Source organism: Salvelinus namaycush, chromosome 33, assembly GCF_016432855.1.
Source record: "Salvelinus namaycush isolate Seneca chromosome 33, SaNama_1.0, whole genome shotgun sequence".
Classification (NCBI taxonomy): domain Eukaryota; kingdom Metazoa; phylum Chordata; class Actinopteri; order Salmoniformes; family Salmonidae; genus Salvelinus; species Salvelinus namaycush.
The window spans coordinates 25,599,924-25,740,732 of record NC_052339.1 but is presented as its reverse complement, the minus strand read 5'-3'; the positions used below and the strand labels follow the sequence as shown (position 1 = coordinate 25,740,732).

General features: G+C 42.5%; 3 protein-coding genes across 14 annotated transcripts; 2 read left to right on the top strand and 1 right to left on the bottom strand.

Annotated features, from left to right (window-relative positions):
- Positions 1-65,186: 65,186 nt before the first annotated feature.
- Positions 65,187-82,580, top strand: LOC120028033 (WD repeat-containing protein 48-like). 6 transcript variants are annotated; one of them, XM_038973169.1, is made up of 19 exons: positions 65,187-65,256; positions 71,611-71,751; positions 72,194-72,269; positions 74,277-74,359; positions 74,665-74,794; positions 75,872-75,960; positions 76,492-76,593; positions 76,832-77,056; positions 77,585-77,659; positions 77,871-77,973; positions 78,581-78,678; positions 78,814-78,921; positions 79,031-79,127; positions 79,249-79,341; positions 79,672-79,777; positions 79,997-80,084; positions 80,451-80,527; positions 80,700-80,895; positions 81,152-82,580. In XM_038973169.1, exons 1-19 carry the CDS (start codon positions 65,209-65,211, stop codon positions 81,245-81,247), a joined length of 2,031 nt encoding a protein of 676 aa, XP_038829097.1. In that variant the 5' UTR covers positions 65,187-65,208; the 3' UTR covers positions 81,248-82,580. The 6 variants fall into 6 exon arrangements, with proteins under 6 accessions (XP_038829097.1, XP_038829092.1, XP_038829096.1 ...); XM_038973164.1 differs by having other exon boundaries at positions 76,471-76,593; positions 76,814-77,056; XM_038973168.1 differs by having other exon boundaries at positions 72,191-72,269.
- Positions 82,581-84,806: 2,226 nt separating this feature from the next.
- On the top strand, positions 84,807-130,230 carry LOC120027869 (aspartyl/asparaginyl beta-hydroxylase-like). 7 transcript variants are annotated; one of them, XM_038972952.1, is made up of 25 exons: positions 84,808-85,068; positions 96,717-96,899; positions 98,339-98,383; positions 99,264-99,332; positions 114,207-114,275; positions 117,289-117,318; positions 117,415-117,456; positions 118,407-118,448; positions 120,680-120,712; positions 120,797-120,829; positions 120,986-121,021; positions 121,151-121,204; positions 121,304-121,447; positions 123,054-123,095; positions 123,832-123,917; positions 124,033-124,119; positions 124,326-124,476; positions 124,756-124,892; positions 125,116-125,214; positions 125,614-125,703; positions 125,921-126,058; positions 126,765-126,900; positions 127,056-127,147; positions 127,534-127,667; positions 128,013-130,230. In XM_038972952.1, exons 1-25 carry the CDS (start codon positions 85,029-85,031, stop codon positions 128,161-128,163), a joined length of 2,163 nt encoding a protein of 720 aa, XP_038828880.1. In that variant the 5' UTR covers positions 84,808-85,028; the 3' UTR covers positions 128,164-130,230. The 7 variants fall into 7 exon arrangements, with proteins under 7 accessions (XP_038828884.1, XP_038828882.1, XP_038828880.1 ...); XM_038972953.1 differs by having other exon boundaries at positions 84,809-85,068; positions 121,325-121,447; XM_038972956.1 differs by lacking the exon at positions 98,339-98,383 and having other exon boundaries at positions 84,807-85,068.
- A 664-nt stretch (positions 130,231-130,894) lies between these two features.
- Positions 130,895-140,477, bottom strand: LOC120027608 (clavesin-1-like). Its single transcript, XM_038972600.1, has 5 exons — positions 140,089-140,477; positions 139,525-139,699; positions 135,784-135,894; positions 135,113-135,345; positions 130,895-130,976 (listed from the first exon to the last, which is right to left on the bottom strand). Exons 1-5 carry the CDS (start codon positions 140,475-140,477, stop codon positions 130,895-130,897), a joined length of 990 nt encoding a protein of 329 aa, XP_038828528.1.
- Positions 140,478-140,809: the final 332 nt, after the last annotated feature.

Here is a 140,809-nt window from a genome sequence, read left to right as displayed (position 1 = left end):
CTGTAGTCTAGCACCTGATGTACCTGAGTCTAACACAATGTAGTCTAACACCATGGTAGTCTAAACACCTGTAGTCTAGCACCTGTAGTCTAACCCCTGTAGTCATACACCATGTAGTTCTTGCACCCTAGTAATCCAGCACAATGTAGTCTAACACCCTGTAGTCTAGCACCCTGTAGTCTAGCACCCTGTATCTCTAGCACCCTGTAGTCTACCACCCTGTAGTCTAGCACAATGTAGTCTAATGCCCCTGTAGTCTAGCACAATGTAGTCTAACTCCTGTAGTACTAGCACAATGTAGTCTAGCACAATGTAGTCTAACACCCTGTAGTCTAGCACCATGTAGTCTAACTCCCTGTAGTCTAGCCAATTACTCTAACTCCCTGTAGTCTAGCACAATGTAGTCTAACTCCCTGTAGTCTAGCACAATGTAGTCTAACTCCCTGTAGTCTAGCACAATGTAGTGCAGCACCCTGTAGTCTAACTCCCTGTAGTCTAGCACCCTGTAGTCTAACACCATGTTGTCTAACACCATGTAGTCTAGCACCCTGTAGTCTAAAACCCTGTAGTCTAAAACCCTGTAGTCTAGCACAATGTAGTCTTGTGACCTGTAGTCTAACACCCTGTAGTATAGCACCTGTAGTCTAGCACCCTGTAGTCTAACACCTGTAGTCTAACACCATGTAGTCTAACACCATGTAGTCTATCACCCTGTAGTCTAGCACCCTGTAGTCTAACACCCTGTAGTCTAACACCCTGTAGTCTAACACCATGTAGTCTAACACCATGTAGTCTAGCACCCTGTAGTCTAACACCCTGTAGTCTAACACCCTGTAGTCTAACACCATGTAGTCTATCACCCTGTAGTCTAGCACCCCGTAGTCTAACACCCTGTAGTCTAACACCCTGTAGTCTAACACCCTGTAGTCTAGCACTCTCTAGTCTAACACAATGTAGTCTAACACCATGTAGTCCAGCACAATGTAGTCTAACACCCTGTAGTCTATCACCCTGTATTCTAGCACCCGTAGTCTAACACCCTGTAGTCTAGCACAATGTAGTCTAACACCATGTAGTCCAGCGCAATGTAGTCTAACACCCTGAAGTCTATTACCCTGTATTCTAGCACCCTGTAGTCTAACACCCTGTAGTCTAGCACAATGTAGTCTAGCACCCTGTAGTCCAGTGCAATGTAGTCTAACACCCTGTAGTCTAACTCCCTGTAGTCTAGCACCATGTAGTCTAACACCATGTAGTCTAACACCCTGGAGTCTAGCACAATGTAGTCTAACACCATGTAGTGTAACAACCCTGTAGTCTAGCACCCTGTAGTCTAACACCCTGCAGTCTAACACCATGTAGTCTAGCACCCTGTAATCCAGCACAATCTAGGCTAACACCTGTAGCCTAACACCCTGTAGTCTAGCACAATGTAGTCTAACTCCCTGTAGTCTAGCACAATGTAGTCTACACCCTGTAGTCTAGCACAATGTAGTGTAACACCCTGTAGTCTAGCACCATGTAGTCTAGTGACCTGTAGTCTACCAACTGTAGTGTAGTGACCAGTAGTCACAAACTGTAGTCTGTGACCTGTGTCTAGCGCACTGTAGTCCAACACAATAGTCTAGTGGACCTGTAGTCCATCAACCTGTAGTCCAACACCTGTAGTCTAGCACCCTGTAGTCTAGTGACTTCCGTAGTCTAATGACCTGTAGTCTAGCCCATGTAGTCTAACACCTGTAGTCTAATGACCTGTAGTCTAACACCCTGTAGTCTAGCACCCTGTAGTCTAACACCCTGTAGTCGAACACCCTGTAGTCTACCACCCTGTAGTCTAGCACCCTGTAGTCTAATACCCTGTAGTCTAACACCCTGTAGTCTAACACCCTGTAGTCTGAGACCCTGTAGTCTAGCATCCTGTAGTCTAGCACCCTGTTGTCTAGCACCCTAGAGTCTAACATACTGTAGTCTAGCACCCTGTAGTCTAGCACCCTGTAGTCTAACACCCTGTAGTCTAGCACCCTGTAGTCTAGCACCCTGTAGTCTAGCACCCTGTAGTCTAGCACCCTGTAGTCTAGCACCCTGTAGTCTAACACCCTGTAGTCTAGCACCTTGTAGTCTAACACCCTGTAGTCTAAGACCATGTAGTCTAACACCCTAGAGTCTAACATACTGTAGTCTAGCACCCTGTAGTCTAGCACCCTGTAGTCTAACACCTTGTAGTCTACCACCCTGTAGTCTAGCACACTGTTGTCTAGCAACCTAGAGTCTAACACCCTGTAGTCTAACACCATGTAGTCTAGTGACCTGTAGTCTACCACACTGTAGTCTAACACTATGTAGTCTACCACCCTGTAGTCTAATGACCTGTAGTCTACCACCCTGTAGTCTAGCACAATGTGTTCTAACACCATGTAGTCTAACACCCTGTAGTCTAGCACCCTAGAGGCTAACACCCTGTAGTATACACCCTGTAGTCTAGCACCCTGTTGTCTAGCAACCTAGAGTTAACCAAACCACCTGTAGTCTAGCAACCTGTAGTCTAACACCTGTAGTCTAGCAACCTGTAGTCTATGCCACCCTGTGAGTCTACACCCTGTAGTCTAGCAACCTGTAGTCTAGCACCCTGTAGTCTAAATACACCCTGTAGTCTAACAACCCTGTAGTCTAGCCAATGGTTCTAGTACAATGTAGTCTAACACCTTGTATTGTAGCACCCTAGAGTCTAACACCCTGTAGTCTACCACCCTGTAGTCTACCACCTTGTAGTCCAGCACCCTGTAGTCTAACACCTGTGTAACAAACTATAGTTTAGCAGCCTGTAATTTAGCACACTTTGGTCTAGTGACCTGTAGTCTAACACACTGTAGTCTAACAACCTGTAGTTCAACACCCTGTCGTCTAATGACCTGTACTCCAACACCCTATATTCTAACACCCTGTAGTCTAACACCTTGTAGTCTACCATCCTGTAGTATACCACTATGTAGTCTAACACCCTGTAGTCTAGCACCCTGTAGTCTAAGACCCTGTAATCTAACACCATGTAGTCTAACACCCTGTAGTCTAACACCCTGTAGTCTATGACCCTGTAGTCTAACACCCTGTAGTCTTGCCCAATATAGTCTAACACCATGTAGAGTAACACCCTGTAGCCTAGCACCCTGTAGTCTAGCACCCTGAGGTTTAGCACAATGTAGTCTAGCACAATGTAGTCTAACGCCATGTAGTCTAGCACCCTGTAGTCAAGCACAATGTATTCTAGCACCCTGTAGTCAAGATCCCTGTAGTCTAGCACAATGTATTCTAGCACAATGTAGTCTAACTCCCTGTAGTCTAGCACAATGTACTCTAGCACCCTGTAGTCTAGCACACTGTTGACTAGCACCCTGTAGTCTAATGACCTGTAGTCTACCACCCTGTAGTCTAGCAAAATGTGTTTTAACACCATGTAGTCTAACACCCTGTAGTCTAGCACCCTAGAGTCTAACACCCTCTAGTCTACCACCCTGTAGTCTAGCACCCTGTTGTCTAGCAACCTAGAGTCTAACACCCTGTAGTCTAGCAACCTGTAGTCTAACACCCTGTAGTCTAGCACCCTGTAGTCTAGCACCCTGTAGTCTAGCCCAATGTGTTCTAGTACAATGTAGTCTAACACCTTGTATTGTAACACCCTAGAGTCTAACAACTGTGTCTACCCTGTAGTCTAACCCCTGTAGTCTAACACCCTGTGTCTAGCCAATGTGTTCTAGCCAGTAGTCTACACCTGTAGTAGCCCCTGTAGTCTAACACCATGTAGTCTAACAAACTATAGTTTAGCACACTGTAATTTAGCACACTGTAGTCTAGTGACCTGTAGTCTAACAACCTGTAGTTTAACACCCTGTCGTCTAATGACCTTTACTCCAACACCCTATAGTCTAACACCTTGTAGTCTACCACCCTGTAGTCCAACACAATGTAGTTAACACCGTAGTCACATAGTTAACACCTGTAGTCTAGCACAATGTAGTCTACCACCTGTAGTCTAGCACAATGTAGTCTACCACCTGTAGTCTATACACAATGTGTCTAACTCCCTGTAGTCTAGCACAATGTAGTCCAGCACAATGTAGTCCAACTCCCTGTAGTCCAGCACAATGTAGTCTAACTCCCTGTAGTCTAGCACAATGTAGTCTACCACCCTGTAGTCTAGCACAATGTAGTCTAGCACCCTGTAGTCTGGCACAATGTAGTCCAACAGAATGTAGTCTAATACCCTGTAGTCTAGCACCCTGTAGTCTAAGACCCTGTAGTCTAGCACAATGTAGTCTAACCCCCTGTAGTCTAGCACAATGTAGTGCAGCACCCTGTAGTCTAACTCCCTGTAGTCTACCACCCTGTAGTCTAACCCCCTGTAGTCTAGCACAATGTAGTGCAGCACCCTGTAGTCTAACTCCCTGTAGTCTACCACCCTGTAGTCTAGCACAATGTAGTCTAGTGACCTGTAGTCAAACACCCTATAGTCTAACACCCTGCAGTCTAACAACCTGTCTTCAAGTGACAAGTAGTCTAACATCCTGTAGTCCAGCAACCTAGAGTCTAAAAACTGTAGTTACCACCCAGTATTCTAGCACCCTATAGTCTAGCACCATAGAGTCTAACACTGTGTAGTCTAGCACCCTGTAGTCTACCACAATGTAGTCTATCACCATGTAGTCTAGCACCCTGTAGTCCAGCGCAATGTAGTCTAACACCCTGTAGTCTAGCACCCTGTAGTCTAACACCATGTAGTCTAACACCCTGTAGCCTAGCACCCTGTAGTCTAACGCCCTGTAGTCTAACACCATGTAGTCTAACCCTGTGGTCTAGCACCCTGTAGTCTAGCACAATGTAGTCTAACACCATGTAGTATAACACCCTGTAGTCTAGTACTCTGTAGTCTAACACAATGTAGTCTAACACCATGTAGTCTAGCACCCTGTAGTCCAGCGCAATGTAGTCTAACACCCTGTAGTCTACCACCCTGTAGTCTAGCACAATGTAGTCCAACAGAATGTAGTCTAACACCCTGTAGTCTAGCACCCTGTAGTCTAGCACCCTGTAGTCTAGCACCCTGTAGTCTAACACCCTGGAGTCTAACACCATGTAGTCTAGCACCCTGTAGTCCAGCGCAATGTAATTTAACACCCTGTAGTCTAACTCCCTGTAGTCTAGCACCCTGTAGTCTAACACCCTGTGGTCTAACACCCTGTATTCTAGCACAATGTAGTCTAACACCATGTAGTGTAACACCCTGTAGTCTAGCACTATGTAGTCTAACACAATGTAGTCTAACACCATGTAGTCTAACACCATGTAGTCTAACACCCTGTAGTCTAGCACCCTGTAGTCTAACACCCTGTAGTCTAACACCATGTAGTCTTGCACCCTGTAATCCAGCACAATGTAGTCTAACACCCTGTAGTCTAGCACCTGTAGTCTAGCACCCTGTACTCTAGCACCCTGTAGTCTACCACCCTGTAGTCTAGCACAATGTAGTCTAACGCCCTGTTAGTCTAGCACAATGTAGTCTAACTCCCTGTAGTCTAGCACAATGTAGTCTAGCACAATGTAGTCTAACACCTGTAGTCTAGCACACATGTAGTCTAAACTCCTGTAGTCTAGCACAATGTACTCTAACTCCCTGTAGTCTAGCACAATGTAGTCTAACTCCCTGTAGTCTAGCACAATGTAGTCTAACTCCCTGTAGTCTAGCACAATGTAGTCTAGCACCCTGTAGTCTAACTCCCTGTAGTCTACCACCCTGTAGTCTAACACCCTGTAGTCTAGCACCCTGTAGTCTAACACCATGTTGTCTAACACCATGTAGTCTAACACCATGTAGTCTAGCACCCTGTAGTCTAAAACCCTGTAGTCTAAAACCCTGTAGTCTAGCACAATGTAGTCTAGTGACCTGTAGTCTAACACCCTGTAGTATAGCACCCTGTAGTCTAGCACCCTGTAGTCTAACACCCTGTAGTCTAACACCATGTAGTCTAACACCATGTAGTCTATCACCATGTATAGTCTACACCTGTAGTCTAGCACCCTGTAGTCTAACACCTTGAGTCTAACACCCTGTAGTCTAACACCCTGTAGTCTAACACCATGGCAGTGTAACACCCTGTAGTCTAGCACTCTCTTAGTCTAACACAATGTAGTCTAACACCATGTAGTCCAGCCAATGTAGTCTATAACACCCGTAGTCTATCACCCTGTATTTGTAGCACCCTGTAGTCTAACACCCTGTAGTTAGCACAAGTAGTCAACAGAATGTAGTCTAACACCCTGTAGTCTAGCACCCTGTAGTCTAGCACCCTGTAGTCTAACACCCTGTAGTCTAACACAATGTAGTCTAGCACCCTGTAGTCCAGTGCAATGTAGTCTAACACCCTGTAGTCTAACCCTGTAGTCTAGCACCATGTAGTCTAACACCATGTAGTCTAAACACCCTGGAGTCTAGAACAATGTAGTCTAACACAATGTAGTCTAACACCCTGTAGTCTAGCACCCTGTAGTCTAACACCCTGTAGTCTAACACCCTGTAGTCTAGCACCCTGTAATCCAGCACAATCTAGTCTAAACACCCTGTAGTCTAACACCCTGTAGTCTAGCACAATGTAGTCTAACTCCCTGTAGTCTAGCACAATGTAGTCTACCACCTGTAGTCTAGCACAATGTAGTGTAACACACCTGTAGTCTACACCATGTAGTCTAGGACCTGTAGTCTACCAACTGTGTAGTGTAGTGACCAGTAGTCACAAACTGTAGTCTGTGACCGTCGTCTAGCGCCCTGTAGTCCAACACACTAGTCTAGTGCCCTGTAGTCCATCAACCTGTAGTCCAACACCCTGTAGTCTAGCACCCTGTAGTCTAGTGACCTGTAGTCTAATGACCTGTAGTCTAGCACCATGTAGTCTAACACCCTGTAGTCTAATGACCTGTAGTCTAACACCCTGTAGTCTAGCACCCTGTAGTCTAACACCCTGTAGTCGAACACCCTGTAGTCTACCACCCTGTAGTCTAGCACCCTGTAGTCTAACACCCTGTAGTCTAACACCCTGTAGTCTAGTACCCTGTAGTCTAACACCCTGTAGTCTAACACCCTGTAGTCTGAGACCCTGTAGTCTAGCATCCTGTAGTCTAGCACCCTGTTGTCTAGCACCCTAGAGTCTAACATACTGTAGTCTAGCACCCTGTAGTCTAGCACCCTGTATGTCTAGCACCTGTAGTCTAGCACCATGTAGTCAACACCTGTAGTCTAGCACCTGTAGTCTAGCACCCTGTAGTCTAGCACCCTGTAGTCTAACACCCGTAGTCTAGCACCTTGTAGTCTAACACCCTGTAGTCTAAGACCATGTAGTCTAACACCCTAGAGTCTAACATACTGTAGTCTAGCACCCTGTAGTCTAGCACCCTGTAGTCTAACACCTTGTAGTCTACCACCCTGTAGTCTAGCACCCTGTTGTCTAGCAACCTAGAGTCTAACACCCTGTAGTCTAACACCATGTAGTCTAGTGACCTGTAGTCTACCACACTGTAGTCTAACACTATGTAGTCTACCACCCTGTAGTCTAATGACCTGTAGTCTACCACCCTGTAGTCTAGCACAATGTGTTCTAACACCATGTAGTCTAACACCCTGTAGTCTAGCACCCTAGAGGCTAACACCCTGTAGTCTAACACCCTGTAGTCTAGCACCCTGTTGTCTAGCAACCTAGAGTCTAACACCCTGTAGTCTAGCAACCTGTAGTCTAACACCCTGTAGTCTAGCAACCTGTAGTCTAGCACCCTGTAGTCTAACACCCTGTAGTCTAGCAACCTGTAGTCTAGCACCCTGTAGTCTAACACCCTGTAGTCTAACACCCTGTAGTCTAGCCCAATGTGTTCTAGTACAATGTAGTCTAACACCTTGTATTGTAGCACCCTAGAGTCTAACACCCTGTAGTCTAGCACAATGTAGTCCAACAGAATGTAGTCTAACACCCTGTAGTCTAGCACCCTGTAGTCTAGCACCCTGTAGTCTAACACCCTGTAGTCTAACACAATGTAGTCTAGCACCCTGTAGTCCAGTGCAATGTAGTCTAACACCCTGTAGTCTAACTCCCTGTAGTCTAGCACCATGTAGTCTAACACCAGTAGTCTAACACCCTGTGAGTCTAGCACAATGTAGTAGTCTAACACATGTAGTAAGCACCCTGTGTCTAGCACCCTGTAGTCTAACACCCTGTAGTCTAACACCCTGTAGTCTAGCACTGTAATCCAGCACAATCTAGTATAACAACCTGTAGTCCAACACCCTGTAGTCTAGCACAATGTAGTCTAAAACTCCGTGTCTAGCACAATGTAGTCTACACACCTGTAGTCTAGCACAATGTAGTTAACAACCTGTAGTTAGCACCATGTAGTCTAGTACCTGTAGTCTACCAACTTGTAGTTAGTGACCAGTAGTCACAAACTGTAGTCTGGTGACCTGTGTCTAGCACTGTAGTCAACACACTTAGTCTAGTGACCTGTAGTCCATCAACCTGTAGTCCAACACCCTGTAGTCTAGCACCCTGTAGTCTAGTGACCTGTAGTCTAAACCTGTAGTCTAGCACCATGTAGTCTAACACCCTGTAGTCTATGACATGTAGTCTAACACCCTGTAGTCTAGCACCCTGTAGTCTAACACCCTGTAGTCTGAACACCTGTAGTCTACCACCCTGTAGTCTAGCACCTGTAGTCTAATACCCTGTAGTCTAACACCTGTAGTCTAGACCCTGTAGTCTAACACCCTGTAGTCTAACCACCCTGTAGTCTGAGGACCCTGTAGTCTAGCATCCTGTAGTCTAGCACCCTGTTGTCTAGCACCCTAGGTATAACAATACTGTAGTCTAGCACCCTGTAGTCTAGCACCCTGTAGTCTAACACCCTGTAGTCTAGCACCCTGTAGTCTAGCACCCTGTAGTCTAACACCCTGTAGTCTAGCACCCTGTAGTCTAGCACCCTGTAGTCTAGCACCCTGTAGTCTAACACCCTGTAGTCTAGCACCTTGTAGTCTAACACCCTGTAGTCTAAGACCATGTAGTCTAACACCTAGAGTCTAACATACTGTAGTCTAGCACCCTGTAGTCTAGCACCCTGAGTCTAACACCTGTAGTCTACACCCTGTAGTCTAGCACCCTGTGTCTAGCAACTAGTAGTCTAACACCTGTAGTCTAACACCATGTAGTCTAGGACCTGGTTAATACCACACTGTAGTCTAACACTATGTAGTCTACCACCCTGTAGTCTAATGACCTGTAGTCTACCACCCTGTAGTCTAGCACAATGTGTTCTAACACCATGTAGTCTAACACCCTGTAGTCTAGCACCCTAGAGGCTAACACCCTGTAGTCTAACACCCTGTAGTCTAGCACCCTGTTGTCTAGCAACCTAGAGTCTAACACCCTGTAGTCTAGCAACCTGTAGTCTAACACCCTGTAGTCTAGCAACCTGTAGTCTAGCACCCTGTAGTCTAACACCCTGTAGTCTAGCAACCTGTAGTCTAGCACCCTGTAGTCTAACACCCTGTAGTCTAACACCCTGTAGTCTAGCCCAATGTGTTCTAGTACAATGTAGTCTAACACCTTGTATTGTAGCACCCTAGAGTCTAACACCCTGTAGTCTACCACCCTGTAGTCTACCACCTTGTAGTCCAGCACCCTGTAGTCTAACACCATGTAGTCTAACAAACTATAGTTTAGCAGCCTGTAATTTAGCACACTTTGGTCTAGTGACCTGTAGTCTAACACACTGTAGTCTAACAACCTGTAGTTCAACACCCTGTCGTCTAATGACCTGTACTCCAACACCCTATATTCTAACACCTGTAGTCTAACACCTGTAGTCTACATCCGTAGTATACCACTTGTAGTCTAACACCCTGTAGTCTAGCACCCTGTAGTCTAAGACCCTGTATCTAACACCATGAGTCTAACACCTGTAGTCTAACACCTGTAGTCATGACCTGTAGTCTAACACCTGTCTCCCAATATAGTCTAACACCATGTAGAGTAACACCCTGTAGCCTAGCACCCTGTAGTCTAGCACCCTGAGGTTTAGCACAATGTAGTCTAGCACAATGTAGTCTAACGCCATGTAGTCTAGCACCCTGTAGTCAAGCACAATGTATTCTAGCACCCTGTAGTCTAACACCATGTAGCTAACACCCTGTAGTCAAGCACAATGTATTCTAGCACCCTGTAGTCAAGATCCCTGTAGTCTAGCACAATGTATTCTAGCACAATGTAGTCTAACTCCCTGTAGTCTAGCACAATGTACTCTAGCACCCTGTAGTCTAGCATACTGTTGACTAGCACCCTGTAGTCTAATGACCTGTAGTCTACCACCCTGTAGTCTAGCAAAATGTGTTCTAACACCATGTAGTCTAACACCCTGTAGTCTAGCACCCTAGAGTCTAACACCCTCTAGTCTACCACCCTGTAGTCTAGCACCCTGTTGTCTAGCAACCTAGAGTCTAACACCCTGTAGTCTAGCAACCTGTAGTCTAACACCCTGTAGTCTAGCACCCTGTAGTCTAGCACCCTGTAGTCTAACACCCTGTAGTCTAGCCCAATGTGTTCTAGTACAATGTAGTCTAACACCTTGTATTGTAACACCCTAGAGTCTAACACCCTGTAGTCTACCACCCTGTAGTCTGCCACCTTGTAGTCCAGCACCCTGTAGTCTAACACCATGTAGTCTAACAAACTATAGTTTAGCAGCCTGTAATTTAGCACACTTTGGTCTAGTGACCTGTAGTCTAACACACTGTAGTCTAACAACCTGTAGTTTAACACCCTGTCGTCTAATGACCTGTACTCCAACACCCTATAGTCTAACACCCTGTAGTCTAACACCTTGTAGTCTACCATCCTGTAGTATACCACTATGTAGTCTAACACCCTGTAGTCTAGCACCCTGTAGGCTAGCACCCTGTAGTCTAACACCCTGTAGTCTAGCCCAATATAGTCTAACACCATGTAGAGTAACACCCTGTAGCCTAGCACCCTGTAGTCTAGCACCCTGAGGTTTAGCACAATGTAGTCTAGCACAATGTAGTCTAACGCCATGTAGTCTAGCACCCTGTAGTCAAGCACAATGTATTCTAGCACCCTGTAGTCTAACACCATGTAGCTAACACCCTGTAGTCAGGCACAATGTATTCTAGCACCCTGTAGTCAAGATCCCTGTAGTCTAGCACAATGTACTCTAGCACCCTGTAGTCTAGCACACTGTTGACTAGCACCCTGTAGTCTAATGACCTGTAGTCTAACACCCTGTAGTCTAACACCCTGTAGTCTAGCACCCTGTAGTCTAGCACCCTGTAGTCTAGCACCCTGTAGTCTAGCACCCTGTTGACTAGCACCCTGTAGTCTAACACCTTGTAGTCTACCACCCTGTAGTCTAGCACCCTGTAGTCTAACATCCTGTAGTCTAACACCCTGTAGTCTAACACCCTGTAGTCTACCACCCTGTAGTCTAGCACCCTGTTGTCTAGCAACCTAGAGTCTAACACCCTGTAGTCTAACACTATGTAGTCTACCACCCTGTAGTCTAGCACAATGTGTTCTAACACCATGTAGTCTAACACCCTGTAGTATAGCACCCTAGAGTCTAACACCATGTAGTCTACCACCCTGTAGTCTAGCACCCTGTTGTCTAGCACCCTAGAGTCTAACACCCTGTAGTCTAGCACCCTAGAGTCTAACACCATGTAGTCTACCACCCTGTAGTCTAGCACCCTGTTGTCTAGCAACCTAGAGTCTAACACCCTGTAGTCTAACACTATGTAGTCTACCACCCTGTAGTCTAGCACAATGTGTTCTAACACCATGTAGTCTACCACCCTGTAGTCTAGCACCCTAGAGTCTAACACCATGTAGTCTACCACCCTGTAGTCTAGCACCCTGTAGTCTAACACCCTGTAGTCTAGCACCCTGTAGTCTAGCACCCTGTAGTCTAACACCCTGTAGTCTAACACCCTGTAGTCTAGCCCAATGTGTTCTAGCACAATGTAGTCTAACACCTGTATTGTAGCACCCTTAGTCTACACCATGTAGTCTAACAAACTATAGTTTAGCACACTGTAATTTAGCACACTGTAGTCTAGTGAACTGTAGTCTAAACACCTGTAGTTTAACACCCTGTCGTCTAATGACCTTTACTCCAACACCCTATAGTCTAACACCTTGTAGTCTACCACCCTGTAGTCCAACACAATGTAGTCTACCACCCTGTAGTCTAGCACAATGTAGTCTACCACCCTGTAGTCTAGCACAATGTAGTCTACCACCCTGTAGTCTAGCACAAGCAGTACCACCCTGTAGTCTAGCACAATGTAGTCTAACTCCCTGTAGTCTAGCACAATGTAGTCCAGCACAATGTAGTCCAACTCCCTGTAGTCCAGCACAATGTAGTCTAACTCCCTGTAGTCTAGCACAATGTAGTCTACCACCCTGTAGTCTAGCACAATGTAGTCTAGCACCCTGTAGTCTGGCACAATGTAGTCCAACAGAATGTAGTCTAATACCCTGTAGTCTAACACCCTGTAGTCTAAGACCATGTAGTCTAACACCCTAGAGTCTAACATACTGTAGTCTAGCACCCTGTAGTCTAGCACCCTGTAGTCTAACACCTTGTAGTCTACCACCCTGTAGTCTAGCACCCTGTTGTCTAGCAACCTAGAGTCTAACACCCTGTAGTCTAACACCATGTAGTCTAGTGACCTGTAGTCTACCACACTGTAGTCTAACACCATGTAGTCTAACACCCTGTAGTATAGCACCCTAGAGTCTAACACCATGTAGTCTACCACCCTGTAGTCTAGCACCCTGTTGTCTAGCACCCTAGAGTCTAACACCCTGTAGTCTAGCACCCTAGAGTCTAACACCATGTAGTCTACCACCCTGTAGTCTAGCACCCTGTTGTCTAGCACTAGAGTCTAACACCCTGTAGTCTAACACTATGTAGTCTACCACCCTGTAGTCTAGCACAATGTGGTCTAACACCATGTAGTCTACCACCCTGTAGTCTAGCACCCTAGAGTCTAACACCATGTAGTCTACCACCCTGTAGTCTAGCACCCTGTAGTCTAACACCCTGTAGTCTAGCACCCTGTAGTCTAGCACCCTGTAGTCTAACACCCTGTAGTCTAACACCCTGTAGTCTAGCCCAATGTGTTCTAGCACAATGTAGTCTAACACCTTGTATTGTAGCACCCTGTAGTCTAACACCATGTAGTCTAACAAACTATAGTTTAGCACACTGTAATTTAGCACACTGTAGTCTAGTGACCTGTAGTCTAACAACCTGTAGTTTAACACCCTGTCGTCTAATGACCTTTACTCCAACACCCTATAGTCTAACACCTTGTAGTCTACCACCCTGTAGTCCAACACAATGTAGTCTACCACCCTGTAGTCTAGCACAATGTAGTCTACCACCCTGTAGTCTAGCACAATGTAGTCTACCACCCTGTAGTCTAGCACAATGTAGTCTACCACCCTGTAGTCTAGCACAATGTAGTCTAACTCCCTGTAGTCTAGCACAATGTAGTCCAGCACAATGTAGTCCAACTCCCTGTAGTCCAGCACAATGTAGTCTAACTCCCTGTAGTTTAGCACAATGTAGTCTACCACCCTGTAGTCTAGCACAATGTAGTCTAGCACCCTGTAGTCTGGCACAATGTAGTCCAACAGAATGTAGTCTAATACCCTGTAGTCTAAGACCCTGTAGTCTAGCACAATGTAGTCTAACCCCCTGTAGTCTAGCACAATGTAGTGCAGCACCCTGTAGTCTAACTCCCTGTAGTCTACCACCCTGTAGTCTAACCCCCTGTAGTCTAGCACAATGTAGTGCAGCACCCTGTAGTCTAACCCTGTAGTCTACCACCCTGTAGTCTAGCACAATGTAGTCTAGTGACCTGTAGTCAAACACCCTATAGTCTAACACCCTGCAGTCTAACAACCTGTCTTCAAGTGACAAGTAGTCTAACATCCTGTAGTCCAGCACCCTAGAGTCTAAAACCCTGTAGTCTACCACCCAGTATTCTAGCACCCTATAGTCTAGCACCATAGAGTCTAACACTGTGTAGTCTAGCACCCTGTAGTCTACCACAATGTAGTCTATCACCATGTAGTCTAGCACCCTGTAGTCCAGCGCAATGTAGTCTAACACCCTGTAGTCTAGCACCCTGTAGTCTAACACCATGTAGTCTAACACCATGTAGTCTTTCACCCTGTAGTCAAGCACCCTGTAGTTTAACACCCTGTAGCCTAGCACCCTGTAGTCTAACGCCCTGTAGTCTAACACCATGTAGTCTAACCCTGTGGTCTAGCACCCTGTAGTCTAGCACAATGTAGTCTAACACCATGTAGTGTAACACCCTGTAGTCTAGTACTCTGTAGTCTAACACAATGTAGTCTAACACCATGTAGTCTAGCACCCTGTAGTCCAGCGCAATGTAGTCTAACACCTGTAGTCTACCACCCTGTAGTCTAGCACAATGTAGTCCAACAGAATGTAGTCTAACACCCTGTAGTCTAGCACCCTGTAGTCTAGCACCCTGTAGTCTAGCACCCTGTAGTCTAAAACACCCTGGAGTCTAACACCATGTAGTCTAGCACCCTGTAGTCCAGCGCAATGTAATTTAACACCCTGTAGTCTAACTCCCTGTAGTCTAGCACCCTGTAGTCTAAACACCCTGTGGTCTAACACCCTGTATTCTAGCACAAATGTAGTCTAACACCATGTAGTGTAACACCCTGTAGTCTAGCACTATGTAGTCTAACACAATGTGTCTAACACCATTTAGTCTAACACCCTGTAGTCTAGCACCTGTAGTCTAACACCCTGTAGTCTAAACACCATGTAGTCTTGCACCCTGTAATCCAGCACAATGTAGTCTAAACACCTGTAGTCTAGCACCCTGTAGTCTAGCACCCTGTACTCTAGCACCTGTAGTCTACCACCCTGTAGTCTAGCACAATGTAGTCTAACGCCTGTAGTCTAGCACAATGTAGTCTAACTCCCTGTAGTCTAGCAAAATGTAGTCTAGACACAATGTAGTCTAACACCTGTAGTCTAGCACCATGTAGTCTAACTCCCTGTAGTTAGCACAATGTACTCTAACTCCCTGTAGTCTAGCACAATGTAGTCTAACTCCCTGTAGTCTAGCACAATGTAGTCTAACTCCCTGTAGTCTAGCCACAATGTAGTGCAGCACCCTGTAGTCTAACTCCCTGTAGTCTACCACCCTGTAGTCTAACACCCTGTAGTCTAGCACCCTGTAGTCTAACACCATGTTGTCTAACACCTGTAGTCTAGCACCCTGTAGTCTAAAACCCGTAGTCTAAAACCCTGTAGTCTAGCACCATGTAGTCTAGTGACCTGTAGTCTAAACACTGTAGTATAGCACCCCGCTGTAGTCTAGCACCCTGTAGTCTAACACGTAGTCTAACACCATGTAGTCTAACACCATGTAGTCTATCCACCCTGTAGTCTAGCACCCTGTAGTCTAACACCCGTAGTCTAACAACCCTGTAGTCTAACACATTAGTCTAACACCATGTAGTGTAACACCCTGTAGTCTAGCACTCTCTAGTCTAACACAATGTAGTCTAACACCATGTAGTCCAGCACAATGTAGTCTAACACCCTGTAGTCTATCACCCTGTATTCTAGCACCCTGTAGTCTAACACCCTGTAGTCTAGCACAATGTAGTCTAACACCATGTAGTCCAGCGCAATGTAGTCTAACACCCTGTAGTCTATCACCCTGTATTCTAGCACCCTGTAGTCTAACACCCTGTAGTCTAGCACAATGTAGTCCAACAGAATGTAGTCTAACACCCTGTAGTCTAGCACCCTGTAGTCTAACACCCTGTAGTCTAACACAATGTAGTCTAGCACCCTGTAGTCCAGTGCAATGTAGTCTAACACCCTGTAGTCTAACTCCCTGTAGTCTAGCACCATGTAGTCTAACACCATGTAGTCTAACACCCTGGAGTCTAGCACAATGTAGTCTAACACCATGTAGTGTAACACCCTGTAGTCTAGCACCCTGTAGTCTAACACCCTGTAGTCTAACACCATGTAGTCTAGCACCCTGTAATCCAGCACAATCTAGTCTAACACCCTGTAGCCTAACACCCTGTAGTCTAGCACAATGTAGTCTAACTCCCTGTAGTCTAGCACAATGTAGTCTACCACCCTGTAGTCTAGCACAATGTAGTGTAACACCCTGTAGTCTAGCACCATGTAGTCTAGTGACCTGTAGTCTACCAACTTGTAGTGTAGTGACCAGTAGTCACAAACTGTAGTCTGGTGACCTGTCGTCTAGCGCACTGTAGTCCAACACACTAGTCTAGTGACCTGTAGTCCATCAACCTGTAGTCCAACACCCTGTAGTCTAGCACCCTGTAGTCTAGTGACCTGTAGTCTAATGACCTGTAGTCTAGCACCATGTAGTCTAACACCCTGTAGTCTAATGACCTGTAGTCTAACACCCTGTAGTCTAACACCCTGTAGTCTAGCACAATGTAGTCTAACCCCCTGTTGTCTAGCACCCTGTAGTCAAACACCATGTAGTCTAACACCATGTAGTCTAACACCCTGTAGTCTAGCACCATGTAGTCAAACACCCTGTAGTCTAACACCGTAGTCTATCACCCTGTAGTGTAACACCCTGTAGTCTAACACCCTGTAGTCTAACACCCTGTAGTCTAACACGCTGTAGTCTAACACCCTGTAGTCAAGCACCCTGTAGTCCAGCACAATGTAGTCTAACACCATGTAGTCTAACACCCTTTAGTCTAACACTATGTATTCTAGCACCCTGTAGTGTAGTGACCTGTAGTCTACCAACTTGTAGTGTAGTGACCAGTAGTCACACACTGTAGTCTGGTGACCTGTCGTCTAGCGCACTGTAGTCCAACACACTAGTCTAGTGACCTGTAGTCCATCAACCTGTAGTCCAACACCCTGTAGTGTAGCACCCTGTAGTCTAGTGACCTGTAGTCCATCAACCTGTAGTCCAACACCCTGTAGTCTAGTACCCTGTAGTCTAGTGACCTGTAGTCTAATGACCTGTAGTCTAACACCCTGTAGTCTACCACCCTGTAGTCTAGTGACCTGTAGTCTAGTGACCTGTAGTCTAACACCCTGTAGTCTAGCACCCTGTAGTCTAGTGACTTGTAGTCTAGTGACCTGTAGTCTAATGACCTGTAGTCTAACACCCTGTAGTCTAACACCATGTAGTCTAACACCATGTAGTCTAACACCCTGTAGTCTAGCACCATGTAGTCTAACACCCTGTAGTCTAACACCGTAGTCTAGCACCGTGTAGTCTAACACCCTGTAGTCTAACACCCTGTAGTCTACCACCCTGTAGTCTAGCACAATGTAGTCCAACAGAATGTAGTCTAACACCCTGTAGTCTAGCACCCTGTAGTCTAGCACCCTGTAGTCTAGCACCCTGTAGTCTAACACCCTGGAGTCTAACACCATGTAGTCTAGCACCCTGTAGTCCAGCGCAATGTAATTTAACACCCTGTAGTCTAACTCCCTGTAGTCTAGCACCCTGTAGTCTAACACCCTGTGGTCTAACACCCTGTATTCTAGCACAATGTAGTCTAACACCATGTAGTGTAACACCCTGTAGTCTAGCACTATGTAGTCTAACACAATGTAGTCTAACACCATGTAGTCTAACACCCTGTAGTCTAGCACCCTGTAGTCTAACACCCTGTAGTCTAACACCATGTAGTCTTGCACCCTGTAATCCAGCACAATGTAGTCTAACACCCTGTAGTCTAGCACCCTGTAGTCTAGCACCCTGTACTCTAGCACCCTGTAGTCTACCACCCTGTAGTCTAGCACAATGTAGTCTAACGCCCTGTAGTCTAGCACAATGTAGTCTAACTCCCTGTAGTCTAGCACAATGTAGTCTAGCACAATGTAGTCTAACACCCTGTAGTCTAGCACCATGTAGTCTAACTCCCTGTAGTCTAGCACAATGTACTCTAACTCCCTGTAGTCTAGCACAATGTAGTCTAACTCCCTGTAGTCTAGCACAATGTAGTCTAACTCCCTGTAGTCTAGCACAATGTAGTGCAGCACCCTGTAGTCTAACTCCCTGTAGTCTACCACCCTGTAGTCTAACACCCTGTAGTCTAGCACCCTGTAGTCTAACACCATGTTGTCTAACACCATGTAGTCTAGCACCCTGTAGTCTAAAACCCTGTAGTCTAAAACCCTGTAGTCTAGCACAATGTAGTCTAGTGACCTGTAGTCTAACACCCTGTAGTATAGCACCCTGTAGTCTAGCACCCTGTAGTCTAACACCCTGTAGTCTAACACCATGTAGTCTAACACCATGTAGTCTATCACCCTGTAGTCTAGCACCCTGTAGTCTAACACCCTGTAGTCTAACACCCTGTAGTCTAACACCCTGTAGTCTAACACCATGTAGTGTAACACCCTGTAGTCTAGCACTCTCTAGTCTAACACAATGTAGTCTAACACCATGTAGTCCAGCACAATGTAGTCTAACACCCTGTAGTCTATCACCCTGTATTCTAGCACCCTGTAGTCTAACACCCTGTAGTCTAGCACAATGTAGTCTAACACCATGTAGTCCAGCGCAATGTAGTCTAACACCCTGTAGTCTATCACCCTGTATTCTAGCACCCTGTAGTCTAACACCCTGTAGTCTAGCACAATGTAGTCCAACAGAATGTAGTCTAACACCCTGTAGTCTAGCACCCTGTAGTCTAACACCCTGTAGTCTAACACAATGTAGTCTAGCACCCTGTAGTCCAGTGCAATGTAGTCTAACACCCTGTAGTCTAACTCCCTGTAGTCTAGCACCATGTAGTCTAACACCATGTAGTCTAACACCCTGGAGTCTAGCACAATGTAGTCTAACACCATGTAGTGTAACACCCTGTAGTCTAGCACCCTGTAGTCTAACACCCTGTAGTCTAACACCATGTAGTCTAGCACCCTGTAATCCAGCACAATCTAGTCTAACACCCTGTAGCCTAACACCCTGTAGTCTAGCACAATGTAGTCTAACTCCCTGTAGTCTAGCACAATGTAGTCTACCACCCTGTAGTCTAGCACAATGTAGTGTAACACCCTGTAGTCTAGCACCATGTAGTCTAGTGACCTGTAGTCTACCAACTTGTAGTGTAGTGACCAGTAGTCACAAACTGTAGTCTGGTGACCTGTCGTCTAGCGCACTGTAGTCCAACACACTAGTCTAGTGACCTGTAGTCCATCAACCTGTAGTCCAACACCCTGTAGTCTAGCACCCTGTAGTCTAGTGACCTGTAGTCTAATGACCTGTAGTCTAGCACCATGTAGTCTAACACCCTGTAGTCTAATGACCTGTAGTCTAACACCCTGTAGTCTAACACCCTGTAGTCTAGCACAATGTAGTCTAACCCCCTGTTGTCTAGCACCCTGTAGTCAAACACCATGTAGTCTAACACCATGTAGTCTAACACCCTGTAGTCTAGCACCATGTAGTCAAACACCCTGTAGTCTAACACCGTAGTCTATCACCCTGTAGTGTAACACCCTGTAGTCTAACACCCTGTAGTCTAACACCCTGTAGTCTAACACGCTGTAGTCTAACACCCTGTAGTCAAGCACCCTGTAGTCCAGCACAATGTAGTCTAACACCATGTAGTCTAACACCCTTTAGTCTAACACTATGTATTCTAGCACCCTGTAGTGTAGTGACCTGTAGTCTACCAACTTGTAGTGTAGTGACCAGTAGTCACACACTGTAGTCTGGTGACCTGTCGTCTAGCGCACTGTAGTCCAACACACTAGTCTAGTGACCTGTAGTCCATCAACCTGTAGTCCAACACCCTGTAGTGTAGCACCCTGTAGTCTAGTGACCTGTAGTCCATCAACCTGTAGTCCAACACCCTGTAGTCTAGTACCCTGTAGTCTAGTGACCTGTAGTCTAATGACCTGTAGTCTAACACCCTGTAGTCTACCACCCTGTAGTCTAGTGACCTGTAGTCTAGTGACCTGTAGTCTAACACCCTGTAGTCTAGCACCCTGTAGTCTAGTGACTTGTAGTCTAGTGACCTGTAGTCTAATGACCTGTAGTCTAACACCCTGTAGTCTAACACCATGTAGTCTAACACCATGTAGTCTAACACCCTGTAGTCTAGCACCATGTAGTCTAACACCCTGTAGTCTAACACCGTAGTCTAGCACCGTGTAGTCTAACACCCTGTAGTCTAACACCCTGTAGTCTAACACCCTGTAGTCTAGCACCCTGTAGTCTAGCACCCTGTAGTCCAGCACAATGTAGTCTAACGCCATGTAGTCTAGCACCCTGTAGTCTAGCACCCTGTAGTCTAGTGACCTGTAGTCTACCAACTTGTAGTCTAGTGACCAGTAGTCACACACTGTAGTATGGTGACCTGTCGTCTAGCGCACTGTAGTCCAACACACTAGTCTAGTGACCTGTAGTCCATCAACCTGTAGTCCAACACCCTGTAGTCTAGCACCCTGTAGTCTAACACCCTGTAGTCTAATGACCTGTAGTCTAGCACCATGTAGTCTAACACCCTGTAGTCTAACACCCTGTAATCCAGCGCAATGTAGTCTAACACCCTGTAGCCTAATACCCTGTAGTCTAGCACCCTGTAGTCTAACACCCTGTAGTCTAGCACAATGTAGTCGAGCACAATGTAGTCTAACTCCCTGTAGTCTAACACCATGTAGTCTAACACCATGTAGTCTAACACCCTGTAGTCTAGCACACTGTAGTCTAACACCCTGTAGTCCAGCACCCTGTAGTCCAGCACCCTGTAGTCTAGCACCATGTAGTCTAACACCCTGTAGTCTAACACCCTGTAGTCTAACACCCTGTAGTCTAACACACTGTAGCCTAACACCCTGTAGTCTAGCACCCTGTAGTCTAACACCCTGTAGTCTAGCACAATGTAGTCTAGCACAATGTAGTCTAACTCCCTGTAGTCTAACACCATGTAGTCTAACACCATGTAGTCTAACACCCTGTAGTCTAGCACCCTGTAGTCTAGCACCATGTAGTCTAGCACCATGTAGTCTAACACCCTGTAGTCTAACACCCTGTAGTCTAACACCCTGTAGTCTAACACACTGTAGTCTAACACCCTGTAGTCAAGCACCCTGTAGTCCAGCACCCTGTAGTCTAGCACCATGTTGTCTAACACCCTGTAGTCTAACACCATGTAGTCTAGCACCCTGTAGTCTAGCACCCTGTAGTCTAACACCCTGTAGTCTAACACCCTGTAGTCTAACACACTGTAGTCTAACACCCTGTAGTCAAGCACCCTGTAGTCCAGCACAATGTAGTCTAACATCATGTAGTCTAACACCCTTTAGTCTAACACCATGTAGTCTAGCACCCTGTAGTCTGGTGACCTGTCGTCTAGCGCACTGTAGTCCAACACACTAGTCTAGTGACCTGTAGTCTAACACCCTGTAGTCTAACACCCTGTAGTCTAACACCCTGTAGTCTAGCACCCTGTAGTCTAGCACCCTGTAGTCTAGTGACCTGTAGTCTAATGACCTGTAGTCTAACACCCTGTAGTCTACCACCCTGTAGTCTAGCACCCTGTAGTCTAACACCCTGTAGTCTAGCACCCTGTAGTCTAGCACCCTGTAGTCTAGTGACCTGTAGTCTAGTGACCTGTAGTCTAATGACCTGTAGTCTAACACCCTGTAGTCTAACACCATGTAGTCTAACACCCTGTAGTCTAGCACCCTGTAGTCTAACACCCTGTAGTCTAGCACCCTGTAGTCAGTATAGCTGGAGTTCATTGAATGTAAAGGCCAGCTCGGCCAGCTTGACTGAGATTCCATTTAGGCAAATACAATTCCTTCCCAAAATAGGGTTGATCCACTGGAGTGCACTATATAAGTCACCAGGGGCATTGAACAAGTTAAATGGGGCTTGGATTCATTTCAAAGGCTCGCTGCCTGCCCCGCTCAGGTCCTTCAGCTGCAGCACATGAGCGCCTGCGTCTAAAGTGAAGTCCGAACAAAAGGGATATGGGGGAAATATAGGGTTTACCTGAGGATAGGAGCGCGTAACTTCTGGGCCAGATGTCGATGATTTAGAACAGCTTGCTCACTACACACAAACACACACACACACACACACAAACAAACAAACAAAAACAACTGGGCAAGAGCAGAGCATATCACTAGGATGCTTCTTTGCATTGTAAAACACATAGCAAAATAGGACTTTGCCACTTTCAGCACTATGATTTCGTTATGGGGCAGATAAAGAGACATGAGGCATTATGATTTATATATGATGGGCAGATAAAGAGACAGGAGGGAAATAAAGAGTGAAAGCAGAGAGCCTATCAAGAAATAATTTCAAGTAGAGATCCCCAATGCCTATTTCTTCGCTCTGAAATACAACCCTCGCATTTTTTATATTTCTATACTTCTGATCATAATCAAAATGACGTCACTGTCACTGATGTTTTCTTTTTCTGGTATGATTGACAAAAGTGAGCTAAAGACCTAAGTCCTGGTCAGGTTCCCTGGCATTGAAACTAATGGGATGAAAACAGTAGGTTATTCAGTAAGTCACAACATGCAGATAGAAATATATTGTAAAGAACAAATGTAATTGTCTGCTGAGTAGAATTAGGAATCATGTCAGCGATATTTCTGTCTGAAATGTTATGAACACCTCATTGAACACACCACAGCTATTGTGCCATAACCCAGGAAAACCCCAATAAATCATAACTTAACCTAATCTTTATTTTACCTATCCCATTGAGGTCAAAATATTGCTTTTTCAAGGGAGACCTGGCACCTTACTTCAGCGCTGGGGTCAAGCCCACCACTCTCTGCCCCCCAATTCCACCCTAAACCCGTCTATCCTGGGACTGGGGATTGACCTGGTATTGCTTTGGGAAATCAGAAACAAAGAGCAACACATGGAGGAGCAGTGTACCAGCGGTGCCAGAGGCTAAGGGCTCAGTCAGAGCCTCTATCCAGCCTATTCAACCGAAGCAGGGAGAAGAATCTCTCACTTTACAGGCTGATGCTGTCAACATGATTTGTTTATGTTTCCTATTAAAAAAATCCCAACATGTACTAGGATGTAAGAAAAGCCATAACCCTGAAGGGACTGACTGGATGCTGTGGCATGACTCGTCTTCAGACCCACACGTTCACGTCTCACCATCGTATGGTAGCCTGGGGGGGGTGGCATTTTAACATCATAGATTTAGCCGGTGGTAACTTGTGGAATAGACACTGGCTGGAATGCGGTTTTAACCAATCAGCATTCAGGATTAGACCCACTCGTTGTATAAATACATTTAAACAGTTCATCGGGAGATGTGAGGAAAGACTGGTGGTAGATAAGAAACATTATTTGTTTTTCTGTAGTGTTACTGCACAATTGACGATTCATTCTAGGATTTAAACAGAGTAAACCACTCCAGCTCACATAAATGGACAGAGACGTCGGGTGTATGTGCGTGTCAAGCATGACATTCTCACACTCACGTACCACGGTCAACAGAGGCTGACAGCGGAGTTATTCTTCATCATGATTGTGTGTCATGCACCTCTAACCTTGATGCTCAGTTTGCAAAGGAGCCAGTCACTGGAAGAAACACTGAGCCTTTCATGGCTGTAAGTCATCCTACAAAATACAGGCTTTGTTCAATTGATTCCATAGTCACCGTGATAAGGGGGAAAGGGGATCATTCTTAAGCAATTGTGCCGGTGTAATAACTGACGGCTTCTTTATCATCAGTTAGTTATTATTGACACTTTAAAGGTCAATGCCACCGCAATGCTACCGTACCTGTAGACTTCCAGTCATTGTGCTAACGCTAGATAGTATTGGCTCGCGAAACAACAGCTAACTTCCTTCATACTGCACGTAGTCACATAAAATCTCACAGAATCTAACGGAATCTCTAAATGCCAGAATCTCTCAGTATCCCTTTAACTCACTATCAAAAGCTTCAAGTTCCTCACTGTCCGCATCACTAAGGAATGATCACAGTCCACACACATCAACACAGTCGTGAAGAAAGCACGACAACGCCTCTTCCCCCTCAGGAGACTGAAAGGATTCAGCATGGGCCCCCAGATCCTCAAAATGTTATACAGCTGCACCATTGATAGCATCTTGACTGGCTGCATGACCACTTGATATGGCAACTGCTTGACATCTGACCGCAAAAAACTACAGAGGGTAGTGCGTATGGTCCGGTACATCACTGGGGCCGAGCTCCCTGCCATCCAGGACCTCTATACCAGGCGGTGTCAGAGGAAGGCCTTACAAATGGTCAAAGACTACAGCCACCCAAGTCATACACTGTTCTCTTTGCTACGGTATGGCAAACAGTCCCGATGCACCAAGGCTTGAACCAATAGGACCCTGAACAGCTTCTACCCCCAATCCATAAGAATGCTAAATAGTAAGTTAAATATACTGAACAAAAAAATAAATCCAACATGCAACAATTTAAATGGTTTTACTGAGTTAAAGTTAATATAAGGAAATCAGTCAATTGAAATAAATTCTTTCAGGTCCTAATCTATGAATTTCATGAGTGGGCAGGGGCGCAGACATGGGTGGGGCTAGAAGAGCATAGGCCCACCCACTGGGGAGCCAGGCCAAGCTAATAAGAATGAGTTTTTCCCCACAAAAGGGCTTTATTGCCAACATAAATATTCCTAATTTTCATCAGTTGTACAGGTGGCTGATCTCAGACGATACCACACGTGAAAAAGCCTGATGTGGAGGTTACACGTGGTCTGTGGTTGTGAGGCTTGTTGGACGTACTGCCAAATTCTCTGGAGGCTGCTTATGGTCGAGAAATTAACACTACATTCTCTGGGAACATTTCTGGTGGACATTCCTGCAGTCAGCATGCCAATTGCACGCTCCCTCAAAAATCTGTGGCATTGTGTTTTATGACAGAACTGCACATTTTAGAGTGGCCTTTTATTGTCCCCAGTATAAGGTGCACCTGTGTAATGATCTTGGCAAAGGAGAAATGCTCACTAACAAGGACGTATTTGTGGACAGAATTTCAGAGAAATAATATTTTGGAGAGCATGGAAAATTTTGGGGATCTTTAATTTCAGCTCATGAAACATGGGACCAACACTTTAAATGTTGGTTTATATTTTTGTTCAGTTAACCAATAGCTACCAGGACTATCAGCATTGACCCTTTTTGCACTAATTATTTTGAATCATCACATACGCTGCAGTTACTGTTTATTATCTATCCTGTTGCCTAGTCACTTTACCCCTACATATCCTGTATGTACAGTTGAAGTCGGAAGTTTACATACACCTTAGCCAAATACATTTAAACTCAGTTTTCCACAATTCCTGACATTTAATCTAGTAAAAATTCCCTGTCTTAGGTCAGTTAGGATCACCACTTTATTTTAAGAATGTGAAATGTCGGAATAATAGTAGAGAGAATGATTTATTTCATCTTTTATTTCTTTCATCACATTCCCAGTGGATCAGCAGTTTACACTCAATTAGTATTTGGTAGCATTGCCTTTACATTGTTTAACTTGGGTCAAACTTTTCGAGTAGCCTTCCACAAGCTTCCCGCGATAAGTTGGGGGAATTTTGACCCATTCCTCCTGACAGCACTGGTGTAACTGAGTCAGGCTTGTAGGCCTCCTTGCTCAGATACGCTTTTCTATAGGATTGAGGTCAGGGCTTTGTGATGGCCACTCTAATACCTTGACTTTGTTGTCCTTAAGCATTTTGCCACAACTTTGGAAGTATGCTTGGGGTCATTGTCCATTTAGAAGACCCATGTACGACCAATATTTAACTTCCTGACTGATGTGTTGAGATGTTGCTTCAATATATCCACATAATTTGCCTGCCTCGTGATGCCATCTATTTTGTGAAGTGCACCAGTCCCTCCTGCAGCAAAGCACCCCCACAACATGATGCTGCCACCCCCGTGCTTCATGGTTAGGATGGTGTTCTTCGGCTTGCAAGCCTCCCCCTTTTTCCTCCAAACATAACGATGGTCATTATGGCCAAACAGTTCTATTTTTGTTTCATCAGACCAGAGGACATTTCTCCAAAAAGTATGATCTTTGTCCCCATGTGCAGTTGCGAACCGTAGTCTGGCTTTTTTATGGCGGTTTTGGAGCAGTGGCTTCTTCCTTGATGAGCGGCCTTTCAGTTTATGTCGACATAGGACTCGTTTTACTGTGGATATAGATACTTTTGTACCTGTTTCCTCCAGCAACTTCACAAGGTCCTTTGCTGTTGTTCTCCGATTGATTTGCACTTTTCACACCAAAGTACGTTCATCTCTAGGAGACAGAGCGCGTCTCCTTCCTGAGTGGTATGACGGCTGCGTATTCCCATGGTGTTTATACTTGCGTACTATTGTTTGTACAGATGAACGTGGTACCTTCAGGCGTTTGGAAATTGCTCCCAAGGATGAACCAGACTTGTGGAGGTTAACAATTTGTTTTCTGAGGTCTTGGCTGATTTCGTTTGATTTTCCCATGATGTCAAGCAAAGAGGCACTGAGTTTGAAGGTAGGCCTTGAAACACATCTACAGGTACACCTCCAATGGACTCAAATTATGTCAATTAGCCTATCAGAAGCTTCTAAAGCCATGACATAATTTTCTAGAATTTTCCAATCTGTTTAAAGGCACAGTCAACTTAGTGTATGTAAACTTCTGACCCACTGGAATTGTGATACAGTGAATTATAAGTGAAATAATCTGTTTGTAAACAATTGTTGGAAAAATTACTTCTGTCATTCACAAAGTAGATGTCGTAACCAACTTGACAAAACTGTAGTTTGTTAACAAGAAATGTGTGGAGTGGTTGAAAAACGAGTTTTAATGACTCCAACCTAAGTGATGTAAACCTCCGAACTGTACATATCTTCCTCAATTACCTCATACCCCTGCAATGGTTCCATGTGTATATAGCCAAGTTATCGTTACTCATTGTGTATTTATTCCTTGTGTTATTATTTTTCTATTATTTCTGGGTTTTTATCTCTCTGCATTGTTGGGAAGGGCCCGTAAGCATTTCACTGTTAGTCTACACCTATTGTTTATGAAGCATGTGACAGATCAAATTTGATTTGATTTTATAGGGTTACAGCATGTCTTTAATCTAGCTCCCTTCACTTAAAATGTACACACACTCTCACACACACAAAAGCATACACACAGATGCGTTCACACACACCCTGAGCCCCGCCGAAACCGTTACATGCTTAATTAACAAGGGGCTGAAGACAAAAAGCTATCATCGATGACTGGTGACCCCCCTAGTTCCACCTCGTGACAGATTACTCATCTGGGCAAGACAACTGTACCCGAACTGAACCCTCTGTGTAATCAACTCTCTCGCTCCGATCACAGGGGAAGAGAAGACAAGAGGGGAAGAGAGAAAAAGATGAGAAATGAGAGTAAATTAAGAAATAAAGAGGTTTGAAAGGAGGGGAGGCACGGGGGTCACGTAGGGGTCATTGATTTGAGAAGTCAGAGTCTCTCAGAATTGGCCTCAGACGCAGCTTGTGTGTGCGTTTATAATCAGTGGCACTGTTTGATTATTCAAATGTGTCCTTGGTGTTCTTGCCAACATCTTGCTTCATTGTTGATTGTTGATTTTATTTGTTTTTTGTTTTTTACAAAATGAGCTCGCGCTGTAATACTTAAAGGGATAGTTCACCCAAATACCCTATAAGCAGTCTATTGACAAGGTATGTCAACAATCCATACCTTGTTTTTTTTCGCCTGGCCACCGATTCCAAATGCTAATTTGTGACACAAATCCAATACAAGTGAATAGTACCGATATTAGCATTTTTCATGTTTCATGTCCAAATCATCTATAAGTAACTTCCCAATCAATTTGAGATACTTTAGGCTGATTTGGACAAGAACTGTGAAAAAACAAACAAAGCATCGATTGCTGTCACACCTTGTCCACGGATTGTAATTTGGGTGAACTGTCCCTTTAAGCTGTGTGTTTGTCTAAAATAAGTCCATTTGACATTTGAGTCATTTAGCAGACACTCTTATCCACAGAGACATACAATTAGTGCATTCCTCTTAAGATAGCTAGGTGAGACGACAACACATCACAATTGTATTAAGTATATTTTCCCTCAACAAAGTATTTATCTGCAGTGCTAGTAGGAAAAGACAATTGTGACCCGACCAAATTCACATAGAAATATGAGTTATAGATCTGTTATTCTCATTGAAAGCAAGTCTAAGAAGCGGTAGATATGTTCCATGTGCTCTATTTATATTCTTACCGTTCTTAAATTGATTTTCTTTTGTCTTTTACTTTCGGTTTTGTACACCGGCTTCAAACAGCTGACAATGCATAATTCTTTTTATGAAAAATATATTTCACAGTAAAATGATAGTACAATGATTCTCTACACCCCTCAAACTCAACTCTGGACCTGGGACACCAGGTGTGTGCAATTAATTATCAGGTAGAACAGAACACCAGCAGGTTCCGGACCTCGTAAGGTAAGAGTTGAGTACCCCTGGTCTACACTATACTTGCTTGTTTTGTCACATATACTGCAATTAGGCAAAGTATTCGAATTTGAACAACCAGGAAATGGTGGAGCGATTTCTGCATAGTACAGTACACCTTTAAGATACTCTCCAAAGAGGTAGGGTTTAAGATGTTTTCGGAAGATGGGCAGGGACTCCGCTGTCCTAGCTTCAAGGGGAAGCTGGTTCCACTATTGGGGTGCCAGGACAGAGAAGAGCTTTGACTGGGCTGAGCAGGACCTGCCCTGCCGTAGGAGTGGGAGAGCGAAGAGACCAGAGGTTTGAGAATAGCCTGGAGGTAAGGAGGGGCAGTTCCCCTTGCTGCTCTGTAGGCAAGCACCAGGGTCTTGAAGATGATGCAAGCTTCGACTGGAAGCCAGTGGAGTGTGCGGAGAAGTGGGGTGACATTAGGAAGGTTGAACACCAGGCGGGCTGTGGCATTCTGGAAAAGTTGCAGGGGTTTGATGGCACAAGCGGTGAGCCCAGCCAACAGAGAGTTGCAGTAGTCTAGACAGGAGATGACAGGTGCCTGGATTAGGACATGCCCCGCTTCCATTGTGAGGAAAGGTCGTACTCTACGGATGTTGTAGAGCAGTGGTTCCCAAACTTTTTATAGTCCCATACCCCTTCAAACATTCGACCTCCAGCTGCGTACCCCCTCTAGCACCAGGGTCAGCGCACTCTCAAATGTTGTTTTTTGCCATCATTGTAAGCCTGCCACACACACACTATACGATACATTTATTAAACATAAGAATTAGTGTTTGTCACAACCCGGCTAGTGAGAAGTGTCAAAGAGCTCTTATAGGACCAGGGCACAAATAATAATATAATAATAATCAATACATTTGCTCTTTATTTATAACCATCTTACATATAAAACCTTATTTGTTCATCGAAAATTGTGAATAACTCACTACAGGTTAATGAGAAGGGTGTGCTTGAAAGGATGCACATAACTCTGCAATGTTTGGTTGTATTGGAGAGAGTCTGTCTTAAATAATTTTGAGGGCTGGGAATCCACTCTCACAAAGGTACGTAGTTCCAAAGGGCATCAGTGTCTTAACAGCGCGATTTACCAAGGCAGGATACTCTGAGCACAGCCCAATCCAGAAATCTGGCAGTGGCTTCTGATTAAATTACATTTTCACAGAACCGCTTGTTGCAATTTTGATGAGGCTCTCTTGTTCAGATATCGGTAAGTGGACTGGAGGCAGGGCATGAAAGGGATAACGAATCCAGTTGTTTGTGTCATCCGTTTCGGGAAAGTCCTGTGTAGTTGCGCACCCAACTCACTCAGGTTCTTTGCTATATCATTTGACATTGTACGTAAGCTTGAGTTAATTTGCACACAAAAAATCATACAATGATGGAAAGACCTGTGTGTTGTCCTTGTTAATGCAGACAGAGAAGAGCTCCAACTTCTTAATCATAGCCTCAATTTTGTCCCGCACATTGAATATAGTTGTGGAGAGTCCCTGTAATCCTAGATTCAGATCATTCAGGCGAGAAAAAACATCACCCAGATAGGACAGTCGTGTGAGAAACTTGTCATCATGCAAGCCATCAGACAAGTGAAAATTATGGTCAGTAAAGAAAACTTTAAGCTCGTCTCTCAATTCCAAAAAAATGTGTCAATAATTTGCCCCTTGATAAACAGCGCACTTCTTTATGTTGTAAAAGCGTGACATGGTCGCTGCCCATATCATTGCCTAGTGCAGAAAATACACGAGAGTTCAGGGGCCTTGCTTTAACAAAGTGAACCATTTTCACTGTAATATCCAAAACGTCTTTCAAGCTGTCAGGCATCCCTTGGCAGCAAGAGTCTCTCGGTGGATGCTGCAGTGTACCCAAGTGGTGTCGGGAGTAACTGCTTGCACGTGCGTTACCACTCCACTATGTCTCCCTGTCATGGCCATCAGTACAGATACCAACATGAGCAGCAGCTATGTTTGGCTAAATACAGACCGTTAGTGGAATTCCCACGAGAGGGTAACGGTTAATGTGATTGGATGTTAATTATTTGACAAGGCTACCTGTATTTGTGTTTTTATTTTTGCTGAATATTAGATGGTTTCATTTTATTTTGGGCTGTGAAATGAGGCTACTCAGGCGAGAGAAAAAACTCACCCGAATGTATAGCCCCGTTGGAAGTTTTAAAAATATATTTTTGGAATGTGAATCACATTTTTATTTGGCGTACCCCCGACAGCATTGCGCGTACCCCAGATTGAGAATACCTGTTGTAGAGCATGAACTTGCAGGAACAAGTCCCTTTTTCGATGTTTGGAGAGAACAACAGGTTGTTGTTCAGGGTCACGTCAAAGTTCTTTGCACTCTGGGAGGGGAAGACCGTGGAGTTGTCAACCATGATGGAGAGGTCTTGGAGCAGGCAGGCCTCCAAGAGCAGCTCCGTTTTGTCGAGATTGAGCTTGAAGTGGTGGGCCGACATCAAAGCTGAGATGTTTGCCACGCATGCAGGGATGAGTGTCGCCACCTGAGTAGTTGAGTGTCATCCGCATAGAAATGATAGGAGAGGCCATGTGAGAAGTATGACAGAGCCAAGAGACTTGGTGTATAGAGAGAAGAGGAGAGGGCCTAGAACCGAACCCTGGGGGACACCAGTAGTGAGAGCATATGGTGCAGACACAGATCCTCTCCACGTCACCTGGTAGGAGAAACCTGCATGGGGTAATTCTGTGTGAGTGGGATCAGTGGGCTCAGTAGACTGAGTGAATGAGGAGCAGATGTCATCAACCTTTTTTTGAAAGTGGTTGACAAAGTAATCCGCAGAGAAGGAGGAGGGAAGGGGAAGAGGTGGAGGATTAAGGCTGGAGGAGAAAGTGGAATAGAGTTTGGAGGGAGAAGCTTGAGATTTAGAGTGATAGAAAGAGGCTTTAGCAGCAGATACAGAGGAAGAGAAGGCAGAGAGGAGGGAGTGGAAGGATGATAGGTCCTCTGGAAGTTTAGTTTTCCTCCGTTTGCGTTCCGCTGCCCACAGCCCTATTCTGTTAGCACACAGTCAGACACGGAGTGGGAGGGGAAGGTTGAGCCAGCTAGGAGGAAAGGGGACAGTGAGAGTCAATTGATGCGGAAAGGGAGGAGAGTAGGGTCGAAAAGGTAGAGTTAAAAGACAAAAAAAGAGTAGGATTTAGCAGAAAGGAAAGGGGATAGGATAGAAGAGGAGAGAGTCGTGGGAGAGGGAGAGTGAATATTGCGGTGGCGCATGACCATCTGGGTAGGAGCTGAGTGGGTAGGGTTGGAGGAGAGATGGAGAGAAAAGTAAACAACGTACTGATTAGAGACATGGAGATGGGTTGCAGTGAGAATAGTAAGTGAACAGCCTCTAGTGAAGATGAAGTCAAGCGTATTGCCTGCCTTGTGAGTGGGAGGTGACTGAGAAAGGGTGAGGTCAAAAGAGGAAAAGGAGCAGAAAGAGGTGAAAAGAAATGAATTGAAGTCAGGTGTCGGGAGGTCAAAGTCGCCCAGTACGATGAGTGGTGAGCGGGTGTCGGGAAATTAGCTTATCGAGGTGTCAAGCTCATTGGGGAATTCTTCAAGGGCACCTTGTGGACGATAAATGACAACAATGTTAAGCTTGAGTGGACATGTGACAGTGGCTGCATGGAATTCCAATTAGGAGATGAGAGAGGGGGAAAAGAGAAAAGCTCCACTGAGTCGCCCTGTGCCAACACTGCAACGACCAGATGCTCTCGGACTATGAAAGAACACACAGTCAAATGATGAGAGAGCAGCTGGAGTAGCAGTGTTCTCTGGGGAAATCCATGTCTCTGTCAGGGCCAAAAAGTGTAGAGACTGAAGAACAATACACTGTAGGCTGAGATTAACTCAGCTGTAATGACCGCAATTCGTCAGTTCCAAATGTTGCCGGAGACTAGGAATTCCACATGGGTTGTGCACGCAGGGTACACTAAATTAGAAGGGTTGCAGCAACGAAGAGAGCGTCTGTAAAACCTTCAGGGAGAGGAGCGAACTAGGATAGAAAACACACACATACTTGCCAAAGCTACAAAAGAGCAAAATGAGATCATCTGAAAGTAACTAGGTAAGATACTCAAGTGAGAGAGTGGAGCCTTCCTCTTTCCTTCCTCCAATAACTCTGCAGAGCAACTCGGCAGTGCCACTTGACAATACTGCCGCTTACAGATGCTTCTGAAAAAAACAGGGGATACTGAAGTACTAGCACTAATTGCCTAGCAGAGGTGAAAGACACACCCCCCAGGTAGGTTCAGAAGTTCTCAAACCTCAAGGTCAGAAGAAATGCTGAGTTGTAATTCTCCCCTCCTAATCAGAAGTAAAGCCTCTGTTTCACCGTTTCACACACAGGAGTAGGTCAACTCATTGTCTGACAGCACATTGGGGAGGGTGTCATTTGATACACAAACAAGGACTGTACTGTATACTGTAGGTACTGCCAACTACTTACAGTCTTGCCTTTGTCTTGTCATGTATGTTTGTACTTTGTTGTATTTTGTTGCAAATTAATCAAATTGGAAATCAAATTTCCCTATTTCATATTAATATTATATTCTGCACATCTATCTGATGACGACACCCTCTAAAATATTTCATTGTAAAAAAAATAACACACCAAACAATCCCTGACTTGATTGCCGTCATGAAAAAAAACACAGGTTGTAATATGGTTGTTATCCAACATCTTTACAACCAGACAAACAAACCGTTTAAACAACCCAAAAATGACTAAATGCCAAATGTTAGACGTTGGGATGAGCAAGCAGTGGAATACTCCAGCAATCCTGTTATTAATATCTCATCCAGAGGCAGTGGCAGGCCTGGGTGCTGGCCAGTGATCATGGAATGGGAGGATTAATAGGTGGTGTATTAGCCGTGTGTGTGTGTGTGTGTTCGTTCATGCCAATGTGTGTGTGTGTGGCCTTGTGTGTTAACTGAGTCATTAAGGTCGCCTGCCTTCTGACTGACTGACAGGGACATTCACAGCTCAGGGGGGCGGCTTGGGCTTCGCCGCAGCTTAGTTTGGTTAAACATGTGAGACATCCATCTCGCTCTAAAGTAATGACCGCTGTCAGAGTGGGAAACAAGTACAGTAAATAATGAAGAACACCTGAGCAGATGGTTTGGTTGCGGTTGATTTCCATCTGAAATCTATACTCTGTATGGCCAGATCCACTCGGGTGGCAACATGTAGGCAACATTTAAAAGAACATTAAATCAACACTAATCAAGGATGACTCCACATGTCAGGACTGGAAACAATAGAATGGGAGGACTCGACAACTAAGAGAGAATAATTAAAATTACACTAAGGGTTGACTAGATTAAGCCTAGTCCTTGACAAAAAATCCAATGGAAAATACATTGAAATAACTTTTAGTGCGGGACTAAGTTTATTCTATGTCTGGGAAACCAGCCCCATGTGTGGTGTTGTTCAGATTAAATTCCACTCTGGAGGTCCTTGGAAAATAATACAATTTAGTTTCACACCATTTTATGGTGATATGAATGCTACCACATAATTGTGCTCTGGTTAATTTGACAGTTATTGACAAATTTCGAGAGGGTGACTGTGCTAAGAGGTGAAAACACTAGAATGAAAAATGAGGTGAATCGCAACATTAGAAAACACAGCGTCTTAGTCAATCCCCAGCCAGTGTGTGGAGGTGGAGAGACAGAGACAAATAGAGAGAGAGAGAGAGAGAGAGAGAGAGAGAGAGAGAGAGAGAGAAAAAAAAGTTGTGAAAGACAGAGGGCTTTTTGGTGAAAGTCCCTCATTGCCTCAAGGAGGCATGAGGCTAAAGGTACCCTAAACTGGACACCATTGACTCTGAGGCGTGGGGCGTGAGGGGGGCGTGTCAGCAGGTTGTGAGGTGTCAGCAGGTGGGCCTGTCCATATAGATGTTCTGTCTGTAGTGGTGCCTGATTTGAAAGTTCTGCCTGCCTGCCTGTTTGCCTGCCTGCCTGTCTAAATGCCTGCCTGCCTGCCTGTCTGTCTATCTAGATGCCTACTTGCCTGCCTGCCTGCCTGCCTGCCTGTCTGTCTGTCTAGATGCCTACTTGCCTGCCTGCCTGCTTGCCTAAATGACTGCCTGCCTGCCTGCTTGGCTGCCTGCCTGCTTGCCTAAATGCCTGCCTGCCTGCTTGGCTGCCTGCCTGCCTTGATTTTGATGTGATTAATTAAGATCCCCATTAGCCAACACCAATGGCAACAGCTAGTCTTACTGGGGTCCGACACATAACGAAAAATACTTTACAGACAAAATACTTCTTAATCTAAATACTTTTTTTTTTTTAAACATTAACATGTAGTGTGTGTGTGTGTACCTTGCCTGCCTGCCTGTCTGTTGTTGAAAGTCATTGGGTCAGTCTTTCCTGGGTTTGGCACTAGCTCCAGCCTTATATCCTCAGCCTTATAACCTGGACTTCCATCTCGCCTGTGGAAGTGCTTCGCTGCTTCGCTGCTTCGCTGCTTCGCTGCTTCGCTGCTTCGCTGCTCAGCTATCACTTTTCTTTGATTCCCCCGCCTAACGATTATCAACCAGCAGCTCGCCACCACCTGTGTCCTGTGCCTTTCAGGACGGTGTTTTTTCAGCCACTCTCGCACCATGCCGGGCCAAAGCCAACCATGAGTTATCCCAGGACCCCCGTGGTGGACAAGTAAACGCTGATATTATTAGACTCCCTGTTAGACACCCCTGCTAGCTAAATAACACACACACACACACACACACACACACACACACACACACACACACACACACACACACACACACACACACACACACACACACACACACACACACACACACACACACACACACACAGTTGCTGGTGTCAGTTGGAGTATGTGACAGCTGTCATTCAGGTTGGAGGAGTCATGCATCGTGCATACTCTCATTGTCCAGTGTCATAGGCTCTGTTCCAATACAACAGCGGACCTTTCGCAATGGAACACAACGTGGTCTGTTCCAATAACAGCACTAGCATATAACTTAGAATGCATGCTCAATACATTGCTTATTCCAAGTGTACATGGTATGTTAGTATGGACAATAGCCATTGTCTCACTGATTCTTATCCACATGCCTTAGGAGTCTCTTTTAAATTCTACACTATTTGGCAGTGAGGTAAAAGCCTACCCATTGGTTAAAAAGAAGAATAAAACGATGGGCTCCAACAAAACTGTCCAGTTAAGACTGTAAAAGTGAGAGATTTAACTGTCTAGGTCCAATTTTCAGTTTGGCTATATACACAAAAGCCAAATTAGTGGATTCAACTATTTCAGCCACACCCGTTGCTGACAGGTGTATAAAATCGAGCACATAGCCATGCAATCTCCATACACAAACATTGTCAGTAGAATGTACCGTACTAAAGAGCTCAGTGACTTTAAATGTGGCACCGTCATAGGAATGCCACCTTTCCAACAATTCAGTTCCTCAAATTTCTGCCCTGCTAGGGCTGCGCCGGTCAACTGTAAGTGCTTTTATTATGAAGTGGAAACGTCTAGAAGTAACAACGGCTCAGCCGAAAAGTGCTAGGCCACACAAGCTCAAAGAACGGGACCGCCGAGTGCTGAAGCACTTAACGCGTAAAAATCGCCTGCCTCTATTGCAACACTCACTACCGATTTCCAAACTGCCTCTGGAAGCAACGTCAGCACAAGAACTGTTCGTCGGAAACTTTATGCACGAGCACCCGCACACAAGCCTAATGCACAATTACAAGCGTTGGCTTGAGTGGTGTAAAGCTCTCAGCCATTGAACTCTGGAGCAGTGGAAACACGTTCTCTGGAGTGATGAATCACGCTTCACCATCTGGGTTTGGAGAACGCTACCTGCTCCAATGCATAGTGCCAACTGTAAAGTTTGGTGGAGGAGGAATAATGGTCTGGGGCTGTTTTTCATGGTTCGGCCTAGGCCCGTTAGTTCCAGTGAAGGGAAATATTAACGCTACAGCATACAATGACATTCTAGATGATTCTGTGCTTCCAACTTTATGGAAACAGTTTGGGGAAGGCCCTTTCCTGTTTCAGCATGACAATGCCCCCGTGCACAAAGTGAGGTCCATACAGAAATGGTTTGTCGAGATCGGTGTGGAAAGACTTGACTGGACTGCACAGAGCCCTGACCTCAACCCCATCGAACACCTTTGAGATGAAAATGGAACGCTGACTGCGAGCCAGGCCTAATCACCCAACATCCGTGTCCTACCTCACAAATAATGCCCTTGTGGCTGAATGGAAGCAAGTCCCCGCAGCAATGTTCCAAAATCTAGTGGAAAGCCTTCCCAGAAGAGTGGAGGCTGTTATAGCAGCAAAGGGGGGACCAACTCCATATCAATGCCCATGATTTTTGAATGAGATGTTCAACGAGCAGGTGTCCACATACTTTTGGTCATGTAGTGTATATATTCCCTCCATTTTCTTCACTCTTCTTGGCATGCCTCTCTCTCTCTCTCTCTCTCTCTCTCTCTCTCTCATATATATATATATATATATATATATATATTGTCCAGGCCGCTACAGTGATACATCTAATCAGACTGTCAGTTAGGAAACGCTGATAGAATTATTTCAAATCCATAATCTCCTTCCTGTCCACAGATGGTAGTTTACAGCAGTTTATATTTTTTTCCCTTGGCATGCCACATTTGGTTAGAAAAAAATCTATGTCTATGGTGCTGCTTCAGACTTAGGCCTAGGATGCAGTTTTCAATACTTGGACTAAAACATCCCAAAAACAGCTTTACGTTTGTGACAATATAGTGTATAATACACAATTCCGAAGCTCTTAATGTACTTAAATGAACTGCAAAAAAGCAACAGAAAATCAACAAATCAGATATTGAGCCCTTTTTAAGACAATTGGTCACATATAGTGCTTTTATGAGGCCTTCCCTGCATCGCAGAATGCTGTGCTAATTAATGAGGAGAAATGGCTCTCAGACTCCCACACATAGACTACCTGTAGCTCAGTCATTTAGCTGAGTGCTCCGCTTAAGCCTTCACTGCACAGTATGTGTTCTTCATTATAAACTGGCTGATTTGAGCCTTGAATGCTGATTGGCTGACAGCCATGGTATATCAGACCGTATACCACAGGTATGACAAATCATTCAATTATACTGCTCTAATTATGTTGGTAACCAGTTTATAATAGCAATAAGGCGGGTTTGTGGTATATTGGCCGTATACCACACTCCCTCGGGCCTTATTGCTTAATTAGGCATCAATGTTCAGGTTCCTTTTAATTTAGCTTGAAAAGAGGTCAGAAAGGATTGGTCGTTTTTGATATTTTGTCTTAATTGTCAGTGTGTGGCGTCCACACTCCACAGTCAATCAGTTCTAATTCCACAGATATGGATACCATGAGAGCTATATGAATCATTGTTCAGCGTTCCCTGTCTTTGCCAATTACTTGTGCAGCCTTGAACGTCAACTAGGCAGCAGAGTGATAGTATAATGGGCAGAAACCCTGTCACCCCTCTGCTCTAGTTCAGGGTGAGTCTCCACTCGCCATCACAGTGTTTACTGAGCTACGGGGGAAACATTGAGATCAAATTCTCTGCCAACATGAGCAAAGTTCAGACTCTACAGTAGACAGATGGGAAGGGGAAAAAATGGCTTATGGCTTGGGGGTAGAAGCTGTTAAGGAGCCTTTTGGTCCGAGACTTGGCGCTCCGGTACCGCTTGCCGTGCGGTAGCAGAGAGAACAGTCTATGACTTTGGTGAATGGAGTCTTTGACAATTCTTTGGGCCTTCCTCTGTCACCTCCTAATATATTGGTCCTGGATGTCAGGAAGCTTGGCCCCAGTGATGTATTGGGCCGTACGCACTACTCTCTGTAGCGCCTTACGGTCAGATGCGGAGCAGTTGCCATACCAGGTGGTGATGCAACCGGTCAGGATGCTCTCGATGGTGCAGCTGTAGAACTTTTTGAGAATCCAGGGACCCATGCCAAACCTTTTCAGTGTCCTGAGGGGGAAAAGGTGTTGTCGTGCTCTCTTCACAACTGTCTTGGTGTGTTTGGACCATGATAGTTTGTTGGTGATGTGGACACCAAGGAACTTGAAACTCTCGACCCCATACACTTTGACAGAGCACTATGTATTGTAAGTGAAGCGGCACAGCATTTCCCCCCCCCTTTGATTTTGTCCCCTTTGATATCCTTAAGGCATTCTCTTGATATAATGTGTATGTCATAACAAACCACCCACTTCCACTTTTAAGGAAATTCATAATCCCCTTCATTAGAAATGATTAAATTGTCCATCTTAGTAATAATGTTTTAGTAATAATTCCCCCAAAGCTAAAATGAGGCCCACTGAGTCAATGTCGAATCAAAACAAAGCTCACTGCTAGTTAGTTCTGTTCATTTCCTATGCATAACATCATTACACATAGTCAAACACATAGCCACTACATACAGATAAAATACAAAAACTACTGCTCCTGACATATTTAGAGTTGGTAATAGCCAAAAAATACAGGAATTTCAAACCCCAACCCTACATTTGACCTAATATGTGCATATTTGAGACAAAGGAACAGCACAGGAAGCTTTGCCTTTGCCTAAATTCAACAAACTCTGTTTTGGCCCTGTTCTGGTCCTAAAATGACATGATCTTGATCATCCTAATAGCCTTTACATTGATTCACTCCCTTTCCGTCTGTTTTATGGATGCAGAATTGCCTCACGCTCTCGCGACCCACTTAGATTCATCTTGTTTGAATCCTCTCCTCCCCACCTTGTCACAGTAGTTTCCTGCTAAAAGAGCAGCGTAGCCTCTCTAATAGAACTCGGGGGCTTGATAAAGCTCATGCACTGTCATGAGGCTCGGTCGCATGCTTTTTTTCTGTTTTTCGCCGCATTACTGTCTTTTTTGGGTTGTTCAATCTACTCCAATCTGGTTTTATGTATGTCTTGACTTGTCTTTTTAATCTGTACTTTCAATACATTTGTACCGGATCAGCCTTGTGTTAAAAATACTTTAGGGTCAAACATACACTTTGTTGTTATACACACACCACACACACACACGCATGTGCACACACACACACACACACACACACAAACAAACACACAAACACACATACCCACTAAATCTCACATACACACAGGACATCATACCCAACTGGGCAAAAACTGTCAATAAGAATTTGTTCTTAACTGACTTGCCTAGTTAAAATAATAATAAATAACTGTTGCGCTTTTCTACAGGATCTGTCTTTTCTAGTATTGAAGTGTGCCAACCTCAGCACGGTCTGTGCTTGTCAGACATGGGAAAGAGCTTGACAAAACACTGTTGGAGTGCAGCGCATCTAGCTACTACAAGTGTGATGGCCATATTTCCCCTGAGGCTACTGCCGACATAGACCAGGGTGGATGCCAGAATCAGTGTGTGTATAATTCATTATGTATCCAAACTGGCTTCCAAAAATAGCTGTGTCTCCTCTCCTGTACAATGGAGGCAATGTCACAATCTACGGACAGATATGTACAGTGTTTCCCCCTTCCGTGTCTGCCACATTTGACTTTGTTCAAAGTATGTACTGAATGATCAAATCAAATTTGTCAAATTTGTCACATGCGCCGAATACAACAGGTGTAGACCTTACAGGGAAATGCTTACTTACAAGCTCGTAACCAACAATGCAGTTTTAAGAAAAGAGTTACTAGATAAACTAAAGTCAAAAAATAAAAAAGTAACAATAAAATAACAATAACAAGGCTATATACAGGAGGTACCAGTACTGAGTCAATGAGCGGGGGTACAGGTTAGCCAAGGTAATTGAGGTAATATGTACATGTAGGTAGGGGTAAAGTGACTAATATGAACATGTATGTTTGATGGCTTATTAACCCTAAAGTATCCTTTAATTTCTGAAAAGATAAACTGATAGAGATAAGTGTGGTGAAATATCCAATGAATTAAATACTCCATTCCAAAATAAATATCCTTTTGAAAAGGACCTACCTGAAGGGAAACTCTGCAAAACTAGCTCAACTGAACCACAACTAGTAATAGAGCTGAGGATATCAGATAGCAGAACACTAAAGTCACAAGGGCATCCTGTCTGTAAACCACTGATGTATAGCCTCAAAGCTAAGTGTCACCTCTACTCCGCGTTTTAACTTGGTTTAAACATCAAGATGGGTACCTAGGAATGATCTACTGACGAGAGAAACTGTTGAAACCTCAAGGACAGCTTTTTGATTCACTCCAACAAGATCTTTGTCAGTGGCGAATAAAAACCTCCACTTTTCTGTTTATTTTGTTGGCATTCTGTAAGGTGAACCACACAGGGATTCAGACAATGGAATTCCTCTGTGGAATTGCATTTATTGCTGCGTCTTATGTTTATGTGTCATCAACATTCTTTTACAGACTGGGTGGTTCGAGCCGTGAATGCTGATTGGCTGACAGCTGTGGTATATCAGACCGTATACCACAGGTATGACAAAACATTTACTTTTAGTGCTCTAATTATGTTGGTAACCAGTTTATAATAGCAATAAGGCACCTCTGGGGTTTGTGGTATATGGCCAATATACCACGGCTAAGGGCTGCATCCATGCACTCCGCGTTGCGTCATACGTAAGAACAGCCCTTAGTCGTGGTATATTGGCCACATACCACACCCCCTCGGGCCTTATTGCTTAATTATAGTGCCTTCGAGCGTTATCAATGCCGCAAATCTCCAACTCATTCTTGTAAGGTCATACCGCGCTTGAACCCTTCTGACTGAATGCCGGTCGGCCTGCAAATCTCAAATGAAAAGGCAGGGGACTTAGATTGCTGTTACTGCTGCTGAGATTTGGTCATCTCCCAAAGCCTTTACATTCCCAAACCGGTTAGAACAGTGGTAGCACATATCTTTCTGTCTGACCACCAGTATTTATTCAGTCCTGGGCTCTTATGTCATGACTGAGTTAATCAAAACTCTCAAATACTAATTCCACTTGTACACACAATCATAAAGGCCTACTGATATCATCTCATGACCGTATTAGACTCATATTGTCTCATGGGACGAAGCGAAATATAATCTTGTGCTATAGGACTAACCTTACTCTGAATACAGCATTTAAACACTGCTACTCTGATCAAAATGGGCCATTCCATAACAAGGTATGAATCCCTTTTCTTTGTCCCTTGACAAAGGCTTGTCTCTTCAAAAGGACTTGGGAAGCTGCGTGATCAATATGCACTGAACAAAAATATATACGCAACATGTAAAGTGTTGGTCCCATGTTTCATGAGCTGAAATAATAGATCTCAGAAATGTTACTTATGCACAAAACAGTATTACTCTCAAATGTTGGGCACACATTTGTTTACATCCCTGTTAGTGAGAATTTCTCCTTTGCCAAGTAAATCCATCCACTTGTCAGGTGTGGCATATCAAGAAGCTCATTAAACAGCGTGATCGTTACAGAGGTGTACCTTGTGCTGGGGACAATAAAAGGCTACTCTAAAATTAGCAGTTTTGTCACACAACACAATGCCACAGATGTTTCAAGTTTTGAGGGAGCATGCAATTGGCATGCTGACTGCAGGAATGTCCACCAAAGCTGTTGGCAGATACACACACCTGCGCCCCATCATTAGGGCACACCTGGACTTCATCACTACCCTGATTACTCCCCCTTTATCTAGCACTCCCTAGCATCACTATTCAGGCAGTATTGGTTCTGTGTTCATGTCAAGACGCTTCTCTTGTTTTGTATTGCTCTATGTTTATTATTATTAAACTCACCTCCTGACTCCCAGCGTCATCGTTACAGAATTCTGCCTTTACAAATGAAAGCAGCAGGGAATCAGGACATCCCCCAGATGATCGGTGAACAGGGACACCTATTTCACCAACACCACGACCAGCTGGCGCAACTGGGGATGGCTATGGATGAGATTTTCCGCAATCTTCAATGTCTGGACTTTACCCGAGGGGCGTCACTTCCAACTAGTGAAGGATTTTCTACCACAAGTCGAACCAGCACCCCAGCCCATCCAGCAGTCCGACCAGGTCAGCGATGCCCATTTGTCCCTCCAGAACAAATATTACGTGGCTTTCTATTCCAGTGCTCCCTCTATTTCGCTCATCAGACGGGAGCCCCCACCACTGAGAGGTCCAAGGCTGCCACGGTTATTTCTCTGCTGACCGGACGGGCGTAGGAGTGAGCTACGGCTGTCTGGGAGAGGGGAGAGGAGGAGCTGGCTTCCTATGAGGGATTCATGGCTCTGTTCAGAGGAGTCTTCGATCATCCACCGGAGGGCAGAGAGGGGAGGTGAGCGCCTACTCCAACTACGGCAGGATGGCCAGACCGATGCGGAGTACGTCCTCACCTTTCAGACAGTGGCAGTCTCCAGCTGATGGAATGAACCGGCATTCAACACCCTATTCGGATGAGTACTGCGCAAAGAGGTCCTCCCTGAACATCACCTTATACCTGCTCTACTCTCTGGTTCAAGCGCTAGATAATCGTCCACTGTGATCTGGGACTATCACACACATCACAACACCATGCACCCTCATTGTGGAGTCCATACATCAAGAAATCATTCCCTTCATCATCAGTGCACCCATACAAAAGATAGACCTCCCATGTATCCAACGCCATAACCCCACCATCTCATGGTCGAGGATGACAATCACGGACTGGGCACCTGAATGCCAGAGGACCTGCTTTCCCTTCCCCTGTGGTTCCACGTCGGTTGAGAGTCCTGTGGTTGCCCTTCAGTCCAACATCCTGGAGGTATACCAACACCTGCTGGAGGTTCTTTCCAAAACCCGTGGCAACTCTCTCCCTCCTCATCTCCCCTGGGACTGTGCCATCGACCTGCTTGCAGGCTCTGCGCCCCCGTGCAGCCGCATCTACCCTCTGTTAATGGCTGAAACTAAGGCTACAGAGGAGTACATCCATGAGGCACTCCAACAAGGTTTCATCCGCACGTCCACATCCCCTGCGTCGGCAGGCTTCTTCTTTGTGGCAAAGAAGGATGGAGGGTTACACCCATGCATTGATTACAGATGTTTGAATGCCATCACAACTAAATACCGTTACCCTCTCCCGTTGGTCCCGGCAGCGATCGAACAGCTCAACGGGGCCCTTTTTATTTTATTTTATTTTTACCCAATTGTACCTGTGTAGTGCCTACAATCTTATCCGGGAAGGGGAAGAATGGAAGACATCTTTCAGCACGGTGTCCAACGACAAGGTAATCCACAAAAATGTTATCCATGTGCATATGACTCAGAGAAACTGTCTCCTGCAGAGAGGAACTATGACGTCGCCGATCGGGAGCTCCTGGCGGTGAAGTTGGCATTAGAGGAGTGGAGACACTGGCTGGAGGGCGCCAAGGACCCTGGAGTACATACGGACAGCGAGGCGGCTGAACCCACTCCAAGCAAGGTGGGCCCTTTTTTCACTAGATTTGACTTCAATCTGACATATCGCCCAGGTTCAAAGAACACCAAAGCCGATGTCCCGTCTCTATGATTCGGGAGAGGTTCCTTCCCTGAGTGCACCCATAATCCCGCCCTCTCAAGTTGTAGCCACCGTGGTCTGAGACGTACATGTGGACATTCGCCAGGCCTTGGTGAGGGAACCTGCATCCACTACCTGTCCTCCTGAGCGCATCTACATTCCCACGGGGATAAGGGATTGGCTGCTGACCTGTGCACACACAGCTGTCGTCGCTGGACATCCAGGTATCACCCGCACTATCAATCTTTCTCCAAAAAGTAATGGTGGCCCACCTTTGCGCAGGACGCCAACACCTGTTCCGTATGTGCACAAACTAAATCTCCCCAGCATGTTCCAGCAGGGAAACTCCTTCCCATGCCTAGCGTCCCTGCTCTCATCTGTCCATTCATTTTGTCACTGATCTCCCCTCTGATGGTTTCACCACCATTTTGGTGGTTGTGGACAGATTCTCCAAATCCTGCCATTTTTATCCCTCTCTCTGGTCTCCCATGTTCCATCCTGGTGATTGCGTCTGGCTCTACACCAGAAACCTCCCACTCCGCCTATCCTGTAAGAAGCTGAGCCCCCGGTTTGTAGGGCCGTTCAAGGTCCTCCGGAGGGTCAATGAGGTAACGTATAGATTATAGCTCCCCACTAATTACCGAATCTCACCCTCTTTTCATGTTTCCCTCAGGCCAGTGGTTCCTGGGCCCCTGGCTGAATCCGTCCCCCACGACGGGGGGGTTCTTTCACGTCTACTCCAGCCCCGGTGCTCAACATCGCCGTTTACTATCCACCGGTCCTGGCAACCCTTCATTACACACACACACCTGGCAATCCACATTATGCACACCTGCTTCCCATCGTGAGGCATACCTGGACTCTATCACTACCCTGATTACTCCCATTTATCTAGCATCATCCTTCAGGCAGTGTTGGTTCTGTGTTCATTTCCAGACGCGTCTCTTGTTTTGTATCGCTCTGTGTTCATTATTATTAAACTCACCACCTACATCTGACTCCCAGCGTCATCGTTACATATTCATCCAAATAGAGCGGTCTGCCATGTTCCCAGGGGGAACCATTAAAAGTAGAGATTACTGCGTGGCCATTTGCTAATCAGTGTTCTTAGCCACTGAGAGAGCTTGGATCAAACGGGACCCATAACTAAACTTAGGCTGCAGACAAATCCCTTGACATAGGGGTCATCTCAAACAAACGAGATGGGTATCAAAGTCATCCTTTAAACCATTCCTCATATCAACCCCCTGAGGCTCCTCCAGAAGGCACATGTCAAAACACTGACACTCTTTGGGCTTTAAATGGGTCTCTTTAAGAGCTTGTTTATTGGCCGCCCAAAGGGGTTATTACAGCAGAGCAACAAAGATAGAGGGGGTTGAAAGACAAGGTATTTTTTACAATCGTTTCCCTGGTGATTAGTGGCAGGTCAACAGTGCAACGGCACCACCACGATTGGTGTGGGATACACCACACACCAACGTGATTGTGTAGCAAAGTTGCAACAGAGGGGAAAATGCTCAAATCCATTTAAAATAAATCTATAAATGCAAATGCAGTTCTTGGTATGGCACACTGCTAATTCTAGCAATGAGAGTTGTGAAGAAAGATCTGCTGACAACTTGTTTAACCTACACGACCCAGAGCAGCTGAAGTCAGTACATCATACAGGTGTTGGATCTTAATTTGATAACCTTGTTGCAGGCGATTTTTCCCGCAATGCACTAAATGTAAAACCTGAAGTGTATTTGAGGTTTGAAATGGCTTTTCTAAAGTTTGTAATTTCCACTTTGAAATTTCAGACTTTATTTTCCCTTATGAAAAACATATCAACTGCAATAAAAATGTCCATTAATTATAATCCACATAATTCACATTTCCTGTTGCTGCAGGATTTTTTTTCCTGCTGTAGGAGACTGGCTCAAATTAAGATCCTACATCTGTATGGCAATAGCAGCCAACGAAGGGCTCACAGTGTACCAAAAGTAAAGTCAGACCTATAGTTTGAGGCCTATATCTGGGCATCTGTAAACTACCAAGAAAAAAAATATTTATGCACTTCACCAGAATAAAAATAGTCCTAACAAGAGGAAAGATTCTGTTCTTCCTGTTAGAGGAAATACAAGAAAGGGATAACAAGAAAAAACAAGCAGTCCGATAAATCACAGAAATAATGTCTGTATTCACACAGAGAATACCATTAGCTGCAAAACAAATAATGAACCCATGGTCATCAGTGGTATCTGTTAGTAGTCACGGTGGTATCTGCTAGTAGAGAGTCATGGCTTGCTTTGCTTTAGCAAAACAGACGCTGGTCATGTCAAAATTATGAGGATTATGTTTCTAACATTGAAACAAACAAACAAATACATGTGGGATACAATGTTTCACAACAACCAGGCCTGGTCTGCTGCCATGTAGTCTATCCATAAGTCTTGATATTTTACCCAGAAATCAGTTAATCTGACCTTGACATGTGGTTGGATTGAAACAGACATAAATCTTGGAATGTATGCCTACTGTACCAACACAGTCCTTTTCATTTTCTGTAATTATACAAGATTGGATTATAATTGTAATGACACTCTCTTCAAAAATTACATTACCTCAAAATGGGAAATTGGGGATACCTCAAGGTATCAAGCTTGGTAAAAGACATTTGAGCAGGTTATATTATATACATTTTCAGAGATTCTATGACTGGGAGATGTAATGCGGACATGCCCATTCTGTGATTGACTGGACTCCTTTGCGTCACCACATTTATAGCATGGCACACTGAAGCGTTTGTAAAGACAACAATAGGGACCCTGATGAAAGCTTGGATGAATCCTCCCCATAGGCTATAGCCCTTGTGTAGGCTTTAGACAAACAAGAGGCAAAAATTATAAGTGAAATCCATTTGTAGTGTTCAATAACAATGGAATTGGAGTATGAGTATGCATTTGCCCTCATTTCTTTCCCTCTCACAATGCTGGGGGTCAATAAGAACACAAGTTGAGAGAACATTCCAGATGCGCCTATTGCTGATAATAACAAGACTTCAACTGAGAAAAGCTTTTGCTTAGACTCATAACTATGAATTCATAACTATCTTTCTATATATACACACAAACAGTCAAGTGAGGCAGCGTGAGTTGTGGATGTCTTGCCAAAGGTGTTGATGATGTTTTGACAGTTTTATGCAAATACAAAAGGCTGTTAATCATGCGCAACCCCATAGCAAGCATGCATGAGCCTGGTATTTTATATAACCAACAAACCCCCTCATAGCACAGTCAGAGACTCCACTTCTGGATACCTGACTTAGGGGAACATGGTGTGGGTTTGGAGGAATACAAGCAAAAGCTTCAGCCATAACATCGATCTGATGTGTGGTATGATGTCACCTTAGTGGAGAATGCTCTAGCATAGCACATCCAAACATGTTGCACATGTCTGTTTTAATGTTTAAATGTCTTATATAAGTGCTGTGTCATTATGTGCTATTTTCATTAAATAAATATAAATCATGGACATTAATATGGAGTTGGTCGCCTCTTCGCTGCTTTAATAGCCTCCACTCTTCTGGGAAGGCTTTCCACTAGATGTTGGAACATTGCTGCGGGGACTTGCTTCCATTCAGCCACAATAGCCTTAGTGAGGTCGGGCACTGATGTGGGGCAATTAGGCCTGGCTCACAGTCGGTGTTCCAATTCATCCCAAAGGTGTTCGATGGTGTTGAGGTCAGGGCTCTGTGCAAGCCAAACAAGTTCTTCCACACTGATCTCGACAAACAATTTCTGTACCTGTAATTTCTGGACCTCGCTTTGTGCACGGGGGCATTGTCATGCTGAAACAGGAAAAGGCCTTCCCAAAACTGTTGCCACAAAGTTGGAAGCACAGAATCGTCTAGAATGTCATTGTATGCTGTAGCGTTAAGATTTCCCTTTACTGGAACTAATGGGCCTAGCCCGAACCATGAAAAATAGCCCCAGACCATTATTCCTCCTCCACCAAACTTCACAGTTGGCACTATGCTTTGGGGCAGGTAGCGTTCTCCTGGCATCTGCCAAACCCAGATTCGTCCTTCGAACTGCCATCTCTCCAGAGAATGCATTTCCACTGCTCCAGAGTCCAATGGTGGTTTTACACCACTCCAGCCAATGCTTGGCATTGTGCATGGTGATCTTAGGCTTATGCGCTGCTGGAGATCCATGGAAACCCATTTCATGAAGCTCCTGACGAACAGTTCTTGTGCTGATGTTGTTTCCAGAGGCAGTTTGAAACTCAGTAGTGAATGTTGCAACCAAGGACATAGGATTTTTATGCGCTACGCACTTCAGCGGTCCCGTTCTGTGCGCTTGTGTGGCCTAGCATTTCGCGGCTGAGCCGTTGTTGCTCCTAGACGTTTCCAATTCACAATAACAGCACTTACAGTTGACAGGGACAGTTCTAGCAGGGCAGAAATGTGACAAACTGACTTGTTGGAAAACTGGCATCCTATGAGGGTGCCACTTTGAAAGTCACTGAGCTCTTCAGTAAGGCAATTCTACTGCCAATATTTGTCTATGAGGAATCCACTCATTTGAATGGGTGTCCACATACTTTTGTATATATATATATATATTAGCCTATAACCTATTCATATTTTTAAATATATATTCATATCTATATATAATTATGTTTTTAACATTAATCAGTTGTTGTTTTTCCATTATTTTTGTCCTGATTAAACTCTGTAATTTTGCTGCTATTGAAGCAAATGATTTTGGCAAGTACAGTAGATAAAACAACATTTAAACTTTAAAGGGTTTTAACCTAGTACAAGATTCGACTTTAACCGAATCCCCCGTTAATTATCTTGACTTTCAGGACCTTGGACAAGAGCACAGCGGTTCACGTCGCCTGGAAAACCACCGCGCGACAGCTTCCGCGTCTACTTAGCCAACTACATACACCTCGAAAGGTCAGTTATTCGGGAGAACAGCTCGATGGTACATTGAACAAACATCTCAGTGTCACGGCTTTTGAACTGCGATGGCACTTTCAGATCTAGGCCACCCTGGCATGCGAGGCATAGCCTGCAGACACCTGTTGTCCTTTATTATAAGTTGTCTTGGCGGTGTATCCAATGCTGCTCTTTGTTGATGTTTTCTGATGTTAAAACGTGTTTTAATACTGTAACCTATATATAAATTAGAATCACTCTTTGGATCACATAAAGACAAAGGACAAGTGTTTAGAGCTGAAGGGGCAAAGTGTAACACAAACCTAACCAACACAAATCCTAACCTATTTTTTTGTGCCAAATGTGAACAGAAAAACCAAGACACCGTCATCGCTTTGAAGACTTGAACCTTTTGTTTTACTCCCGTGCCCTTATCATTTCAACCCATGTAATCAACCAAAGAGTGCTTCTAAACATGATTACCAAGTGGGGAAACTAATCCCCCGTGCTCGCGCCACGGTGATTTCCTAACAACATATTCAAAGCATTAAGGGTTGCGCATTTTCGAAAACCCTTTCCCAAATAAACATTATTACAACTTATTAAACAACTAGTAGCCAAGCCTATAATCTTTAAACCGTAAATGAAAGCACAAGTTGTTTCACCACTTCATATGCCAAGTCAACTGTGTAAAAATGATTTTAAAAAACAACGCAACATATGAATATAAGTCTTAAACTGTAATGAAAAAGCTAAATTATCGTAGCCTAAGTATAATTTCCATGAATTATATCCTATATATGATATTCATTAGCCTATTTGAAAATATGAAATACCCTATTGGCCCCTCCAAAAGGTTAAAATTAGTCTAACAATCAACGTAAATCAATAGACGCCTATTTTGTTAACCATAGCCTACACTTTAGCTAAATTGTACAGGTTAAATGGGCTATGTTTAGTTAAAGAAAAAGCGTAGGGCCAGTAGGAATCTAATGACATATTTTTGTTGAGGTTAGGAACCGGCACTGGACAGCAAAGGTAGATGAAAATAGGCTACTTACATGTGAAACTCCTTTATTTACAGCATTGCGTCCCCCAGTCTATTTCAATAAATTTGGCCATTTCCATCCACTGGAAGAGATAAGGCCATGTCGAACACTCTTTACACAATTCCAGACAATCCGAAATACCTTATTTGAAAAGTGTTATAATTAATTTGAAGATAGAATTTGTTTTGTTAATGCAAGGTGCACCCAATGATTCGAAAAAACGCGCGTATTCTACCAGTTGTTAACCCAACTCATTATTAGGCATATTTTTTAACGGTTCTGAGTTGACCGATTTATATTTTATTGCACTTTCCAATAAATAGACTCCAAATAAATGATTGAATATGCTCCGTGCAGAAAGTCGTTGTCCACACAGCTGTTGATTTAGTCCAAGTAGTCTATAACAACTTTACGCGCTACGGTTTACCGCAAGAAGCGTCGGTGAGAGATTCTGTAACCTGTCTCGGAAAACGAGTCCGGACCATTTGATTGCCCTTGAGCCGCGAAGTGAGGAAGTCAGACGTTCAGAGGTAACGCCTACTCCCATTTGTCTGTGTTGTTCGGACAGTACATCACATCATCGGCTGTGTTCTTCAGGAGGGCATAAGGCTAATAAAGTTATAGTGGAGCATGCAATAATAGGTTACTAAATTTAAATAATGTAGAGACGGAATGAGGATGAGCAAGAAAGTCTGGATAATGAAACAGTTTTATTAAAAACTCCTTATTATGAGTCTGTAATCCTTCTAGCTTTAGACGTGTCACATAAAGCACATTGCGCTTTTAAATAGCCGACAGTTGAAATATAGGCCTAGCCCTATAGGATTAAAGGGTTAGGCCATTTGATTGATCTTGAATATTATTATTAACTCAACTATTAGTGAGTGTATGCCTCATCTTGATGGAGACTTAGTGACTTGTGGCATCTGTTTCCCGATATAATTAGCTAGCTTAACTTTTCTTCAGGAAATTAACATTAGGACCAATGTTGTTTTGAAAAACTAGACTCGCGGATTATGAGGCCAATCAGGATTATGACGTTTTCATGGGAACAAGACGTTTGTTTTAATCCTGATTGATTTAACGTAGCGCTATAGTTTATCCTTAATGGTTAGAACTACATGAGTCAATAATACAATATTCTATAAAGTTCGACCACCCCTGTGGGTAGCCTATAATGCAGGGCTCTCCAACCCTGTTCCTGGAGAGCAACCATCCTATAGGTTTTCACTCCAACCCTAATCTAACGCACCGGATTCTACTAATTAGCTGGTTGATAAGATTAATCAGGTTAGTTACAACTGGAGTTGGAGATAAAACTTAGAGGAGGGTAGCTCCCCGGGAACCGGGTTGGAGAGCCCTGCTATGTGTGTCGATGCCTTGTGGCCTGCGTTTATACAGGCATCCAAATTCTGATCTTTTGCTTCACTAATTGGTCTTTTGACCAATCAGATCAGCTTTGAAAAATATCTGATGTGAAAAGATCTAATGTGATTGGTTAAAAACCAATTAGTGAGGAAAAAAGATCAGATTTGGACTGACTGTCTAAACGCAGCCCTAGTGTATCAACACCATTGAAATGTATTCCAAACCTGGGTTCATTACCCCCTCTGCTGGTAAAGAGTAAGAACAGCCTGTTGTAAATTGCACTGACAAGTATACATTACAGTAGGCCTACGAGTCAGCATCACTGGTCCTAAGAGGCTGGCGAGTCATCTGCAAAACGGAGATACTTAGCCTATATCACATGGAAGTCATAATTAATCAACTTGATAAATAATTTCAATAAACATTTCTCTACGGCTGGCCATGCTTTCCTCCTGGCTACCCCAACCCCAGCCAACAGCTCCGCACCCCCCGCAGCTACTTGCCCAAGCCTCCCCAGCTTCTCCTTCACCCAAATCCAGATAGCAGATGTTCTGAAAGAGCTGCAAAACCTGGACCAGTACAAATCAGCTGGGCTAGACAATCTGGACCCTCTCTTTCTAAAATTATCCGCCGCCATTGTTGCAACCCCTATTACCAGTCTGTTCAACCTCTCTTTCCTATTGTCCGAGATCCCTAAAGATTGGAAAGCTGGCGCGGTCATCCCCCTCTTCAAAGGGGGTGACACTCTAGACCCAAACTGTTACAGACCTATATCCATCCTGCCCTGCCTTTCTAAGCCACATGGGTGGTCCCGTGTGGCTCAGTTGGTAGAGCATGGCGCTTGCAACGCCAGGGTTGTGGGTTCGATTCCCACGGGGGGCCAGTACAAAAAAAAAGTATGAATGTATGTACTTGTAAGTCGCTCTGGATAAGAGCGTCTGTTAAATGTAAAATGTAAATGTAAATGTAAAGTCATTTAAAGACAAGTGAACAAACAGATCACGACCATTTCGAATCCCACCGTTCCTTCTCCGCTATGCAATCCGGTTTCCGAGCTGGTCACGAGTGCACCTCAGCCACGCTCAAGGTCCTTGTCACGTTCCTGACCTTATTTTCCTTTGTTTAGCTTTGTTTAGTTGGTCAGGATGTGAGCTGGGTGGGCAGTCTATGTTATGTGTTTCTATGTTTTGGTTAATTGGTAATTAGCCTTATATGGTTCTCAATCAGGGGCAGGTGTTTGACGTTTCCTCTGATTGAGAACCATATAAAGGTAGGCTGTTCACACCGTCTGTTTGTGGGTGATTGTCTTCCGTGTCAGTGTTGTTACCACACGGGACTGTTTCGTTTGTTTTAGTCGGTTCCTGTTCGTGCGTTCTTTGTGTTCTATAAGTTCTCATGTTCAGGTCTGTCTACGTTGTTTTGTAGTTATTCAAGTGTGCTTCGTGTTCGTCTTGTTTAATAAATCAACATGTATTCATCACCAGCTGCGTTTTGGTCCAATCCATGCTCCTCCTCAGACGAGGAGGAGAACAACCGTTACAGTCCTAAACGATATCATCGATAAAAGACAGTACTGTGCAGCCGTCTTCATCGACCTGGCCAAGGCTTTTGACTCTGTCAATCACTGTATTTTTATCGGCCGACTCAACAGCTTTGGTTTCTCTAATGACTGCCAGTGTGTCAAATCGAAGGGCCTGTTGTCCAGACCTCTGGGAGGATCTATGGGGGTGCCACAGGGTTCAATTCTCGGGCCGACTCTTTCCTCTGTATATATCAATGATGTCGCTCTACGCAGACGACACCGTTCTGTATACATCTGGCCCTTCTTTGGACACTGTGTTAACAAACCTCCAAATGAGCTTCAACGCCATACAACACTCCTTCCGTGGCCTTCAATTGCTCTTAAATGCTAATAAAACAAAATGCATGCTCTTCAACCGACTGCTGCCCGTACCCGCCCGCCCAACTACCATCACTACTCTGGACGGTTCTGACTTAGAATATGTGGACAACTATAAATACCTAGTTGTCTAGCTAGACTGTAAACTCTCCTTCCAGACTCCAGACTAAGCATCTCCAATCCAAAATTACATCTAGAATCGGCTTCCTATATCGCAACAAAGCCTCCTTCACTCATGCTGCCAAACATACCCTCGTAAAACTGACTATCCTACCGTTCCTTGACTTCGGCGATGTCATTTACAAAATAGCCTTCAACACTCTACTCAGCAAATTGAATGCAGTCTATCACAGTGCCATCCGTTTTGTCACCAAAGCCCCATATACTACCCACCACTGCGACCTGTATGCTCTCGTTGGCTGGTCCTCACTACATATTAGTCGGCAAACCCACTGGCTACATGTCATCTAGAAGTCTTTGCAAGGTAAAGCTCCGCCTTATCTCAGCTCACTGGTCACCATATTAACACCCACCCGTAGCACGCGCTCCAGCAGGTATATTTCACTGGTCATCCCCAAAGCCAACACCATCCTTTGGCCGCCTTTCCTTCCAGTTTTCAGCTGCCAATGACTTGAACGAATTGCAAAAACACTGAAGTTGGAGACTTATATCTCCCTCACTAACTTTAAGCGTCAGATGTCAGAGCAGCTTACCGATCGCTGCAGCTGTACACAGCCCATCTGTAAATAGCCCATCCAACCAACTACCTACCTCATCCCCATATTTGTTTTTGTTTTTCTGCTCTTTTGCACACCAGTATTTCTACTTGCACATCCTCATCTGCACATATTTCACTCCAGTGTAAATTGATAAATTGCAATTACTTACTACTAATTACGCTACTATGGCCTATTTATTGCTTTACCTCCTTACTTCATTTGCACACACTGTATACAGATTTTTCTATTGTGTTATTGACTGTACGTTTGTTTATCCCATGTGTAACTCTGTGTTGTTTTTGTCGCACTGCTTTGCTTTATCTTGGCCAGGTCGCAGTTGTAAATGAGAACTTGTGCTCAACTGGCCTACCTGGTTAAATAAAGGTGAAATAAAAAATAATTAACAAAACCTAACTCATAACCCTAACCTTAACCCTAACCCTAACCTTAACCCTAACCCCTTGCCTAGTTAACGTTTGGCACTTCACTAACATTAGCGTTAGCCACCTAGCTAACGTTAGCCACAACAAATTGGAATTTGTAATATATTATACGTTTAGCAAATTATTAACATATTGTATGCATTGTAATTCAGAACATATCATACAAAATGGATGATGAAAATCCACAAATGAATACATACCATATGAAACATAACATATCATACTAATTGGAGTCTCTGTCACGCCTGCTCCCGCTCCCCCTCTCTGGCGCTCGAGGGTGCCAGGCGGCCCATCATTACACACACCTGTCACCATCGTTACGTGCATCAGCGCTTCATTGGACTCACCTGGACTCCATCACTCATTGATTGCCTCCCCTATATCTGTCTATTCCTCAGTTTCATCCCCGTGTCAGCATTATTGTCGTTTTGTTCCCCCTGTCCAGACGCTGTCCTTGTTTTGTTTCATGTGGGATATTTATTAAATATTCACTCCCTGTACTTGCTTCTCGTCTCCCAGCGTCTGTCCTTACAGTCTCCCGGATTTACATGAACTATTTTATGTCTACCCCTGAGTCCAGGTTGGTACATTTGGATTTCAGGGAAAATGTATTTGAGTAAAAAGTACATATTTTCCTTTGGAATGTAGTGGAGTAAAAGTAAAAGTTGTAAAAAATATAGATAGTAAAGAAAAGTAGCCTACATATACCCCCCCAAAATACTTAATAGTACTTTAAAGTATTTTGGTTTACCTAGAGCGGCAAACATGAAAAACAACCCAATAATTTAAAAGAATGTTGCGTGGTGGCTTCAAATACCAAGTAAGTAAAACACCACTAGATAGTTTCATTACAGAGAACAAACTGCACCGCCTTTTTGTAGGAAACAGGTGGAGGTGCATTCGCCAAGTCACCCCTGCAACCAATCAGAGCACACAAACAATGAATTCAAACGGACCAATAAGTTCACTGTTTCAATTCACTTACTGTAATATAGGCACTTCTATAGTCTCAGAAACCCAGACCTAGGATCAATGATACATAGTGGGAGCCAACCCGTCTGGATAGAGAGACTAGCACCTCAGGGTGTGCAGCTACATTTAAATTCCTAGTCCCCTTGAGGGACTGGATAAATAGTCCTAGACAGAAATTAACGGACATATCTGTGATAAAATCCAGACAGAACACAGACAAATGTAGGCCTTTTGTTGAAATTGCAAACCAGTCAGGTACTGTTATGCGTTATATGATGAATCCGGAGGCGAATATCACTTTGGTTGACTTTAATGAAACAATAAGTAACATAACACAGGAGACTGTCTTCACTGGACTTGTTATGACGGCTGCACCAGGACCGACTTGCCCAATCACCTTTTAGATGACGTCATGAATATACTTGCGCCATGCGCTTTAATAAAATTGCTCCAGTACAACACATCACCCTTTCTTTTAGTCTTTAAAGATGTGTTTCTAAAATGTTTACACTGTTTATAGTTCATCACTCTGTAATAAACTTTTGTCTCCTTAACATATGAATTCATAAACAAACTTTTCAGACTTTAAAGTTCAACAACTCATGAAACATCAACTAATTTTCTGTTGTTAACTTTCCTTAAAACAGTCAGTCTCTTGTTTCTTCAACACTAACTAGATTCTACCCTAAGGTGAGCTGGGTTGACTGCCTGCCAGTCACCTTCACTGCTGCAGTGGGGTTATTCTGCCTCATAATGCAGGCTGTGTGTTAATTACTGCACATACTCTCCATATCTGTCAAGTGTTTTGACAACTCTGCCATGAGAAGTCAAGTGCACTGGAGTCTGTGGTGCTCTGGCAGGAGTTGGGTCGGCATCTGGAACAGGTAGGTACAACTCCGTGTCACACTCTGGGTGTTTCTCTCCACCCTTTTCAGAAGTCTCTGAAGCACTGGGGAGGGGTTTCAGGTGGCGTGGATTCCGACTGTGGTGCAGAGCTGTCTGCCAAGCATGAACTGTGCTGGACTCACACCTGTGGCTGGCAGTGTCGTTGCTCTGTAGGTCATGAGAGCTAGGAATGGGTCAGCCTGTTTCAGGATCCCTTTGGCTGTCTGCACTGCTCTCTCTGCTTCACCATTTGCTTGGGAGTAGTGGGGGCTGGTGGTAATGTGTCTGAAATCATAGTCCTTTGAGAATTGCGTGAAAGCTCTACCTGAGAACTGGGGATCAGTGTCTGTAATTAGAATATTTGGGCATCTGCACCTGGCGAAGACGTTCTTCAGTTTAGCTCTTGTAGTTTCTCCTGACATGTCTTTGAGGTAAGCTATTTCTATATATCTAGAGAAACAGTCCCCAACTACCAAGTAGTGTTGCTTGTTGAGTTCACATACAGTACCAGTCAAAAGTTTGGACACACCTACTCATTCAAGGGTTTTTCTTTATTTTAAACTTTTCCGGATTGACTGGATTGACTGACCTTCATGTCTTAAAGTATTGATGGACTGTCATTTTTCTTTGCTTATTTGAACATTTTTTGCCATACTTGGTATTTTACCAAATAGGGCCATCTTCTGTATACCACCCCTACCTTGTCACAACACAACTGATTGGCTCAAACGCATTAAGAAGAAAATAAATTCCACAAATTAACTTTTAACAACACACACCTATTAATTAAAATGCATTCCAGGTGATTACCTAATAAAGATGGTTGAGAGAATGCCAAACATGTGCAAAGCTGTCATCAAGGTGGTGGGTACTTTGAAGAATCTCAAATATAAAATATATTTTGATTTGTTTAACACTTTTTTGGTTACTACATGATTCCATATATGTTATTTAATAGTTTTGATGTCTTCACTATTATTCTATTATGTAGTAAATAGTAAAAAATAAAGAAAAACCCTTGAATGAGTATGAGTGTCCAAACTTTTGACTGGTACTGTATGTCAGCAGCTACTCTTTCCTATGAGAGACTGGGGAGTGGAGTGGTGATCAGAGGTTCCACCCTCTGAGTAGGTTTGGACTCTTTGCTGACTAGTTATTCCAGGCCACCACACACTACCTCTAGCTTGCTCCCGGCACTGGCCATTGTGTCTTTAACATCTCAGTTCTCATGTCTTGAGACATTACTATTCTATTACCATACAACACTAGTCCTTGTGAGGTTGGGAGGTTCTGTCGGGAGGTCTAGTAGGCTTTTACCTTGTCTGGCCCTTTGGTTGCATACTGTCACATTGTGTTCCACCATCTGCAGCTCTGCCGCTCAGTCTCCTGTGTTGTTATTTATTGTTTCATTAAAGTCAACCAAAGTGATATTCGCATTCAGATTATTCATATAACGCATAACACTACATGCTGTCAGGAGATGATCAACGAAGTTTCCATCTCCAGAAAACTTCGACTTCGGTCGCCCAGAACACTTGCCAAAATGGCGCCAATGATTTCATTGTTACAGGATAGCAACTAAGCTAAACAAAGAGGATGGAGAGTAACAGGTTTGCACTCTGCTTTATTCGCTGGGGAAAGAAGCTGAAAAAGACATTCACGTATTCTGAGGATCAGAACGATTCTGAGATTGTTATGGCTAAACTGGACAATTATGTTGTGCCCAAAGTGAACACTATTCATGAAAGAGCCCGTTCTCATCGGTGCACCCAAAATCCCGCAAAACCCACCGAGGAATACATCAGAAGCCTACATGAGCTAGCTGATACCTGTGCTTTAGACACTGCCAAGAACAAAAATGTCCGTGACAGGTTGGTCATAGGGATATTAGAGAAGGAGTTGTCAGAGGAGCTTCAATTAATGGCCGACTTGATGCTCGACAAAGCGGTAGAGCTTGTGAAGCAGTCAGAGCAAGTAAAGGAGGATATTAGCGAACAAGTGGCTAATGCTAACGGTGCACAGCTCAGTGAAGAGTATGTAGTAGCATACCAACGCAAGTAGCACAATGGAAAACAGAGACACAGAAACAGGCATGGACAAAACAAAGGGGCCAAAGCAAAAGGACACAATGTGAACATGACAGGACGCAAATGCTTCAGATGTGGTAAGGCACATGCTAAAGAGAACAGGTGTGCTGCTAAGAATGCTGAATGCTGCAACTGTAGGAAGCTGTGGCATTTCGTGGTTGTTTGTCGCTCCCGTGTGATCAACAAGGTTACTGCACCCAACAAGAGAGGAGAAGGGGATGAGTTCAATTTCCTGAGAGAAGTCACAGATGTTGATGACTCAAACAATGCATGGACAGTGGAACTGCTGATAAAAGGTACTGCAATAGACTTTAAGATTGACACAGGGGCAGATACAAGTGTCATATCAGAAAATACTTCTAGCACACTGAAAAACATGCCAACACTGAAGAGCACAGTAACTAAACTAGATGGCCCAAGGTGGTAAACTGAACTGTATGGGTCACTTTACAGCTACTACTATTTGGAAAGGACAGCAGTTTAGGTTCAAAGTGTATGTGATAAAGGGGCCAAAGGGAAGTCATCTGCCAGGCCGTAACGTAGCTGTTGCAGTGGGTTTTGGTGAAGAGAATAGAAGAGATCAAAAGTACAGAGCAGCTCAAGAGTGCTCATCCTGCAGATGGGCAGGCTGAAGATATAACCAATCAAAATAAGCCTGAAAGATGATGCGGTGCCCTACAGTGTAAACACAGCCAGATGTGTGTCAGTGCCCATCCTCCCCATGCTTGACCGCATGGTAGCGAGTGGTGTGATCACAGCGATCAGGGAGGCTACAGAGCGGTGTGCTCCTATGGTCCTGGTAACCAAGAAGAACAAAGACCAGCTGAGAGTTATGCGCTGTACCTGAGAAGGTTAAACAAATCAATGAAAAGGGAGAAATACATTCTACCCATCATAGACGATATCCTGCCAAAGCTTGCTGGTGCCAAGGTGTTTTCTCTTTCAGATGCAGCAAGTGGCTTCTGGCAGATTCCACTATACAGAGAGAGTGCCAAGCTTACCACGTTCATAACGCCTTTTGGAAGGTACTATTTCAACAGACTTCCATTTGGAATCACTCGTGCCCCAGAAATCTTCTAGCGTGAGATGACAGAGCTCCTGAAGGACCAAGAAGGTGTGGATATTTACATGGATGATATACTTATTTTCTCAGACACTCCAGAGGATCATGAGGTGAGACTCCAGAAAACCCTATACACACTGGAGATAGGAGGTTCGAAGCTCAACCCAGACAAATGTCTACTGTGTCAGAAACGGCTTAACAACCTAGGACACTGCATCGATGAAAATGGCATTTTACCTGATGAGGCCAAGATCCAGGCCATCACCCAGCTGTAGCCGCCAAGTAATGTGTCTAATCTGAGAAGGATCCTGGGTATGATTCACTACATAGGCAGGTACCTACCGGGTCTAGCCGATGTCAACAAACCATTCAACAACTTGCTCGAGAGTGACGCTACATGGACATGGAGTGCAGTGCAGGAGGAGGCCTTTAGGAAGGTAAAACAACTCATCACAGAGTCACCTGTACTGGCATTCTATGATATGACAAAGCCTACCATAGTCAGTGCAGATGCCAGTAGTTATGGCTTAGGCTAGGTCCTACTACAGATACAGTTAAATCCAGAATAGTATTGCCCAGGGACTCTCACAGATGCAGAAAAGCGCTATGCACAGATAGAAAAGGAGTGTCTCGCAGGAGTCTGGGCATGTGAGAAGTTTACCAGATATCTGTATGGCCTAGATACATTCACACTGCAGAGTGATCACAAACATCTTCTTCTACTGATAAACTGAAATGACCTTGACTTAGTGCATTTGAGGTGTCAGAGACTGTTGATGCGCATGATGCATTTTAACCCTACAGCCGAGTATGTCCCGGGGAAACAGCTTGTTATAGAAAACACAATTTCCAAACACTCCCAGGCAGCTGTTACACGAGAGACCACAGAGCTGGCCAATGAAACCGAGGCCCATGAGGATGCAGTTCATCCACCAAGCTTGATGTCATCAAGAAGCAGACACAACAGTATGCAGAGCTGCAGATGGTGAAACATTAAGTAACATAACACAGGAGACTGTCTTCACTGGACTTGTTTACGATGGATGCACCCGGACCGACTTGCCCAATCATCTTTTGCATGACGTCATGAATATACAGTACTTGCTTGTAATAAAATAGTTCCAGTACAACAGATTGCAGGATAGATTCAAGCCCCAAATAATTTCTTGTTAATCTCAGTGTTTTGATTTTTATGTTACAATGAGCCCGTCCTCCTATAGCTCATCCCACCCGCCTCCACTGACATACATTCATGCTACACACACATCACAACTGCTGCTACCAGACTCTTATTATACTGCTAAATTTAAACACTTGCCCCCCAATCCCCCCTTCCCCAAAACACATCCCTAGCCGCGTCCTCAGAGCATGTGCAGACCTGCTGGCTGGTGTGTTTAGGGGCATATTCAATCTCTCCCTATCCCAGTCAGTTGTCCCCACATACTTCAAGATGGCCACCATTGTTCCTATACCCAAGAAGGCAAAGGGAACTGAACTTAATGACTATCGCCTCATAGCACTCACCTCTGTCATCATGAAGTGCTTTGAGAGACTAGTCAAGGATCATATCACCTCTACCTTACCTGCCACCCTAGACTAAATTTGCTTACCGCCCCAATAGATCCACAGACGATGCAATTGCCATCACTCTGCACACTGCCCTATCCCATCTGGACAAGAGGAATACCTATGTAAGAATGCTGTTTATTGACTATAGCTCAGCATTCAATACCATAGTACCCTCCAAGCTCATCATTATGCTCGAGGCCCGTGCTGTGCAACTGGGTCCTGGACTTCCTGACGGGCCGCCCCCCAGGTGGTGAAGGTAGGAAACATCACCTCCACTCCGCGGATCCTCAACACTGGAGACACACCCTCCTGTACTCCCTGTTCACCCATGACTGCGTGTCCACGCACGCCTCCAACTCATTCATCAAGTTTGCAGACGACACAACAGTAGTAGGCTTGATTACCAACGATGACGAGACAGCCTACAGGGAGGAGGTTAGGGCTCTCGGAGTGTGGTGCCTGGAAAACAACCTCTCACTCAACGTCAACAAAACAAAGGAGATAATCGTGGACTTCAGGAAACAGCAGAGAGTGCACCCCTCTATCTACATAGACAGGATCACAGTGGAGAAGGTGGAAAGTTCCTTGACGTACACATCACTGACAAACTGAAATGGACCACCCACACAGACAGTGTGGTGAAGAATGCGCAACAGAGCCTCTTCAACCTCAAGAGGCTAAAGAAATGTGGCTTGTCACCTAAAACCCTCACAAACTTTTACAGATGCACAATTAAAAGCATCCTGTCTGGCTGTATCACCGCCTGGTACGGCAACTGCACCGCCCGCAACCGCAAGGCTCTCCAGAGGGTGGTGCAATCTGCCCAACGCATTACTGGGGGAAACTACCCTCCCTCCAGGACACCTACAGCACCCGATGTCACAGGAAGGCCAAAAAGATCATCAAGGACATCAACCATCCGAGCCACTGCCTGCTCACCCCGTTATCATCCAGAAGGTGAGGTCAGTACAGGTGCATCAAAGCTGGGAACAAGAGACTGAAAAACAGCTTTCATCTCAAGGCCATCAGACTGGTAAACAGCCATCACTAGTACATTAGAGGCTGCTGCCTATAGGCATAGACTAGAAATCACTGGCCACTTTAAGGAATGGAACACTAGTCACTTTAAAAATGTTTACATATCTGGCATTACTCATCTCATATGTATATACTGTATTCTATACTATTCTACTGTATCTTAGTCACTTAATAATGTTTACATATCTTGCATTACACATCTCATATGTATATTCTGTATTCTATACTATTATACGGTATCTTAGTCCGTTCCGCTCTGACATCGCTCGTCCATATGTATATAGTCTTAATTCATTACTACTTAGATTTGTGTGAATTGGGTATATGTTGTGTAATTTGTTAGATATTACTTGTTAGATATTACTGCACTGTCGGAGCTAGAAGCACAAGCATTTCACTACACCCACAATAACATCTGCTAATCACGTGTATGTGACCAATAAAATGTTTTATATACACTGCTCAAAAAAATAAAGGGAACACTAAAATAACACATCCTAGATCTGAATGAATGAAATATTCTTATTAAATACTTTTTTCTTTACATAGTTGAATGTGCTGACAACAAAATCACACAAAAATTATCAATGGAAATCAAATTTATCAACCCATGGAGGTCTGGATTTGGAGTCACACTCAATATTAAAGTGGAAAACCACACTACAGGCTGATCCAACTTTGATGTAATGTCCTTAAAACAAGTCAAAATGAGGCTCAGTAGTGTGTGTGGCCTCCACGTGCCTGTATGACCTCCCTACAATGCCTGGGCATGCTCCTGATGAGGTGGCGGATGGTCTCCTGAGGGATCTCCTCCCAGACCTGGACTAAAGCATCCGCCAACTCCTGGACAGTCTGTGGTGCAATGTGGCGTTGGTGGATGGAGCGAGACATGATGTCCCAGATGTGCTCAATTGGATTCAGGTCTGGGGAACGGGCGGGCCAGTCCATAGCATCAATGCCTTCCTCTTGCAGGAACTGCTGACACACTCCAGCCACATGAGGTCTAGCATTGTCTTGCATTAGGAGGAACCCAGGGCCAACCGCACCAGCATATGGTCTCACAAGGGGTCTGAGGATCTCATCTCGGTACCTAATGGCAGTCAGGCTACCTCTGGCGAGCACATGGAGGGCTGTGCGGCCCCCCAAAGAAATTCCACCCCACACCATGACTGACCCACCGCCAAACCGGTCATGCTGGAGGATGTTGCAGGCAGCAGAACGTTCTCCACGGCGTCTCCAGACTCTGTCACGTCTGTCACATGTGCTCAGTGTGAACCTGCATTCATCTGTGAAGAGCACAGGGCGCCAGTGGCGAATTTGCCAATCTTGGTGTTCTCTGGCAAATGCCAAACGTCCTGCACGGTGTTGGGCTGTAAGCACAACTCCCACCTGTGGACGTCGGGCCCTCATACCACCCTCATGGAGTCTGTTTCTGACCGTTTGAGCAGACACATGCACATTTGTGGCCTGCTGGAGGTCATTTTGCAGGGCTCTGGCAGTGCTCCTCCTGCTCCTCCTTGCACAAAGGCGGAGGTAGCGGTCCTGCTGCTGGGTTGTTGCCCTCCTACGGCCTCCTCCACGTCTCCTGATGTACTGGCCTGTCTCCTGGTAGCGCCTCCATGCTCTGGACACTACGCTGACAGACACAGCAAACCTTCTTGCCACAGCTCGCATTGATGTGCCATCCTGGATGAGCTGCACTACCTGAGCCACTTGTGTGGGTTGTAGACTCCGTCTCATGCTACCACTAGAGTGAAAGCACCGCCAGCATTCAAAAGTGACCAAAACATCAGCCAGGAAGCATAGGAACTGAGAAGTGGTCTGTGCTCACCACCTGCAGAACTACTCCTTTATTGGGGGTGTCTTGCTAATTGCCTATAATTTCCACCTGTTGTCTATTCCATTTGCACAACAGCATGTGAAATTTATTGTCAGTCAGTGTTGCTTCCTAAGTGGACAGTTTGATTTCACAGAAGTGTGATTGACTTGGAGTTACATTGTGTTGTTTAAGTGTTCCCTTTATTTTTTTGAGCAGTGTATATAATTTTTTTTTATGGAAAAAATTGGACTATAAATTGTGTCATCCTGTATTATTACTCATGCTAACATGTATTATTCTATTCTACTGACATTTACCTGACATTTACTTTGTTTGTATTCTTAACTTTTATTATTTATTATTGTTGTTGTTGCATTGTCGAGAAGTAACCTGCAAGTAAGAATTTCGTTGGATGATGTATACTATGCGCACGGTTGGGTAGTTTACTTTCTAAATGTAATCTGTTACAGTTACTAGTTACCTGTCCAAAATTGTAATCAGTAACTTTTGGATTACCCAAACTCAGTAACGTAATCCAATTACATTCAGTTACTTTTCGATTACTTTCCCATTAAGCGGCATTAGAAGAAGACAAAAATGTATGTTACCAATTGAACTACATCTATTGCAGGATAAATCAATGTTAAAGTTTACATATCTGTCCATATATGGATGTTAAATGTTACTTTATGGGTTGGTTATGTAGGCTTCTTCTAACCCATCGCTTTCTATTGCATATAATAATATGATTAAATGATATCATTACATGAATATATATACTTTATAAGTCCAAAAATGGATGTAGCTACTACAGATTGCCCCTTTAAGTCTATCCAAAGTGTGCAAGTTTGGTCAGACACGCTCAATTGGAACAATTTGCGCTTTTTTCAATGCTGATTTGAATGTCATAGAGAAAACAGAGAAGTGTCAAATATTTTTTTTCTCACAAACATCCTTTCTGAATTTAAAAATAATCCTCGAAGTAAATCATCTAGTTTTTCAAAGGTATCTGTAATCTGATTACAATAGTTTTGCTGGTAACGTAACGGATTACAGTTACCGTTACTCCCCAACCCTGATTGTGCGTATCCTGTATGTATGACTAAAATACCACTTCACACTGAAATTTGATCTTGAAACGTGAACATTTTAGAAATAGGCGGGGTTTATGACTTTGTGGCTGTGGTAACTAGGGACAACCGCCTTCTGGAAGTGACGTCAAGCTGTCATCATGTAAGATGGCGACTCATCACAGGCAGAATGCTGCTGGGCGGAGAAAAGTCCAGGTAAATCACTAATGTATCTATCTTGTCATGCAGTTGCGTGCAGAATAAAGATTTTTCAATTTGCATTCATACACGATACTTATCCGCGGAAATGTATATTTTGCCTGCTCATCCATCGATGTCTTCGAACCCTCAACGTGTGGCGGGCAAGTGCCGCCGGTCACTCCTCCCTCGGCTCTGGCATTACTAGCAGAGAGCTAGCTAGTTTAGCTTGCTGCTACTCAATAAATTCTGCTGGCCGCTGCAAATTACTCAATTCGGTTGACCGAGACCGTGTCTCGTGTTTAATGGGTTGTCAAGGGATTTGCACGTGAACGTGCGGGGTTGTTATTTCAGCTAACTAGAGACATTGAAGATTTCCCCCGCGCCCACCCTCACATCACGAGCTAGCTGGTTAGCTAGAAATCACATCCCCTTTAGCTAGCTAGCAATGTGGTATGCAACCAGTTTACGAATGATGGCATGCAGTATGTTCAATGATGTTCAACAAGTTAGTGTCCTTGTCCTCTGATACAATATGATTTACTCTGTATCCATTCAATAATGTTAGTTTGTATGTACATTCAAAGTATTCACACCCATTGACGTTAAACTTATTTTGTTATTACAAATTGGGATAAATGGATTTAGTTGTCTTCATTTTAAGGATCTACACAAAATATTATATTGTCAGTGTAAGAAAAATGGTATTAAAAAAAATATTAATGAAATATATATATATATATATATATATATATATTACATAAGTATTCAACCCCCTGAGTCAATACATGTTAGAATCACCTTTGGCAGTGATTACAGCTGTGAGTCTTTCTGGGTAAGTCTTTAAGAGTTTTACACACCTGGATTGTACAATATTTCCCCTTTATTTATTTTTTTACTCTTCGAGCTCTGTCAAGTTGGTTGCTTTGTCAAGTCGATTTATGTCAAAACTGTAACTAGGCAACTCAGGAACATTCAATGTTGTCTTGGTAAGCAACTTCAGTGTATATTTGGCTTTGTTTTAGGTTATTGTCCAGCTGAAAGGTGAATTTAACTCCCAGTGTCTGAACCAGACTGAACCAGGTTTTCCTCTAGGATTGTGTCTATTCATTTTCTATCCTGAAAAACTCACCAGTCCAATACATTACCAGTGTTTACAAGCCATTTATGACACTTGATTAGTTTCAGTTTTAACACGGATTAGTTTCCGTGTTAGTGAGCATTTCTCCTTTGCCAAGATAATCCATCCACATGACAGGTGTGGCATATCAAGAAGCTGATTAAACAGCATGATCATTTCTCAGGTGCACCTTGTGCTGGAGACCATAAAAGGCCACTCTAAAATGTGCAGTTTTGTCACAACACAATGCCACAGATGTCTCAAGTTCTGAGGGAGTGTGCAATTGGCATGCTGATTGCAGGAATGTCAAACAGAGCAGTTGCCAGATAATTGAATGTTCATTTGTCTACCGTAAGCCACCTCCAACATTGTTTTAGAGAATTTGCAGTATGTCCAACTGGCCTCAACTGCAGACCATGTGTAACCACGCCAGCCCAGGACCTTCAAATCAAATTTTATTGGTCACATACACATGGTTAGCAGATGTTAATGCGAGTGTAGCGAAATGCTTGTGCTTCTCGTTCCAACAGTGCAGTAATATCTAACAATTCCCCAACAACTACCTAATACACACATCTAAAGGGGTGAATGAGAATATGTACATATAAGTATGTGGATGAGCGATGGGTGAGCGGCATAGGCAAGGTGCAGTAGATGGTATAAAATACAGTATATACAGTTGAAGTCGGAAGTTTACATACACTTAGGTTGCAGTCATTAAAACTAGTTTTTCCACCACTCCACAAATGTCTTGTTAACAAACTATAGTTTTGGCAAGTCGGTTAGGACGTCTACTTTGTGCATTACACAAATAATTTTTCCAACAATTGTTTACAGACAGATTATTTCACTTAAGTCACTGTATCACAATTCCAGTGGGTCAGAAGTTTACATACACTAAGTTGACTGTGCCTTTAAACAGCTTGGAAAATTCCAGAAAATGATGTCATGGCGTTAGAAGCTTTTGATAGGCTAATTGACATAAATTGAGTCCATTGGAGGTGTACCTGTGGATGTGTTTCAAGGCCTACCTTCAAACTCAGTGCCTCTTTGCTTGACATCATGGGAAAATCAAAAGAAATCAGCCAAGACCTCAGAAAAAATTATTGTAGACCTCCACAAGTCTGGTTCATCCTTGAGAGCAATTTCCAAACGCCTGAAGGTACCACATTCATCTGAACAAACAATAGTATGCAAGTATTAACACCATGGGACTACGCAGCCGTCATAGCACTCAGGAAGGAAACGCATTCTGTCTCCTAGAGATGAACGTACTTTGGTGTGAAAAGTGCAAATCAATCCGAGAACAATAGCAAAGGACATTGTGAAGATGCTGGAGGAAACGGGTACAAAAGTATCTATATCCACAGTGAAACGAGTCCTATATTGACATAACCTGAAAGGCCGCTTAGCAAGGAAGAAGCCACTGCTCCAAAACCGCCATAAAAAAGACCGACTACGGTTTGCAACTGCACATGGGGACAAAGATTGTACTTTTTGGAGAAATGTCCTCTGGTCTGATGAAACAAAAATAGAACTGTTTGGCCATAATGACCATTATGTTTGGAGGAAAAAGGAGGCTTGCAAGCCGAAGAACACCATCCCAACCGTGAAGCACGGGGGTGGCAGCATCATGTTGTGGGGGTGCTTTGCTGCAGGAGGGACTGGTGCACTTCATAAATTAGATGTTATCACGAGAAAGGAAAATTATGTGGATACATTGAAGCAACATCAGTCAGGAAGTTAAAACTTTGTCGCAAATGGGTCTTTGTCGCAATGACCCGAAGCATACTGCCAAAGTTGTGGCAAAATGGCTTAAGGACAGCAAAGTCAAGGTATTGGAGTGGCCATCACAAAGTCCTGACCTCAATCCTATAGAAAATGTGGGGGCAGAACTGAAAAAGTGTCTGCGTGCAAGGAGGCCTACAAACCTGACTCAGTTACACCAGCTCTGTCAGGAGGAATGGGCCAAAATTCACCCAACTTATTGTGGGAAGCTTGTGGAAGGCTCCACGAAAACGTTTGACCCAAGTTAAACAATGTATAGGCAATGCTACCAAATACTAATTGAGTATGTGAACTTTTGATCCACTGGGAATGTGATGAAAGAAATAAAAGCTGAAATAAATTATTATCTATTATTCTAACATGTCACATTCTTAAAATAAAGGTGTGATCCTAACTGACTTAAGACGGGGAATTTTTACGAGGATTAAATGTCAGGAATTGTGAATAACTCAGTTTAAATGTATTTGGCTAAGGTGTATGTAAACTTCCGACTTCAACTGTACATGTGATATTAGTAATGTTTACGTATCTTACATTACTCAAGTGACATTATTTATAGTGACTAGTGATCCATTTATTAAAGTGTCCAGTGATTGGGTCTCAATGTAGACAGCAGCCTCTGAGTTAGTGATGGCTATTTAACAGTCTGATGGCCTTGAGATAGAAAAACAGCTTCTATCTCGGTCCCAGCTTTGATGCTTCTGTACTGACCTCGCCTTCTGGATGGTAGCAGTGTGAACATGCAGTGGCTCGGGTGGTTGGTTTCCTTAATGATCTTTTTGGCCTTCCTGTGACATCAGGTGCTGTAGGTGTCATGGAGGGCAGGTAGTTTGCCCCCGGTGATGCGTTGTGCAGACCGCACCACCCTCTGGATAGCCTTGCGGTTGAGGGCGGTGCAGTTGCCGTACCAGGCTTTGATCTGTAAAATTTGTCATGGTTTTGGGTGACGGGCTAAATTTCTTCAGCCTCCTGAGGTTGAAGAGGCGCTGTTGCGCCTTCTTCACAACACTGTCTGTGTGGGTGGACCATTTCAGTTTGTCTGTGATGTGTACGCCGAGGAACTTTAAGCTTTCCACCTTCTCCACTGCTGTCCCTTCGATGTGGATATGGGGGTGGTCCACATCCGGCTTCTTCACCTGCTCGATCGTCTGAGACAAGCCACCCTGACAGCTGATGAAACTGGGTATGCACAATTGAAGAATTTCTAAAACGGTCTCGGGGAAGCTTATCTGGGTGCTCGTCGTCCTCACCAGGTTCTTGACCTGACTGCAGTTCAGTGTCGTAACCTTCGATGGCCACTGTCATGCTGGAGAAGTGTGCTCTTCACGGATTAATCCAGGTTTCAACTGTACCGGGCAGATTGCAAACAGCGTGTATAGCATCGTGTGAGCGAGCGGTTTGCTGATGTGAACAGAGTGCAGAGAGTGCCCCATGGTGGGGTTATGGTATGGGCAGGCATAAGCTACAAACACAATTGCATTTTATCGATGGCAATTTGAATGTACAGTGATACCGTGACGAGATCCTGAGGCCCATTGTCGTGCCATTCATCCACCACCATCACCTCATGTTTCAGCATGATAATGCACGGCCCCATGTCACAAGGATGTATACTAGAGGTCGACCGATTTATGAGTTTTCAATACCGATACTGATTAATCGGACAATTAAAAAAATATATATATTTGTAATAATGACAATTACAACAATACTGAATGAACACTTATTTTAACTTTATATAATACATAAATAAAATCTCTTTAGTCTCAAATAAATAATGAAACATGCTCAATTTGGTTTAAATAATGCAAAAACACAGTGTTGGAGAAGAAAGTAAAAGTGCAATATGTGCCATGTAAAAAAGCTAATGTTTAAGTTCCTTGCTCAGAATATATGAAAGCTGGTTGTTCAATATTCCCAGTTAAGAAGTTGTAGTTATAGGAATTATGATGCGTCGACTATTTCTCTATACCATTTGTATTTCATATACCTTTGACTATTGGATGTTCTAATAGGCACTTTAGTATTGCCAGCCTAATCTCAGGAGTTGATAGGCTTGAAGTCATAAACAGAGCTGTGCTTCAAGCATTGCTAAGAGCTGCTGGCAAACGCAGGAAAGTTTGAATGAATGCTTACGAGCCTGCTGCTGCCTACCACCGCTCAGTCAGACTGCTATATCAAATCATAGACGTAATTGTAATATAGTAAACACACAGAAATACGAGCCTTTGGTCATTAATATGGTCAAATCCGTAAACTATAATTTCAAAAACAAAAAGTTTATTATTTCAGTGAAATACGGTACCGTTCCGTATTTTATCGAACGGGTGGCAACCCTAAGTCTAAATATTGCTGTTACATTGCACAACCTTCAAAGTTATGTCATAATTATGTAAAATTATGGCAAATTAGTTCGCAACGAGCCAGGCGGCCCAAACTGTTGCATATACCCTGACTCTATGTGCAATGAACGCAAGAGAAGTGACACAATTTCCCTAGTTAATATTGCCTTCAAACATGAATTTCTTTTAACTAAATATGCAGGTTTAAAAAAATATATACTTTTGTGTATTGATTTTAAGAAAGGCATTGATGTTTATGGTTAGGTACATTGGTGCAACGATTGTGCATTTGTTAAATCATCACCCGTTTGGCGAAGTAAGCTGTGATTCGATGATAAATTGACAGGCACCGCATTGATTATATGCAACGCAGGACAAGCTAGTTAACCTAGTAATATCATCAACTATGTGTAGTTAACTAGTGATTATGTGAAGATAGTTTTTTTTTATAAGAAGTTTAATGCTAGCTAGCAACTTACATTGGCTCCTTGCTGCAATCGCGTAACAGGTGGTCAGCCTGTCATGCAGTTTCCTCGTGGAATGCAATGTAATCTGCCATAGTCGGCGTCCAAAAATGGCAATTACCGATTGTTATTAAAACTTGAAATCGTCCCTAATTAATCGGCCATAACGATTAATCAGTCGACCTCTAATGTATCGCCAGACATGCCACCCATTGAGCATATTTTGGATGGTCTGGATCAACGTGTACGACAGCGTGTTCCAATTCCCGCCGATATCCGTAGACTTCTCACAGCCATTGAAGAGGAGTGGAACAACATTCCACAGGCCACAATCAACAGCCTGATCAACTCTATGCGAAGGAGATGTGTCGCGGCCCAAACCGATCAATGAGGCTAATGGAGGTCACGCCAGATACTGACTGGTTTTCTGATCCACGTCCCTACCTTTTTTAAGGTATCCGTGACCAACCGATGCATGTTTTCCCAGTCATGTGAAATCCATAGATTAGGGCCTAATGAATTTATTTAAATCGACTCATTTCCTTATATGAAATGTAACTCAGTAAAATCAATGTCAAGGATTCACCAGAAACAATCCCAATCCATCTTCATTTTGTTATGTGGTTCAAATTGCACTCATATCCAATTCTCTGTGCAGGTATCCTATGTGATTAGGGATGAGGTGGAGAAGTATAACCGCAATGGGGTGAACGCCCTGCAGCTCGACCCGGCCTTGAACCGCCTCTTCACAGCTGGCCGAGACTCCATCATTAGGATATGGAGCGTCAACCAGCACAAGGTAACCTGTCTGTCACCTACACACTTAATCTGGCAGGATGCCATCCTATCTTGACCCTTTGAACCCTTTCACTCTAGGTCACACTGTGATAGTTTCCGCTAAATAACACAGCCACAAAGTCAGATTCCACAGCCATAAAGTCAAAATGTGTTGATTGCTTGCATCCTATCACTTTTTTCCCCCAGCTGTATTGGAGGAGAGACTCCAAGGTCCTGCCCCTCTGACTTTCTTCTCCAATATGGGGGAGATGTGAGGTGTCAAGTAAAGAAAAATTGAGAAAGAGCTTATATGTCAGATGTATAGATGTACAGACCAATATCCATGGTCAATGTTCGAATGAAAAGCGCCAAGCTTTTTGTTGTGCTGTTATTGTAATTGATTGTCATAGAATACTTGCATAAACCCACTGATATTGCAGCATAAGTCTTATTTATTGCAGCAGGACCCGTACATTGCATCGATGGAACACCACACGGACTGGGTCAATGACATCGTCCTCTGTTGCAATGGGAAGACATGTGAGTCAGTGTGACTTGTTAAGCCAGAGTTTTAAGTTCTCTGAGAAATTCTCTGAGAACAGTGTCGAACAGAGCCCTACCCGTCAGAATGGATAGCCTATATTTTTTATTATTAAAGAATGATCACTGAAACACAACTACATTTTAGGACATATCCATCACATGCAAATTGGCAAAACCGTTTTATGGATATTTGCTTGTACAGTGCCTACAGAATGGATTCACACCCCTTGACTTTCCACATTTCCTTTGTTACAAAGTGGGATTTAAATGGATCTAATTGTAATTTTTTGTTAACGATCTACACAAAATACTCTGTCAAAGTAGAAGAAAAAAATCTATAATATATTTTTGATTAAAAGTATTCAAACTCCTGAGTCAATACATGTTAGAATCACCTTTGGTAGCGATTACAGCTGTGAGTCTTTCTGGGTAAGTCTCTTAAGAGCATTGCAAACCTGTATTGTAGAATATTTGCCAATTTATTTTATTTTTTTTAACTCTTCAAGCTCTCAAGTTGGTTGTGGATCATTGCTAGTCAGCCATTTTCAAGTTTTGCCATAGATGTTCAAGCCAATTTTACGTAAACTGTAACTAGGCCACTCAGGAACATTCAATGTTGTCTTGGTAAGCAGCTCTAGTGTATATTTAGCCTTGAGTTTTAGGTTATTGTCCTGCTAAACGGTGGATTTGTCTCCCAGTGTCTGTTGGAAAGCAGACTGAACCAGGTTTTCCTCTAGGACTTTGCCTATGCAAAGTCCTTATCCTAAGAAACTCCCTAGTCCTTGCCGATGACAAGTATACCCATAACATGAACAAAATATAAACGCAACATGTGTTGGTCCCATGTTTCACGAAGTAAAATAAAAGATCCCCCAAATTTTCCATCAGCACAAAAAGCTTATTTCTCTAAAAATGTTGTGCACAAATTTGTTAACATCCCTGTCAAGAAAATCCATCCAGGTGTGGCATATCAAGAAGCTGATTAAACGTCATAATCATTGCACAGGTGGTGCACCTTGTGCTGGGGGCAATAAAAGGCAACTCTAAAATGTTTTGTCACACAACACAATGCCACAGGTGTCTCAAGTTTTGAGGGAGCTTGCAATTGGCATGCTGACTGCAGAAATGTCCACCAGAGCTGTTGCCAGAGAATTTAATGTTTATCTACCATAAGCCGCCTCCAACATCGTTTTAGAGAATTTGGCAGTACATCCAACCAGCCTCACAAACGCAGACCATGTGTAACCACGCCAGCCCAGGACCTCCACATCTAACTTCTTCACCTGTGGGATTGTCTGAGACCAGCCACCCGGGCAGCTGATTTAACTGAGGAGTATTTCTGTCTGAAATAAAGCCCACTTTGTGAGGATAAACTCATTCTGATTGGCTCGGCCTGGCTCCCCAGTGGTTGGCCTTGCACCATCCAAAGTGTCATTTATAACTTCACCACGATCAAAGGGATATTCAATGTCTGCTCTTTTTTTTTTTTTTCATCTACCAATAGGTGCCCTTTGCGAGGCATTGGAAAACCTCACTGGTGTGTGTAGTTGAATCTGTGTTTGAAATTCACTGCTTGACTGAGGGTCCCACATAATTATGTGTGGGGTACAGCGATGGGGTAGCCATTCAAAAATCCTAAAGTTATTTAGGCTTGCCAAAATAGAGGTTGAATACTTATTGACTCAAGACATTCCAACTTGTATTTTTATTTAATTTCTGAGAACATAATTCCACTTTGAGATTATGGGGTATTGTGTGTAGATCAGTGACACAAAATCTAAATTTAATCCATTTCAAATTCAGGTTGTAACACAACAAAATGTGAAAGTCAGGTGGTGTGAATACTTTCTGAAGGCCCTGTATATATTTTGAATGTTTTTGCAGTCTGGTACAGTTAAGCCTGCAAGCCATTTTTATAAATAAATTGTCATCTTGTCGCTTTTTAAAGCCATATTACCTTTTCCTATTGTTCCTGTGTCTGAATAATCTCACTCTGTATTCCAGTGATATCTGCTTCCTCAGACACCACAGTGAAAGTCTGGAATGCGCATAAGGGATTCTGCATGTCCACATTGCGAACACACAAGGTAAGCAATACCATACTGTATACTGATAGCTCCAAAATACCACACCTCTTATCCCATTTCAAGTGTCATCACAAAGGCCTGAATGCTATCTTGAGATAAGTACCCATAACTTCAGTGTTCACACATCTTCGTTTGAGATCAATGCATATTTAAAGCGAACGTTACGATGCAACTTTATTTCTCTACAGCTGCATTAGATTTAGCATGCACATTTCAAGATATGTGCTTTAGCCTAATTGGAACCAAAATCTAATTTTAAAAGCACTGAGACTTGGAATCAAAACGCTATGGTTTTGTCTGTACAGGACTATGTCAAAGCCTTAGCCTATGCCAAGGACAAGGAGTTGGTGGCCTCAGCTGGGCTGGACAGACAGATCTTCCTATGGGACGTCAACACACTAACAGCACTGACTGCCTCCAATAACACCGTCACCAGTGAGTATGCTCTCTCATCTGGATCATGTTCATTCAGCACCAAACTGAAAAAAAGGACTAACCGGGGGAGGGATTACCTGGGCTCCAATAAGAAATGCTAATTTTATTTTCCTCTTACAAAATGTTTTCAAATGTTTTCTATTGCATGCCTTAATGAACATATCTCAGCTACCATGTCATAGGCACACTCTGGACTGAGTATTTTAAATGTTCACTGGACTACTTGGAATATACTGTACAGATATAGATAGATGTACTGTATATCTGGAGGAATCGCTCGTTGAAGACGATATCTGTGTTCGAATGCTCATACTAACCTCACTAACCTACTATTTGTGACGTAAATTGAGTATGTAGTAGGCTTATTGGTCATAATATGGATATAGTTAGTATGCCAAAAGTTTCCAGATGTCGTACTAAATTCACCAAAATACGAAGTATACAAGCAGTAGACACACTTTCTGTGCATAATGCAGTTCTTCAGAAATGGGCGGGTCTTCAACATTTTCAGATTTGAAGATGCAGCCGAAGTCCGACGAGAGCGGATACAAATGAATTGCTTTAACTACTTATGACAAATGTTGAGCAATGTAATAAAGTACTGCCTTTTCAAATAACTTACGTTACACCTTAAGTTGGCTGACAATTTGTTAGCCACACTAGCCTTACAAACAGCATATAATTACAGCAGTTGCTTGTATGTACCGTTATGTTAGCTAGCTACCTAAAGGTAGTTGGCTACTAATACATCAAACTTGCCAGTATATTAACTATATACTATCTAACTACCCAACGTTTATTGACTTGATTATTTACGTCATTCTTAGCTAAGTGGTATAGTCGTTGTGCGTTCTCAATGGACATTGTTAATGAAGTTGTAAGATGTCTAGCTAGTATATACGCATTAAGTATGTAGTATACAGTATGTTAGTATGGGTATTCGAACACAGCTAATGTCCTCAAGTACACATCAATTTGAATGATGGGTATCTTTACCGGTCTTTAAGTGCCACTGACTAACCAGAAGTCTGAGTCAGACCTGACTGTTGTAACTATGCTGTTATTATCTTCTCCCAGCCTCCTCACTGAGTGGGAACAAAGACTCCATCTACAGTCTGGCTATGAATCAGATGGGCACCGTCATTGTGTCAGGGTCCACCGAAAAGGTGGGTTCTTAAATCACATTTGTATTGATATATTCTTAATGTTTCCAGTGGTGTGATGACATTTGATATAATACTTCCAGCTAACTGAAGCTGATTTATTTTACTGACATTTTCTAAAGTGAGATGTGTTAAAATGGCTGCTTTGAACCTTTAATCTCAATATCAAATAATTTATGGGTAACAATTAAGTACCTTACTGTGATTGTTCAATTAAAATAGTCAAAAATTAAACAAAAATGGGTTCTTAGCAAAGAGCAATTTCTGGGAGTGGTCTGAGTGGGGAGGGGAAAACTAGCTGTTATTGGCCGAGAGGCCTTTCTCATTGGTCTATTAACTAAATTACTGCCAGTTTTTGTTGGTGGCACACACCATGAACGAGTGTGCCACCAACAAAAATGTAAACCTCTGCGTGTAAGAGTGCCACCAACAAAAACCTTAACATATGTTTTTAAATTTTTTGGTTTGGCAATTCGAAATTAACTATGTTTTTTTCCCATATACCTCATAAAGAGTGAATGTGTCCTTTTAAAGGTACTGAGAGTTTGGGATCCTCGAACCTGTGCCAAACTGATGAAGTTGAAAGGCCACACAGACAACGTCAAATCATTACTGCTAAACAGGGATGGCACTCAGGTAAGGATGGCCCTTAAAAATCTAATCTTGTCGCTCACCTTTAAAAATGTCAGCCACTGGTACTCTTTTGTGGAAGCCTTATTTTTCATATAGGAACAAAGGACTACATTTGAAAAAAAAAGACAATTTGGAGGATTTATGGAATCAGCAGGGAATAAACTGTGAGGGAAGCCTCCAACCTGAAATTTTCAACTGGGATTTCGCCTTCTTAATGTTACAGCTCTCTTTTCCCGCCCAGTGTCTCTCGGGCAGCTCAGACGGGACCATCCGGTTGTGGTCGCTGGGGCAGCAGCGGTGCATCGCCACCTACCGTGTGCACGATGAGGGCGTATGGGCCCTACAGGTCAACGAGGCCTTCACACATGTCTACTCTGGTGGCCGCGACCGCAAGATCTACTGCACCGACCTGAGGAACCCAGAGCTCCGTATGCTCGTCTGTGAGGAGAAGGCCCCCGTCCTCAAGGTGAGAGGGGTGTGGTTACTGGGATACTCTGAGCAGAGGACATGCTGGGAAATGCAGTTGTAGATATTAGGCCTGGATGTTTATTGGACTGAAGTATTTTGAGCCATATACAGTCCAGTCATAATGATAATGTTTTTTCTTATCTCAGCCTTAAAGGCCCAGTGCAGTCAAAAATGTGTATTTTCCTGTGTTTTATATATATTTACACACTATGAGGTTGGAATAATACTGTGCAATTGTGAAAGTGATGATAATGACCTTTTAGTGTAAGAGATGTTTGAAAATACCACCTGAAATTTCTGCCTGTTTTGGTGGGATGGAGATTTGGCCTGCCTGGTGACATCACCAAAATTCTTGCTTGAGAAATTGCTCTTTGCTAAGAAGCTATTTTTATTTATTTTTTACAGTTTTAATTTAAAACAAACATAGTAAGGTACTAAATTGTTACCAAGAAATGATTTGAAATTGAGCTAAAACCGGCTGCATTGGACCTTTATGTGAAGGCTGCTCTGTGTCTCCCTGGTTCAGATGGAGCTGGACCGCTCAGCTGACCCCCCCACGGCCCTCTGGGTCTCCACCACCAAGTCCACCGTCAACAAATGGGTAAGTATCATAGCTGGAGTGGAACAACAGGTTTTATATGAGTAATTGATGTGTTAATATTACATGGAAGTAGAATTATACTGGATATAACACAGTAGAAACAAATAATTCCGTATAGCCTATGTGTCTCTTCTAAGAGAACCTTGTGTCTGTATACTTTTAATGCAATGTTCACTCCCTGATTTATGTTTCCTGTCATGATTCATTGCAGTCTCTGAAGGGCATTCACAATTTCCGAGCATCTGGAGATTACGACAACGACTGCACTACTCCCCTGACGCCTCTCTGCACACAGCCCGAGCAGGTTGTTAAAGGTAAACATTTAACTTCGTAAGTCTCCCAGTCTTTGTATTGCAAATTCTGGTATTTAGAATATGATAGATATTGTACACTGAGTATACAAAACATTATGAACACATGCTCTTTCCATGACAGACTGACCCGGTGAATCCAGGTGAAAGCTGTGATCCCTTATTGACTTGTTTAATCCACTTCAGTCAGTGTAGGGGAGGAGACAGGTTAAAGAAGGACTTTTAAGCCTTGAAGCAATTGAGACATGGATTGTCTATGTCTGCCATTCAGAGGGTGAATGGGCAAGACAAAAGATTTCATTTTTGTAGCAAGAACTGCAATGCTGCTGGGTTTTTCACGCTCAACCGTTTCCCGTGTGTATCAACAATGGTCCACAACCCAAAGGACATCATCCAACTTGACACAACTGTGGGAAGCATTGGGGTCAACATGGGCCAGCATCCCTGTGGAATGCATGTGACACCTTGTAGAGTCCATGCCCCGGCGAATTGAGGCTATTCTGAGGGCAAACGGGGGGGGTGCAATTCAATATTAGGAAGGTGTTCTTAATGTTTTGTACACTGTACGTTCTAGGCATAAATGGGTGTCGTGTGTATTTCTGTCCACTAGGCGGAGCCAGCATTATTCAATGCCACATTCTGAACGACAAGAGACATATACTAACCAAAGATACCAACAACAACGTTGCATACTGGGATATTTTAAAGGTGCGTGCCCATTGCCTTCTGTGTTTTACATTTGGGTTTTCTGCCATCTTTCGTCTCTCTGCCATCTTTCATCTCTCTGCCATCTCTCCATCGTTTGCCATATCGTTTGATTGAATACCTCTTGTCCTCATTCAGGCGTGTAAAGGGGAAGACCTGGGAAAGATGGAGTTTGACGAAGAGATTAAAAAGAGGTTTAAAATGGTGTATGTGCCAAACTGGTTCTCTGTGGATCTTAAGACTGGGGTAAGATGATCCTGCCTTCTTTTTTTTACATTGTAAAGCTTTGGACAGTAATAGCAATAGGTAGGACAGTGATTTGCCTTCATTTTAATGCACAAATTCCGTTGAGTAGATGTTGACCATCACGCTGGATGAGAGTGACTGCTTTGCTGCGTGGGTGTCGGCCAAGGATGCAGGCTTCTCCAGTCCTGATGGGGCTGATCCCAAATGTGAGCGCTTTTTAAAATAAAATGTACTGCCTTGCAAGATCAAGTGGACTTTTTACCCACACAAAGTGAATATGGTCCCATATGTGCAGTACCGTCCGTATAGAGTGGTCTTCTCTTCTAGTGAACCTGGGTGGACTGCTGCTGCAGGCCTTACTGGAGTATTGGCCCCGGACACACGTCAACCCTATGGATGAAGAAACCGAGATGAACCATGGTGCGCTGTTACACACACACACACGCACTTGCAAAAAAGGCATTTCACTGTACTTGTGCACCTGACATTAACACTTGAAAAACACACTTACACATACTACTGTAATAATATGTATATAATAATAATATAAAGTATAATACAGGCAGCCTTTGATATTCTTCTGACATTATTGAGTTTAATTAAATCTCAGTGATAGTGTATGTTCTGATGGTGTGTGTGTGTGTGTGTGTGTGTGTGTGTGTGTGTGTGTGTGTGTGTGTGTGTGTGTGTGTGTGTGTGTGTGTGTGTGTGTGTGTGTGTGTGTGTGTGTGTGTGTGTGTGTGTCTTCAGTGAACGGGGAGCATGAGAGCAGGATACAGAAAGGTAACGGCTACTTCCATGTTCCCCCTCACACGCCAGTCATCTTTGGAGAGGCAGGGGGAAGGACCTTGTTCAGGTAAAATACACAGCATTAGAGTACATGAAATATGAACATTTTCCATCCATGCTGCTGAAGTCTGTGCTAAACCGCCCTGTCATAGTCAGACATGGTTGGAAATAGTACTGGTTTTCGTTGAAATACTGTACCTAAGCGGCGCTCAATCAAGCTTTTTCCGGTGTAATGGAATAGTCCCAGAAGTGCAAACCCCACCCACCCGGCCCTCTCTTTCTCCAGGTTGTTGTGTCGAGACTCAGGTGGTGAAACTGAGTCCATGTTGCTCAACGAGACCGTGCCACAGTGGGTCATCGACATCACCGTGGATGTGAGCTCTCGACTTATTATTAATGATAAATATAATACATGTACAGTCCCAGTCAAAAGTTTGGACACACCTACTCATTCAAGGGTTTTTCTTTATTTTTACTATTTTCTACATTGTACAATTATAGTGAAGACCTCAAAACTATGAAATAACACATACGGAATTATGTAGTAACCAAAAAAGTGTTAAACAAATCAAAATATATTTGAAATTCTTCAAAGTAGCCACCCATTGCCTTGATGACAGCTTTGCACACACCTCTGTGACTGGTACTGTATATATATCTTCTAACATTACAGTATTATAGCTAATTGTGTAGTGTTGATACAATATGGTTCTCATGTATGATTCTTCCCTGTGATTTAGAAAAATATGCCCAAATTCAACAAAATCCCATTCTACCTCCAGCCTCATTCTTCCTCTGGTGCAAAAACCTTAAAGAAGTAAGTACAACATTTTAAACCGACAATCTGTTTTTCTGTTCCTATTACTGTTCTTTGTTCATCCTTCCCTGCAAAACACATTTTCCTAATGGTATCATTTCACTTGAACTATTTCTCACCTATCAATGTTCTAAGCTTGCAGTTATGTTCCAACGTTGTGGTTCTTCCGTAGGGACCGTCTGTCGGCCAGCGACATGCTCCAGGTGAGGAAGGTGATGGAGCACGTATACGAGAAGATCATCAACCTGGACAACGAGTCTCAGACGGGGGCCTCGGGGAACAACGACAAGCCCAGCGAGCAGCAGAAGGAGGAGGAGGACGTGGCCGTGCTGGCCGAGGAGAAGATTGAGCTGCTCTGTCAGGATCAGGTACTGTATAGCTTACTCTTTGAAGAGGTAGGGTTTTTGTACAGTATCTTAAACAATCCCTCCCTTTTCTAGCTCTGACTTTGCTGATAGCTACTTCGTTGAGGGAAAGTGTACTTACTATGCTATGCCTGTGATATGAAGTTATCCCACCTAGCTATTTTCAGATGAATACACTAACTGTAACTCCACTCTGGATAAGAGCGTCTGCTAAATGACTAAAATGTATTCATATATGTTCCCACTTTTCGTTGTCTAGGTATTGGATCCCAACATGGACCTGCGGACGGTCAAGCATTTTATCTGGAAGAGCGGCGGAGACCTAACCCTTCACTATCGGCAGAAGTCCACGTGAGGTCACCGGTGTCATCTTGTGCTATCCTGACCACCACCACCTTCCTCTGGCACCAAACATGGACTGTTCAAACTCATCCAACCAGATCCATGTGTTAGTAACACAAACCTGTGCTCAACGACTCCTTGTTAGAGCCTATAACCTCTCAGAAAGCATTTGTTTGGTCCGTAGCCAGAGTGTCACACAATAATCACTGTTCTCCAATCAGCCAGAACACACAAGGAGAAAGGAGGGTAACTATTGTTACTGTGTACAGTGAATGGACTGAAGACATTTCCAGGGCATTTTAAGGTTCTTTGTCATTTAGGTTTTATTTTATGACGTTTCCTTGCCTCCTTTTATTTATTTTTTCCTTTTTTGTAAGTAAGATTTTTATTGACATGCCCATCTTCCGAGAGAGAAGGTGTGACAACCAGCTTGAGAAAGTCACTATGCTTGGGGGTTCACTTTGTGACATGAGTATGTTTTAGTTTTTGTTGGGGTCTCCACCCCATACATTCCTAGAACATGCTTGTTTCCGACCACCTATCACCACCCTTCATCCTCGTCCATGGTTAGGAAAGGGTTTATTGAGGAACATTTTCTGGATAGTCAGGCGACCATTCAAACCAATCAAAGACATGACGATGTTTATTGTATGGCTTGTGTGATATTCCTCCGTTACCTCAGTTTGGCAACTGACTGATATATTGAAAGCTGCTGTGCGAAGCTTCTCTCACCAAATGGACACATACAAGTACACATTCCCCATACTATCTCTTTAGCGAACACTGTTATTAAATTACTGAACCTATCTTTCTTTTTCTAAATAGACTGTCATATTTTATAGGCAACTTGGCACAAGTTGTACTTCTGATCATCAGGAACATTATATTTCCTTTTTTTTTAGCAAAACCTATATTATTTTCAAAAGGGTGCTTTCTCATGTAAAAATAAATAAATAAATCATTAAAATCACAAATGTCAAGAAGCAACAGGTATGTACGATTTAAAGGACCCACTGAATCAGGATGTTTATAGGCTACTGTACTGTATTTGAGAGCAAAGCTAAATTGTTGTCATTGGCATTACCCATGACAGTCTGCTGCTAAATCGGCCTATATCCATTATACACTGACTAAGTTTATGGGGGGATATTCGTGAGGAAAGTGGAGGGATTCCCAAAACGTTTTTTTTTTTATGCCAACGAAATGAAGACTGCTCTCAGACTCCAACAATGTGAATTTCACAGTGTTATAGCAAATGTATTATAATAAAGAATTTATTTGGTTTTAATCCTAAAGAAACTTTGGTTGTTGAATAATCTCTACATTAAAAAAAGCTACTAAAGAAGTATATGCCTCTGTATCCACAATCGCTTATCGAAGTGCTGATTGTAATTTAATATATGTTGTGGGTGCATAAGCGCTTAATAAGTTAGCCAAAATGACAATGAGAATAACATGCTTTTGAATTTCAGAGGAAGATGAATTGCATTGATCAGAGACTTAAGATCAGAAATCACATTGCCGAATTCCAGTACACAAAAGGCTACCACTTGCAATGTGGAATATGATATTTGTCATGGAATACAAATGCTGCTGGAAGCAGGAGTGCAGTTGTCATGGTCTGAGCTCTGTCATCTGTGGGTCTGTACATCTGCAAATGCTCAACTATACAGTATGTGTATATATAAGACATTTCTTGCAATTGTATAGTCATCCCTGAAGCTCTCTTGATCTATATCTCCAGATTGTTTCCAGGGAGCCCATCAGGGATCAACTAGAATCAGCCGCGGGACGATTTATTTCTTGAACGGATGGTCAGGGGACCTGAACATAATTACAAATAATTTGTAGACTGCAAATTGACAGCAAGAAGTCCAAACAGATATAATATTTGAAATTGGGGCCACGGCCGCCAATTGGGGAACCCTGCATGGTTAGATCTGACCACCAATTATTTATATATACACTAGATGACAAATCGGGAGCTGTTTTGAAGCCAACGTGGCTCCATCTTGGCACTCCCCCATCAATGTAGAAAATATTTTGGAAGCTATAGAAATGCATTTTTTAACATCTACATTTGTTTTTGCCATGTTTATTCTATTACAGACAACTTAATAGGCTTGGGCGGTATACTGTATACCAGGGGTATTTGGAAAAAGCCACAGGAAGGTTTTTCTATACTATAAATAAAAAATAAAAAAAATAAAAAACTATTCATTTTGAAGTTTTTCTATAAATGTGAATATTTTGAGACATTTTTAGTTATTACCTGTTATCAACTTGTGCAAAACCTTAGAAGATTGCGTTCATTTCATCTGTCAAATGATTTTAAATTATTACGTTTACCGTAGTTCCCCAGAACAGTTGAGCCAGTCACGTGTTTGTTTGTAAATAGCACAATAAGAGAACGCATGCTGGTGAGGCCATAGCGTTCTATCAGTGAGTCTGTTGTGTGGCGCACGAGTTGATGAAGTTACACTTGTATGCAATTCACTAATAAATGTTTGCCATCAGATATCTCATAATTGCTTTCTTCCAGAAGTCAAAGAGCTCTGGATGAGGTATCTGTACAGCTGTCTTTTGTTTTTATTGTGCTTCCTACTAGCGTTTAGATTTTTTGTCTCCGTTCTTTTCCCATCTGGTCCGTGTACACATGCTGCTCTTTCTTCAGAAAAGCATGCATGACAACTTTGTTCATTTGCACAATTTCTCTCGTTCACTGTCGCTTATAAATGTCAACACTCGCGGAAAATGACATTTGGTAGCTACTAGCTATGCTTGTATAACTTTATGAGGTGGATGTGCTTGTCTTTGCAATTAGTTCATGTTCGTTATCGCTCGTTAGCCTTTAGCTAACAGCATCTGTGATTTCGCTTTTAGTTAGTGATAATTTTGTTAGCATTCTGGTAATAGAGGCCCAATGGACTTTTCTTGCATTTTTAGCGCCCCTTGTGTGCTTTGCTGGGAATACCGTAAATCCCGGTATGACAATATGAACATCTGGATACCGCCCAAGCCTACACCTTAATGCATACGTTTAAATTATATTATGTGAGATAAACATAACTATTTTTGAAAGTTCTAGTTTTACTGTCCCCACTACAACAAACAATACAAAAATACATTTAATTGAAATACTGTAGAATTCCATTTATTCCCATGAAGGACTGCTCCTTCTGGGGAGTGGCAATATGGCCGATCGGTGGCTTCATAGCCTCTCACTGGCCAATACATAGCATTTTACAATCCAGAGTTTAAATACATAACTGGATTTAACCCCCCAGAAGATACTGCAGGCATCCCCATCAGGGACCCAGGCAGAGAAATCCCCGCCTGTCTCAGGTTGGATACTATATAGCCCTCTCTGTCCCTTCCAGGTCCACTCAGCAGCCACCTAAACCACTTTGATGTTTATGTTATGTGAAGATGTCGCGATAGACAGGGGACACTTTGCCACGTTTTCGCTGTTATCAAAACTGCAGGGCGGAAATCTCTGGGCACTCCCAACAAGTAGTGGTCCAAGCGGTTGAATTACAACAAAAAATTATCTGCCGAAAACTCCGCCCATCTTTCATTCCCTGTCGTGGACTGGCGGAATTTAAGATCACTCAATAGTAAACTGGTTACCATGGACTTTAGCATGTCAGTCAGTATCCATGAGGACACTATTTTGTTGGAATAGTAGGTAATAGGAAGCTATCTCTATCAAGGTGGTATCAGAAATTAATTTAGGGAACAAGAAGGGAGTTTACAGGCCAATTATTTGAACAGTCAGCATCCGTGCACTTACAATGGCTCCAAGGAAGAATTTCAGAAACCAAGCCAAAAAAGGTCGGTACCCTTCCCAATGCTAACTAGCTAACAGCATAGCTCGTGCGCTAAATGATTGTGCAAGTCTAGCTAGTTAAATATGTATTTGCCAGTTATGCAACTGCACGACCACCAGGCAAAGAATAATGTATTTGATAATGTTCTTTCCTCGAGCCAATTGTGCAGAATCTATTTTAAAATGGTACAATGTAGCAACATGTACTGTTACAATGATACAATGTAGCAACTAGGTACTGTTACAATGATACAATGTAGCCCCGCTGCTAACGTTCACTGTTGTCCACTGTGTCAGCGGGTTAGTTAATGTCTTCAGTACATTTAGAAGGGAGTTTATATGTTTAGCTATTTGTCTTCTGTGTTGGTTTAGGCTTCGTTTTTCTCTTTTCAAATGATGATGAATGTGAATGATGCTATGTTGGCCTGTGGGGAATGGTCATCAAATTATTCCATATTCCCAGTGCACACCATATCATTCATCCAGACCATCCCTGTGCACGCATAGACGTTTTTTTATTTACATTTTTTTTACCAGATAACTGTTTCATGGATTTTGTGTCATTAAAGGGTTGCATAACATTTTTCACACTATTAGCCTACTCTTAAATTATCTTAGAATAAGAGTGTCTTAATTGAGGACTGAGTCTAAACTAGTGAAAAGTGTCCTGTGTTGTGACTGGTGTGTAATAGTTACTTATAACAAGGAACTGTCAATGCATGGATTTTAATTGTGTTTTCATTGCACAAACTGGCTAAGTTTTTAGCAAGTATTTCCCACTATAAGTGGATTTCAGTCAGAAGTGCAAAGACATGGGAAGTTGTCTGTTGCACTGCATGTGATGCTATTATAAAAAGTCAACATGCACTGTAATTGTAATATCTGATTGGAAGGCATAGCCTACTAATGCTTGGCCCTGTTTGCAGTGCTGTGAACTCAATGGGTTGTTTGTGCTGGTATTGGGAAAGAGACACTGAATCTACACTAGGGTGTCACAACTGCCAAGGCAACATCAACCACAGAAAAATATTGCAGGTGTGCGTGCGTATGCATGACAGTTGTTAATCTTCATGGTCCATGCCCTGTAACATCCTTTGTTAGACAGATTGTTGCCGAATTCTTTGGCTGCCATTTATGGACCTACTACTCTGATGCACTCGCCTATTGAAAAAGAGGATGATGATTATTAGGTTAACACAAATTATGATTAGCCGATAACCTTTATATTTTTATAAACACATGAAGATTAGCCAATGGCCTTAGAGGAAGTCGTTATAGTCTTCAGTCATGATGGCTGAAATACACTGTGTGTCAGGAACTCTTTCCATGACAGACTAACCAGGTGAATCCAGGTGAAAACTATGATCCCTTATTGATGTCACTTGTTAAATCTACTTCAATGGGCAAGACAAAAGATTGAAGTGCCTTTGAATGGGGTATGGTAGTAGGTGCCAGGCGTGTGTGTCAAGAGCTGCAATGGTGCTGGGTTTTTCCACGCTCAACAGTTTCCCGCGTCTATCAAGAATGGTCCACCACCCAAAGGACATCCAGCCAACTTGACAACTGTGGGCATCATTGGAGTCAACATGGGACAGAATCCCATATACGCCTCTACAACTACAGCTAATGATGTCACTGAAACCCTTAACAAAGAGTTACAGTCTGTTTTGGAATGGGTGGCCAGTAATAAAACTGGTCCTGAACATCTCTAAAACTAAGAGCATTGTATTTGGTGCAAATCTCATTCCCTAAGTTCTAGACCTCAGTTGAATCTGGTAATGAATGGTGTGGCTGTTGAACAAGTTGAGGGGACTACATTTCTTGGCGTTACCTTAGATTGTAAACTGTCATGGTCAAAACGTATAGATTCAGTGGTTGTAAAGCTGGGGAGAGGTCTGACTGTAATAAAGAGATGTTCTGCTTTTTTGACACCACACTCCAAAAATCAAGTCCTGCAGGGTCTAGGTTTGTATTATCTTGATAATTGTCCAGCCATGTGCAAGCAAAGACTTAGTTAAGCTGCAGCTGGCCCAGAACAGAGCGGCACATCTTGCTCTTCATTGTAATCAGAGGGCTAATATAAATACTATTCATGCCAGTCTCTCTTGGCTAAGAGTTGAGGAGAAACTGACTGCATCACTTCTTTTTATTAGAACCATTAATGTGTTGAATCCCAAATTATTTACATAGTCAACTTACACACAGCTCTGACACACACTTACCCAACCAGACATTCCACCAGGGTTCTTTTCACAGTCCCCAAATCCAGAACAAACTCTGTTCCTTATCATATTGCTCAATTAAACAGCAAACCTTTTTATTTTTTTAAACAGATAAAGCAACGCCACATGGCAGAACACCTCTCCCCTATTTGACCTAGATAGTTTGTGTGTATTAATATATAGACTACGTGGGTCTTTTTTTAATTGATGTAGTTCTGTCCTTGAGCTGTTTTTGTATATTAATGTTCTGTATTATTTCATGTTTTGTGTGGACCTCAGGAAGAGTAGCTGCTGTTTTCGCAAACAGCTAATAGGGATCCTAATAAAAAGACCAAATCCCGTTGGGATGCTTTCGACACCTTGTAGAGTCCATGCACTGACAAATTGAGGCTGTTCTGAGGGCAAAACGTGGTGCAACTCAATATGTTGTGTACACTGTGTGTGTAATGATGAGTGTGACGTTTCAAATTGCATTGATGGCTTCTGTATCATGGCAACTAGCATATTGCGTGCCCCATTGTTGGAAGCAGTCGAGAGAGTGCCATGTATTGCACAGTGTCTTCCGTTAAGGTATGGTATCAACATATTTAGACTAGGTTAAATGGTTGGAAGTTTGTAAGCCGATTAAACACTACTCCACCCATCTAGTGAGAAGATGGTAATGCCCGTATAGCACCAGAATGGGTGCGTCAGCCTAGTCATGAGCTGCAACTTTACACACATTTTTTTACTGTACAACTATTTCTAAATGCTGTACTGCAATGTGCTCAAATTCAAGAGAATTTCAACCTCTGCACCAGATCCTCTCTAAAGACCAACTGACAGGCAACTGTCATGTTGTCTGTGTTTGGACAAGTGCCAACTCTGCTGCAATGTCTTTGTGCGTACCTTGTTCTGCACAGTCCCTCTTGTGTCCTATCTGGCTATGGCAGATTAGTGTCACACACACACGGCATGTCCTCCCCATATTTGTTCGACGGCTCTAAAAAATAGTCCCCTGGGCTAGTTTGGCCAGTATCGAGTTCCAGCTGTCCAAGTGGGCACTCTACGCCTCATTCAGGCAGGGGGGATTTGTTAGAAACTGGGGAAAATCAAGGAGTTCTCATCATGGATCCCACTTCATCTGCCCTGATGGAGGAACCCGTGATGGAGGAGCCCATCTGTGAAGAAGCCATATTGGCTAAAGAAATCCTAGATGGGGTCAAGGGGATTCATAAATGGTAGGCTAATGGTTCTGCTTAACTGCTTCATTCAGAAGTGTTGAATGGTAACCGACAGTGTGGTGCCATTAAGCAATAAGGTCCGAGGAGGTGTGGTATATGGCCAATATACCACGGCTAAGGGATGTTCGTACGCGTGATGCAACGCGGAATGCCTGGATACAGCCCAACGCGGAGTGCCTGGGTATATTGGCCATATACCACAAACTCACGATTATAAACTGGTTACCAATGTGAAAATAAATGTTTTGTCATACGCGTGGTATATGGTCTGATATACCACGGCTTTCAGCCAATCAGCATTCAGGGCTCGAACCACCCAGTTTAAAATATCGAATTGACTAGGATGAGGGACTGTTATTCTGGTTAACAGAGCACTGTCTGCAGTAACGTAGGGCTATTACAAAAGGTAGTCGACAGAGCAACTTTCGCCAGCAACCTAAATAGGTAGCGTTGTAGCTATTTAACAGCACAAACTACCTTGCCTTTATACTGATGAAGATGGAGCATCTTAATTGGGGAGGACGGGCTCGTGGTAATGGCTGGAGCGGAGTAGGTGAAGTGTTATCAAATACATGGTTTCCGTTCCATTCACGCCGTTCCAGCCATTATTATGAGCCGTCCGCCCCTCAGCAGCCTCCACTTTTTTATATACACTGCTCAAAAAAATAAAGGGAACACTAAAATAACACATCCTAGATCTGAATGAATGAAATATTCTTATTAAATACTTTTTTCTTTACATAGTTGAATGTGCTGACAACAAAATCACACAAAAATTATCAATGGAAATCAAATTTATCAACCCACGGAGGTCTGGATTTGGAGTCACACTCAAAATTAAAGTGGAAAACCACACTACAGGCTGATCCAACTTTGATGTAATGTCCTTAAAACAAGTCAAAATGAGGCTCAGTAGTGTGTGTGGCCTCCACGTGCCTGTATGACCTCCCTACAACGCCTGGGCATGCTCCTGATGAGGTGGCGGATGGTCTCCTGAGGGATCTCCTCCCAGACCTGGACTAAAGCATCCGCCAACTCCTGGACAGTCTGTGGTGCAACGTGGAATTGGTGGATGGAGCGAGACATGATGTCCCAGATGTGCTCAATTGGATTCAGGTCTGGGGAACGGGCGGGCCAGTCCATAGCATCAATGCCTTCCTCTTGCAGGAACTGCTGACACACTCCAGCCACATGAGGCCTAGCATTATCTTGCATTAGGAGGAACCCAGGGCAACCGCACCAGCATATGGTCTCACAAGGGGTCTGAGGATCTCATCTCGGTACCTAATGGCAGTCAGGCTACCTCTGGCGAGCACATGGAGGGCTGTGCGGCCCCCCAAAGAAATGCCACCCCACACCATGACTGACCCACCGCCAAACCGGTCATGCTGGAGGATGTTGCAGAACGTTCTCCACGGCGTCTCCAGACTCTGTCACGTCTGTCACATGTGCGTGTGAACCTGCTTTCATCTGTGAAGAGCACAGGGCGCCAGTGGCGAATTTGCCAATCTTGGTGTTCTCTGGCAAATGCCAAACGTCCTGCACGGTGTTGGGCTGTAAGCACAACCCCCACCTGTGGACGTCGGGCCCTCATACCACCTTCATGGAGTCTGTTTCTGACCGTTTGAGCAGACACATGCACATTTGTGGCCTGCTGGAGGTCATTTTGCAGGGCTCTGGCAGTGCTCCTCCTTGCACAAAGGCGGAGGTAGCGCTCCTGCTGCTGGGTTGTTGCCCTCCTACGGCCTCCTCCACGTCTCCTGATGTACTGGCCTGTCTCCTGGTAGCGCCTCCATGCTCTGGACACTACGCTGACAGACACAGCAAACCTTCTTGCCACAGCTCGCATTGATGTGCCATCCTGGATGAGCTGCACTACCTGAGCCACTTGTGTGGGTTGTAGACTCCGTCTCATGCTACCACTAGAGTGAAAGTACCGCCAGCATTTAAAAGTGACCAAAACATCAGCCAGGAAGCATAGGAACTGAGAAGTGGTCTGTGGTCACCACCTGCAGAACCACTCCTTTATTGGGGGTGTCTTGCTAATTGCCTATAATTTCCACCTGTTGTCTCTTCCATTTGCACAACAGCATGTGACATTTATTGTCAATCAGTGTTGCTTCCTAAGTGGACAGTTTGATTTCACAGAAGTGTGATTGACTTGGAGTTAGATTGTGTTGTTTAAGTGTTCCCTTTATTTTTTTGAGCAGTGTAGTTTGGCGGCCTCCAGAGGAAGGAAATGTCTTATAAACCTAAAGTTGGACATGTTTCCTACATGTCAAGTTGGAGTCCAAAATGACACCAAGATACTTGAAGACACAACTTTCATATTCTCCCCATTAACAAGAACAGCTCGTTGGGAAGAATCAATGGAATCCTTAGATTACATCCTTTTTTCCCTTTTTTTTTTTTACCCCTTTTTTTCTCCCCAATTTCGTGGTATCCAATTGGTAGTAGTTACAGTCTTGTCTCATCGCTGCAACTCCCGTACAGACTCCGGAGAGGCAAAGGTCGAGAGCCATGCTACTTCCTCTTCGCCAAACGGGTGATGATTTAACAAAAGCTCATTCGCGAAAAAAAGCACAATCGTTGCACCAATGTACCTAACCATAAACATCAATGCCTTTCTTAAAATCAATACACATATTGATATTTTTAAACGTATATATTTTTTAAACCTGCATATTTATAATATAATATATAATACTATAATAATAATATAATACTCCATAAGGACAAAGCATAAACAGGTTTTTAGATTTTTTTTGCAAATGTATCAATTAAATGACTAAAATCACATTTTACATAAGTATTCAGACCCTTTACTCAGTACTTTGTTGAAGCACCTTTGGCAGTGATTACAGCCTCAAGTCTTCTTGGGTATGACGCTACAAGCTTGGTACACCTGTATTTGGAGTTTCTCTCATTCTTCTCTGCAGATCCTCTCAAGCCCTGTCAGGTTGGATGGGGAGTGTCACTGCACAGCTATTTTCAGGTCTCTCCAGAGATGTTAGAACAGGTTCAAGTATGGGTTCTGGCTGGGCTACTCAAGGACAGTCAGAGACTTGTCCTGAAGCCACTCCTGCGTTGTCTTGGCTGTGTACTTAGGGTCGTTGTTCGTTGTTGTGTTGGAAGGTGAACCGTGGCACTAGTCTGAGGTCCTGAGCGCTTTGGAGCAGGTTATTCATCTTTTCCCCGACCCTGACTGGTCTCAGTCCCTGCCGCTGAAAAACATCCCCACAGCATAATGCTGCCACCACCATGCTTCACCGTAGGGATGGTGCCAGGTTTCCTCCAGACGTGACGCTTGGCATTCAGGTTCATGAATCGTCCATCTGAACTGAGCTGCAGGACAGGAATGAAACTGCTCAGGGATGTTACCATGATCCCATTGGTAATTTTAAAACCGCTACAGAGTTCAGTGGGAGAACTGAGGATGGATCAACAACATTGTAGTAACTCCACAATAATGACCTAAGTGACAGAGTGAATAGAATAATACATATATACAGAATAAAAGTATTCCAAAACATGTATGCAACAAGGCACTAAAGAAATACTGCAAAGGAATCAAATTAATTTTGTATTTGCCACATGCACCAAATACAACAGGTGTAGACTTTACCGTGGAATGCTTACTTACGAGCCCATTCCCAACAAAGCTGAGAATAGGTTTTTATTACCGGCATAAGGCTGGTTTTTCTTTTGAGGCCAGGAAGGAGCTGGTACGATGTACATTACTGGCAGTTTTTTAGATTTTAGTGATGTTATACAGTGCTGTCACGATCGTCGTTACGTGAAAGAGTGGACCAAGGTGCAGCGTGATATGAATACATCTCCTTTTAATAAAACGAAGACGAAAACTGAAGAACACTGACAAACTAATACAAAAAACGATCGTGAAGCTATACAAACTACGTGCACACATGCAACATAGACATAGACAATTACCCACAACCTACCTAATGCCTATGGCTGCCTTAAATATGGCTCCCAATCAGAGACAACGATAGACAGCTGTCTCTGATTGAGAACCATTCCAGGCAACCATAGACTTACCTAAACACCTACACTGAACACAACCCCATGAACTCTACAAAAACTCCCTAGATAATACAACCACCCAAGACGAGACAAACACACACAAACATCCCCCATGTCACACCCTGACCTAACTAAAATAATACAGAAAACAAAGATAACTAAGGCCAGGGCGTGACAAGTGCTGTGAAAAAGTTTTTGCCCCCTTCCTGATTTATTTTATTGCACATGTCACACTTTAATATTTAAATTTGTTTGATCTGAAACATTTAACAAGTAAACACAAAATGCAGTTAAGTGATGATTTGATTTATTTTGGGGGAAAAACTATCCGAACCTTTATAGCCCTATGTGAAAAAGTAATTGCCCCCTAAACCTAATAACTGGTTGTGCCACCCTCAGCAGCAACAACTGCAATCAAGTGTTTGCGATAACTGGCAATGAGTCTTTCAAATCGCGGTGGAGGATTTTTGGCCCACTCTTTGCTGAATTGTTTTAATTCAGCCACATTGGAGGGTTTTCAAGCATGAACCGCCTTTTAAAGGTCACGCCACTCAATCGGATTCAAGTCCGGACTTTGACTAGGCTACTCAAACCTTCATTTTGTTTTTTTAAGCCATTCAGAGGTGGACTTGCTTGTGTGTTTTGGATCATTGTTCTGCTGCAGAACCCAAGTGCGCTTCAGCTTGAGGTCGCGAACTGATGGCCATTCTCCTTCAGGATTGTTTGGTAGAGAGCAGAATTCATGGTTCCATCAATCACAGCAAGTCGTCCAGGTCCTGAAGCAGCAAAGCAGTCCCAGACCATCACACTACCACCACCATATTTGACTGTTGGTATGATGTTCTTTTTCTGAAATGCTGTGTTACTTTAACGCCAGATGTAACGGGACGCACACCTTCCAAAAAGTTCAACTTTTGTCTCGTCAGTCCACAGAATATTTTCCCAAAAGTCTTGGGGATCATCAAGATGTTTTTTGCCAAAAGTGAGACAAGCCTTTGTTCTTTTTGGTCAGCAGTGGTTTTCGCCTTGGAACTCTGCCATGGATGCTGTTTTTGCCGAGTCTCTTTCTTGTGGTTGAGTCATGAACACTGACCTTAACTGAGGCAAGTGAGGCCTGCAGTTCTTTAGATGTTATTGTGGGTTCTTTTGTGACCTCTTGGATGAGTTGTCGCTGCGCTCTTGGGGTAATTTTGGTAGGCCAGCCACTCCTGGGAAGGTTCACCACTGTTACAAATTTTCTCCATTTGTGTATAATGGCTCTCACCGTGGTTCGCTGGAGTCCCAAAGCTTTAGAAATGGCTTTGTAACCCTTTCCAGCCTGATAGATGTCAATTACTTTGTTTCTCATCTGCGCCTGAACTTCTTTGGATCGCGGCATGATGTCTTGCTTTTTGAGATCTTTTGGCCTACTTCACTTTGTCAGACAGGTTCTATTTAAGTGATTTCTTGATTCAACGGGTTTGGCAGTAATCAATCCTGGGTGTGGCTAGTGAAATTCATGATTTAACAAGGGGGGAGTAATTACTTTGTCACATAGGGCCATGAAGGTTCAGATGGCTTTTTTCCCTTAATAAATACACAACTGCATTTTGTGTTTACTTGGGTTATCTTTGTGTAATATAAAAATTTGTTTGATCTGAAACATTTAAGTGTGACAAATGTGCAAAAAAATAAGAAATCAGGAAGGGGGCATATACTTTTTCACAGCACTGTATATATGCAGGCCTCAGCCACTACCCTGAGAGCACTTGATTCAGTGTCAAATGTCTAACACATCATTGTGATCTCTACAGCACTGTTGGCTGGTCGTCATTGACCAAGCTTAAACACTGCGTAGGCTTAAACACTGGCATACACTAATTTCTAAGGCCATATTGGGTAAAATGCCATTTTATCTCTGTTCTTTTTTTAGTCAGGTCGGTAAATAAATATCAATATTATTACGGTCCCATTCTCATTTGCTTCTAACAGTACCAAAAATTAGAACACGTCATGTTAGAAATAGTTTTGGTTTCTTAGCTCCGTGGTCCTGGAATTCTCTCCTGAACATTTTAAAATTTGATGATCCACTTTTGTTGGTGGAGTTGATCGATGTATATATCATAGAAGAGTGTAATTGTCTTTAGGCCAGCTGTTTTTAGTCAAGATTTTCGTGTTTAACGTCAAATGTTTTTGTTGTACTGTGTGTGTTTTTTATAGATTTTGTTTAATGTTGTGTTAGTGTATTTAAGTTGTTTTGTCTGAAACGTTGTTCCCCCTGCTGCTATTGGACCAGGTCTCTCTTGGAAAAGAGATGTTATCTCAATGAGAAAAACCTGTATAAATAAAGGTACAATTTTTTTATTTTTTTTATTCAGAGTTAACCTCACTAGGGTATGTGGGACGGTAGCGTCCCACCTCGTCAACAGCAAGTGAAACTGCAGGGCGCCAAATTCAAAACAGAAATCCCATAATTTAAATTTAAATTTATATCCAAAAATCTGAGTTTAGGCGGGACGCTACTGTCTCACTTGGCAAAAAGCCAGAGAAAATGCAGAGCGCCAAATTCAAATTAATTACTATAAAAATCAAACTTTCATTAAATGACACATGAAAGATACCAAATTAAAGCTACACTGGTTGTGAATCCAGCCAACATGTCAGAATTCAAATAGTAGCATCGTTTTCTTTCGCCGAAAAGCCTATCTGAGGATAGCACCATTGTAAACAAAGAGAGAGAAGCATATTTCAACCCTGCAGGCGTGACAAAACGCAGAAATAAAATATAATTCATGCCTTACCTTTGACGAGCTTCTGTTGTTGGCACTCCAATATGTCCCATAAACATCACAAATGGTCCTTTTGTTCGATTAATTCCGTCGATATATATCCAAAATGTCCATTTATTTGGCGCATTTGATCCAGAAAAACACCGGTTACAAATTGTGAAACGTGACTACAAAATATCTAAGGTTACTTGTAAACTTTGCCAAAAAATGTCAAACTACTTTTGTAATACAACTTTAGGTATTTTTAACGTAAATAATCGATCAAACAGTTTTAGAAACTTCAGAGTGTTTTCTATCCAAATCTACTAATAATATGCATATCTTATCTTCTGGGGATGAGTAGCTGGCAGTTTAATTTGGGCATGCTTTTCATCCAAAATTCCGAATGCTGCCTCCTACCCAAGAGAAGTTAAAAAGACAAATTTGCAAAAAAGCAAATAGTCACACAAAGTAATAATGAGACTATATACAAGGAGTGCCGGTAGTGAGTCAATGTGCAGGGGTACGAGGTAGTTGAGGTAATACATTATGTACATGTGGGTAGGGGTAAAAGTGACTAGGCAATCAGGATGATAATAAACAGAGTAGGTGTGTGTGTGTGTGTGTGTTGGACTCTCTGTAGTGAGTGTGTGGGTAGAGTCTAGTGAGTGTGCATTGAGCCAGTGCAAGAACACACATTTTGGCCTGAATGCAAATCCTTATGTTTGGGGCAAATCCAACACATCACTGAGTGAGTGTCTGCCTCTTTATTTTCAAGCTTGGTGGTGGCTGCATCATGGTATGGGTATGTTTGACATCGGCAAATACTGGGGAGTTTTTCAGGATAAAAATAAACTGGATGGAGCTAAGCACAGGCAAAATCCTAGAGAAAAACTTGCTTCAGTCTGCTTAAATCTATGGCAAGACCTGACCATTGCTGTTTAGCCATGATCCCCAGCATCTTGACAGAGTTCCACGTTTTTTTAAAAGGGTAATGGGCAAATATTCCACAATCCAGGTGTGCAAAGCTCTTATAGACTTACCCAAGAAGACTCACAGCTGTAATCGATGCCAAAGGTGTTTCTAACATGTATTGATTCAGGGAGCTGAGTACTTATGCCACAACTTTCATTTGAAGTACTCTTTAAAAAAATATATTTAAAAAAATCTTCCACTTTGACATGGCATACTATTTTGTGTAGATTGTTGACAAAAGATTGCAATAATCTATTTTAAATCACACTTTGTAACAACAAAATGTGAAGAAATCCAAGAGGTCTGAATACTATTGCAAGGCACTGTATGTCCCAGTAGCATAGGCTACAGTATGCTCCAGTCAGAATGACTGAGATATGTCCCGGTAGCCTATGTTCCAGTCAGAATGATTAACCTACTCATTGTGTCCTTTCTTTTCCAGAGGTGAAGCCTGCAGCAGTGGTGAATAAGAATGGTGTGAAAGCGGAGGCTACTGTTGCTGCTAGTGGTGGTGGTTTTAGCAGCACAAAGATCTTCACCTGGTTCATGGTGCTGGCTCTGCTGGGGGTGTGGAGCTCCGTGGCCGTGGTGTGGTTTGACCTGGTGGACTACGACAACGTCATCGGTGAGTCACCTGACCTCCCCACAGCCCTATGATAAACAGTAATGCTTTATTTTACAGCCCGTTTTAAGCTGGTACCTGGTATTGACATGTTACTCACAAAGGAACCTTTGTGGTTACAATACTCACCTCAAAGAATTACACACTATCGGTAACTACTAACTACCAAAACATGGTATTTCAAAGAAACCAAAGTGCAATTACCATGGAAGTATTATTTAAATCAGGCTACTGTTTTAATTAACAAGTAATTTCTAAGTAACTATCAACAGGCTGTAAATAATAAAGCGTTATCTGATAAACTCTTGCCTTTTTGTGTTACAATAAGATAAGAATTAAGTTATATCTGATTTAAATATAAAAATGCACAACGTTACAAAATGTATGTATTGCAATATACAGTATATCATGTAAAATTTAGGGCATTGGGTTATGTTTGTATTAGGGATGCACCGATAAGAAATGTTCCTTGCTAAAAAACGCGATACAAATAACCACCGCCTTTTTAAGCATTCTAGTACAGTTAAATAGTTTAAACACACACACTGACCGAAAAAAAAGTTATTTTGTTGGCATTTACAAATGTCCCCATTACCAGTAAAACATAATCAAAACCTATTTATTTCACTTACTTGCTGTGCTGTTTCATTTGTTCAGTCTCAACCAGGATTTCATCATACATGTCAAGCAGTGAAGTTTCAACTCTGTGTCCGTGGCCTCTCTTCCTCGGTGTGCGCTGTCACTGTGTTCGTTTCCATATTCTCTAGCTATGTCTGTAACATTTCACGTAAACCCTTTTTCTTACTCTTTCAAATGACTGCTCGACTTGTTGACTGCTCGAGCCGCACAGACATTGTGGGCTAGGTTAGGAATGCTGTGTTGCATGTTAGCGCTATATTTTTTGTGGCGTCATTACGTCGTCTACCTACGTTATATAGGTATGCACGTCAACTTTGACATCGATTTTTGCACATCGGCATTAAACTAGACATCGGGGCGATGTTGGCATTTTTAGCGACTATTCCGATATGCTTACCGCTATATCGTGCATCCCTAGTTTGTATGCTAAATTTCAACCTGCAGTGTTTAGCCTAAATTGAGTAATCCCCTATAGATGATGTTCTGACCACAAAGCTTTCTGTAGGCTCATGAACGCCACTTACTTCCTGTATGATTCGGAGAAGGCATTATGTGGTTTAGACAGAGATCCGTTACTGACAGAAGGCCATGACCTTATGAAGAAGAACATTTAAGGGGGAAAGAGGTATTCCTATTGAAATTAGTAAAAGGGTTTTGTAAAAATGTTTTTAAAAATTACATTTTAGTACCCAATTTAATATGTGTAACATGAAGTAATCCTGACACTGTTTCATTAACTTTTGATATTGATGATGTCCCTATAAACAAACTGCTCCTGTGTGTCTTTTAATCTTGCAAAGCAGAGAGGGCAAAGGAATTCCGTTTTAACTTTTCAGAGGTTTTACAAGGTATGGTCTTTACTTGCATGTATCAACAATATTCAATTCTATCTGTTATTAGTTTTGAATAGGTTACATTTATAGTATGCCTCAAAATAATGATTTAACAATATGCAGTACAATATACTTGTCTTGCTGATGTTCCCTCTGGGACCACCCATGTGAAAATGTATGCACGCATGACTGTAAATTAGATTAACGTGTCTGCTAAATGGCATGTATATTGCATGGCTTGTTGATGTTTCTTTTCCTGGTCTTTTGATTGGTTTGTTTTTACTAGTCCCTTTATTTATTAGGCTTTGACTCATACTAAATGTTTTTTTATTTCTCATATCTGATTTTGAAGAAGCAAATTCATTGGATTGAAGGTATAGCTTCATTTCATCAAGGCCCTGCGACGAACTAGCGTCCTATCCAGGGGGTGTACTTGTTGGCTACATCAAGCTGCCTGTGTTCGGCTGTGGTAGGCCTAGGGCTAGTCGAGTGGTTGCCGCTTTATATATATATATATATATATATATATATATATATATATATACTGCTGCAGTTCAGCAGTATCACCATGACCACAACTTCCCTCTCAGAAATACAGAAGGAATTCAGAGCTGAGCTGTAGATATGATACGGTTCCACTCTGAACACCATAGTATGACTTCATTGGCAAGTAGTGAAGTATCATTAAAATCAGGAGAGTCACATTAAAGAATCCCAATGACCTATTAACTGTCTGTAATTAGAGGAAGTGTATGTCCCCTAGACCCCCCCCCCCCCCCCCCCCACACACACACAATGATTTTGATGGAAAGGCCAAGAACAGGCTCATTTGTGGAAAGGACTGTACTCTGAACATTGTTTATGATATGACTTTAAGACTATTCCCTTTTTGTAGGTAAACTTTCAGCGTATGACGCAGATGGCGACGGCGACTTCGATGTGGAGGACGCCAAAGTACTACTCGGCAAGTGCATTTTCTAATAATGACCTTTTTGTGACCTCTAAAATGTTACTCATGCATGACTGACTTGGTTTTCTTGTTTGAGTACCAGTGCCATGAACTTAACAGCTTACTTAGAGCTTACTTCAATGGGGAAAAACTCAAGTGGGTGGCGTTAAAACTTCCCTATGAATTGGTACTAAAACTTAAAATAAACAAATAGTTCCATGTAAGTACTCCTGCACAGAGTTGTTCAGCAGTAGCTATTTAATTGAGTATACGGCTCAAACGAGCTTGAAGTCCTGTGGCAGCATCTACACAGCCTTATTTAACTTCGACAGTCTACAGTTCTGTTGTGCATTTGTGCTGAAAACCAACAATATTACTTATGGTTGTTGTAACGTTGGTCACCTGCCGCATGTACAGTATCAAAAATACTGCTTTATTACTGACACTTCTCATTTCCCACAATGCCTAGCCTAATAGCTCTTGTCCTGTGTATCCTAATAAATAAAGGGACTAATAAAGACTAAACCAATCAAAGACCAGAACAAATGACTGTACCTTACCGACCACAATCCCTGAACATAGCTGGCAATGACATTTCATAATTCGACACTTTCGAGAGCTACACTCAACTATTAAAGGGGGGTATTTTCTTGCCGCTCTTCTATTCGACTTATACGCCTCTTTCCTGCATTACCATCCACTTTATTCATTTCTCTTCCCTCTCTCCATCCTCTCGCTCCTCTTCTCTCCCCCTTGTTTTTCTCCTCTCTCTCGTCAGGCTTGACCAAAGATGGCGGTGAAATTACTAATGAAAACGCAGATTCCCTAGAGGAAATCTTCGGTATTTTAGCCGAGGAGGGCTCTGATTGGTTTTACGGCTTCTTCACGTTTCTCTATGATGTGATCACTCCTCCCGTAGAGAAGGATCCAGAGATTCCAGAGAGTCAGACAGCAGAGGAGGATGAGGAGGAGGAGGAGGAGGAGGGTGATGCTGGTACGTCCCAGAATGACGGTGGGGTTCAGGGCGTTATATTAGACCTACAGGATCAATAGCCAAAAGCTCCTGAGCGTTCGACTCCTAGCCTGCCGTCCACAAGGAGCAGAAGGAGACTAGTCTACTGGGTGAGGTCTAAGGTCACCCAAAGGTCACCTCACCCCCCCCCCCCCATCTCTAACTGGAGGAAGTTGAATCTGGCGCTGATCCTGTCAAATGAAGGACTCTGTGAAAAGAGTTTCTGAAATAAGGATATTATGTTTTTGTCCTCGTCGACTTTGGCCTTGCTGCAATGGTGCTTGCCGTTGGGAATATTGACCTGGACTTTTGGGACTATGCTTTGTACTTTTTCTAAGATTCTGCAATCTACTTCTCACCGTCATTGTGATGCACTAATTCTTTGCTCATCTGTTTTCTGACCTGAATTAATCCTTTGTGCTATTCTAATCTTTTCATTTGTCCAAGTTCAACTGTGTTTCGCATTTAGTTGTAATTAATTTTTTAAATGTAAATTAATCACTTAATCTTTACTCTTAAGCCTTACAGTAATTCCTTTTACTGTAATTTCCATTTCTTCTATCTATATAACCATCCACTCACCATCTACATAACACTGTTCACGCTTCTGATAACATTGGATGTTGCAATTCAGGTGACTCCTAGTTCAATTTGAAAAAAATGTCATATAGCTTTTTAAGCAAAGCAACGTTAGATACTGAGTATAAAAACTGCATGAACTGCAGTAACAGATGATGTCAGTGTTGATCACCTTTGTTTAGCTAGCTTGTTGTACTGTAGTAGTAATGTAAACTTAATTCAAAACGTGCTGTATCGATTTGCATTGTCTGTCCTAAGACTAAGTCTAGAAGTCGCCTCTTTACCCAGCAGTAGGTCTAGGAAGACTGATTTTCTTAAATTCCTTTGACTCGATGTTATTAGGCTTACATATGGGAAGTGGTAACACAGTGTGTTGTTGGAATGATGCAATGTGAATGACCACTTGAGCGGGGACTATTCTCTGAATGTGCAACTACTGTTTTGGTACTTATGTTTGTTAAACGTTTAACTGCTAATATACCACTATGCTATTATTGGATTGAAGAGAAGTTCCCGAACTTCACCCATCTCTTGCTAAACAGACCCATAAAGGTCAGCATGAACCCCAGAGTTTGGGAATGTCGTCCACGTTGACTTGTGGCCATGTAGGCTAAGTATTTACTGAGGGGTTTCGGACTGTTTTAAGTTTTTATTTACCAAAGGTCATGGTGACTAAGAGGGTGTATTTCTGTTTCAGACTGGAGGGACAACATTTTAGGCCATTTTAAGTAGGCATATTGCAAGATGTTGGCCTAGCCTATTTAATATCTTGACATAAACAAAATGCAGTGTTCAGATATTTTATGTTGTGAGGTAGTTTGAACGTCTGTCTATGGAATAAATATGTTGATTGAACTCTTATATTTAGTGTCTGTCTACAAGCATGGGAACTGTCAATGGTTATGGGCATCGATTAAGTATTTTATGCATTTTGTACAGGATGGGAATAAGTGACTGGTTTCTGTTTGATATTGATTGAGCGATCGTGTCAAATTGGCGCTATGATGCACTCTTTGAAATTGGCACGTACAGTCCCCTCCGACATGGTCCATGCTGTCTCTAATTTCTTTTTGGGTTTTGTTTGTATGTTAGATGGAAAAGAGGTCAAAGTTCATGCTCTCAAAATGGAAAGGCTGAAAAAAGGTACTTCCTCCTGGTTGGTCGCTCCCTGTGCGTGTTGTCATTGGCCAACATTTTTTGTTTGTTGCTCAACTCTCACATGACCCTGCGTCCTTTAAAAAAACATACTATGTCGAAATATGTCACTGTAGCTAATGGTTCTTTTTTTTGTTTTTCCAAGAAAAAAAGTCCAAACCAAAAGGTCTTTCCCAGTGTTAGTTATTTTCCAGAATTATTTTATTCTCCTTTGGGAATAAAATTGTCCTGTTTGTTTGTTTGTGCGTGTGTGTTTTAAGACAATTAATTTCTGGTGGGCATGACATGACACACTGTGTGAGAATCAACCTTCTCTGGACTGTGACCCTTGGCTCTGTTTGCGTGTCTGCCAGGGATTTTGAAACCGCCTTTTGACAGACTGTTCAGCAGTCAGGGATCAGAGGTAGAAAACTTGTATTGTATCAATCACGTGGTGTTTTGACCTGGAAGCAAAGTATAGTAGACAAAACCACATGCAACACCTCAGTCAAAACTGTGGTTTAATTAGCTTGTGTTAATAAACTGTTGCCTCATTTTGAAGAGCGAGAGAGAAAATAGGAGTTTTAGCTAGTGTGTATCCAACGAAGACCTGAGTTCGGACTCAAGTTGTGCAAGTAGAGAGGCTGGATTAATTTTAACTGTTCAATTTTAAATTAGACTGTTAATCTGTTTTCTCCATCCAGAGGTAGCCAACCTACTCCTCTACAATCCTGCCCAATTCAAGTTTTGAGCCTAAATCCTCTGTTGTGGTTAGACTGTGAATTTGTATGATGTAAGACAAACTGCAGCTCCTGCAGGCTTTTGCAAGGCACAATGGCATCTCAGTAGTGCATTCAGAAAGTATTCAGACACCTTGAATTTTTCCATATTTTGTTACGTTACAGCCTTATACTAAAATTGATTAAATCGTTCCCCCCCCCCCCCCCCCCTCAATCTATACATGGTAACCCATAATGACAAAGCAAAAACAGGTTTTTAGAAATGTTTGCTAATTTATCTTTTTTTTTTACAAATGGAAATATCACATTTTCATAAGTATTCAGACCCTTTACTCAGTACTTTGTTAAAGCACCTTTAGCAGTGATTACAGCCTCGAGTCTCCTTGGGTATGACGCTACAAGCTTGGTACACCTATATTTGGAGTTTCTCTCATTCTTCTCTGCAGATCCTCTCAAGCCCTGTCAGGTTGGATGGGGAGTGTTGCTGCACAGCTATTTTCAGGTCTCTCCAGAGATGTTCGATTGGGTTGAAATCCAGGCTCTGTCTGGGCCACTCAAGGACATTCAGAGACTTGTCCCGAAGCCACTCGTGTGTTGTCTTTGCACTGTGATTAGGAAGGTGAACCTTCGCCCCAGTCTGAGTTCCTGAGCGCTCTGAAGCAGGTTTTCGTCAAGGGTCTCTGTTCATCTTTGCCTCAATCCTGACTAGTCTCCCAGTCCCTGCCGCTGAAAAACATCCCCACAGCATGATGCTGCCACCACCATGCTTCACTGTAGGGATGGTGCCAGGTTTCTTCCAGACGTGACACTTGGCATTCAGGCCAAAGAGTTCAATCCTGGTTTCATCAGACCAGAGAATGTTGTTTCTCAGTCTGAGGGTCTTTAGGTGCCTTTTAGCAAACTCCAAGCGGGCTGTCGTGTTTTTTTACTGAGGAGTAGCTTCTGTCTAGCCACTCTACCATAAAGTCATGATTGGTGGAGTGCTGCAGAGATGGTTGTCCTTCTGGAAGGTTCTCCCATCTCCACAGAGGAGCTCTGTCAGAGTGACCATCTGGTCCCTGACCGAGGACCTTCTCCCCCGATTGCTCAGTTTGGGCAGGTGGCCAGCTCTAGGAAGAGTCTTGGTGATTCCAAGCTTTTCCCATTTAATGATGGAGGCCCCTTTGTTCTTGGGGACCTTCAATGCTGCAGACATTTTTTGGTACCCTTCCCCAGATCTGTGCCTTGACACAATCCCTTCTCGGAGCTCTACGGACTATTCCTTCGACCTTATGGCTTGGTTTTTGCTCTGACATGCACTGTCAACTTTGGGACCTTTTATGCAGACAGGTGTGTGCCTTTCCAAATCATGTCCAATCAAATGAATTTAACACTCCAAGTTGTGGAAACATGTCAAGGATGATCAGTGGAAACAGGATGCACCTGAGCTCAATTTCAAGTCTCATAGCAAAGGGTCTGAATACTTATGTAAATAGGTATTTGTCCTTTTTTGTTTATTTCTAAAAAGCTGTCTTCGCTTTGTCATTATGGGGTATTGTATTCAATAAAATTTTAATGAGACTAACGTAACAAAATGTGAAAAGGTCAAGGGGCCTGAATACTTTCCGAAGGCACTGTGTGTGTATATATATATAGATAGATAGATATAGTTGTTACATTTGTGTCTCATTGCTTGTGTTATGAAAGACAAGGAACTAGGCAGCGCATTTGATTAACTTAGTTGTTTTCAGAGACTGAGGTTGACTTTGGAGTGATGATGTACTCTGGAATAGCATGATCAATTCTTCTTGATTTAACACACGCTTATTCACCTTTCTATTTGTCCTCTGAAAAAATGTCAGCGGAGAAGATTGGAGGTTCCAGAAACAGAAAAGCCAACCTACTTATTTTAATGGTTGTGAGTAGGGATGCACGATATATCGGTGAACATATCGGAATCGGACGATATTAGCTAAAAATGCCAACATGTCAAAGCTGACGTGCATACCTATATAATGTAGGTACATGACGTAATGACCCCACATAAAATGTTGCGCTACACGTGCAACACAGCATTCCTAACCTAGCCCACAATGTCTGCTGTTTGGATCGAACAGTCAAGAAGTCGAGCAGTCATTTGAAAGAGTAATAAAATTTCAGCGAGACAACTTAAAGGCGAAATCCATTAACGCCAAGATAATGGAATTCATTGCCCTTGACAATCAACCGTTCTCTGTTGTGGGTGATGTTGGCTTTCACCGACTGATCGAGCACCGGTACAAATGTTACCCAGTAATAGCGTCACTGCTATTAGCTTCACGACATACTATGGAACGCCATTTGGGTCTTTGCGTGTCAAAAAAGATAAACGCCAAATAACACTTTGATGAGTCAAATAACACAGTTCTATTATAGAATGTTGTGTGTTCTGTATTTGCACGTGCAAGCCAAGCGCCACCACTACTATCAGTAGCACTGTCAAAGCTGTACAAAGTCTGCAAACAAGCAAACACCGGCCACGAACGATGTGCTAACAATACAGCGTTGGTAATAAATCATTATTTGTTTGACTGAAACTTCTGGGGTAGCTAGCTTTAGCTTGGTACCTAGCTAGCACCAATACAACCAGCCTGAAAACAATGACCAGTAGAAACTGCAGTCATTTTCATTATTCTTTGCAATGATTTAGGAATCCTTGTAAGTATTAGCTAGGTACCCACTTGTTGTTCACCAATTGAAATTGAACTTCAGTTCATGAAAATAAATAGCTAGCCAGCTACTTCACCCTGTTGCCCAAAGCTAACGTTATAAGCAGCCAGCTAGCTTCATCTGGCTAGTGACACTCGACTGGACTGGGTTATGTGTTGTGAAGCTAGCCACAATGAGGATTAGGCACAATAGTGGAATTTGCGGTTTGCCTTCAAAATAAAAATACCTCTTTTGAAAGTGATGCAGGAGGTTTATTGGTGGAATCATGCCATATTTAGGCTAGATAATGTTAAGCAATGAAACGGGGTATCAGTCTACTCAGTGAAACCACAGAACACAACTGAAGAGTTTACGTAAATATTAGCATTGTAGCTCTTATCGCGGGACTGTGACTGGGGAGGTGATTTCACACAGTCTGCCTATTGTGTGTATTGACAGTCATATTGCACTGTACAGCTTTACATAAGGATTGGGATCAATGAAATGGGGGATCAGTCTACTCAATACCCAAGATTTTTTCCCAACGTCGCCCTCAGATTTATCAGACTCAAACATCCACGCAGTATTGGTTTTCCTCGGGAATAGTGTTCCATTGAATTGACCAACTAACTCTCATAGTCTCCAAGATGGCAGACTGAACACAGCTGTTTAGACCACCTCAAGATTAAAACGTAATATTCAATGTCGGTAAGTTAGACTAAATATTAGCACTACACAATCTGGTGGGTAATAACCTTCAATCTGGATAACACAAAACAAATCTTATGACTAGAGAAATGTATCGACAAATATTACGAAAACAAGCAACACCCAAACATGACGGAGTGTAAGACGGGAACTTATTTCAAAACGAAAAGGTGACTCTTCTACAGACAGACAATTTAATATTTTCACCAGCGGGAATTGGAAAGGTCGAAACCGATCTGTTAAAATCAATAAATGACAAACTGGGTATACTTGAACTAGTCAGTAAGGATATAAATGAGTTAAAGGCTAGCCTCGAGATGAGTGACGAAAAAGCTGGGACATTGGAGAAAGACAAACAAGCTAAAAGGGACAGTCAATAAGATTCAAACCGAAGTTAATGAACTTAAAAAGGAGAACATCGTTCTGAGAGAAGCCTTACTTGACATACAGACTAGATCCATTAGAGAACCTGGTACTTACAGGTGTCCAAGAGAAGGAAGTAGAAGTTCCTCCTTACAGCGCTTCAGATCCCAAGCGAAGCTATCAACAAAATCCAACTCGAACGTGTACACCTCTTCGGGCAGAGGTATGAACGCCCAATCGTTGCCAAATTTGCTTTCTTTAAAGATAAAATAATGGTTAAAAGCCTGTGTAAAAGACTTGCTGGCACGAATATAGGCACGAATGACCAGTTCCTGAAGGAAATTGCAGAACGGCGTAAAGTGCTGTATCCAATTTAAGAAAAATAGGTTGAAAGGGAAACGCGTAGCTAACGTGGCTGATAAGCTGTACATTGATAACCAGTGGTTGAGACAAAGACCCATGACTATTTTAAAAATGACAAAGTTCTCAGAGAAGGGAAATAATGAAACACACAATTCTAGCCCAGTTATGGATTGTAATAATACAACAAAATATAGTTTTTCTATCTTCAGATATAACTAATTGGAACACAAAAGCACTAATTCAACATGGTGGAGATAAAAACTCAGTTATTAGCAGGCACAGTATGTGTGGATGGATGGTGTGTGTTTTTCGGTGTTTGGGAAAGTGTGGTATTGAGTGAGAAAGTAAATGGTCGCATATCCCAGAACCAATGTATTTCTGTGAGCTTGACTTTCAATGTTGTGCAGATGAGGGATATACATTTATTTATTGTCCTATTATGGTGGAACAGCGTTTAAAAAAAATAATTATAGATCTAATTTATTTATTGTCCTATCATGGGAACAAATTTTTTTTCAATAAATTATACATCTTATTTATTTATGGTCCTATATTGATGGAACGGTCCACAACTCTATACCCTAGACACCCACCTGAACGACCCAGATACTAAGGAGAAGTCACAATCTGTTTTATGGGCCTGCTGTAAGCGGCCTGTATGCAGCCAAAATGCAGTCAGAGACCTTCTTGGAGGAGCACCGCTCCCTCAAGATTCTGAGCCTGCCTGGCAAGGTTGGTCCTGCAAAGCCTCCTGATGGGAGAGCATACTACACAAGGAAATTCTCAAAGCTGCTAATGAAAACCTTGACGACCTTGTACCTAGCCGGTGGGGATTCCGATGTGGTGCCCCCACCCAGGCAGTAGCAGTGCTGGCAACACTAGCTGCAGTAACCCATGGGGAGAGTCACACTCGGACATTCAGAGAGGGGGCATATCATATTATTGTGGCCCTGGTGGCACAAAATCAAAGGTCTGACTGCACGGAGATGCTTGGGAATATGGTCACTACGGGGGACCATGTGTGGGTTTCAGGGGAAGGGGGTATATCTGACCTCCATCATCTAGGATGTGACAATGGTTAATCAAATCTCCCCATTTCTGCCCATTTTTTTGCGCCGTTTTGCAGGCCTTCTCATGACGCTGCAACTGTATATGCATTCATAAATCAAGACCTTTCTTGAGTTGGGCTCTGGGATGATGCAGCTGTTGAGAATCTGAGTCTGTGGTTGTTGTGGGGGAAAGGTGTTGAGAGTGTATGTGGAAGAGGTTCCTTTGTTCTCCTGTGAATGTCTCTCTCTATACTGCATGGCCATGAGGAGAGAGACTCCTCTAGGAATTTATTACCTGCGATAAAACAGCCTGGGTGTAGGGGGAAGAGAGGTGGTGAGAGAGCAAGAGAGGGGGATGGTGCTCGCTGTACCCAAAGAGGGCTATGTCATGACAAGGTGTATCCCACAACTGTTGCGAGGGAGTAAAAGACGTTAGGGACAATATAGGATGATTCACAATAATTGTTTACTAATATAATAATTGCTTGCCATAATGTGATTTTGGTAATGGCGAGACTGGTGTGAGGTCAAAATCCTTTGCATAAATTGCCTACATTACTACAAATATTAATAGCTAATTATATATAATACAAATCGAGGTGAGGGCAATGGAAATGTATTTGGCGGTTGATCTGCTTCTGTTCTGTGGGTGGCATTGTGTGTTCTTTTCGAAGAATGGGTCCCGGTCTCTCCGGGGCTATGGGATCCGGGGGGTTGGGGGTGGTCTGCCGGGCATTGGGATGACAACCCAACTCGGGATGAGGAGGGCTTTTAGCAGGTGGAATAGTGGGGACCTATTTGGAGGTTTACTTAGTAGCAATGCAAATATCATGGTACAGCTATACAGACACTCAATCATCATATTACTTTTTAATGGTACGTTTACAAACCATATATTTTGAAAAATAGAATTGAAACCTTTGTCTCATTATGGTAAGTTGTGAGATAAGTATAGCCAGTTGTAATTGTAATGTCTTAGCAGATAATAAGAAAAGACGACCAGTATTTACCTGGCTAAAAGAGAAGGTATATAATATCTGTTGTTTACAGGAAACTCATTCAACAATTTTAGATGAAGTTTTGTGGAAAAAGGACTGGGGGAAAAAATATATTTCTCCCATGGGCAAAGAAATTCAAAAGGGGTGATGATATTAATTAAGAGTAATTTAAATCCAAATGTGCAAATTGTCCGAACAGATCATCAAGGTAGATGGATTATTTTAAATATGTTATTGGACAATAAACAGATATGGCTTATTAACCTATACGGTCCAAATAATGATGATCCAAGCTTCTTTGAAAGTATATATAAGAATTTACCAACTCTACAAGCAACACTAGACATTATTATGGTGGGGGATTTCAATACGGTTTTAAATACCTCTATGGACCGTAAAGTTAATCACACTACAAACTATCATCCTCAGGCACTTAAAGAAATCATGAATGCCATGGATATATTGGAATTTGTGGATATATGGAGGCTTAAATACCCTGACCTAGTGAAATATACATGGCGGAGGCTTAATCAAGCTAGTCATCTTGATTACTTTATGTCATTCTCTCTGGCACCAAAAGTGTTGATAGGGGACAGAATGCGGTCAGATCATCACACAATTGGCATATATATTACTCTTACAGAATTTCCACGTGCGCGAGGATATTGGAAATTTAATCAAAGCCTACTGGATGATAACTTGTTTATAACTAGGACAGAATAATTTATAACTGACTTTTTCCGACATAACATAGGTACAGCAGATCCCCTTATTGTATGGGACACTTTTAAATGTGCCTTTAGAGGCCATGGAATTCAGTATTCATCTATGAAACAAAAGTAATTTAGATCAAGAGTCCATATTAACAAAGGAAAAACAAAAAGAAATGGAGGAACTTATTCAAGAAAGATCCAGTGTAATATATTATAAAAAATAAAGCAAACTGGATGGAATATGGGGAAAATGCACCAAATTCTTTTTCAATCTTCAACATTCTTCAATAGAAATGCTACCCCAAAACATGTATTAAAACTTGTTACAAATGGAGTAACGCATGATTCACCAAATTATATTTTGAAAGAGGAAGTAAAGTACTTTGAGGAATATGTTTTCGTTTCAGTCTCCTCCATCTCCACTAACCGAAGCTAATTGTATGGATTTTTTTCGTATTAATAATGTAAAATTAACATCTGTACAGAAAGTCTCATGTGAAGGACAAATTACAGAGGAACTTCTTGATGCAATTAAAGCCTTTAAGGCAGGGAAAACTCCAGGGCTGGAAGTATATCAAACTTTTTTTGATATACTCAGGACCATTATTAGCATGTTTTAATTACTCCTATATAAACAGTAGATTATCGGACACGCAACAAGGTCTGATTTTCATTATTACTGAAACAGGATCCAAGTGGTGTGTATATATAAATATCCAGTCCATTTAAAAAATTGGAGGCCTCTTACACTTCAGTGTTGTTATGCAAATATTCTAGCTAAATGCTTTGCGCATAGAATTAAAAAGGTATTGTCAGATATTATTCATCCTAATCACAGGTTTTTTACATGGGCGATACATTGGAGATAATATAAGATAATATAAGTACTGGAAACAATAGAATACTATGAAATATCGGAAACCATGCCTGGTTTTCATCACTGATTTTGAAAAGGCTTTTGATAAAGTACGACTGGAGTTTATATATAAATGCCTAGAATATTTAAATTTTGTAGAATCTCTTATAAAATGGGTTAGTCATGTATAGTAACTCTAGGTGTAAAATAGTAAATAATGGCTACATCTCAAAGTTTTAAACTGTCTAGAAGAGTAAAACAAGGTTGTCCACTATCGGCATTGCTTATGGTTTTGCTTACACCTGCTTTTTAAATTATATGAACAAAAAAATATAATATTTTATTTGGAATGGCAAGCCAAACAAAATTAAAAGGGCCTACTTATATAACGAATATGAATTTGGAGGGCAGAAATGATTAAATATTAAAGCATTAGACCTCTCACTAAAGACATCAGTCATACAAAAAGTATACTTAAATCTGACATGGTTCTCTAGTAAATTAGTAAGAATGTCTCACCCCATGTTCAACAATGACCTTTTTCCCTTTATTCAGATTACAACTGCTCACTTTCGGTTATTTGAAAATGAAAATTTTAAACAAGCCTTAGAAAGTTGGTTGAAATTTCAGTTTAATCCACCTGAAAAGACAGAAAAAATAATAAAACAAATATTGTGGTTAAACTCAAAAATACAAAAAGTGTTTTTTGATAAAAAATTTAAATAATGTATAATTTTTGTAAATTATATCATAAATAGGACTGGTGGAGTTATGTCACACATGCAGCTAACACAGACATATGGAAATGTCTGCTCTACCCAAAATGTGAGGTTATCTTTCATTCATTCATGAATAAAATCATCAGCCATATTTTTGGAGACGTTGAGTTTAGATTCTACATCAGACCACATTTCTCTGGGGCGTGGACAATGGTCCGAGGTATGTCGATTGAACATTGTTTGAGGAAATACACTATTTTTAATGACCCCCAAAAACCATCCATGTTGACACCAATGGAGACAAAAGCTAAAATTGTTTGCATTCAGGACAACTTCGCATTCTTAGGTGTAATTCCTGAATAATACTTTAAAGATTTTGGGTTAGCGGACGAACAGGGTGGCTATTGTAAAGCTACTTGTTTGAGTAGTTGGTTAACGGTAGAGCTTACAATTGTCTTACCTTGTGAGTAGTTTATAAGATACGTGGTCAAATTTGCTCACATAACTGCATTGTTGTTTATGCCACTGTTTTCACACGCATTGTATTGCTAACTACTGTGCTACATCTTTAGTCCCTTCCTAAAGCAAAGGGGACTGGTAGCTACACTAGGTATTCCTGGAAGTTTTTCTAACAGGCCAACTATCAACCATGGCTGTAATTTATTGTGAAGTAGCACTAATGGCCCATTCCTACTGACAGAGCCAGTGTAACTGAGTCAGGTTCATAGGCCTCCTTGCTCGCACATGCTTTTTCAGTTCTGCCCACACAAGAAAAATTGGTACCTCCGCACTGATAAGTGCTGCCACAGAAACTCTGGGAGCATTCATTACAACTGCAGAAGCATTCATTAGTGTGTGGGTATCTGTCTTTCTTTCATTTGTGTACTTTTTCTACCCTGCAAGTCACTGAATGTGTGTACACTACTTTAAAACGAGTTACAATGCAATATAAGAGCAACGACTAGCATATTTGTGTGTATTTTTTTACTTTGCTACAAACATTTACATCATCCTACCATTTTCTAACATACAAGTGGTAATGTCATAATAATGTCAAAAGATAATGACAGAAAAAACAATATCTGACTAGAGACGTGAAGAAAGATCCATTTCAGACTAGAGACGTGAAGAAAGATCCATTTCAGACTAGAGACGTGAAGTATGATCATTTGCTTGAAGTGTTTTTTTTTTCTTCTCCGTTTGAAAATGAAACAGAGATATATTTGTGTTAGTATAAGGTGTTTCTCAGTGAATTGAAATGTCTGTAAAATACCTATCTTAAATACAGATTTAAATACGAGCGCTATAGACTCAATTGTTAACTGTAAACTGTGTATTATCAGTTCTCGATTTCCACTTATATGCTAGTTAAATAATATTTATTGTGTTAGCTAGCTATTGTAGGTTTTTTTGTGTGTGATGACAATAAGATTGGTCCTTTAGAGAGAGAAATGTATCTGCAGTAAAAACTGAGCACCTCTTTGCATATTATGTGAAAAGCCTTATGAAACCAGGCTGTACATATATTTTTTTCGTAGATACTAGATTATGCCTTTTTAGTGAGAGGGTGACACTCTCCGGGTGGAACAACCGACCAACTCTTTTTAGAGCACTGTTATTGCCATTTACCAGTTGTAAATCCTACCTGTACTGTGTTTTATTGCTGTAAAGGTATTATTTAGAAATTGGATAACAGAAAAAAAGACTACCTTTTTTAGAATCTTTGTTTTTGTGTCTTTGTGTTTGAAACAGCTGAGGTGTATTTTCATAATTATATGTTGGCCTTTTCTTGAATTGGTGAAGCATAAATCTTATCAGGTGCTGGTAGTACTGCTGAAACACCAATTTCAAGTTATTTGTTGAGTCATATCATTTCTGACTTATTTTTTGGTCCAAAAATGCAATGATACCTGATAAGGAAAGCTTGTGTCCTCAATGTAAATCCTCTGATTATTAAAGATCACTTCTCAAATTGGCGTGTGCTCCTTCAATAGCAATAACTACTTTATCTATAGCAACTTTCATACAAAATGTTGTAGCCCAACCCCAACGTGTTTCATCTTCAAGCATGTAGTACATATTTTGTTCTTTACATTAGGAATAGTGCCCTATTCGCTCAGATTGCCACTAGCCCTGATATGTGATTGATAAACTGTCAATGTTGACATTGCTTAGGGCATGGCCAGGACTGTCAAAGGATCCCCTTAAAATAACCAAACAAGGTAGGAGGGGGTTAATAGTTCAGGATGTCATATCCATCTGTGTGACTAATGGCCCATGGAAGTGTTCCCATACCTGCTGGATCAGGCACTGTTACGTCAAACTGTAAACCCAAGTCAGTTGTGCACTGTTGATGACTTCTTTCATTTCATTTCCCTTCATCTTTATAGAAACTATGCTTTCATTTATTGGCCTTATGGTTAAAAAAACTAGAGCCCAATCAATATGTTTGTTTGGTTCCGATACAGATTTTTTGGGGAGGGAGACAAAACCATTTTTTTACTGCAGGGAAATAAAAAGTGACATTTTTCTACACTGAATTCTCATAAATTGCCATCCAAAGAGCAATTATCTAATAGCTATGCTTCAGATAATGATTTCTTACATTGTGAGAATAATGACACGTGATGAGAATGACCAAGTGTTCACATAAGAGATTCCCTTTTGTCATCCTATTTATAGAATATCGGTTACCGGGTGATAGTGATATATCGGTACAATATAATATCGGTGAACCAATATATCGGTCGGGCTCTACAAAATACCTAATTCTTTGGTTATTCTCACTTCTTGTAACATATGAATGTATTTAAATCAATCGTATTCCTGACAGTTGAAATTGATACTCTTGTGAAATAGTTATTGTTTTGTCTGTGTTGCAAATAGACTAGCCGAGATTGGATTTCTAGAGTTGTGTGGTGGTGAGAAATGGCATTTTTTTTTAACCTAATGTTTCACGTGCCCACATGAACATTTCCAAACTAACAGGACTGAAGGAGAGGCCGGTTTCTGTGTTGCTGAGGGAAGCCAAGGAGGAATCTGCTGTGAAAGAACCAGGTAAGACCACTCCTTCTTGAGTGATTGTTTTTCAGGAATTTCGTGCAAGGACCAAATTTAGTGTCCATTCATATTGCATAAAGGAAGGTATTATCTTACTTACACAAACATACTCATCTTACCCCAAAAACACAGATGCATAATGTGATTTGTTCCATCTTGCCTTACCACGAGACAATGAGGATGTGATACTACATTGAAAAAATTACCGTGATGTCAAAGATGCCTGTGTACATATCCTCACCAGATTTTTATTTTTTTCGAGGACAGGTTAGAGTGGGTGTAACTCAAACTCAACTGAAGCCCTCTGGGCTTATTTGTTAACAGAACATGTATTTGTCCTGTCCTACAGCTACAGTACCAGTCAAAAGTTTGGACACACCTACTCATTGAAGGGGTTTCCTTGATTTGTACTATTTTCAACATTGTAGAATAATAATAAAGACATCAAAATGATGAAATAACACATATGGAATCATGTAGTAACCAAAAAAGTGATAAACATTTTTTTATTTTTTATTGATTCTTCAAAGTAGCCACCCTTTGTCAGCTTTGTACACTCTTGGCATTCTCTCAACCAGCTTCACCTGGAATTATTTTCCAACAGTCTTTAAGAAGTTCCCACATGTGAAGCACTTGTTGGCTGCTTTTCATTCACTCTGCAGTCCAACTCATCCCAAACCATCTCAATTGGGTTGAGGTCGGGTGATTGTGGAGGCCAAGTCATCTGATGCAGCACTCCATCACTCTCCTTGGTCAAATAGCCCTTACACAGCCTGGAGGTGTGTTGGGTCATTGTCCTGTTGAAAAGCAAATGATAGTACCACTAACCGCAAACCAGATGGGATGGAGCATCGCTGCAAAATGCTGTGGTAGCCATGCTGGTTAAGTGTGCCTTGAATTCTAAATAAATCACAGACCTTGTCACCAGCAAAGCACACCCACACCATCACACCTCCTCCATGCTTCATGGTGGGAACTACACGGGGAGATCATCCATTCACCTACTCTGCATCTCACAAAAACATGGCGGTTGGAACCAAAAATCTCAAATTTGGACTCATCAGACCAAATTACAGATTTCCACTGGTCTAATGTCCATTGGTCGTGTTTCTTGGCATTTCTTATTGGTGTACTTTAGTAATGGTTTCTTTGCAGCAATTCGACCATGAATGCCTGATTTCATGCAGTCTCTGAACAGTTGTTGAGATGTGTCTGTTACTTGAACTCAGTGAAGAATTTATTTGGACTGCAATTTCTGAGGGTGGTAACTCGAATGAACTTATCCTCTGCAGCAGTGGTAACTCTGGATCTTCCTTTTCTGTGGTGGTCCTCATGAGAGCGAGTTTCATTATAGCGCTTGATGGTTTTTGCGACTGCACTTTCAAAGTTCAAGAAAGGTTTCTGGATTGACTGACCATGTCTTAAAGTAATGATGGACTGTCATGTCTCGCTATTGTTATTTTACTGCTGCTCTTTAATTACGTGTTACTTTTATTTCTTATTCTTATCTGTATTTTTTTTAAACTGTATTGTTGGTTAGGGGCTTGTAAGTAAGCATTTCACTGTAAGGTCTACACCTGTTGTATTCGACGCATGTGACTAACAAAATTTGATTTGATTATTTGAGCTGTTCTTGCCATAATATGGACTTGGTCTTTTACCAAATAGGGCTATCTTTTGTATACCACCCCCACCTTGTCACAACACAACTGATTGGCTCAAATGAATTAAGAAGGAAAGAAATTCCACAAATTAACTTTTTAATAAGGAACACCTGTTAATTGAAATGTATTGCAGGTGACTACCTCATGAAGCTGTCGAGAGAATGCCAAGGGTGTGCAAAGCTGTCATCAAGGCAAAGGGTGGCTACTTTGAAGAATCTCAAAAATAAAATATATTTTGATTTCTTTAACACTTTTTTGGTTACTACATGATTCCATGTGTATTATTTCATAATTTTGATGCCTTCACTATTATTCTACAATTTTTCGTTACCCAGATAAACATCTGAAAACACCACCTAGTATAGTTGTGTTGGAAATCCTCATTCAATGTGATGGGCAGAGTTTGCACTGTAGGACCCGTGGAATGACCCACAACCAGGACACATTCTCTAGCATGACGTTGGTGTTTGGTCAGCGACTGTCACAATAGGAAGATATTTGAATGAAAAAACGTATGCATGAACTCCGGCCAGCAGAACCCCATACAGCTACAATGACAAATTATGAAGGAGTTGTGCTACACTGCCTGGACATGCAGTACTGTCAACCAGTCTAAAAATGAATGACAAAAATGAATGTAAGCTGTGGTTTGTATCTCAAAGAGAGGGTAAAACTCCCACTTACGACAGATGCGTTTTGACAAACATGTCTTCATAAGGATATAGTCCCTGCCCTAAACGAATGTCCTTGGATTGTAAAATTCAACTTTTGAGCCGAGCCCATTGTTAAGGAAGTAGTCCAGACAACAGAGAGGACTGAGGAAGAAGAGCAGCATCCACCGACCCCATCACAGGAGCTGCAGGCCCCTGAAGGGGAGAGTCTGAATGCTGAGGGAGCTCTAGTCAAATCGGAAGCTACCTCTGAGGAATTTTTTGAGGGGAAACTGGAGGTTAAGGCAGGCTCATTTGAGGCTCTCTCTGAGGCTGCTGTCCAGGTAGAGGAAGGTGAATACCCCTCTTGATAAAACATTCTGTCCCAATCCCACCAGGGTACGAATGTAAACATCATTATCACCTGCTACAAACTGTCATCATGGTTTATATCAACTGCTGCTCCATTTCCTCCATGTGTAGCTAAGCATAGTCCCATCAACATGTCAGTCTGTTGGCATACAGTTTGTGGGGAGATATGTGTTTCAGTGGGGAGATATGTGTACTGTGACTCTTCAGACAAATACATTCCATTCACTCTGTTGCTGTGCTTCATTGCAGAATAATGGAATCACAGAATATAATTGGTTTCTGTCCATTTGCAATAGCAATACATGTCCTGTCTGTTCCTTCCAGATGCTGTCCCCACTCCTCCTGATGATGATGGTAAGATGGTATATTTTCTCTTTCCGTCTTAACCATCAGACTGTAACATTCACCAGCCTATCCACTGACCTTTTTTAATGTCGTTACTCATAACAGTTGATGGATCTCAGAACACGGATGTGGAATCTGAAATCCAAGGTTTGTGTGACTCAGACTAATAGTGAATGATAGAGGTAGTCGAGAGCTTGTAGTGCTCTTCTCTCCACTCACCTCAGTCATGTAGCATCGTTGGTCCCGGCCACACAGAGACGGATCAAATGCCTGAAGAAGACATTACACATCCGTTGATCAATAAAAAATTATACTAATTTCAACTTTGGCTGTCTTTTATCTCTGCAAGCCCTCAAAGATTGAACCCATAGAAGAACCATTGGCCCGATCCGTTTTGGATGGATACTAAATCTCTTTGCGGTCGGCACCAGCCTCTTATCCATTCTTTCGTGTAACTCGTTCTTATCATCCTGATTTGGAATTCAATAAAAAGCTGCTATTCAGATTCAGAGATCTTATCATAACGTTTATTGATTTTTTTGTATTGAGATTGCTCTGCCGCACATGTTATGATAATACCTTTGGAAAGATGCGGGAATTGCTAGGCTCCGTTCATTTAATACCATACCTTTTAAACCCACTGTGATGGCTCATCCTTCTGAAAGGGCTGGAGAGGTCAAAGCAATGGCAGGACCAGTAACCTGCTTGGCCCAGTGCTCCCTCTCCTATTCCCATAGAAAATGTTTTTTAACTAGGCCCTGGATGTTGCTTTGGGGGCCTTGAGAACCACCCGAAAAGGTAGCAGGAGCATTTCTGGAAACTGCACAAACTGATACGATCCGCCTGGGAAAAGTAATAATGGGGAAGCACTGGATTGGCCCACTACCTGCCAATAATGTAGCTGTCAATACTGTAGCTGTCAATGGCCACAACAGCAATAGGCTAAGCACATAACTGCAAACCGGCTTAGTTTGAAATACCATCAAGCTCAGTTTAACCCTAGTTAAAAAGCTTCTGCTGTACAGTATGGTGTGACTGCTTTCCAAGTTTCAGTATTTATTCTCTCTTCCTCAAGCTTCATGTCAATGTCATTTCAGCTGCTGTCCCTCTCCCCCTGATATCAGATGGTTTTATCCCAGGTATGTTTTACATCTTCTCTTAATGAAATGTGACAACAATTATAAATCACATGCTATGTTATAGCAATGGCTAGCACAACATGTTATAATAAATCACAAAATGGGCTCTTATACATACTCGTAATGTAACCGAGTGGCGCAGCGGTCTAAGTCACTGCATCTCAGTGCAAGAGGCAGTTCCTGGTTCGAATCCAGGCTGTATCACATCCGGCCGAGATTTGCAGACTCGTAGGGCGGCGCACAATTGGCCCAGCGTCATCTGGGTTCGGCTGGGGTAGGCCGTCATTGTAAATAAGAATTTATTATTAACGGACTTGCCTAGTTATATAAAGGTTCAATAAATATATATTTATATACTCATTAGAGATGTGCATCTCTCCCGTTTTAAGATTATTAGATACAGTACCAGTCAAAAGTTTGGACTGCTCATTCAAGGGTTTTTCTTTATTTTTACTATTTTCTACATTGTAGAATAATAGTAAAGACATCAAAACGATGAAATAACACATATGGAATCATGTAGTAACCAAAAAAGTGTTAAACAAATCAAAATATATTTGAGATTCAAATTAGGTCATCGGATGCAGCACTCTCCTTGGTCAAATAGCCCTTACACAGCCTGGAGGTATATTTTGGGTCATTGTCCTGATGAAAAATAAATTATTGTCCCACTAAGCGCAAAGCAGATGGGATGGCGTATCGCTGCAGAATGCTGTGGTAGCCATGCTGGTTAAGTGTGCCTTGAATTCAAAATAAATCGTGATGGTGTCACCAGCAAAGCACCATCATACCACCTCCTCCATGCTTCACGGTGGGAACCACACATGCGGAGATCATCCAGTCACCTACTCTGCGTCACACAAAGACACGGCAGTTAGAATCAAAAATATCACATTTGGACTCATCAGACCAAAGAATCGATTTCCACCGGTCTAATGTCCATTGCTTGTATTTCTTGACTCACACACAGTCTTCTCTGAACAGTTGATGTTGAGATGTGTCTGTTACTTAAACTCTGTGGAGCATTTATTTGGGCTGTGTTTTCTGAGGCTGTTAACTCTCTAATGAACTTATCCTCTCCAGCAGAGGTAACTCTGGGTCTTCCTTTCCTGTGGCAGTCCTCATGAGAGCCAGTTTCATCATAGAGCTTGATGGTTTTTGCACCTGCACTTGAAGAAACTTTCAAAGTTCTTGACATTTTCCGTATTGACTGACCTTCATGTCTTAAAGTAATGATGGACTGTTGTTTCTCTTTGCTTATTTGAGCTGTTCTTGCCATAATATGGACTTGGTCTTTTACCAAATAGGGCCATCTTCTGTATACCACCCCTACCTTGTCACAATACAACTGATTGGCTGAAATGCATTAAGAAGGAAAGAAATTCAACAAATGAACTTTTAATAAGGCACACATGTTAATTGAAATGACTACCTCATGAAGCTGGTTGAGAGAATGCCAAGAGTGTGGAAAGCTGTCATCGAGGCAAAGGGTGTTGACTTTTGGAATCATGTAGTAACCAAAAAAAAAGTGTTAAACAAATCAAAATATATTTTATATTTGAGATTCTTCAAAGTCGACACCCTTTGCCTCAATGACAGCTTTCCACACTCTTGGCATTCTCTCAACCAGCTTGAAGAACTCACATATAAAATATATTTTGAGTTTAACACTTTTTTTTTGGTTACATGTTTCCAAATGTGTTATTTAATCATTTTGATGTCTTCACTATTATTCTACAATGTAGAAAAAATAAAAACACTGCAATGAGTAGGTGTGTCCAAACTTCTGTCTGGTACTGTATATATTTATGATAATGTTTTGCTCAGAACTTGGGGAGGCCAAAGAAAACCACGGGCCGCCAGTTGTGGAACCCTGGCCTAGGGCTGTTCAGCATGCAAAATGACATGTAGATCAATGACACTCAACACAGTTACGTGCTCAGTTCCACACTGACGGAGAGGACGCATCAGTTGTCACAAAAGATGACGCATTTTCAGAAGGTAGAAAGAAAGTAATATAAGCAAAACATTTTAGTAACGTTTGAGTCGATTTTCTGACCGCTACATTTGGATCGATTTGGGGTCAATGGACCGATACGATTGCATCTTAAACATTTTGAATCCAGAGTCGTTACATCCCTACTACTTATCGTACCGGTACCCTTCTAAGCTGCTCTGTGTTTTAGCATGATAGTTAACGTTTTTAAATGTTCTGTCCTGTCTCTCCTTAGATGATAGTAGAGATGAAGCATCACATCCTTATGGTTAGTATGTCTTCAGTTTTGTTTTACCATGTGTCTTTAACTCATTCATACTTACATGAGTCCGTTTTGCATTTATTCTTTTAGAGGATGAAAACGATGCCATTGACATGAAAGGAGGTGAGATTCAGAATGTTTTGATTATTCATTGGCCAAATAGACTCTTCTACTCTCCTTCCTTGCCTTCTCCTTGGTTAACTGGTCTTAACTGTAACCTTGCACTGAATACTAAGCAGATATTTTGGCACTAAATCAATTGTGGATGTATATTTTCAGAATTGGTTGAGAAGGCACAGCCACAGCAGACAGTAGGTAAGCTACAGTACTGATTCTACATTTAAACGTTTCAATATGACCATTGGTGATAGTGTGTTTATTAGACGTTGTCAATGGTCTGTCTACTTAGTGTATTTATGACGTGTTTATTTGCTTGTCTTGCAGAAGAGTCAAAGCAATACAACGACCAACCAGGCTCCCTGAAGACAAAGGAAACAGGTGTGTTGCTGATGCATGCATGCACACACACACACACACCAATGGAATATCTTAGATAAGTCCCCAATCTTACATATGGCACTGAAATCTAATCTTTAGTACAACTGCGATACAATGCAGAGGCTGAATCAGTCCCAGAACCGGAGGCTGACGTGGAATCTGTTCTGGAACCGGAGGCTGATGTGGAACCAGAGGTGGAATCTGTTCCAGAACTGGAAGCTGAGTTTGTCCCAGAACTGAAAGGTTAGGAGTATAACACGTGTTATACCATAGTCTCAAACCATTGCTTTTTAAAGGAACATTCTCACTTAGAGCTCCTGTGAATAGTGTTGATTTCTTACTGTACGTGCAGTGTACCTGCTCACCTGTACGTGTGGATTGTAGCTGAGGAGCCAGTGGTGGTAGAGGACAAAACACCATAGGGAGATTCAGAACGTCGGCACACCAACAACACACACGTTCACGCTTTATTCTCAGTAAACATTTGTGCCGGATGTTTTGTTGGGGTAGTTCCCATAGCTGCTGCAGCACCCCCTGAATGAAAAACTAATTCAAGAAATTGTCACTTGTTGACATTAATGAGTTGGCTGTAAGATGTTCAATAGACGTGTATCACTACATGACTAGGTATCAAAGTCACTCAGTTCCTCTTAAATAAGCCTTGACTGATAAACCGGCCCATCAGCATCCTCTTGTGGTCATTAACTGCAAGGACAATGTTGTGGTGTGAGGAACCCTACCTAGACAGCAGTAGGGGAAAAACCCACTGGTCTGAAGGTGAAGTGTGGAGTGCACTTTAAAAAGCCCCCCAGATCCCTGGCCTATGGCCTGTATCCAATAGGCCTAGTAAATTGTGACATAATCACCTTACATCACTGCTGAGAAATGTAAGCTCAGGTCACAACTTAAAATGAATTCTTCAGTTTATTCCTGGTTGCGTGCCATTTTATCAGTCCTTCATCAGGCCTGTCAGTTTTATTGAGATCTGTGAGATTTGTACAAATGCAGTCCATATACGTCATGAAAAAACAGACCTCTACAATGTCAAGTGTCTATTATTGCAGAGTGTTTGTAAACCCTGGATTGTAAATGCTATGTATTGGTCAGTGAGAGAATTGTCCCTCCACAGAACAAGCAGTCCTTAAGAATGGAATTCTACAGTATTTCTATTAAATGTTTCAAGGACAAAATGACATGTATTTTTTTGTTTTGGGTGAAGTGGGTACCGTAACATTAGAACTTTCAAAAAATATACTTTGAGGAAAATGTTTTATTGTTTATTTATATACATATATATGAGGAAAAAAACCTACTTTTAAATTATATTATGTGAGCTAAACGTAAAAATTATATATATATATATATATATAATTTTTTACGTTTAGCTCACATAACATAATTTAAAAGTAGGGTGTCTGTAATAGAATAAACATGGCAAAAACCAATGTAGACATTAATAAATGCATTTAATGGTAGGGGAGTGCCAAGATGGAGGCTTCAGCACAGTCATCTAGTGTATACTATATATAAATCATTGGTTTGCTGCTGTTGGCGTTATTGTTTTCTTTACTGTATTGGTGGACACCAGTTTATTCTCAATATAATGCTTTATATAAACCTTTGTTTTTTCCAAGAAAATCATTCTGCTTTTTAAACCAGATCTGTTCTTGGGCTTTAATGTGTCTTTCTTTATAAGAACTATTGAAAATCTTGTAATGTTTTTTTAGACCATGCTTTAGTTACATGGATCTGAAAATCTTTATTCAGTATTTGTTATTTGTGCTGCCACAGTATGTTGATAGCATTCATTTGTCTAGCTGTCATTTTCTTCCCTTTGTATATCTTTCAGAAAATGCTGAGGAGCAGCCCAAGGATAAGCTTAAAGAAAAAGGTAATTGCTTATTTTATCTATATTTTTATGGCGGACATGAGCTTTACAGAAGCAAGATAGCAACGGGTGGTCGACCCACCTGGAGAGCTACCCTCCCGCAGGGTTTTGTTCCACCGCTACTCTGACACACCTACTAATTCTCCTCCTCAGGGACCTTGAGGTGTTTAATTGTAGGCCTGGAGCAAAACCCTTCACACGCCAAAGCTCTGCAGGAGGGTTGTTCACACCCTATTGTAGTTATTGTCCTCAGTCGACATTACCGTCCTCCCACTTATCCCTGCCAGTGATGTTGCTGTGTCAAGCATTTAATTGTGAATACTGATGTCATTGAAATGAGTCACAATGAGCGATGCATCTGGAAGTGACTTCAGAGTAGAAAATAACCATGATTACAGTGTGCTCTGCCATTTTCTCTGAGAAACTGCATACAATAGTCAAATGCTGAGGTTGCAGCCACACACACTTAGATTTTTTTGTTGTTTAACCTTTATTTAACTAGGCAAGTCAGTTAAGAACAGATTCTTATTTACAATGACGGTCTAGGAACAGTGGGTTAACTGCCTTGCTCAGGGGCAGAACGAGAGATTTGTACCTTGTCAGCTCGGGGATTCGATCTTGCAACCTTTCGGTTACTGGCCCAACACTCTAACCACTAGGTTACCTGCCGCCCCTGGTTGGAATGATTGGTTGGGATGATCCAGCCAATCCCTCAGTGAGATTCTGTTCTTCGTTTCAGCCAAAAAGAAGAAGCCCAAACTCCTGAATAAATTTGAGAAAACGATCAAGACGGAGATTGACGCTGCTGAGAAGTTACGTAAAAAGGTAGTCTGATGTTGTCCTCTTTATAAGCCTGTGCAAGGTTTTTAATGAACATGTTGTTATCTTGAAAGTAAATGGCTGAATCAATGCTGATCTGTTGTCTTGTTTCACCACCCAGGGGAAAGTGGAAGAGGCTGTCCGGGCTTTTGAAACTCTAGTTTTGCAGTACCCCCAGAGTCCCAGATGTCGCTATGGGAAAGCCCTGGTGAGAACGACTGTCTCAATTTTCCTGTTTTTTTTAAACTGGTTTAACAATTTGTAACCGTTTAACATTTTTAACACTTAGTGTTTACACTTTAACAAAACACTTAAATACTGTATACTATGAGCATAAACAAATTGCACCCATGTACAAATAGGGAAAATACCTGAAATGTTGTGGGACTCATTGTGTGTGCTATGTGAGTTCAGGCTGAGGATGGCCTGGCAGAGAAGATGCTCAGCAACGACATGCTGCAGAAGGCCATCGGCACATACAAGGAGGCATCAGAGCTGCCCAACGCCACACCTGACCTCATCAAGGCCACACTGAAGAAACGGGCTGAGCGTCAGCAGTTCCTAGGTAATACACAGGTCCCAGCATGCTGGAGTGACCACATGCGCGTGTTATTTTTGAAGGGAGAGAGGATATTATACTGTCCATTTCTCCTGTGTACTTAGTTTGAATACCATTTTGGACTCAGATGAATGGAATAGGGGTTGTAGTAGTTGTCTTTCTCGTGTAGATTTAATTGATTATATATTTTTTATAACTCCAGTATTTTTGGAATATTTAGTCTAATTGAGATTACTGGGGAGTCTGGTTGTACATAGGGTGACTCCCTCTCTCTCTCTGGTGTAGGTCGTATGAGGGGTGCCTTGGCCACGTTGGAGAAACTGGTACAGATTTTCCCTGAGGACGTGGCCCTGAAGAACGATCTGGGCGTGGCCCACCTACTCATCGGAGACAACAAGAGTGCCAAGAGGGTCTACGAGGAGGTGAGCCAAAGTCGTCACCATATTGGTGAAATAATGTGTAGAAAATGGATTGCTATTGTGTTGCACTTTTTCACCCATGTCTGTGCTTCAGCAAACACAATTGAAATGTGATCGTAATTTGCAAGATTACAAGTAAATGAAATGTGGCCATTTTCAGTAGGGAAGCTTCAATGAGTGTCATTGTTTGATTAACAATTCATTTCGAATGATGTTTCCCCGGTAGGTGTTGGCCACTGCACCAAGTGATGGCTTTGCTAAAGTCCATTACGGCTTCATCCTCAAATCAGAAAACAAGATAGCAGAGAGCATCCCATTCCTCAGGGTAAGTACTGTGTGTTTTATAAATAATACATGAATCATGATCACACAGATTCAAACCACTCTTTTGATCCTGAACCCCCTCTCTCTGCACTGAACCCCCTCTCTCTGCACTGAACCCCCTCTCTCTGCACTGAACCCCCTCTCTCTGCACTGAACCCCCCCTCTCTGCACTGAACCCCCCCTCTCTGCACTGAAACCCCTCTCTCTGCACTGAACCCCCTCTCTCTCCACTGAACCCCCCCCTCTCTCCACTGAACCCCCCCCTCTCTGCACTGAAACCCCTCTCTCTGCACTGAACCCCCTCTCTCTCCACTGAACCCCCCCCTCTCTCCACTGAACCCCCCCCTCTCTGCACTGAACCCCCTCTCTCTGCACTGAACCCCCTCTCTCTGCACTGCAGGATGGTTTGGAATCAGGAGACCCTGGCACAGACGACGGCAGGTTTTACTTCCACCTCGGAGACGCTTTACAGAGAATGGGAGACGACAGTGTGAGTTAAGATCTAACTCAGACACCAAGCTTACACCAATACTGACTCAACACCAGCAGTATTCACTAGAGAGTAACTTATGGTAACAGTATGACTTCTCGTGATTACTCTTTTTCTTCTGACAATAAGAAAAAACAGAGCATTTGAAATACTGTGTGTGAGTTCCAATGTGTTGGTTTTTGAATACTACAAGCACTATGGTCTTCTCCTTTCTCAGGCCTACAAGTGGTATGAGAGAGGGCACCAGAGAGGTCACTTTGCCTCCGTATGGCAGCGATCTCTCTACAATGTGGACGGTCTCAAAGCTCAGCCATGGTGGATGCCCAAGGACACTGGATATATGGATCTAGTCAAGGTACAGATGATGGTAGACATGATAATGTCTCAGCTGGTTGTCTTTTCTCTCTGCTAGTTGATAGATCAATATCACCGAGTTCAATAAAGCCTAGAGAGAGTACTTCCTCTCTGTTCCATTGATCACTTCTGTGACAGCGTGGGCAGGGACATCTGAAGAACGATCTGGCTTTAATGGTCGTTCTGCCCCTGAGCAAGGCAGTTATCCCACTGTTCCCCGGGCGCCGAAGACCTGGATGTCTCTGATTCAGAGTGGTTGGGTTAAATGCGGAAGACACATTTCTGTTATATGCATTCAGTTATACAACTGACTAGGTATCCCCCTTTCCCTAATATAATCTTATAATCTCCACTTGGCACAGCCAGAAGCGGACTGGCCACCCCTCGGATCCTGGTTCCTCTCTAGGTTTCTTCCTAGGTTCCTGCCTTTCAAGGGAGTTTTTGCTAGCTGTGTGCTTCTGCATTGCTTTCTCTTTGGGATTTTAGGCTGGGTTTCTGTATAGCACTTTGTAACAACTGCTTAAAAAAGGCTTTATAAAATATATTTGATTGATTGATTAAACATAGAGGGCTGCCTGCGTCTTAAAGTAGCTTTCTTCTTCGTTTGAGTTTTGAACTGGCATAAAGCTGACCATTTATCCCTTTTGCTTTACCTGGGGAAGACCATAGAAATATAATAATGTGTCCTAACTCTGTCTATGGAACAGACCCTGGAGAGGAACTGGAGGATCATCAGGGACGAGGCCCAGTCTGTGATGGATAAAACTACTGGCCTCTTTGTTCCAGAGGAGGAGAACCTCAGAGAAAAAGGGGAGTGGGGCCAGTTCACCCTCTGGCAGCAAGGTAAACCAATCAAACCCTTCACAACTAGCACCTGGCAAGTTCCTATCTTACAAATACACTGAACTTAATTGAAATAAAAAAGTGCCTTAGGATTAGGGGTTAGTGGTGTCTGAACCTGGCCTCTATTTCCTTGTTTCTCTCTCCTGATCATGCAGGCAAGAAGGCAGGGGAGTCCTGCCGCAGTGTTCCAAAGACCTGTGGCCTGTTGGAACGCTTCCCAGAGGCTATAGGCTGCAAGAGAGGACAGGTAGGTCACCCCTCCACAGACGTGACTGACATGCCAACTATTAGGCATCACACCAGCCAGCCAGCCAGCACTGCTGTAGAGCATGGGAGGATAGATGGACAGACAGTATAGGCCCCGCAGGCTCCTACTGGAGATGGATGGAGTTACAAAGGCACTAATTTCTTTCAATTTCTGTTGCAAAAATAGGAAATGTTTGTATTTTGTGAATGTGGCTGGCCAATGTGCCTTTGAGCTAATAGGTTGCATAAAAAAAATATATGTATATTTTTATTTTTTTAACATACTTAATTTTAATACTTTAATTTGAGATGTGTTCACTTTCTCTGGGTGTATGACTGCCCCGCTCTCTTGCTCTCTCGCTCTCTCTCTGTCTCTCTGGGCTCCAGATCAAGTTCTCGGTGATGCAGCCTGGTACTCACGTCTGGCCCCACACGGGGCCCACCAACTGTCGCCTGCGCATGCACCTGGGCCTGGTCATCCCCAAGACGGGCTGCAAGATCAGGTGCACCAACGATACCAGGTAACACCTTCCACTGCCATCAACGTCAAGCCTTTTTATCTAATAACATCACCCACTTGTTAGTTTTTTGGTACGGTGTGAGACTTATCATATGAGTGCTCAGTACTTAATATCACTCAAGACTAAGTATTGCTGCAAAATATCTTTAACGTTATCTTGCCGATCTTGTGGACTGTAAGTCCTTGCATCCATAGCTCCGCCTATGAATTTGAGTGGTTACGTTTCCCCAGCCCCATCCCTCAGCTTTATAGCAAACTAACTGGAGGAGCTGCCATTGGACTTATAAACTCATCCATGTGGCTTCATTAACAGAAAGGCTATGGTTTGTTTTTTGTTCTCTTCCAGGGCTTGGGAGGAGGGGAAAGTGCTCATCTTTGATGATTCCTTTGAGCATGAGGTGTGGCAGGACGCCGACAGTTACCGGCTCATCTTCATCGTGGACGTGTGGCACCCTGAGCTCACCCAGTACCAACGGCAGACTCTCTCCCCCATTTAGATTGTCCGACAGACTGACTGACAGGTCCAAGGTATCTGTCAACCCATTCCCTCACAAGTATTGACCCCACAGCCAGCCATTTTAGGTCAAACGGGACAATTGTGACACTTGCCTCTGCTCAGTCCATGGTGCCATTTTGGCTCCATCTTGAAGAGTTACTAAAGGCCCTCTCAGATTGGAAAAAGCCTTACAACGACCCTTGGGAACACTGACTGCTAACTGTGGTACTCGCCAAGTAGGTTTTTAGGCATAAATGTGAATTTTTTTAAGAACGGTAAGGTGTGGGTTGAATATCATGTAGGTTGTGTTGTAAATTTGTCGCAAGTGCATTCTTGTTTTTCATTAGGGAACCAAAGTGCTATATGTCTGAAACATACCTAACATATGGTAAACGCACGAAGCTGTACTATTGCAGTTATTGACGTTACTGTTGGACACTTACTGATACTTAAAAGGGATAGTTTTTCAGGTGTTTACCCCGATCTTAATTAATTTCTTACCTCAAGAAAATGTATTTGATTACTTTAGAGGTAAGTAAATGATATGGGTTAAAATACAGAAAACTATCCATTTTTAAGATGTTGCTAAGCTAGCTAAACTTCTGCTAGCTGAAAAGTGGGAACCTAAATCTGTTTCTCTAACGTGATTTGTGAATATATGTCCTGTAATTTCCATTACTTTATAAAGTAGCCTGCCTCTTACTGTATTTTGGGGGGAAAAATTGCAATACAGACACACTGCTTATTAGGCCATTCCATTTCACTTGTAGGATTTTTGCATGTCTCTTTGGATCAATGAATAGGAAATCACAATGCCAAGAACGTTTTTATTGCAGAATTAATATTGCCAAGAACCTTGACTGATACATCTTATTTTTGTACGCTAACAATATACACTATTTTCAACTGCGCCTTGACCTAGGAGCGCACACAAACATTCTACTCAACAGGCTTGTCTTTGTCATTTAAAATCTTACAATGTGTGTATTTACATTCTTAAATGTGTCATATGAACATGTGACTGAAGGCATGTATTTGTCCGATACATAAACATTTTATGTTTTATAAAATTACAATTTCCCTGTTTAAAACTTCGGCAGGAGCATGTTGAATGTATGCAAGACTTGTCACGGCATTCCATACCTTGGTCAGATACTTCCCAGTACTTCCGCTGCGCTTAATTTAGTTTGCCTTGTACAATGGAATAGTCCCTAAAAGAAGAACCACAGGCTAAATCAAGCATAGGCTATACTTGAAAGTATTAGACCCAGGTCTGCTCCATTCCATGTATAGCAGAGCTGATTAGAGGGGCTTTGCCTGACCAATGTTGTTGATATTCAAAAGAAAAATGCCAAAGCATGTTCTTCTAGATATGTTATTTAATCATTCTCTATGGACATTGGTAGTCAGCTTCACCGTAGCAATGAAATGCACCTCTCCGGTGTATGTGACAATAAAACATATATCATGTCCAAATCAGACCGGTGGTATTATGCAGCGTTCATGTGCTATTAGAAACTCGGGACTGACAATATCTTGGCAATCCCAGGGACTCGTCACAACTACGAGTTTGAGGTCCCAAACGAGAAATATGTGGGGGAAACTTGGGTAACATAATTTTACCCCTACTTCAGAGGAGCATGTGAACACATAATCCAATGGGATGGTGTCAACCTTAGGCTCATTGGATTAACATGGTCATGGACATTCGTGTCTTGGGGTATTTGTGGTTATCAGTTTGTGTTGTGACAATGACACATTCAAGCTACCTCCTCCATGCTTCAAATGATTCCCTTAGTTACAAGAGTAACAAATCCAGCACCTTCACAAAGCCACATCGTTTGAGATTTCACCTTTTATGGTCCTCTGTTATGAATTGCTATCACTCATCTTAGATATGAAGTTAATACTTCTATGGTGTTGAAATCACTGAGCTGTTCCAACTGTTGTAACTGGCCTGCCAAGTAAGTCATGTTTCTTTCAATTGTATTTTGTGTGTTGTAATCAGTTGCATTGAATAATTGTAAAGCTTTTTTTCAGTAAATTAAACAATTTGGTCAAAATGGTGTCAAGTGATCAGAATGTTGTGTAGTTGCATTAAATACATAGGTAGCTTAATTTGTATATTGTAACGCTGATTCCTCTCATTTGAAATTCTACTCCTTTGTGTGATTTTCAATGACAACCTGAACATTCACACACGTAATTAGCACACGACTAAAAATGCTTTTTCTATACATTCTTTTAAAGATTACTTAAATACATTGCAGTTCGATGGAGGTCACACTGATAGTGCAGTTGCCCTGATAAATATACAATCTTGAAATATATTGACTTTCATAGAAACGACATCCCCTAAAACAGTAAGATACAGTTTGGCATTTTGTTCTCGAGACACTTTGACATTTAACTCGGTCAGTCGGTCCCTCCTAGTGGTACTGGTAACACTGACATTCGTTTAATCATTCTACTCCTATCAGCATTGATTTGGATGGCTGGTGACGGACAGGTTTGCCCGTGAAAGTGGATGGCACAGCTTTTGAAGGTCCTGAACTGAAACTGCCACTGGCTCAGAGTCAAGAGATGAGAGGTTTTCAGTACAGCAGCTCCATGTGAACAAGGGTTTCGAGTCAGTTTTTGACTTTCTCAAAGTTCAGATTTAGGTTTTGGAGTCAGTGGGGTTGGAATCCTAATGAGAGGGGTTTGGCTCCAGTATGTACGTACAGGAGAGATCAGTCCAGAGCCAGGAGCGGCTGTGCTGTGTTATCCCTGTCTGCTTGTCGTAGGGTACCCGGCTCCACGGCTGACTGGGACCTGAGATAAACAACAGTAAGAGATGGTCATTTCCTGTAAGACACAGGTGGGCTACTATACTCAGTATAATGGAGAAAGTCCAGCAGGGGCTAGGGTAATGGAGATCAAAGAGAGAACTGTAGACATACTGTATCTGTTGGTATGATGCATTATGTGGTTATAATACATTGTAAGACTAAGAATGGATCCCCCCCCCCCCTTATGTCTGAACACAAACTGAAAACCAACCATTTTGGGGGGAAATCCAGATTAGGAAAGTAGCACACTGCCAATGGTAAAATGCATGATGTAATACCCCTCGTCCATAAACACTCCCTGTGCTCTTCTCTACTCTCATTTTCATGCGTCATCACAAAGCCTCTGTTCTTGTCTCCTTTAGCTACCAGGAAGTACTTATAACATGCTAGGTTATGACTGGTCCATTAAAGATGACCTTAACGACCCAGCTGAGGGGGGAAATCCGATGGGGCTAAGTCTAAATCCCTACTCCGTGCTGTTTAACACCAGTGTGGGAGCTTAGCTCTCCTCTCATCTCCCCTTGTAAGCCCACTGATTAAAATCACCAGCCGGTGGAAATGGAGCCTACCCAGAACTCTCTCTGCTAAGGGAAGGAAGGAAGGACAGACAGACAGACAGAAAGACAAACAGTGGCACACATGTCCTTCTGTCTCCTGTCCTGTCGCATTGAGAGTACTGAGATATTCCAAAATTAGCTTTGTTTAATATCTATCAGATTTAACATGATGATAAATAAAGTATTTAATAGAATGTTTTCAATTTTGCCTCAAATATATAGTTGAATGCGACTCAAAATGAAACGCTTATATGTCAGTGAAAGGTCCCAATTCACGTTATATCTCAATGTAGAAGTATAGCTTATAAGGCTTAATAAAGCCTCTCCATAATCTTTTATAAAACATACATAGAGCTTCACGGATTATGTACACCCTATTTTGTCCTCAGAATATCCCTACATTTGTCGGGGCATGGACTCTACAAGGTGTCGAAAGCTTCCATAGGAATGCTTGTCCATGTTGACTCCAATGATTCCCACAGTTGTGTCAAGTTGGCTGGATGTCCTTTGGGTGGTGGACCATTCTTGATACACACGGGAAACTGTTGAGTGTGAAACCCAGCAATGTTACAGTTCTTGACACACTCAAACTGGTGCGCCTGGCACCTACTACCATACCCCGTTCAAAGGCACTTACATCTTTTGTCTCGCCCATTCGCCCTCTGAATGGCACACATACACAATCCATGTCTCAATTGTCTCAAGGCTTAAAAACCCTTCAACTTCTTTGGGATCGGTGTCCCTTCCACGGGAAGGTTGAGCTAACATAGGCTAATGTGATTAGCATGAGGTTGTAAGTAACAAGAACATTGCCCAGGACACAGACATATCAGACATCTATTGGCAGAAAGCTTAAATTCTTGTTAAACTGCACTGTCCAATTTACAGTAGCTATTACAGTGAAGGAATACCATGCTATTGTTTGAGTGCACAATTTTGAACATAAAGTTATTAATAAACAAATTAGGTACATTTGGGAAGTCTTGAGACAAAAGTTTGAATAGAAATGGAAAGATTCATTAGATCAGTCTAAAACGTTGCACAAACACTGCTGCCATCTAGTGGCCAGAATCTAAATTGCACCTGGGCTGGAATAATACATTATGGCCTTTCTCTTGCATTTCAAAGATGGTACAAAAAAATTCAAAAGAACGGTTGGTTTTGTCTTTGTATTATCTTTTACCACATCTATTGTGTTATTCTCCTACATTCCTTTCACATTTCCATAAAGTGTTTCCTTTCAAATGGTAACAATAATATGCATATCCTTGCTTCAGGGCCTGAGCAACAGGCAGTTAGATTTGGGTATGTCATTTTAGGCGAAAAATTTAAATAAAAAAAAGGTGAACCTCTTAAGGATCCGCCCCTATCTCCTCTCCTTCATCTACGCTGATTGAAGTGGATTTAACAAGTGACATCAATAAGGGATCATAGCTTTCACCTGGTCAGTATATTTCAAGGAAAGAGCAGGTGTTCCTAATGTTTCTATACTCAGTGTATATGCATCGGTCAACCTATTCAACTTAAGCAATAAGGCCAGAAGGGGTGTGGTATATGGCTAATATACCACAGCTAAGGGCTGTTCTTACACATGACGCAATGCGGAGTGCCCTATTGCTATTATAAACTGGTTACCAATGTAATTAGAGCAGTAAAAATAAATGATTTGTCATACCGGCGGTATACGGTCTGATATACCACAGCTTTCAGCCAATCAGCATTCAGGGCTCGAACCACCCAGTTTATAATGGATTATATAGCAGGGTCTCTACATCTGGAGCTTTGCAAAGCAAATCGTAGCAAAATTCTACTAGTCAGTACAATCAGTGAGGTGAGTTTATTCTGCCATCTTGTTTCTGGGAGGATGTCCTTCACTGGTCATTAGCAGCCTTACTCTCTCTTACATCTTACATCTGTCAGGCCCTTCTGCTGCACAGCCTTGTAGGACTACAGGCAACATGGCCTACTTAGTCCACACTGGAGCAAAACAGCGGCAATCAAAGGCTAACAAGCCCTCCTTGATCTAATCATAGAACATTAAGCATATTCAACCAACCCACAAACGACCCAAGATTCAATAATCTGTTTTATCCATCTGATCGTTGCATCCATGGGCTCATGCCATCTCATGTCTCATGACTACTATGATAACAGGATGCACTAATGACAACGATGACCAATAACAGGCAAGCATTTCCAGTATCCCTCATCAACGGTTGTCACTATTGGGCCAAGCTACAAAGCCGGTCGTATGACAGCTTCTCCAAACAAATCAGATTTGAAAAGAAAGCCTAAACTCAACCATACCCCTAACCATGTGCCTCACCCTAACCATTAAATTAAGAACTAAAAGCTCATTTCAGTGCTAATACATTTTCAAAATATAGTCAATTTTGACTTTGCAGCTTGGTCATATAGTGTGAACCCTAATCTATTCAATCAACATGATGAACGGGAGCTGGTTCATGCTCTCTGCACCAACCTCCCATCTACGCCCCGTCCCCTCCAGATGTCATCCCGTGTTATCGTGGCAAGCGAATGAGACTGGGGATCCCTGGGATTGGAGCAGACACTAGCTGGGGTCAGGAAGAGGGTCTCGTGCTTTTTTAATTAAATCAATTCCGAGGAGCCCGCTCTCCCGAGACCTGATCTTACATGGCTTTCTGTTGATTGCAGATGGGAGAGAGTCTGCATGCTTTTTAGATATCTCTCTCTTCTCTCAAAGATGTTCTGTTTTCCCATTGCTTTAGGACAGAGCATCCATCTACAGTACTGTATACTGTATTCATTCATGCTCAGTCTTATAGATAAGCCTTTAGCTTGTAAAAGGGCACGATGTCCAATAGCTCTGAACCTAAAAGAAATGTTACCCAGAGCCATATACAGTACCTCTACACCTCAGGAGGTTGGTGGCACCATAATTGGGGAGAACGGGCTCGTGGTAATGGCTGGAGCGTAATCGGTGGAATGGTATCAAATACATCAAATATGGTTTCCATGTGTTTGATGCCATTCCATTGGCTCCGTTCCAGTCATTATTATGAGCCGTCCTCCCCTCAGCAGCCTCCACTGCTCTATACATAGCTCTGGTGTAACCTTTGTTTCAGAGAGGAGTCTTTTTTTTTAGCTGGGGGGCGAGAATTAATGGCAAACTGCAGTGGGTCTTTGAGTGAGTGAGTTGTTTAGGAGACAGCAGTCTTAAAATCGCAAGTGTAATGACCACGTACTGAAACGGGTAATTCTTAGGGCATACACTAGTCAGTGATCAGCCCCATAGCGGTCATTATCTGAAAGTCTTTGGACTGCGTAATTGCCCTGACAGACTTCAAACAATCGGCATGTCTATACTAACGAAGAAGAATGACCGCTCTGGATTGATCGTTTGTGTTCTCTAACTTTGTTAAGCTTTTTGTTAGCTTTCTGCACTGCTATACTGTAGTTAGGGTTGCAAAGGAGGGGAATCATCTAAACATTCCATTAAATTCCCACATCCCATATATTCCCATGGATATTTTCCCGCTTGAAAATTACTTCAATTTTGCCACCTTTTTTTGTAGCTCACCTTTTCAGAAGTTTGTCGGCACATTCCTTGTCTCCACCACCATAGTTGTCTTTGACGTGGAGGGCGTCGTAGGTGAGTGTGTACTCCGTCTCGTCGTTGTAGTTGGGCCCTAAGAGGGTCCGCGCCCAGATGCCCATGTCATATGGTGGCAGCGTGCCACCGAACTCGGACGGCAGACAATCGGGTAGAATTAACTGGTGTAAACTGTTGAGATTGTTCCCATGGAGGAAAATCTGTTGGGAAGAATGTTTTCTTTATTTATCCAGGGGTTCTCATTCTATGGGAGCCCTGGCCAATACATTTCATAACTATACACAATTCTTGTTCTCTTACTTCCCCTTTTTAACCAGTGTAATCACACACCCCTCCCAAAAATAATTAAACTCTTTGAAGGAAGCTGTATTACAAAATAGCTTTTAGCTTTTCCATTGATCTAACCTGCACTACCCCGAGGAAAGGATGAAGTACTAAATTATACATCCCCTTTGTGTCACCTTTCATTTTATTCAACTAGCAAAGGCATTTAACGACATCTCTCTATCTGGCTTCGTGTTCTACCTCTACCAGAACATTCAATAGGACTGCAACTGAGGCAGTTATAACGGAATGGATAGAAAAAAAGGGAGGGGTAGGGGCTAGAGAAAGTGACCAAGCAGTGAAAAGGCAATTACCCTTTTCCTTGTCTTGTCCTTGAGGAAAGGCTTGATGATGGTGTACATGGCGTGGATGTACCAGGGCTGATTTACAAAATGGATCCCACCGAAGCGAGCAGGGAAGCTGTCCTGTAGTGAAGCAGGGAGGGGAAAATAGGTTGAGATACTCAAATACTGCTATATATGTTTTACTAAATATTCTTTCATAAACTCTGCTCACTCTCTTTTATTTTAGTTGCAATAGAGACTTTAGAAATTCAATAGCATTCAAAAAATAATTAAATGGTAGGCTAACCCAGTTCCTCTTTCTTCTCTACTATTATAGCTAAATGAAATGGCATTCCTTATTTTATTGAAAAGGTTTTTGACAGTACAGTAGCCTGCAGCAAAATGGACTGGGGGGAGCAGGCCAAGCGCATTGCTTAGAACGAAAGAAGGGACAACCTGTTTGGCGAGCAACTTCAGAATATCAGAATTAAACGACTGGCTTTTGCCCAGACTATATTGTATGCTGGAAGGATGAAATAAAACACATTTACTTAATTTTTTTTTTTTATATGTTGGCAACCATTTATAAAAGTAATAGCCCCCGAAACTGAATATTATTATGAATACACACTCCTAAAGGCTGCTCCTTCACACAATAATCCCCAGGTTCTCATGCCTTGTTGCTTAAATATATTGATTGTTGATTATGAGGATTTTCCTTGCTGTTTGAAACTGTGCTAGCCATCTACAGTGTGCAGTACTGCAACAGCACATTGTTTGGACATGTCCCTTTCACCCTTGCAATTGACACCTTTAATGATTGCAGTGTAAGACCAACAATGCAGTCCCCATGACAAAACCATGTACAGTTGAAGTTGGAAGTTTACATACACCTTAGCCAAATACATTTAAACTCAGTTTTTCACAATTCCTGACATTTAACCCTAGTAAAAATTCCCTGCCTTAGGTCAGTTAGGATCACCACTTTATTTTAAGAATGTGAAATGTCAGAATAATAGTAGAGTGATTTATTTCAGCTTTTATTTATTTCATCACATTCCCAGTGGGTCAGAAGTTTACATACACTCAATTAGTATTTGGTAGCATTGCCTTTAAATTGTTTAACTTGGGTCAAACGTTTTGGGCAGCCTTCCACAAGCTTCCCACAATAAGTTGGGTGAATTTTGGCCCATTCCTTCTGACAGAGCTGGTGTAACTGAGTCAGGTTTGTAGGCCTCCTTGCTCGCACACGCTTTTTCAGTTCTGCCCACAAATGTTCTATAGGATTGAGGTCAGGGCTTTGATGGCCACTCCAATACATTGACTTTGTTGTCCTTAAGCCATTTTGGCACAACTTTGGAAGTATGCTTGGCGTCATTGTCCATTTGGAAGACCCATTTGTGACCAAGCTTTAACTTCCTGACTGATGTCTTGAGATGTTGCTTCAATATATCCACATCATTTTCCTACCTCATGATGCCATCTATTTTGTGAAGTGCACCCGTCCCTCCTGCAGCAAAGAACCCCCACAACATGATGCTGCCACCCATGTGCTTCACGGTTGGGATGGGGTTCTTCGGCTTGCAAGCCTCCCCCTTTTTCCTCCAAACATAGCGATGGTCATTATGGTCAAACAGTTCTATTTTTGTTTCATCAGACCAGAAGACATTTCTCCAAAAAGTACAATCTTTGTCCCCATGTGCAGTGGCGGTTTTGAAGCAGTGGCTTCTTCCTTGCTGAGCAGCCTTTCAGGTTATGTCGATATAGGACTCGTTTTACTGTGGATATAGATACTTTGAACCTGTTTCTTCCAGCATCTTCACAAGGTCCTTTGCTGTTGATCTGGGATTGATTTGCACTTTTCGCACCAAAGTACGTTCATCTCTAGGAGACAGAACGCGTCTCCTTCCTGAGCGGGTATGACGGCTGCGTGGTCCCATGGTGTTTATACTTGCGTACTATTGTTGGAAATTGCTCCCAAGGATGAACCAGACTTGTGGAGGTCTGCAATTTTTTTTCTGAAGTCTTGTCTGATTTCTATTGCTTTTCCCATGATGTCAAGCAAAGAGGCACTGAGTTTGAAGGTAGGCCTTGAAATACATCCACAGGTACACCTCCAATTGACTCAAATGATGTCAATTAGCCTATCAGAAGCTTCTAAAGCCATGGCGTCAGTTCTGGAATTTTCCAAGCTGTTTAAAGGCACAGTCAACTTATTATATGTAAACTTCTGACCCACTGGAATTGTGATACAGTGAATTATAAGTGAAATAATTTGTCTGTAAACAATTGTTGGAAAAATGACTTGTCATGCACAAAGTAGATGTCCTAACCAACTTGCCAAAACTATAGTTTGTCAACAAGAAATGTGTGGAGTAAGTGTATGTAAACTAGGCTAAACTGTAATACAAGGCTGCTGGGTCATTCAATCATGCATCTCATAGGATTTCATTCTATGAAAGCGTTTTTTTAAATAAATAGAGTTTGATGTAAAGCGGAATACTGCTACCGGATTGGTTGTACGTCTCAGACGTATCATGGCCATTGCTAAATAATTCCGTCATAAGCCATAAGCATTTGGTGTTTTCACAACACTTTTGGGCTAACCATCTATTTGTAGTTAACTTCAAATTAATATATTCCCTGATATATCCACTGTCTTCTTGTTGATCTGCACATATAATGTGTCCACAGCATTCACTGTCTGATTATCATAGCATTTAAAATCAGGGCATACACTAACCGCTGTGCTTCACCTTGTTACTTAGCAACAGGACATCCCATCGGTATGTAGGCCTAAAGTGAGGATCATCATCATCATATTGTATAGAAATCTTTAGTTACTGGTAGTCATATAGTGTAGTCTACATATAGACTACACTGCAAGGCAGGATACGCCGTCTATCTGTCTCTGTTCTTAGAACTGATAAAGAACCCTGAAATGATGCAATAAAAAAGTTGACTGTAGAGTCGGCCATATAGGGTGCGATGGCTCCACATAATACATGGGTCAAAACATCTAGTGGAATAGACTTGGGTTGAATAATCAAACCAGAGCATAGAGACATGTGGCTGTAGATTAGACTAAAACCATACAATCCATCTTAATTTCAACATTCAGTACAGTAACAAAAATTGTTACACCAGATATGTACAGTGAACTGTGCAAATTAGGGCCTTGTTCAAAGGCACATCGACAGGTTTTTCACCTTGTCAGCCCTGGTATTTGAATCAGTAATCTTTGATTTACTGGCCCAACGATCTAACCGCTAGGCTACCTGCCACCCTATATGATCAGGACACAACCCACTGGGCACAGACGTCAATTCAACGTATATTCCACGTGGTTCAATGTAATTTAATTGAAATTATGTGGAAAAAACATTGGTTCTACCAGTGAGCGCCCAGTGGGAATGTGCTGATGATACTCATCACTTTCCACCTTTTCTCTCTACAGCTAACCAGTCAGCACAATTTACCTCAAGAAAATGTTTACATAATAGCTGTACAGTACAATCCAACTGTACTATACAACCATGACTACTGTATATTCAACTTCATGCTTATTACCTAGCTACAACATCTATCTGCTTTGGGTCGATTCAATCCAGTCAGTGCTGGGTCATGTTCATTAGGGCACACCGTAGTAACATGAAAATAAGTGTTTCTTATTGGACAAGATCAGATTCTGTAGTACCTCCCTGTTTCACTCTGTTTCAGACTGTTTTGTTCCGTTTCATGCCTACTGAACACAACCCTGGTTAGGCCTACCTGCAGGCCTTCGATGGCCTGTTTGAGGATGTTGGGCGTGAGCTTGGAAGCCTGCTTGAAGGAGAAGTTACTCCAGTCGATGATCAAGATGAAGCCGTTGATCTGGAGTTCTGGGTTCTCTATGAGAACCTCCAGGGAGAGGAGGATGGCTCGGAGGATGTCTGTGAAAGAGTTCCTTCACAGAGAAAGAAACATCGGGTTTTGGGATTGGGATAAAATCCAGAACAATGCAGCCCTGTGCTGTATCAAGACTATTACAATAATTCTATGATTTTTGTTCTGGCTCTGTTCTAATGTGTCTGATCATTGACATTGTCCAGACAAGGGCTGGAGTAAAGTTTCTGGGCAAGTGAGTTTTGCTATTTTGTTCCAAACTAAATGTTCCAAAGTATTCTATCAAATCAGTATCAATCAGTAGCTAGAGCACAATTGCTTATTTGATTAATGAAACAATTAGATCATAGAAGCCATTTCAGTGAGACATCACTGAAGCCATTTCAGTGAGACATCACTGAAGCCATTTTATTGAGACAAATGTGCTTACTAAAATATCTGTACACTGACCTGCCTTGATCCCAGTTGGAGGCGAAAAGGATGAGTATCTTCCGGCCGTGCTGATCCGGTGTTTCTAAGACTCCTGGGAAGCCATCCATCAGCGCCCGTTTGATTCCCGGGTCGTCCACCTTGAAGCTCTGGAACATGTCCAGGTTCTGCTGGCGGAATTGAAAGTACTGGGCCAGGAGCCGGAAGGTCTCTGCCTGGTTAAACTTGCGCGCCCGCAGAAACCTCAGGATGAAGTCGTCGTCCGTGCGCAGGAAGCCGATGTCGGGCCGCGTCACGATCATGTCGCGCACCTGCTGGATGTCTGCGTGGAGGCTGTCGGGGTTCTCGTTGAGCTCCAGCCGAGCTTTCTCCGTAGTCTCAGAGCTCAGGCCCGCTTGCAAGTGAGTCATTTTTTTTGTCAAGTTCACACTCTCTATATATCTGTTTTGGATAACTACTATTGTTTACACCTGCTTAGGAAACAGTCTTGATTGCTGTACAGCACATTGCTGTTAGTGGCGTCTAGCCGGCACACGTGTCTCTCCAGTACAACACCTGATCTGTGTCTCCTGTAGTGTCTAGCCTAGAAAGACAGAGAGGTTTAGCATAACTGGTCCACCAGTGCACAAATCCCAGGATCCCGTTTGAAAATTAATCGCATGCATCCTTTCTCCTGTCTTCCTTAGAGTAGGCCTATAAGCTAAGCAAAAAAAAATGTAAGATGCAACAATTTCAACGATTT

Coding starts and splice junctions, on each gene's coding strand:
- LOC120027608 (XM_038972600.1), bottom strand. CDS start 140,477: ATGACTCACTTGCAAGCGGGCCTGAGCTCTGAGACTACGGAGAAAGCT. Junction 135,895..139,524: donor AGGCCATCGAAGGCCTGCAG/GTAGGCCTAACC, acceptor GCTTCACTACAG/GACAGCTTCCCTGCTCGCTT. Junction 135,346..135,783: donor AGGACAAGACAAGGAAAAGG/GTAATTGCCTTT, acceptor TCTTCCCAACAG/ATTTTCCTCCATGGGAACAA.
- LOC120027869 (XM_038972952.1), top strand. CDS start 85,029: ATGGCTCCAAGGAAGAATTTCAGAAACCAAGCCAAAAAAG. Junction 125,704..125,920: donor AGAGAATGGGAGACGACAGT/GTGAGTTAAGAT, acceptor CTCCTTTCTCAG/GCCTACAAGTGGTATGAGAG. Junction 126,901..127,055: donor GTTCACCCTCTGGCAGCAAG/GTAAACCAATCA, acceptor CTGATCATGCAG/GCAAGAAGGCAGGGGAGTCC.
- LOC120028033 (XM_038973163.1), top strand. CDS start 65,209: ATGGCGACTCATCACAGGCAGAATGCTGCTGGGCGGAGAAAAGTCCAG. Junction 77,974..78,580: donor GCCCGAGCAGGTTGTTAAAG/GTAAACATTTAA, acceptor TCTGTCCACTAG/GCGGAGCCAGCATTATTCAA. Junction 80,528..80,699: donor GGTGCAAAAACCTTAAAGAA/GTAAGTACAACA, acceptor GTTCTTCCGTAG/GGACCGTCTGTCGGCCAGCG.